The sequence below is a fragment of the Streptopelia decaocto genome (genome assembly GCF_964273445.1).
Source record: "Streptopelia decaocto genome assembly, chromosome: 5".
NCBI classification, from domain to species: domain Eukaryota; kingdom Metazoa; phylum Chordata; class Aves; order Columbiformes; family Columbidae; genus Streptopelia; species Streptopelia decaocto.
In genome coordinates, this window is record NC_138659.1 from 54,569,658 (window position 1) to 54,713,358 (window position 143,701).

At 42.0% G+C, this 143,701-nt stretch overlaps 4 protein-coding genes across 8 annotated transcripts; 2 read left to right on the forward strand and 2 right to left on the reverse strand.

Annotated features, from left to right (window-relative positions):
• The first annotated feature begins 1,285 nt into the window (after nt 1-1,285).
• Nucleotides 1,286-64,602, forward strand: ANTXRL (ANTXR like). Of its 2 annotated transcripts, XM_082052967.1 has the most exons (19): nt 1,286-1,301; nt 3,160-3,388; nt 15,080-15,151; nt 15,293-15,364; nt 17,447-17,528; nt 17,632-17,665; nt 19,690-19,769; nt 19,877-19,945; nt 20,163-20,243; nt 20,346-20,406; nt 27,153-27,251; nt 29,534-29,603; nt 30,713-30,791; nt 34,982-35,077; nt 35,634-35,672; nt 38,917-39,015; nt 41,472-41,639; nt 42,472-42,552; nt 60,433-64,602. In XM_082052967.1, exons 2-19 carry the CDS (start codon nt 3,228-3,230, stop codon nt 60,661-60,663), a joined length of 1,674 nt encoding a protein of 557 aa, XP_081909093.1. In that variant the 5' UTR covers nt 1,286-1,301; nt 3,160-3,227; the 3' UTR covers nt 60,664-64,602. The 2 variants fall into 2 exon arrangements, with proteins under 2 accessions (XP_081909093.1, XP_081909092.1); XM_082052966.1 differs by lacking the exon at nt 1,286-1,301 and having other exon boundaries at nt 2,857-3,388.
• A 6,376-nt stretch (nt 64,603-70,978) lies between these two features.
• ANXA8L1 (annexin A8 like 1) lies at nt 70,979-91,092 on the forward strand. Of its 4 annotated transcripts, none has more exons than XM_082052221.1 (14): nt 70,979-71,087; nt 77,351-77,430; nt 77,538-77,587; nt 81,607-81,697; nt 81,933-82,027; nt 83,156-83,269; nt 84,108-84,198; nt 84,805-84,884; nt 85,502-85,561; nt 86,052-86,145; nt 87,955-88,050; nt 88,298-88,356; nt 89,216-89,338; nt 90,739-91,092. In XM_082052221.1, the coding sequence occupies exons 3-14, from the start codon at nt 77,567-77,569 to the stop codon at nt 90,793-90,795; spliced, it is 981 nt and encodes a 326-aa protein (XP_081908347.1). In that variant the 5' UTR covers nt 70,979-71,087; nt 77,351-77,430; nt 77,538-77,566; the 3' UTR covers nt 90,796-91,092. The 4 variants fall into 4 exon arrangements, with proteins under 4 accessions (XP_081908347.1, XP_081908346.1, XP_081908345.1 ...); XM_082052220.1 differs by lacking the exon at nt 70,979-71,087 and adding an exon at nt 76,687-76,786; XM_082052219.1 differs by lacking the exon at nt 70,979-71,087 and having other exon boundaries at nt 77,170-77,430.
• A 23,991-nt stretch (nt 91,093-115,083) lies between these two features.
• On the reverse strand, nt 115,084-125,108 carry LOC309440078 (neuropeptide Y receptor type 4-2-like). The gene is made up of 2 exons (XM_082053387.1): nt 125,025-125,108; nt 115,084-118,585 (listed from the first exon to the last, which is right to left on the reverse strand). The coding sequence occupies exon 2, from the start codon at nt 118,466-118,468 to the stop codon at nt 117,335-117,337; it is 1,134 nt and encodes a 377-aa protein (XP_081909513.1). The 5' UTR covers nt 118,469-118,585; nt 125,025-125,108; the 3' UTR covers nt 115,084-117,334.
• Nucleotides 125,109-139,051: 13,943 nt separating this feature from the next.
• On the reverse strand, nt 139,052-142,420 carry LOC309440502 (beta-microseminoprotein-like; the record flags this gene model as incomplete). The annotated part of the gene is given in 5 exon segments (XM_082054190.1): nt 139,052-139,181; nt 139,864-139,969; nt 140,777-140,885; nt 142,303-142,353; nt 142,355-142,420. Coding segments are annotated over 5 exon segments (462 nt in total).
• Nucleotides 142,421-143,701: the final 1,281 nt, after the last annotated feature.

Consider the following 143,701-nt stretch of genomic DNA (forward strand, 5'->3'; position numbering starts at 1 on the left):
AGCCTCTATGCAAACCGCTACAGAAGGCGTAGGGAGGGATGGTTAGGTGTTGTCACCTCCCTTACGGAGCTTGAATCACTGTGAGACAGTGCCCTGAGGGAACCTATGTCCTAGGGTAAGATTCGCATCTTACGGTCAGCTCAGCTGATGGCTGGTTCGATTTTCCTTCGAGCAATGGGCGAGCAAATGAGGCCGGCGGCCGTGTCTCCAGCAGTCCAGGGGCTGCGCCCCCAGCCCGGCCCGGCCCGCCCTGCTTCCCCACTCGGCTCCCTTGGACAACAGCACTATCTCCACTCACACCTCGCTCCGGCTTCGGACCTGTCAGGCTTGCCCGGTGACAGCCACTGGAGGGTCGGGAAGCCTGTTTTGTTGAGAACACGAGGCTGCGACGCCAGGAGGCAACTCTGTGGAGCCAGCCCGCAAACGCTGTGCCCGTCCCTCCTCGCAGGGAGTGTGCGAGCAGGGAAGGGGCACTAGCAGGGCGCCAGCCCCCCGTTTCGCGGGATATTTGCGGTTCGGGACTAATGGTGACAGTCGGTAGCTAGAGATAATCGCGACGGTATCAGTGCTTTCGCGTCCGCCCAAAGAGCCTTAAAACATGCCCGCCTCGCTAGAACCTCCTAGCCTTTGGAGAAGGCAGTGCGGGCAGCCTACACTCTTTGCAGAGTAAGAAATTTCTTCATACTTGGTAAATATAAAATACAGACAGCTATGCAGCTCAGATCCATCGTGTCAAGAATCAGTGATCAGAGAAAGACAATGCATATTATCAAAAGTAGTTACAACCACATTTTTCTTTGTAGTGCCTTATTCTGCTTTTGAGACTCCCTCGAAGTCTGACACGTTATTTTACGAAACATTTTACTGATGTTCACGAAGCACCGAGGGCCTATGAAGCTACTAACACTTTTATTTTGTTTTTAAAGGCCGCAGTGGCTGCGGGGGAAGACGGCTGCTTCGGGTAGGGGGTAATGAGGGCGGCCGGGATGCCGTGCCGGGGATGCGGCTCCCGGGGACCGTGCAAACTGCGGGCACTAGTGGGCACCGTCGAGGCCTAAGTCCGGCGGAGCGGGAGGAAGGGGGATTCCTGCTACCCAGCAGCCACTTGCTCACTTTTTGTGAGTGTCATCAGCGAGGATGTGGGTTTCTTGTATTTCTCTATGATCTAAGTAATCGCTGGGTCTGAACTGGCCAGTTCACAAAAACCTTTAAAGTGGTTAGCTTAAGCAGCGCGTTCAACTTCTGCATTGTTAAAATTGGGAGAGCAGCTGAAAACCGGTGGACCCTCTAATCTTTTCTTGGTAAGTCCCCGACCGCCACCGCGGTTGGATGTGTCTGAGCTCGGTCCAACACAGAAACAAAGAACTGAAACTGAGATGCTTCCCTCGCAGCGCAAACTTTATTTCAGATTTGCGTGCGGAAATCTACACCGCACAAAACACGTGAGGGGCTCCTGGAGGGGGAACCGGGTCCGACGGGGAAAAAGCTCTGCGTGGCGGGGGCAGGCGCGCCGCGTCCACGCGTGTCCTTGTTGGGCGCAGAAGGAAAGGGCCCGCCGGCTGTATGGGGCCAGCCCCGCCGCCTCCCGACGGAGCCGCACAGCTACCGCGGAGCCGGCGCGGCCCTGGACAGAGCTGCCCACACTCCGCTCACACCCACATCCCGCAGCCCTTCCAGCTCCTCCCCGCAGCTGAACCCCGCCCGGGGAGTCCCTGTGCCCCCTCGCGTATCAGCTTTGTCGGGGTGGAGGTGGAGGATGAGTTGTCACTTTCTGCTGTTAGCATGTAAAAGCGGTTCCTGGCTGGAGCGTTATCGCTCCGCTTTCAGGGCGAAGAGGGCCCCAGCGAGGCGGTGGGTGTTTGGGGGGCGGTACAGATGGGGCAGCGTGCCAGCACCCCACTGGGGATGGATTCCCCTCGACTTTGACTCGCGTTCAAAAGTCTCCCCCCAAGAAAAAGAGAGAAACGTCTGGTCCCAATTCTGTCATGCAAAGTGACTCTACTCGCATTCCTCCCCGTGGCTCTTTTCATTAATTATGGGCAGCAACGGGTGTGGGGGAGGGGAAAGCGGCTGGAAGCCACTAATTATTCAAACTTTGAAGACAGCATCCAGATGAGCTGGGTCAACTCTTTAGGGCAGTGCTTTGTAACCTATGTGTATTTGGCTGGGAGTGATTACGCTACTGTGCAAAGCAGCCATTAGCAGATTTCGTTTCATCATTACTCATTGCCCGCAGGATGTGTGCAGACCCCAGTGTGGGTAAACTAAGGTTTTTTACCACCGAAAAGAAACAATTTGTTGTGGCATGAAAGAGTTGTGAAAACCTGTCTTACCCCCAGGCAATAACATTTTAAACTGCAGTCATCTCCTACAACTCAGTTTTTCATAAGTGCCCCCTCGCGTCGTCCCCCCACCTCCCGTTTGTCGCACGTTTTTGCAATGATGCTTATCATTTCTACAACTTCTTTCCGCCCCGGTGGCTAATGCCCCCTAGCAAGAGGTAGAGGAGGATCGGCAGCAGTGCTCTGGAGGCTGTTCCTGCTCTCGGCTTGGCTCCCCTCCCGCTAGCGACGGAGCCCCCGTGCCCCGCTCCGCTCAACCATGCCCCGAGGGCAGCCAGCGCCGAGCCGCCTCCCCGGAGCAGCGGCGGGGGCGGCTGCGCTCCCTTCTCCGCTGCGGCTGCTACGGGCCCCGCGGGCAGCCCGAGAGGGAAGGAGAACGGGACGCCCGCCCTGTGTCTGCGGGGAGCGACGGGGCTCGGGCGCAGCGGTCCCTAGCCTTGGTCCCCCGCTTTCAGCAGCCTTTCCCATCGTTGTATCCCGGAACAGGAAAGTCCCAGTTCAGCTTGCCCCTATAAGATCCTGTCTCCCTCCCCCTGATCCCCTCCCTCTGCCCCTTCCTGCCTCTGGTGCTTGCGAGAGGAGCCGCTGCTCCCCGTGCGGGACGGGGTTGAGCTGCTCGGGGCAGCCGCCGATGCGGCGGGGCATGGGGACGGGGCTCTGCGGACCATCCGGTCGGGCTCAGCTCCCAGCCCTGAGCCAGCAGTCCGTTGCCCGGCGGGCACGGCTGCCTTGAGGCCGCAGGGTTGAGTTGAGATCCTGAAGTTAGTGATTTATTTTTTTTTTTCCCCACCCCCTTCTTCTCTTGACCCTTCCGAAGAGCCCGTAAGGTCTACAGCGAGCGAAGTGAGAGACTGGGGGAGGAGAAAGAAGTAAGGAAGGGAAAAGATGGCGAGTTGCACGAGCAGCGTGGAGAAAGCAGCGGTTTTGTGCTGCTTCTTGCTGGCAATGGGGAGCCTAACCTCCTGCGCCCGGCCGGAGGAGGACGAAGAGCAAGAAGAGCAGCGCTCTTGTCACGGTGCCTTTGATCTCTACTTCGTCCTGGATAAGTAAGTGACAGTTGCATTTAAAAACGTTTATTCACCCTTCAGTGCCTCCTTGCAGCAGCGAAAACGTTATTTCTCCTGTCTCCCCGGGTGTCTTCCCCTGCCTGCCGTGGTGCCAAATGTGATGTGCGGCGCAGAGTTGTTATTTTTGCTTCCCAAAACTTGTGTGTTTCCCAAGTGGCACATTTTGGGCAGCACTGCGCTTTGTCTTGGGTTAATTGCACATGCAAACCCGGGAAAGGTGGTCGCCTTCAGTTTGTAGCCTGAGGTGCATGGGCTGTGAGCACTGGGTTTGAAGGCATGTTGGTCATTATCCCCAGCACCCTGGAGTTTGGTGTTTAGAGTCGGGTTAAGTGCAGAGATGTTTTCTGTGGTATTTAGCTATGCCAGAGCTGTGCAGACCTACCTAAAGTTAAGACAAGACTGCTCATAGGTAGTGGTTGCTTTTTTACAGACTCACTGAAAGGTTGAGTAGAAACAAGTTTTATAAAACTTCTTTGGAATTGTCTAAACCTGTGTTTGCATTACCTATTAAAATATGTTGGCAAATACTTTAATACCATGTTATCCCAATTTAGGTATGGCCAGAGGGTATGGTTAAGCTCACATTCATAGGCGTGTTATAACAAGCACTAGCAAAGTAAGTGGTAAACTAGTGCACTCACAGGTGTTTTTTGGAAGGCACAAATTTCTGTCTCTCCTGGTACACTGCTCTGGCTTAACAGCCATGGGTTAAACTTGATAAATAGTCTCCCACATATACTCACTGTGACAGTTGTGTTATCTAATATATCCTGGGTTACACATTTGACATGGTATTATGAAAGACTGAAGCCATTTTTTTTGTGATTCTTACCCATGAGCCACATATGAAGGCTGCATTGTTCTGTTTCCCAACTGGGATAACTGTTCAGTCCATCAGGCCTTCTGCACAGCCTGCATGAGGCAAAAAGCTACGTTCACTCGAGAGCCAGGATATTCCCGTGTTCAGGAAGAAGAAGAAGAAGAAGAAAAGAAAAAAAAAAAGTGTCCTTAAGTAGTGATTCTGATTTTAAAGGAAAAGGATCTGTCTTTAAGCATTCTGCCTTTCTAGAAGGTGCACTAACACACCATGAGGTCATTGTTTTCTTTCACCATGGACTTGTTCCTGAAGTAACCGTCGTGTCTAGAAAGAACTCTGTGGGGGGCTAGTGTTAGTTCTCAACTTCATTCTCACCAGGCTTTCAAAAAGTGACTGGCAGTGTTGTTATGCTCACTTCCCATATTGAATTCCTTGTAACAATAAATGTTGGTGACTGCAATATGGTTTCTCTCTGTGACATGGTGTCTGTCTACTACAGTGCAATTTCCTTGTTTACAATGTCATTGTGTACCCCTGGTAATCACCATGCTGTGCTCCTATGCTACTTTTCATTTGTAGATCAGAAAGCAGTTTACTGGGGTGATTGCTGTTACCACTCATGTTGTATCTGGGGAAATCAAGTCAGAGAAGAGAGTGACTTCCTCAGAGTTACTGATATATAAAGCAATAGAAAGTTGGCTCTGTAAGCAAGTCCTTTTCAGTATTGTGGACATGAAATAACATGTTTCCTTTTAGCAGGCCACTCAGTACAGTGATCCACTGGGAACCAGACCTGATTAAGGTTGAAGTAAAAGCCACGCACTTTGGTTCCAGTGGGGAAACTCTCGTTGGCTTCAGATGTGAAGTGAGTCTTTATAACCTTTGAGACTTACACCACAGAGTTCTTCTTTGGCAAAAAGCTGCAGTAAAAGTTACTTGGGCCCTGTGTGGTTTTAGAATCCATCCTTGCTCCTACCAAGTCTGTGGCAATGTGTTGGCAAAGCTGTTTTTGGCCTCAATGAGATTGCATTACAATCCATGTGGGTAATATTAGAGTGCCAGATCTTAGGAGCCATAGGTCCCACGCTGGCTGAGGGTGTAGTTAGTCCCAGCTGCATTCTGTGACATCTGGCACAGCACAAGGAGCTTTATGGAGGCAGGGAGGGTTGACTGAGTGGATAGACTCTGGATCTTGACAGTTCTTCAGAAAGGAGCTAAGATAATCCCTTTGTGTGGAGAAAGGTCAGACTATTCCTAGTAGAGAGAAGGCAGGAAGACAGACAGAAGCAGCTGGTCAAATCTGAAAATGCAGTGGACACATTTTTTTCAGAATTGGATCCGTACTGGCACATATCTGGGAAGAATTCTGGCTCTAATTTCTAATGGGAGAATCCCCAGAGAAGCCCAGCTTTATACACCATAGAGTATCCCCACATGGCCTGGGGATTGCCTTCCTTCACTGGTGCCTTGCCAGTCTGGAGTTGGATGCATTCAGTCTTAATTAGCTGTCTAACAATAGGATTCAAGCATTGGGTCTGTGAAAACCCCAGGCTTTAATCCTGTGACCCTGTGGTGTGCTCTTCAGCTGCATGACAGGCCCTGTCTCTAAAGTCAGGCTGGGTGAACCAAAATGACTTTAAATCTGCTGTGCTTTGCTTCCCCATAGAAAGATGTAATCTCACATCAGTAGGAGGCAGATTGGAATAAGACAACAAACCATTTTCTTTATGCATGTAAGCACTGTGTGTTACTGCAATGACTTTACTGGAGCATGATTTTTCATTCTGCCAGGCAAAGTCTGTGGGGATTTAATCCTGCAGGCAACAACCATCAGATGGAAAAGATCATCTGCTGGTGAAGTTATTGGTATAATATATATGCTGCCAATTAGAAAAAGAAACTTGTTGTTTTTTTACCGTTTTTCTCTGCCTTAAGTTGATGGCAGCCCTCTATGTTAACTCCATAGGATAGGCAAGATCAGTGAAGTGGAACTAAGTCTTGGGTGGTCAAGAAGCTGGCATGGTGGAACAGAGAAGGAGCATGTGTGGGAGGGTGACCTGCCACCATCCTCCTTAGGATTGTCTGACCATGCCAGAGCCACATTAGGACTGTGTTGTCTCTGGAGATGGATGTTTATATGAGCAAACATCTTGAAGCTACAAGAACTGGACACTTGCTGGCTGCAGAGGCAGCTGCTTAAAGTCTGCAATCTGTATGTTGTACTGTGAGCTATGCAGGCTTGAGCTTATTTAGAGGTGTAGTGGAAGACTTTAAAGTATTCATACTGAAGCAGCAGAATGATTTCTGCTTGCAGTGGAGTCACTCCCCCTGCATGAGGTAAGGCAGTACACTGTGCAGCTGGCATACCCACCTCTCCTATGGCTTGTGGTAAGATCAAGTCACATGTGATATCAAAGATCTTGTTTACCTTTTAACAATCATAGCTCTTAAGCCCAGTGTAATGGGTAGCTGAGTACTTTTCATTTGCTTTGGTTGCTTCTTTTACTTTGCTTGTCCGCATGCATGAAGAACTTTTTTGAGTTCCATCCCAAACTGCTGAGGACAGGTCCTCTTGGGGATTAGATTGCTTGACTATTCAGGTCTTGTAGTGGCATCCTCATGTTTGTGTATGTAAATAATTCCCTTTCATCCCTGCCTTGCTGTTAACATCCAGCTGTTGTTTGTAATCACATTGAAATGCACTTGCACAACAGAAAGGGTGAGTGACCTCTAGTGTTTTCTAACTATAACAGTGCCTGGTAGCATCGTTATGATTTTTTTATTAGTGCAACAAATAGAAACCGTTTTAAAATAAGGACTTAAATATCTGCTCCTGGTGATTCTTGACACGATGGATCTGAGCTGCATAGCTGTCTGTATTTTATATTTACCAAGTATGAAGAAATTTCTTTGATTTTTTTTTTTTTTTTTTTTTTTTTGACTGTAGGACAGGATGGGAAATGGGGGCGGGGGGGGTTGGAGAAATGTGAGATAGAAAAAAGCATTTTCTCTTTTTCCCTGCTGGGATGTTTGCTAAGAAATTGTTTGGATTTGGGGGAAAAATGAGCTGCACAGCCTTGGGAAAATGTTTCCTTTTTCCACAGTACAGACCATGGAAGTGCAAATGTTTTGAGAAAGGCTCTGTCTGATTTTCTTTGAGAGCAGTGATTCTAACTCTTTGGGGGAGGCTGGCCTAACTACACTTTTTCCAGTCTTCATCTTGAACTTCTGGGTAGTCCATCTTCATGGTAATCCTGTCTTTTGTCTTTCACATCATTTTTTTTTGTTTTGTCTCCCGTGTTCCCAAGAGCATCCTTGTCAACAGCAGCTCTGGTAAAGACATGAGTAAAACGTGGCCAGTCAAACCTTGTAATCAATTTTCCAGTTGCCTCCCTTTAAACTTGCTTAGCCTCACTCTAGAGGTGAATGTCAACAGTAGGGAGATGGTGGGGAAGAGCACAACCTCTGATTAGATGGAAAATTAGCTACCCTGTCCCATCTCCGTCCTGATTTTTTTGTTTGTTTTGTTTTTTGGGGGGATGTTGTCTGTGTCTGCTCCAACATCCCAAATTTCCCCTTGAAAAGCTGGTTTTGTGGGGAAGGGAGGTGTTGGGTGGGAAGCACATTGATACTTCCTAGTTCACTTCAGACAAGCCAAAAAGCCATCAGAACAAGAGGCATTTCAGGTAGCTGCTCTTTTGGACCAGCTTGTATCACTTTAAGGCAAATATAGTGAATTGCTGATCTTTAGATACCTTTTTTTTTTTTTTTTTTTCATAATATGCCATATTTAAAACAAACGAGAGTTTGGTAAATACATTTTGCGTCCCACTTCCCCTGTTCTCCCTTCCCCCTTCCCCACCCTGATTATTTCCTTGCCAATGACTTGAATTAATTTAGCTCTCCTGAATTACAAGTGGGAGCAAGTATTTTTTGCCTTAGGGTCTCACTGTAGCCCTCTGCCTTTTTTCCTGTGTCCACATAGTCTCAGCTCAAGAGTGTTAGGATGGAGCTGGACCTGTGGGAACTTCTGCAGCTTCCCTCTTCATGCTGTCTTGGTCCCATGCCGTTCTGTGTGCTGGTTTTACGCTGTGCTTGAGTAGAAGAAGAGTGTGGATAACAACAGTGTTGTGATCTGAAATCAAACTGCTGGTGAAGATGGGTGCCTGAACATGTGTTCTGTCACCTAACTTAATTGCATTTGAAAATATTGTAATGGTTGACTTAAACCACTATTCCTGTTGAGGCTGAGAGGAGTTGCTATCAGAATAAAAATATCAGCTTTGTTCCTTACATGGCATTAATTACTATAATGTATATTTTATTATAAAGTGGTTGTGTCTGTCTTCCTCCTTTTCAATCTGATTCCCACCCCCCCCCCCTTTATAATGTAGCCACATCATCTACATGATACCTCTCATGCTCTCCAGCTGCCCGTAAGCAACAATCTTTACTGTTTTCAAAACACAATCTGTTGGTATTTTGCCTTGTATCTTTCTTTGTTGTGGTTATATCACAGCCAGTGCTGTGATTTTCTTACAACCAGGTATAATTGCTTGGAATGTTCCAAAGCAAATTTTTATTTGGCTTCAGAGGTACCTATGTTATTTGAACCAGGTTTTATTTGTTTGTATTTTGTCTGGTATTATTCTGCCAGATTTGCCTTTTGGCAGGAAAGAAATAGAAAAAGGAAATCAGGAAAACCAATTCTCCTCCCCACTACCCCAAGAAAGAACTCCTTATAAAATAAGGCAAAACTAATGGGTAGTGGTTATTTGACATAAAATGTGTACAGTTAACAGGAAGAAAAAGCCATGGCAGCTTGTCATTGGCAGTTTATTTATGCATGTAACTAAATCTGATTTATTTGGGGCTTGAGCCAAGGAAGTAAACCGTAAGATTCCCACTGACCTAGGAGTCTGGTTTGTGTGCACTCAGTGACTGAAAATTTCATTACTTTTGTCTGAGTTTGCAGCTCAAGTGCTGGTTTGAATTGTGATTTGAGTTTGTATGAGGTGTAGTAGGACTGAACCCTTTCATCTAAAATATGGAGAAGACGCATTAGCTCCTGTGAGTCATTAACCGCACAAATGCTGTATCTCCCTTCTCCTGGTTATCATTTGCACCTTGTTGTTATGGTGTGACTGGGACTGAGTGCTCTGCTTTGCTCCCTGCATTGTGCTGCAGAGGTCTGGGATGTTGAGAGTGGGTATTCCAAGCCTGGTGCTGCTCAGAGCAGCTCAGGAGCTGTACAGGGAGATGTGAAGTGGTTGGATGCAGTCTGAGCGTGGCTTCTGAACTTCACTGTGACGTGGTCTTCTGGTGGTTGGTTATGAAGCAACAGCTACAACACCAGGTGGATAGGATTTGTAGATTAGGTGGATTACTGTAGGAGGGATGATTTAAAGGAGTCAGTAATGCTGCTGTAAATTTTGTCAGTTGTTTTATAGGAGAAAAGCTATCTAGAAAATTAATGGGTTTGGTCATGAAATCTTTTGGATTTCAATACTCTGAGCACTGTGCTTGGGGTGGTGGCCTAGGACTAAGAAATCCATTTTTCATTCGCTTCTCCATATCTTCCCTTCCCCATTCCAGCCCTTGTCTTGTCCATTAATGTTACAAGTACTTTGAAGTGAGGACAGTCTCAGAATGGCTGTCTCTGCCAGTGTTTCTAATTGCCTCTGGAGCAGATAATATAAACTAGCCCTTCCTTGCCTGGATGAATCACTCAGTCAAGGTCCCTTCCATGCTTGGAAGAATTGTTTGGGAGAGGATTCTTGTCAGTTTGAATGCTCTGCTATCTCAGAAGAAGGGAGCAGAGGGGTGGATGAACATGTACGTGCATGTCTGAAACCATAACAAACTAGATGCCCCAGGGTTTGCTTTTATTGCAGAGCAGTTATTTGCCATGTGCAAGAATTTTTCTGCTGTCCACAATGGGGTTGTGACCACAAAGAGCTATCTTCAAATAACAACTAAGTGCCACATTTCTGAGCAATGGGCTGTGTAGAGGGCCATGGTTAGCTTGAGGGGATTGAGACTTACAGGGACCTGCAAAAACTCAATGGGTGTTGTACTCCCCTGACACCGTACTCAAACTGAACCCAGCATCAGTAATTGTGGGTCTGTTTCTTGATCCAGGATCTCTGGACTTGCTGCCTTCAGCTTATCTGCAACAGAGGTAAGTAGTGGGGGAGGGAGGGGGCAACAGGACAAGGGGCAGCTCTGTATCTTTAAGGGGTGTCACTTTCACACTTTCAGCAGGGAGGAAAGGCTTTGGATCCTGTTGCCTTATCTCTGTGTACCTGAGGTAATAAAAGTATTTACTGTTTGGGTACTGCTGGGATATTAACTTTCACCGCTAAGCTGCAAGTCTGATATATATATATTGCACCAGATTGATATGTATAGGCTCCTGATGGTGAATTTAGCTGGAACTGTGAATCACACGTCCTAGGACAGACACCTTACAACTGACCCTCCTGGTTTTTGCCTGAAGTAACTGGGCTAAAAAGTGGCACCCTATGTGCCAGGGTTGTGCTGCTTGATTCCTCTGGGTTCTGGGTTCCACTGCCCCTAGGACCCTGTTAGGAAAGGGGGTTTTGAGCCTGTCTTGTGCTTTATTGTCTTCTCAAACAGCAGTGAAATCCCACTGTTTAAGGCAGATATGACTCTAACATGCTCACTGTTTTTATACTGACAGGGAGCTCTGCTAAGCTAGAAGGAGACACTCCAAAGTAAGCAGGAGCCAGAATCAAGCCTTGCAATCACATCACTTCCTTCCACCCCCAGAAATACTCAATGACCTCCTCTTTCCCCCTCCCATCAAGCAGTAGCAATGTGAAATTCAGGAAAACAGCAGCAGGAGCTGCAGCAGTAGCTGCTCCTCTGAGCTGCGTCCTGAAAAGGCCGGGAGCACATTCCTTCCTATGTTGTGGTTTGCTGACTCTTTGTCTCATGTGTAATGGGAGCAGAGCTGATGGAGCAGGGACCGTGCTTGCAACAAATGGCTCCTGTGGGTTTTTTCACTTTGCTTGGGCCTAATCCTGATCTCAATTGCATAGGTATGGATCTGGGAAATTCTGGTATTTCCCTGGACCTGCTCCAGGTTTACCCCAGCGGAACTGGCAGTAAAAACAGGCCCTGAAAACTTTTCTGTGGTGCTCCAGCTGTCCACAGCATCTGTTTAGTGCTTTGCATTTTCCTTTGCCACGAGAGTTATGTAACCTCTGAGGGCTGGAACCTCACTGTCCTGCTTGACTCCAAAAGGCACACAGACTGTAAGCTGTGGGTCACTATCCACAGAGGTCTTTGGCTTGTGGGGCTTGGTACTTTGCAGAGAACATCAGGCTTGCTGGGCTACTTCAGTGGTGTGGGGAGCGAGGCCGGGGTTTGGCTGGGTAACAGTGGCCATTTCAGTTTATGTGAGGGTTTGAACCAGGTAGCTGATGACTGAAAGCAGGAAATCTCTAAGTCATGAGCCGACAAGATAGGCCTGACTTGTTTGCAGACAACCACAGTGCTGGCTTGATATATCCATGGGTACAAACCTCCACAGCAGGATATGTAGTATTCCCTGGCTGCATCACTTCCCATAGCTTCTCCTAGTTACTGATGAGGGTGGACAAGTGCATTGCATGTCCAGTGCTTTTTCTGAATAGCATTGGTCTTTTCCATGCTTCATTTATTCTTTGCTCTTTATTCAGAAGTCTTCGCAGTTTCTCTGAAATTTTACAGGAATGTATCATTTGGTGGCCAAACAGGCCAGGCAAGGAATCTGTTTGTGGTTATTTACTGATTGGCACTTTGGGACAAAATGCCAACTCTGTCCAGGGTTCCTATTAGCACAGGTATGCTGAATAACAGGAGTTTGTTCTTGGTTACTGTAAAGTTCTAAGGGAAAAAAACAAAAGCACCAAAAGTGCTGTAAAAATCATGCTGTGTGGATGTCCAAGAGTAAGCTGTAGTGTAGAGCATCACTGAAAGACCCTGTGCTTTCTTCAGGCTTGGTAACTGTGGAGTTAAAATTGAGAGTGGCTTTCAAGCACTGGCCATGGTCATAAAGGAACTTAGGGTATGCTTGGGGCCTCCCTCTTGCCATGGGAAACCAAGGCAAAAACTTTGTAGTCTGATCTAGCCATGAAGGGCAGCAACTTAGTTTTGCTGGCAGCAAAAGTGATTCTGCAGTGTGAAAGATAATATCACAAAAGCAGCTTCTGTTTGTTAGTGTTGGGAGTAATATTTGACAGCATTTGTCAACTTAGTATATAATTTAGCAAACATTTTATTGTTGCATTTTTTGTATACTCTTCCATTAAAACTGGCATTGGTCATGGCATGGGATCAGGCTTCTGGGGCAACAGATGAAACTACCAGGACAAACCCCAGATGCCTCCAAAGTGTATATATATATATGAAACAGCAAATAAGAGGACTTTACAAACAGGGATGTTTAAAGGTGAACTTGGGTGGGAGAGGGGGAAAATCAAGCTTTTCTGTAAGCCAGGCCACCCTCTCTGATCTTCATGAGGGATTTGACATGAGCAGCCTTGGTGGCATTTGGACACCATTTGCAGTGGTAGGTGACACACCTGGGCTTGAAGCAGTGTGGTAGGGAAAGTGACTAAGTGCTGACCATTTCACTGGTACTCTTTATGTGGGATTTTGAAACAGTAACATATCTTTGCTAGTATTTTTGTCAGGCTTTGACACTTCCCAGTTGACAGATGGGGGTCTAGGCTGTTTCACCAAACTGTTCTTTGCCTGAGGGGTAGATATAGAAAGAAGGGAGGGTGGAAGTAGTCTGATAGTCCTAAGAAGCTACTGGAAATGTTGATTCATTGCTATTATAAAGAAAATTCACTGCTACTTTTGTTTTTTGGATTGCATCGGTGCCTCTGCAGTTGGCAATAGAAATTTGATACCTCATCCAGAATAGGTCAGTCTTTTCCAAGAAAGTCACTGTGGCTATTCTATGTAGGGAAGTGATTCCATTGGAAATTGCAGGAAGTGCATTTAAGGGGGATGGAAAGCTCAGAATGAAACTGAAAGTAGAGGGGAGGAAAGAATAAATAGGAAAAAAAAAATGGAACTGTAAATGTATCTTGCATAGATTCAAGGAAAATCTATATGTGTTCATCATGTTTAGAAATCTGGCCTATGACTTTCAAAAAAATCCTGGAGAATCACAGATGTTGACCTGCCTCAGATCCCTTTGGAAAAGCAGTTTTTAAAGTACATACCTTGCATCAGTATGTATTATTTTTTTTAATGATGAGAAAAGGACTCATATGCTAACAGTGCCAGCGCCTTTCATTGTGCCATTCATGAATATATAGATATGTTACTGTGTTGAATGTATAAATCAGAGATTGCAAAGGATCCCAACCCTTGGTTTGAGCAGTCCCCCCAGTGCTTCGTTGCCTTCTCTCAGTGCCTGGCAATTTCATAATTTTTTGACAACCAGTTCATTCTGCAAATTAATCACCAGTTCTTCAAAAAAGGAGTGCAGAGTTACATGAGCAAGCTTATCCTAGCTCATATGCTTCAGGGCCCTCCTTTTGGTCCTTGTCTCTTTCTCTTTTCCTCCACCAAGGCTGTTGCAGGACAGACAGTGCCACACACAGGCTTCTGTATGCTGATCTGTACCTGATGTACAGGGGCAGGAGTGACTGACATAGGGTTGCTTGGAAAGCCCATAGTAGAACTGAGAATTGTAATACAGGATCATTTTCTTTCTTTTCTAATACATTTACACAAAAAAATGTCTACCAGCAGTTAGAGGAAAGCTCCTGCTTCACATTAGTTAAATTTCAGATTATTATATTTTTTTTGTAGTTCTATGTCAGCCCTTGCAACCCTTCTGTATGTACTGTTGTTTTATCTTTCTGGCTAAGACAACTGATAAATGAGTTTGCCTGGCAAGGAAAGCAAATGAGCTGTTCTTTCACAAACACTGCAGACAGACACAAACACAGGCAGGGCTTTTAAAGCCATTGACTTCTAATGATTTTAGCCTTTTTTTAATGGCTTGAAAGTATATGACATATATCCACACAGTACAAATTGCCTTTCGTTTACTATAGAGTTGCTGTGTGCAAGGCTCTGTTTGAAGTCTGAGTCCCACCAGACTCTGGGGGTCCCTGACAATGTAAGACTAAGCAGAAAAAAGCCAGGGATTGACAGTAATACAGTTTTATATATTGGGAATGGCAGCACAAATGTGTAAGTTTGTGTATGTAAGCAAGCTGCCCAAGTTTTCACAAGAAACCTGTAACAGAGCCAAGGGTTGACTGTCCAGAATGCTAGTCCAGAAAATTAGCTACGAGTACTTTCTTTCCCTTCTGAATTGCTTTAAAAGCTTTCTCTTTTGAAACAAACAGTAATTCATGGAAACAATCTCCCACGCATTCTGGAAGAATAGAAGATCAGTCAAGACTTTCTGTGTGGCTGCAAAGGCAGAGCTGTGCTCTAGGAAAGTAAATCTTCTAGCAGATGATTTGGTAAAGTCAAAATTAACTAAACTAGAAGAAAATATTTACATTTTATGTTATGAAAGGAACAAAAGCAGATGGAAGAGTTACCAAACTTGTTTCAAAATTGTATGGTAAACCATTTCAGACCTATTTCTGCTATTCTTTCAGTCAGCGTGTTTTGTCATGGTGGTTCCTGTTACAGCTTCTAACACAACTGCTACAGAAGCCTCAATAAAGTTAGTTGCCTCATTTCCATAGACCTCTGTGTAACTTGTGCCCCTCACTACCTTTGGTGTAACCCACGCTTAAAATTCGGAATGGGACAAGGAATTTCGCTGTGAAATAAGATTAATGTAATCAGTTATGTTTTGTACACAGGTCTGGAAGTGTCAGAAATCATTGGACTGAGATTTACTCTTTTGTGGAAAGCCTAGCTGAGAAGTTTATAAGGTAAAGTTTTCTTAAGATGATATTTGAATTTGCTATATATTTAATTTATATTTTCACTCAGTGCTTCTCAACAAAAGAAAATCTGCTGAATAATGTGTGTGTGTGTGTGTGTCATGGATCTGACTTGTTCTTTTGTTTCAGTCCAATGTTGCGGATGTCTTTCATCGTTTTTTCTTCACGAGGCACCACAGTCATGAAATTAACAGAAAACAGGCAAGTACTCCCCACAGCTTCCATCCAGAAATACCCTTCTTCCTTCCTCTCAAGCAGCAAGTGGCCCCAAGACCAGAATTCGAAGCTCTGCCTTGGCCAAACTCAGGCACTATCTGAAATTTTTTCCACCATTCCTAACTGTAAGAAGACTCATAAGGACTTTGGGTCTTCCATTAATATTTTGTTTTCAGCCTTATCAGAGAAAGGCAGCACTGGCCTGTCTGTTCTTTATCACAGTATTTTGGGGAGAAGCTGCATTTTCAGTTGAGGATTCATGTACATCCTCACTATCCCAAACTACCCAAATAAGGGATATTTTTGCGTAAGAGACCTCATACCCTGAGCTGATGAGCAGAAGACTGTATGAAAGTCCCACAGTGCCCTTTGAAGTGGCTCAAGGTCCTGAACTTTATACCAGCAGCCAACTGTACCCAGTGCTGGAGCACTGCCTTACCAGGCTATCACACTCCTCTTCTGGGCTAACTTCAAGCAGCACACATGCCAGAGGTGGTTTGCACAGCTAGGGGACAGGTGTCTTAAGAAAAAGAGTCTGAGGCTGGAGCAAAATTCTTGTAACCACCTTCACAAACAAATCCTCTTTTAAAAAAAAAAAAAAAACAACCACCAAAAAACACCACTAAAAGGCATGCACGCACACACACACACACACAAATATTTGGTTTAATTTGCCTCACACAGAAATCCCTATCATGAAGGTGTTTCTAAGTGTTTTCTTTCATTTCAGCTTTAAACCCTTGCTTTTGCTACTGCTTCTATCTGTGTGAGAGGGCCTCAGTAGTATGGTGCATCCTATAAATAAAGGGGACTCTAAAGCAGTCTTGAAAGAACAACTCCCCCCCACACCACCATATTTTGTACTCCAAGGCCTCACCCAAAGCCAGAAATTCTGCCAGTGGTCTTGCACTTCTCCTGGCTTTGCTGAGTTTTGGCTCAGATCTCCATCTTGTAGCTTGGTGACAGAGTTCAAACTTGCTTACTTCTCCCAGTTGGATTTGCCCTTTGTAATATGGAAAGTAGACAGGAACCCTGTGGCAATATGTTGAATGTGGTATTAGAATGCTCCCTCTCCTGAACTCCTGTTCTCTGTGTGGATCACCGTATGTGTCTTTCCTGCTCATCTTACACTTTAAAAGAGTAAAAATGTGCTTTTTGCCTAACAGACATCTCCAATCCAAGCTCCTAATTTTACCTTTGTCTTACATAGACTCCTTTTTCTTCTGTAACTGGGGTTGTGCCACCTAAAATGCCTAGTTGCACAATAGAGCTTGGAGAGGCTCACACTATATTTTTAGTAAAAGGATGCCACATAGCATCTGGGACTGATGTTTTGACTTTCTACATATTGTCTATTGACTGTTTGTTTTGTGAGTTGATATTATTTGTGTTCCATCAATATATAAAAACTCTGGGGCAGATCAGGGTCTTTCTGTGTTTGATCCTCTTGGTTACCAGGTATGTGTGTGTGGAGCAAGCAGCGACGCAACAGGGCCCATGGTATGAAACTCCAGGTCTTACAAGGGAGCAGTCTGTACCCCAGAAAGTTTGATCAGTCCATGGTCTTGGATAAGAAATTCTCATCATTCTCATCCTGTTCTCTTATCTTTTGGCCTCTGTCTTTAGAATGGAAAAGTCCTAATCCCAGCTGTCCTGATGACTGATTGAATATGGAGGTTTTTATTTGTCTGATTCTCATGACAGGGTCATAAGCTTTTAAATTCTCATTCTGTCTGCAGTTTGTCAGAGTTTAATATCTGGCATTTGCTTTCTTCAATCTTATCCAGCCTGACAGCGTACCAGAATGAGGGAGCAGAGACAGAATTGCGCCCTTAAAATGTGTTAGCCCTGACCTTGCATTATATGTCTAGTTTTGTGCTCCCATGTGTGTTTGGCTGAAAAATTGTGGGTTTTGAAAAATCTTGGATTTACCAATGTTTCAGTTAGTATGTATGCACTCTGTGCAGTGTGGTTACAGAGTGCATAGTCTAGCTGTGGCACAGGAATATCTCAACAGAACTTTAAATAAAATTGTTTTCTTCTGTATTTTTTTTTTCTTATCCAAAGGGAAGCCATAAGACGAGGGCTCGACATTCTTCAGTATGAAGTGCCTGGAGGAGACACATTCATGCATGAAGGATTTAAAAGGGTATACATCACTGTAACTCCTTTCTTTGATTTATATGTATTAACTTTGCTTTGATTGCTGCTGCTGAACTTAAGAGCTAACAATGTTCTATACTTTGTTGCAGGCAAATGAGCAGATTTACCATGAAACCTATGGAGGTAGGCATTGTATATGACTCATGTTATATATCTGCATTGAAAAGACAGGGATGATATTTTTTGTATGACCTGCAGTAAACCCACTGAGAGAAGTGTTGGAGAAGGAATTGGTGTTACACAATCACTACATTCCATTTTGACTACAGCTCCACTTTCAAATGCATGATTCATGGTTTATTAAGACCAGAGGAGACCATTATGATCAGAGACCTGACCCAGTGCAGAGTACAGACCAAAGCATTGCAGCCAGAGCTGCTCATCCTGCACCCAGGGGACAGGAATACCCAGATTTTCCTCGCCACTCTGTCCTGATACACTCAGCTCTGTCTGCCTTGTGTGCCTAAGTCCTTGTTCTCATTAGTGTAGGTACGAATAGAATCAGCTGAGATTTTCGCATTGGTGTGGATGATCGGAGATCAGATTTTGTGTTCCTAAAATGCAAATTTTGACTAAATTTCAAGAGGGAAATATATTTGTGGTTTTTGTTTTGTTGGGGTGTGGTGGGGTTGGTTGGTTTGGTTGCTTTTGGTGGTGGTTGTTGTTTGGTTTTTTGTTTTTTTCCTCCTGTGCCAAAAAAGAGGCCTAATCAGTTAGACTGAATGCTTCTTGCCTGATTTGTACCCTGGTGTGAGATTGTTATCATTTGTGGGCTGATGGTTGCTTTGGAAGATGGAGAAATGGGTCAATGCCTTTTTAATAAAATAGGCTGTGAGTGTAGAGTCTTCAGCAGCAACTCTGTATGGCTTCTTGGAAACTTCTGCCTGTGAAATCAGGAGTCCTGAAGAGTCCAACTGAAAACTATTTTAACTCTTCATAGCTAAGAACTAATCAACTGTTCTGTAAGCTGATTAGGAAGGAAAAAGGAAGAGATGAGATCTGGATCCATAAACTAAAGTATCAAGGAAGAAACAAGTGTTCAAAAGAAAACAAAATAAGATCTCTAATTTTTCAGCTATTTTCAAGCATGCTGAGCAGAAGAAAAAAAAAAAAAAAAAAGAATGCAAGCTACTTTTTTTTTTCCCCCAAGTTGCAGGTCATTTTTTTTAAGATTTATGTCTGCGTTTGACATGACATGGGAAGGACTGCATGGCATAAGAAACCTGTCGGAACCAATCAGTCTTTCATTTCAGACAGTATGGGGAAAGACACTTGAAATTGTAACAGATTATTTTAAAAAATAACAAATACTTCCATGAAAGTAACAAGTATGTATATTAGTTACTTTGCTTAAGAACTATTGAAGCAGAATGATTGATTGATTGAACCATAGTTTGGATATTAAGTTCGTGTAATTTTGTTAACATGTTGCATTTTTCTAGGTAACGTTATATTCTATACTGTGTTACATATATAGCTGTCCAAAGTCTGTGCAACCTTTTCACTTAGGTTTAGGTGGGATGTGAAATGTATTTGTCAGAAGCCATGATTTTTTTTCAATGGACCTGATCTTAAGGTTTTCACGTGCTCAGAATTCCTGTGAACCTCACTGACAGCTCTTGTTGCTCGAGAAGTGTAGGAACTCTCCTGTAGAAGCACATTTTGTGCCATATTCAGTGGAGTTGTTCTCTGAAAGTCTGTGGGGGGGAAGGTGGGATGGCAGGTAAGTTCCTTCTGCAGAGACCTTTCCTACCACAATCTCTGGGCAAGGTTTGTGGAGAAGAGAGGAACCTCTCCCTCTCTGAAGATCTAGTCTGCCATTTCTCCACGCAAAGGGTCTAGATGTAATCTTGGTGGGTGCTATATTTTACTCAGAACACAGAAGTTTGTGCATGGACCTTGTTTGAGCAGTTCTTCCCCTTCAGTGTTGTTTGTGATATGAAGGTGCACAGGTTTTGCCTTATTGTGTGTTATTATGCATCTGACCTTCAGCTGGTGTATCTCCAATGAAGTCCATGCAGTGCTTAGAGTCTAGCCTTACAGTTTTGTATTTATTTGTCAGCAAAAAGGAATGCCCTGCTTCAGAATTTCTTTTAATTCCTGAATCTTGTCATACATATGCAATCTGTTAACTATCCTCCATGCAGGCGTTCGGACAGCTAGTGTGATTATTGCTCTGACGGATGGAGAATTGCAAGATGTTCAGTTTTATTATGCAGAACAAGAAGTAAGTCACCTTCACGTTTACCCAAACTAGATTATGTCAAACCTGTAGGCGTTTATTGCTGGCTCCACTGATTATATGGCTTTACACTTAATGGCAATTTTTTTTAGGCCAATAGAGCAAGAAGCTTTGGAGCTATTGTCTATTGTGTTGGAGTGAAAGATTTCAATGAAACTCAGGTAACTTTTGCTTTCTTCTTGTTTTGTTGTGGGTTGGTTGTTTTTTTTTTGTTATACCAGTGCACAAGTAACAGCATCAGATGAAGGCATTTATTTAATTACTTGAGGCATAAATCATTTCATGTCAGTATGATGTCTTTTAGCAAGTATGAAAGGGCCCAGTTTTGTTCACTGTAATTTTGTTTTCCTCATGATTTATGATTGTCTTTCTTTGCAGCTGTCAACAATTGCTGACAGCATCGATCATGTTTTTCCAGTTACGGGAGGCTTTTATGCCCTGAGAGGAACCATTGATTCAGTAAGTTGGGTATTCTGAAACCCAGAAAATGACACCCTTTCCTGCCTTAATAAAGCATAGATAAAAACATTTACTGAAAATACCATTATCTAAATCTTTTAGATTCTCAAGAAATCTTGCATTGAGATACTAGCGGCTGAACCATCGAGTGTTTGTGCAGGAGGTAAGTTTCCACAGGAGATATGTGATAAGGCACGTGAATAACAATGATGAAATGTCAGTAAATACTGAATGTGGTATTGAAGCTGAAGCCTGTGGATGCGTTAGAGCACCCCCTCAGGCCACGGCTAAAGCCCCGTGTGTTCCTTCTTACTTGAGGAAAAAAATGGTGCCGGTGAACACATAGCTGCTGCAGCTGAATGCCAGCATGGAGAGTCGGCTGGGGTAGCACTTGGGAACCGGGGATACTGCTTTTCAACATATCTGAGAGGAGGAGACAGAAGTGATGTAAAGCCAGACTGCCAGAGGTGCTTTGGGGTCTAGAGGTGATGTCTCACGAATTTCTGGACAGACTGCGTTCCTGGGATCTGCTAGGACTTGTCAGCAGTTAGAATAAGATTTTGCAAAACGTTCACAGAAATCTCAGGTTTATTGAACCAGATATAATTAACTGCAGAGGCCGAGGTACCTGATGTGTTTTCCAAAGTAATAATGTTTTACTCATTTACAATGAAAGCACTGTTAGCGTATATGGTAAACATGAAGGGATCCCCAGAGGAGCTGTTGATAATTTCATGCCTTTCATGTCTAGTATATTTAACTTGGATTTTTTTCTGGTTTACATTAGCAATTCCCTTGCTATGTTTTTGTCTGCTTAAGAGGGTATTGCAGCAGAGTAAGAGTGACACCATAAGTTTGCTGGAAGGTACAGTTTATAGCATGGTTATTTAGACCTGATGTTTACTGTCTTGTGTTCCTTTCCTTATACACTGTAAAAATGAGCACATAAAAATAAAATAGCAATGATGCATAAAAGTTGACCTTGAAAACAGATAAAAATAGGAAACCCAGGAAAAATCTAATTAATACCAAAGAGAAGACAAATAGTTCACTCTTCATTTTCACATATTGATCAGAACGTGATTTTGCCTTGAGTATTTCAATTTAAAATGAAATATCATTGTGTCTTTTGAATTATTCCTAAATTTATAATTGTGGCTTAGACTTCTGTGATAAAATCTTGTCTGTGAAGAAATTTAAAAAAGGAATGATTTTGCTCTTGAAAATCTCTTTGTGGAGTTGATAAAGAGACAATTTAAAAGATTTGACATTTCAAAGCTTTTTTATTTAATCGTAATAAATTATTTTCTTTTTTTTTTTTTGCTTGCTTATTGTATACCAGGCTTTGTGTGTGTGCGACAGCTTATTGCAAGCTTTCCTGTTCACCCAAAATTGCATTTAGCAACATGAAAATGTGAGTGTTCCAATATGAGGGATTTCAGTAGTGTTCTTGTAATTGTGTGGATCAGTGCTGAGAATATTGGAAAGTTGAATTTGAAACCACTTTTTCAAATGGAAATTTGAAAATGTTTTTCTAAAGTATTTGAGAAAATGGATATATTTCAACAAAAAGTAAAATTGTCTCTTTCAAAAGGAATATGTTTGATTCCTGATTAACGAGATTAAACCACTTCATTTTTTGCCAAGCTGTCTAGGTAACTAATTTATCACAAATGTTATTAGAAATATACAATTTAAAATAGTTTGCCCTCCTTAAAACAAAACAAAAAACCCCACAACAATAAACCCCATTGCATTACTTGCATCTGTAAAAATTTTTCAGTGTCTTTGTGGCTTTCAAATCAGACTAATATAAATAAGGCAGAACCAGCTTCTGTGTATTGCTGCTGATTCAGCAATATGCAGGCACTTGTTTCAGTTAAATTCTGACTTTGGGTCTGTCCCCGTTGACAAAGCCAACAAGGGCTGGCACATGGCAAAGTGTGGTGCCGAATCACCAGGGCATGAAGACTTTGATTTCACGTGCTTGAAGCTTTGCTTTTAGCAGCAGGGAGCTTGAAAACAGGAAGAAGCCAAAACTGCAGCTCTGAGTGGTGCTCTGAGTGATACATACTGTTCTTGTGAGTTAAATGGTCTTTAGCACCAAGAACTGGGCCTCTAATAGCTATATGAGTCTAGTCCTGCAAGCTTTATCTGAAATGAGCTCCTGCAAGAGGTTTTACAATGTGAAGCTGCAAATATTTATACTTGTGCTTGGCTTTATCCTCTATTATCCTATTTACTTCAACATAGCCAGAGGTTCACCTTTAAAGCTGTGTGCACCACTGTCTCCTGGGATTGAACAACTTTTTTTTATGTTAGTGTGAATCCGGATTCTGAATCTAGTTCATTGGACAGTCATCGTTCTACTCTATATGTAATGTGATTTATTTGCAAATGTACTTCATTTGGATTTTAATGCAAAAAATGCTGATGCCTATGAAGTCATCTCAGTATTTTAATGCATTTTAAATTTAGATAATTACTAAAATGGTTTACTGATAATGTATAGCCATTGTATAGCCAATGTATAGCCAAGATATATAGCCATTAAATCCTACATAAAAATATATATATACCTACATTTAGAACTGGCTGAAAATTAGAACATAACACTTTCTAGAAATGCAATATTCTTTCCCCTTTTTTCCTAAGCTAGGAATTAAACAAACAAACAAACAGATTGGTGGAAAAATAGGCCTTTTGAAAGAGTGCAATATATTATCACATTTTCCAGCAAATGGAGCTTGCTTGTTCACAGCCTTGAAATGGGGCTATGACTGTGCTTTTTGTATGAAACTTATCTGAGTGAGGAGGTTATAATCAGTTTGGCTTTTATTTAGCATTATTACTGATTTTTAGAATCTGATATGAGATCATGAGGGCTTTGTGTTGCTCAGTGAAAGCCAGTCATGCTCAAGGCTTAAAACAGAGTCTGACCCACTCCCTGTAGATGCTCTTGCAGCTCATAATTACTACTGTGTTGGTGATTACTGGTGATCTTGGCTTCATTTTTGACTTGCCAGAGGTTTAGTAGAATGTTGATGAAACTGCTCCCATGTGGTGACAATTTCAGTTGGGACTCTAGCTCTCTGTGACGAAGCTATCTGGCAAGTCCCTTTACAAATTGATTTCGTCACATTGTGACAGCTGTCTGATGCTTAATGCTTTTTGACCCTGCAAATTCATCATCCCCAATGTGGAGCAATGTAGTTGGGTCCTTCCTGCTCCCTCTGATTTAAAGCGACCAAGACATGCAGCCTGTAAACAGGCTATCAGTGCAGAATTGAAGGTGCCTCATATCCTGTTTGACAGCATCATTGCTTTGATTATGCTTACGGTACGCAGATGTGATTGAAAGGTTTTGTTGGATGTGGCATCCTACTGGCCACATCAACTACCAGGTGTGGATGCAAGCCGTCAGCTTCTCATCAGAGTCACAGAAGCGAAGCCGACAGGGCAGCCAGCGCACACCAGCTTCAACCTACCATCTCGCTGCCAGCGCTGCCCGGTTATTTCAGTGCTGACCTTTTTCCCTCCGCTGTCTTGTCAAAAGCTACAATCTATGATCTGACAGTAACTAAGGAAGAAAAGGACGCAGCCAGGGCGCAAAATTAAATGGAATTAGCCATTTCAACAGGCCATCATCTAGAACACATTTATGCTCTGGAGCATCCGAAGGGGCAGACTTCTTAACAGCAACAACCGAATCCAGTACCAGCTGTTCATATTTCCATGCAAATCTGGTATTGAAACTATATTGTCATTTTGTGTTGGTGGACAGGTTGTTCACAACTGACTGTGCAGAGTGGCAGTGACTGTGAAAAGAAGGGCAGGAGAGGTAAACTGTCTTGACAAGACTAAACTTCTATATGTAGCTTTTACCTTTGATGTTTTGTGTTGAAAGTCTTTTACTTGCTGTATTTTTTTAAAGCCACTGAAATAGCTTTCAGCTAAGCCTTTGTGGCTGCTGCCTTCGAAGACCGTTAGTTCAGGAGAAGGGAGGAAAACAAAAAACCCTAAGTGCAGTTTTTTTTCAGCAAGCTTCTTTTAATATTAAAAAAACTGAGAGGAAAAAAGATTGTCATCTTATCTGGGTGTTCAAGCCACTGTGGAGTGGGCTGGCTGTAAGCAAATCTGGGCTAATGCCTGGTCCCAGGGAAGCAGCTCTGGCAGGTGGACAAAAGCCTTGTTGCCCTCACCTGCTGGCCATGACTCTCAGCTCTGCTGGCAAAAACCAAAAGGAGATGCTCATGAAGAATAACCCTCAGCATATCATCTGGGTTGGAAGTGGAATGGCTCAAAGCATGAACCAGGCTTAGAGTAACTCCAGGTACTTACTGGATTAAGAAGCAGCTGAATCTGCCCTACAGTCAATTTTTACTTGTTTAAAGTGCTCTCCATCCCCAGTGGGAACCAGTAGATATAACTCTTCCCTTAAAAAAAGAGGTCAAATTGTAATGTTGGTTTTGTGTGTTGGGCTTTTGATGTGCCTGGTGAAGTCTTAAATTTGATTATCTTTCTTCAGCAAAGTGCAAAGTATGTGTTTCACTTTAGTATGCACCCCAGTAGATATTTTCTTTTTCCCTCTCTCAAAATATCTTCTCTAATTCTTGTGTTTCTTGCAGGCTGTGTCAGTTCAGAGCACTGCTCTATGGGAAAGTTAATGTGAGGAAAACCAGATTGTAACTTGTCCATGCCCTTGTCCAATTCACCCAAAGTTGCATTAGACCTCAGTCCAGTGAGAATGTGTTTTTGGCAAGGACAAACTTTTTGTATGGGAAAGTTAAAGCACTTCACATCCTCATGCTAGCTTGCCTTGCAGTAACTTGATACTGAAGAGCAGGCACACTAAGCTGAATATGCATTTCAGCCACCTTCGGGCCTCGTGTAGTGTTACGCAATAACAAGTCCTTCCTCCGAAGCATACGAATAACACGGCTGTGCATTGTATGAAATGTTATCAAAAGTCAGATCTTGCATCACTAAAAATCAGGTACTGCTCCCTTCAATTCTATCAACATTGTTTTCCTCTCATTTTTAGTATGTTTGTCAAACAATAATGCACATGGACTTATTCATGGTTTTACTTGCTGCTAGTGGAGAACTTCTGTGTAGTTCATTCTTATTTTTCTATGTGTAGCCAGAAGATTAATTGGTCCTGTATTGTGCCGGTATCCCGCTGGCGTTGGGCTGGTCTCAAATGCTGCTCAGAGGCTGGCATATTATAAGTGAGGTCTATGAAGGATTCAGCTAAAATAGGATACTTACGTGTGAAAGTGCAACTTCTACGCTTTCCCTTGTTGCATGTCATGGGTCTCAGCTGTCATCTGGCTTCTTGTGTGTGGTGTCAAATGGAGTTTCAAAAATGCATTTAGGACAGAAGAAATTTGTAACATGTGTCTTCACCTGTCTGCATTGAAGATGTTATCTCTGTGGTCAGTGTAGCAGCTACGATGTATTTTCTGTCCTAGAGGGAAATTTCCTTTGCCACCTCCCCTCCTGGTGTATCTTGTGCCAAACTTGGCAACTAGGGATGGCCCCAAGAGGAAGGAGATGGTGGCTCAGTGTTGGGCTCCACCTGTGCACAGTAAAAGGGAAGGAGGAGCAAACAGGTGTGTTGTGCTGTTGCTACGGCTCTGAGAAGTGTCATGTGTATAGGCTACTAAGAAATAATTTTAAAATCTTGCTGTGGAGAAACTGAGAAAATAAAGCCAAATTTCTTAATACCTTCTTCCTCAGATTACCTTTCCTGTCTCTGATTGTACTGGGTACAGTGGGTCCAGGTGTTTTCTTGATAAACTCAGCTGATGTTACCTTTACTCGTCTCTTTCCCTTCCCTTCTCCCACACAGTTCTGTTCCCAGCAGATGCTCAGCCGGGCAGATCACCTTACTGATCTCTCTGGCAACAACCAGAGGGTTTTATTTCAGATGTGTGAACAAACTCAGTGCTCTGCAACATGATCGGTGGTGTCAACAGTGGAGGGCATGTGCAATTGGGCTCTCACTTCTGAGAGCACCCTTCCTAGATTTGTTTTATTCAAATGCAAAACTGCTCTATCAGTAAAAAGACTATTGAAAAGTTTGCTGAAAAAAAATGATACGGCTCCTGCTTGAATGAACAAATCAGTTGCTTATCGTGATAATGACAAAAATCACAGGTGCCCTCCCTATCAGGACTGTTGCAACAGAAACTGTGAGAGCAGCTGGAGGGCAGGTTTAGGAGCACTTGCTCTGGCCAGCAGACAGTGTATCTCATGTGACAGGCTTCTTGTACCACTGATGGTTCCTGCTGCTGGGGTAGGGGTATGGAAGAAGAGCGCAAAGGAAGTGGCAGTGCCTGGTTCCTTAGTTACTCCCATGAGCAGCAGATGCTGGTGGGGCTGTCCACAAGCTCAGTTCTTCTGTGGGCAAAAGGATTGTGTTTTTTCAGGGCTTGATCCAGATGCAAAGCTTCCTTTCCAGTTCACAGGGGAGTTAGGAGAGGAGTCCTGTTTGTCAGCATCTGCCTGAACAGAGCTGCTGCTGAAAGCTGAGTGCCTTCTACCATGGAGGCAGAAGGGAGGACTGGTGTTTATGGTTAGCAAAAGTGTCTGTCCTAAAAGCTGTGGAGGAAGCATGATATGACATCAGCAAAGTCAGACTTATTGTGACACCTTCAATTAAGGCACTGGGGCTCTGTGGTATCCTTGTGAGAGCAAAATTGAGTCGAAGAGAAGACTGTGAAGCACTAATGCCACTATAGCACGCTTGGCCATTGCTGCTGAACAGTGAGAGTATCAGTGTGAATATTTAGTTTCAGGCACAGGGCAGAAAGCAGTCATTTTCATGTTGTCCTTAACATCACTCTGGACAGAAATGCTGTATTTGAGTTATTTTTCATAACTCTTCTCTATTTTTATTTACAGAATCCTTTCAAGTTGTGGTAAGAGGCAACGGCTTTTATCATGCCAGAAATATCGACCAGGTGCTCTGCAGCTTCAAGCTCAATGACAGCCTTACTATCAGTAAGTTTGCAGGCTGGTGGATTCCAGACCCCCTGTGGCTGTGTCACCTCATGGGACACAGTCCAGCTCTTATCCATGTCAAGGGGAGTCCTTGTAGTGGATGTTGGGAGAGCTGGATAGGGATCTACACCTGGCAGAAGCATGAAATTCGTCCTTATTAAATTTTGTGACCTGTGGGCATTGTGCTGTGAGTGTTTATATATGGGGCATGCTGCTGCACAATGAATTTCAGTCATTGTAATGATGCACATGGGTGATGTATATACCGTCAGTGAGAACTGGGTATCAGGTTTTAAGAGGGAGAAATAAAATTGCTCCCTATTCCCTTGTTTATCACCAGTAAAAAGAAATAATGCTATCTTGATGCACTGGTGGTGTCTTCAGACTCTTTATTCACCAGCTCAGGAGACACCATAAAGCAAGGCCCTCCTAGGCTTGCGCCATTCCTCTCTGATGCCAGTAGCTTGTCTCATCGCATCAAGCATGTAACGTGGAAACTCCCTGTCATCGCTGTGCTAAACAGGGTCTTTTGTTTGCTGTCTCAGCAGCCAGGCAAAGGACTGAATGGCCAAAAAAAATTGAGTGTCCAGTTTCTCAGCAGTCCTCTCTTATTCCTGAGAAGTTGTGTATGTCTGGCAGGGTGAAGCATGGCACGGGGAGAGGAGTTGTGCTTCTTTTCTGTATATGCTACCCTTGTTGGCTGAGCATAGTAGAGGCTTTCATATCCTGTCGTGGTCAGACTGGTGCCTTCCCTAGCAGTGAATTCGCTTACAAGAAGGAGTACATGAATCGCTCCTTCATTTCCTATCCTAGTTGCCTATGTAGAGACTATATTAAGTAAACTCAGGTGGTCTCGCTCTCATTCCACCTACAGATGCTCTTTGCCAGAGATTCATTTCTTATGGTTTACCAGGTAGACAGACTTTTTGCTTTTTCTTCCTTGTCCCTAATCCGCTAGTACCTTGACTGGACTTCACACAGTGAGTGCTGAGCCAGGCCTGGAAGTATCCAGGAGTAAAGCTACCCTAATTCCCCATCTCCTCCACATTATGTTTTTCCTTGGTTTAGGTCTGCAACAGATGTGATGAGACACTGATATATGCTGGCTGGTTTTTGCTCTCAGGCCGGCCTTAAAACATACCACTGTGATTTCTATGGCCTCATCTCTGCCAAAACAGGGAAATGAGTTTTGTCTTTAGGTGCGCTTGGAGTGGGTGAAGCACAAAGGAACAAATCTTATATATGTTGTTGCTTGAGTTATTTTTTTTTCCCTAGGTAGAAGGAGTGATCAAGTCTCTTAAGTATAAATAAGGTAGTAGTTTTTACCTTATTCAACCCTTATTCAGATGAGTTGGACTCTCGTGGAGCAGTCTTTCTCTGGGCTAGCAGGGTAGCTGCTTTGCTGGCCATTAAGAGCTAAGCTACGGTCACAACAGTGATTTGTCTGGTCTTCTGCCTCAGCTTAGGCAGTTAGTGGAGTGGTGTTGCAGGATTACTGCTGGGCCTTTTCTCTGTGTTCATGGGACTTGGCTTTCTGGGTGTGACTTTTGAAAGCAACATGATGAGCAATGCTGACTCTCGGAGCAGTGGAGTGCAAAGAGGTGGGAAAACACCCGTGGCCTCACTTTTGATTCTGCCTGCACCAAACCACCATAAACATGTTCTATTTGTGGATGAGGCTTCCACAGAGGGGAGGCTGGGGACAGGAGAAGCATCAGCTAGTGCAGGACAGGTCCTCTTGGTAGCATCAGTCATGGCCCCTCTCTGCATGTCTCCTGTATATGAACAACCATGGTTTGTTTGTTTGTTTTTCTCCGGTGTCTATCCACTTCATCCCAACTTTATCCTTCCTTTTCCATGAACTTTAACAGTGCAGCCTTGGCTTCTCCTCTATGTGTGTGTTTGGAAGTGGGAAGGCAAAAATTGAACCCTGTACTTTTGACCCCTTGAGTAACTTGCCAGGGTATTCAGTGTCAGTAGAATTTGCATGCACTTTTCAGATAGACAAGATGAATATTGCTCAGAGCTGGCTTCAAAATGCCTGATTATTCCTGTTGGGAACAGAGATATATTTCCATTTTTTAGCTGTAGTATCTCTAACCTGATAACATTGTATTGCCATCTAGTACTGGGTTTTATGATCAGTGCAATTGGGGAATATTGGTACTTGCTCATATCCTGAATTTGTCTATGGCTCTCCAGGGGTGGCCTGCTTGGGATGATTTTTTTTTTTAATTTTTTTTTTTTTTTCATCCCTGACAATTATATTAATTTCTTTTCAGATGAAAAGCCGACCTTTGTTCATGATACTTACTTACTCTGTCCTGCGCCAGTGATAGAAGATGCTGAACAGTAAGTACTGTTTTCCAGCATGTAACAAGAGAGAGGAGACTTCTGGATGAGGATGTCACTGCTGAGCCAATGGCTCAGAATTTTGCCCAAAGTGCCAAGCTAATAAATTTGTGTGTGTGGCAGGATTACAGCATCCCCTTTGTGCCAAAACCCCTCCTAGTATGAACCAGTTCTAATCAATGCTGGGTATTCAGCACTGATTAACCGAAGGCCTTGTTGGACCATGGCCCCATATTGTAATCATAGAACAGTGATTTCTCTTCTGTTCCTATATCCTTTTTTTTCAGACCAAAAGGTAATTGAATTCCAGGCAAACTTTTCATTTTGATTGAAAAGAGGTGCTTGATTTGAGTTATTTTGGTGCTGTTGTAGATTTTCTTCCTGTGTTTTTGCCCTGCTCTGTCTAGTATTGGTGTTTTTCAGCTGTTGTAATCCTGCAGACTCCTGGGAGACATGGCACAAGGCTCTACCTTCCCTCTGGGTGATGTTGTGGGTGCTTAAATACTGTATGTAGGTGAGGGAGAATGCTTCCTTCTCCTTCCTTATTCATGGGTGAGGGAAAGTTGTTTGGGGTTTGTCACCCCCCTTTTTTTTTTTCTTCTCCTCTTGTCAAACCCTTTCTCTGATATTGGAGAATGACTAGAGCCAAATTCTTAAATTTTGTCATTTCAGTGTTTTTAGCCTTGACCTTAGTGCAGGTATTCTTGATTTGCTTGGATATAAAGGAAAACAAGTTCTGGCTCTTTAAGCTGCAGAAGGGGTTTTTAAAAAAAGTCTTAAAGTTTCTTGTGCTATCTAGGGTAGTATTGCAAATATCTGAGACTTTGTTATGACTTGCAGTCCTAGTGCCTTTTGCCCCAGGTGGGATGGAGGTTTTTTTAATAAAGAGCATATGCCCAAACTCAATTAAGCCAGCATAAAACATGTAGCTCCTGGGCAAGCAGTGAGCCAAATACAGGTGAGCACCTGAAGCCATGAAAATGCCTTGACTCAGCAGGACATGCTATCCATGCGTGTTCACAAGCCAGTGGCTAAAACACAGACAGAATAAAGGTAACAATGGGTTTAAAAATGACACTAAAAATAAGTGTATCTGTTTTGTGCTTTAGGGTGGTTTTCCTACAAGTCAGCATGAACAACGGGCTAACGTTCATCTCCAGCTCTGTCAGCATCACCAGCACACAGTGTGTAAGTAATTGCAATGGGGCTTGACAGAGAAACCATGAGATTGTGGTAAGAGACAGTGGTTCTTCAGGCAAAGCCTCCCTGAGTGAGCATGAGCTATCTACAGCTTCTGCATTACAGTTGCTGACTGGATCCCAGCAGTTCTTTGAAAAATAACCAGGGCTAGTTAAGATTAAATTGTTCTTGATAATGGATAGATCATGATAGATTCACTGCATAAAAGAATTACAACAAAAGGCACCCTTCCATTCCTGTCTGAGGAAAGATTGATCCTCAGACTAGAAGGGAATCTGAGAAAATGAGGAAATGAGCATCGGGAAGCAACATGCTGTTGAACTTTGAGATCCCTTATGGTCTTCAGGATGAAAGGTGCAGCTGCCAGGGCTTGGATATGGAAGGCCCACAGCATGGAAGGTCCTCTAAATTTACACTGTTATTTTTTGGTTGGAGTTTACATTTGTTCTTAGACTACAACAATTTGCCTTTACTAGTTCAGGATTTGCTAAGGTGTTTTTACAGTTTTAGTGACAGGGGCTAGTTGTGTTTCTCTTGGTGTCATGGAGGATGACCAGAAAGAGAAATCAGCCTCAGATCCTGGGATGAGCTTCTTGACAAAAGGCTGCTACTCAGCCCAGCCCAAGGAGAATGTGTTGCTGCAGGACAGTGATGGCTGCCATATGAGCGTCTCCTGGTCAAAAAAGCCAGGTGGAGTGTCAGGGACCAACAGCTAGAAGTAATCCTGTATCAAAATCTGATTTTGGAATCAAACAATCAAAATGAAGAATCTGACTATGAGATAAACTGTTGTCTTCCTTGTCTTGGAGTGAAAATAAGCAGTACTCATAGCTGGTGCTAGCAAGTACAGTAGCTAGGGGTGTTGTCTTGTGCTTGTGGAGTAAACCATGTTAGCTAAAGTACCTGATAGCAAGCACTTTGTATCAAAGTAGAGCTTTATCATTATTAGAGTCAAAAGGACTTTGATAGCCTATGCCAAATGCTGTCATACTGGTTTGTAATCATTGTTGACCTTTTTGACAGCTGTAGAACAGAAGGGCAGGAATGCAGATAAATGCAGTGACTGGAACTTGCAAATCTCATTTTCTGATGTTTTCAGCAATGGAGTTGGGAAATCTCATACAAGATTGCTGGAACAGCCTAGGGTACAGGGACTCAGAATTTAGCAGAGATGTATTTGCTGCTTAACCTGATTATTTTTATTTTTCCAAAACTTTCTCCCCAATTTTTCTATACTGAGGACTGATATTTTCACATTTTATTCACCTCTTCTACCTCTAGTACAATAAAACTTTTTGAGTCTGCAGTGAAACACAAGTGTTAACTGATGCGTTTAGTTACTCATATGTAACTTATTTCTGACGAAGACTGAAGCCTTAGCCCTAGCTGGTGTTCCCACAGGCCATAGCATGGGCAGAGGAAGCTTTCTTCTTGGTAGCCTTAGGATAAAGAGAGGAATCCAATCTCCAGTCCTCTTAATCTGACAATTTTTGACCAGTCTCTTGCAGACTGAATGCGGAGGCAGGAAGCCTAATTCTCAGCTGATACAAAAAGTCTGTCTCTGGTTACATCTCATAAACAGAGAAGCTGGCAGTTTAGTTTCCAACTTTGTCCTAATCTCCTGCATTTCACTCTTCTCATTTTAGAGACTCCCTCCATTTCCTTTCCTCTCCTGTTTCCTTTTGTGTGGGTGGCAGTCAGCTGGCCTGCTCAGCTGTCCTCCCCAGCTGGCCCTTCTGTCTTTTCTGTACAGTAAGTATCTTCTCTCTTCACTTTACTCCTAAAGCCTCAGTGTGATCCCTGTGCTTACTTCTGTTCAGCTGCATAAAGTCTGCTATTTCCTTTTCAATGTCCAGCTTCACTATAATGCTTTTTATATTTAATCATTAAAAGAGGACTCTTTTTAGCTTCTTGCTGCCAGCAGGTCCCGAGCTGCTGCTGGCAAATGTCTCTGCAATTTGTATGAGCACTTAGCAATGCCTGGGAACGAAGGCTACAAAACAAGGAGGTAATGTGTGTTTGGAGTAACAGTAGCAGTGGTATGTGTGTCTGGGACTCATGCACTGCATTGATCCTGTGCTTGGATTTGGTTTTAAGGAGTGCAGTAATACCTCTTAAAGTTATACTTGACTTTTGCTCATCCTTTTCTCAGCAAACTGACTTCACTGGGAATTCAGGCCTCTCAAATACCTGCTTTCCAGATCTGTTGGTGCTACATGGGGCTATAGGAGGCCCAGATAAAGGAGGCTGCAGCAGTGAACTTCACCTGAGTAGTGTATCATCTAACAAGACTCCTTTGAGCAGGGAGTCTGGCACATGTTGCAGCACTCCACCTTGGCTTTCAGCTGCTCCCTGACCAAATTAATGGGGTGAGGTAAATAGTGTATCCCAAAGCAGGTCAGTCTGTGTCTATAACAAGAAGCCACAGAGCAGTGGAGGAATGATGATGCTGTGACACAGAGATGGATTACTGGGCTACCTGCCTAAAAGCATGGAGTAAGAGCTGTGGTTGTGTTAGTCCCATCTTGAACAAGTCAGTCTTGACAGCTCTAGGATTTGGCCTGAGAAGGAACTAGGTGCCACTTGGTATCTTACCCAGACTTTGCAAAGCTGATACTTTATTTTCTACCCTCAACCCTTTCACTGTTTGAAGGGAAAACAAGCCCACTTGGAACAGTGAAGGCAACTCCTGTTGTAAGATGGGGGTAAGCATCAGTTTCTGGTGTCATGGGAATTCAGCAAGAAGTTTCATTTAATAAGGTGAATACTCCATAAATCTTTGGAATTTGCTTTCTTTCTGTTTCTCTTTCCACCTGTACTCCTTTGAAAATCTCTTGCAGCTTCCTCTGTATCCAGGTCCCATTCTCTCAGCCTGATTCACAGACCTGTCTTGAAGCTCTTCTTACTTCTTCCTGGTCCCAGGCTCTCCTCTAGTTTGCTGCCAAGTTTTGCCTTTTCTCTGGCACACCTGCTGCTGGTGAATTGAATCTCCTCTCAAACTCAGAAAATGTACCATCGAAGAAGTTTCTTTTCCCAGTATAAAAGAAATGGCTGAGTCACCAGAGCTAATCTTAAACTAATCCCAGAGCTCTGTACAGTGCAAGGAACAGCTTCTCCCAGCATGCCTCTGCCCATCTGAGATAAATGTTTAATTTCCAAAAAGCCACGTGCTCTGTGTGTTCTGCAGGACCAAACAGCATATGAATACCTGCTTTCCTGTAGTAATCGGGGCAATACACAGAGTTAATACATCTTCTGAACACACTGACATGAAATGCTCCAAGTGCAAAGAATCCATTAAGATTTACCGAGAAAAACAGAGCTGTGATTCTGTTTTGGTTGTCTGGCTGCTCCAAAAAGATAATTTCAAGTGTTAACATGTGAAAGTTTTCAGATTCTAGTAATTTTAAAGAAAATTTAACTTTGATTTTGGATGTAGACCCTCATCTATCCAGCCCCAGAGTCCTACTGTTCTCTGCAAAAAAGTACATGGAATATAAGAATCAAAAATGCTTAAGATCCTGATTACAGCATCTCATTAAAAGTAGTGAAACCAGCTGTAGGAAGCATACCAAGAACCAGCAGAATTAAGGACTAGTTTGCATAATCACTCAGGCTGGGCTTGTGTGCGTAGTTTGAGGCAATACAGGCAGGTTTGGGAGCTGATGAGGCTGAGTGGGTAAGTTTCGCTCTGTTCTGTGATGTTGACATGTGAACAGCTATACATAAGCTCTTAGCTCCAATATTCTCTTTCTTTGAATATCAGCATTTGCATATTCTGCATCTCTAGTGATGAAAGGTTGCTCTGCACACCTGAGAGTTCTGTGGTCATGTAGTTTGCAATGTCCCTCTGACAGTATTCAGGGACCTGTCAGCACAGATTTGGCAATTGTTTGTATACAAGTTTAACATCCTTGAATCTAGGGGGCTATAAACATAGCATAAATTTATACATAAATTGTACATATGTGCACCACAAACAGGACGTGCTTCCCTGAATCATGATTTCAAATACTGATGTGACTCTAATGACAATAGCAACAGACTGCACAATCTGCCTGAGACCTCGTAGTGAGGGAAATCTGGCTTGTTTTGCTCAGCCTAAATGTGTAACTTCAGGTCTCCTGCCTTGTTTGTGATGTGTGCAGATAACTCAGAAATAATCATCTTGTTTACAGCTGACTGGGACCATCCTTTTTATTGCTCTCCTGATTCTCTTTCTGCTGCTGGCTCTGGCTCTTCTGTGGTGGTTCTGGCCCCTGTGCTGCACGGTGGTAAGTACAGGCTTTTGTTCTTTTGATTTGGTTTAATTCTTCCCTGAAAAAGCACAGAGTTTAAGTGTTGGAGAACAAGATACGAAATTTGCTTCAGAAAAGTGTAATGGAACAGGTTTACTAATATGTATGTAAGTTGTTAAAACCCTTTTTAGACACAAGAGTTAGGCTCCTTTTTTTTTTTTTAAATTTAGTTCAGAGGAGCTGCAGATTCTGAATGATTTTTTTTTTTTTTTTTTTTTTTTTTTTTTCCCCAGTAGTTTGGTCATTATATGACATTTTTAAGGCAGAACTACCAGAATACAGAGCTGTATTGTGAGTTATTTAATAGGGTACATCTTGACTAATCAGATAGTATAATGTGCTGGATTTAGCTTCTCATCTGCATTTATTTTATGCCTGCTGAAAAGCAGTGGGGCTAATGGGAGGATTGAATGTGGAGAATAAAGCAGGGCAACCCACCTGTGATATAAAAAAGAAAGCAGAGAGAACATTGCATTGAGATGGATGAACCCTAGCATTATCTCAGGCTTCTCCCATTATTTATATATTCCAGGTAATCAAAGAGCCACCACCACCACCACCTCCAGAGCCTGTAAGTATGCTATTTTTGAGCTCTCGCACTGTCTGCAGCCACTGTAGTGTATTGCCCTGCCCTGTAGTACACTGTAGAATGCTGCCCAGGACTGTCATCCGTGTAGGTGTCTAAATGACACCTTGAAGGCTGTGAGAGGAAGTCTCTTGGGTCAGGACAGTTATTTCTGCCTTCTAACCTCTTTATATACATACAGAAAGATTATTTCCATCCACAGAGAAAATAGTTACATAACTCAGTAGTACACAGACCAAACACTTCCTATGGTATTTTGTTCCTTGTGCTGCACATCAAACAGGTATGTAAGCAAATCTTTGCTTCTCAAGCTGTGCTGAAAGCTGTGCCTCCTTCAGTAAAGCTGCTGTCACTCTCAGCAGGACCTCAGCCCAGACTGGCAGTAAGGAAAAAAATCTGGCAGCTGGAAAAAAGGACAGTAAAGGCCACATTATCGGGAGACAAGAGCCTGCCCTGGCTGTGGTTCTGTTGCAGAGTGACCTTTGGAAGGACATTGAGCCTTTCTTCATTTAGATTGTAAGCTGTTTGAGCCAGGGTTGTGTTTAGTTCTTTTTGGGACTGTAACACACTGACTCTAACCTCAGCTTAGTTTCACTGTACTAATTTCATGGAAATAATAGTAATAAATAAAAGTACCTCCAGAGAAAACTCATGCCTGCCTCTATTTCTTTCCTAGGCATAGACATTTAAATGATGAAAAAATACTTGCCTAACCCACAAGAGAAGCTTACAGCTTGCTGCTAACTTAATGTAACTTGGCATGAATATAAGGAGGTAACCACAGCTGCTGTTTTGAGGTTGCCAGAGGCCACCATTACTGTGTATGTGAGCCTGATGCTTGTCCTGGGCAGCAGCACTGTGACAACTTAACTTTGAGATACACACCAAAAATCATACTGGTTTTAGGGTGATTAGTGTTGTCATGAAGCATGCAATTACAGCCATGCTGTGTTTGAAAGAAGTTTCAGAGAGCATCACACTCCTGCAAGAGAGTTCCCAGACACTTTGTGATTACTCTGATCAGCAGAGACTTTAAATGCAAGCAAAGAGACTGTGAGCTGATGTAAGCCTCCAGGAATAGCGCAGAATACAGATGTTATCCATCCCTTTACTTGGCCTTGTCTTTATCCAATATGGATTGTTGTTTCATTATACTTATCACTAGCCTCCCAAGGTATGATGACCTGCCCTTTAACAGATACAGTCTGGTATTTCTCCTATTAAACTGAATATAATTATCTAAAATTTGTTCTAAACCGCAAGCATTAGATGTCCATTACTTTTCAAAATGTATGTGGTAGCTGTTGATGTTGCTTTGTTATGTGTTCCATGCAGGGAATATTTGGTATAAATCCTCTATCAGATGAAAAAGTATCAACCTTCACTATTAACTGTGTCCTGATACTGTCAGGCTTACCAGCAAAAGGGTTGTTAGACACGAACATTTGAAATCTATGTTACTTTGCCTGGAAGAGGCAGGATATTTTATATAGGACTCAAGTTCACAATTAAATCAAACACAAAGGAATTAAAACTGAGTACTACTTTTGATGTGGCATGAAGTGGGATAAAACTTGTGTATTTGTTATACTCTTAAAAACCAACTAAACAAACAAAACAATGACAACAAAAAAAAAAAAACAGTCAAAAACCCAACAAACCGAAAGAACAGAACCCAATGGCAAACCACAGTCACTTCCTTGTATATTTATTTGCCTGACTTAGGATAAAAACAAAACAACAACAAAATACCTCAACCAAAAAAAACCCCAAAACAAACAGACCCCACAAACAAACAACAACAACAACACACCCACCCCCCCACCCCCCGTGACAAACAAATTTAAAAAAACCACCCACCCACACCCCCTACTTGTTAATGGAAATGTCAGCTCAAGTCTTGCCTAGCCACACTAAATCATTTGTTGGAGGAACTGACTTATGAACCATGGCTGAGATCATATGTCACTGAATAACTGATGGAAATACCTTTCTTCAAGGCATAACCTAAGAGTTAAATATAAACAAACAAAAACTAAGTCATGTTTTTTAAAAGTTATTATTGGCTTTTGGACTTTCAATTCATTTTACATTCCAATAGAAACATGTAGGGCGATCTTGAGAAAATGTTACCTAGTAATCTGACAATGATTTGTGTCCTTTTCTAGTATTTGGTTTTCTCTTTCTTAATTTTTACTGGGGGAAAAAAAAATGTCCAAGCAGTGTTTCTATAAACATACTTGTACTGATGCAAATTAGCAGAAAGCACTGTGCCTGGCCAGTCTGAAAGCAGCACACACACTTGCATATCAGCATGAGGTGTATTTATTTGTCCTTAATAAACAGTGTGAGGAATGAAGATGGTATTGTAGGAGGCTTGTTGTGCCCTTTCCTCAGTCATGTATGTACTTGGAGAGTCTCATGGTGTGACTTTCAGCTGCCTCAACTCAATGTAATGGTAGGGAAGCTGAGAAATCCCAGTGACTTTTATCAGCTCAAGATGATAGAGCTGGAGATATGTTCCCAGGGTTGTCAAACCAGAAACATTTGCCAGCTTTTAGTTAAGCAAGAACAGAACAACGAACCTGAAGTAAAACCCCGATTCAGACTCTCTCACGTTCCAGAAAAATAATCTACAGTCTTCGTAATTGCAGGTCAAAAACTCTGGATCTGAGCTTCCTGACAATTTGGAGATGCTCCAGTCTGAGTCTTGGTTCCAAACTGTACAGCTTGAGCCAGACTCTACAAAGAATCAAGCAGTGTAGAATAAATGGTTACAGCTGCCATGAGAAAGAGGTCTGATGCACATGTTAGAAAACACAGTGGTAGGGTTTTTTTCCCTGTTAGGTGACACTGAGTTCTAAAAGTGCAATTAATAAATTATTTCTTTGGGTTGACTTATCGCTACATTTTCTGCATAGCATAGTGGCAAGCCGGTATAATGTACAAGTCATCTCCAATTTGCCTTTCCTTACAAGTTAGTCATCATTTTGAAGCTCAATGCATATTTTACTAAATAAAAGCTGCCTAGAGAGAGGAATAGGCAATCCTCTTTGACTTCCCTAGTTAAAATTGCAGCTGCATAGACAAGAGACTTGTGTGTTTTTTTGTCAGCAAATAAGTATAACACACAAAGCCAAGGATTAGACCATAGGATATTCACTTCTTTTTCCATAGTTTATTCTGTTTATGTGAGAACAGTAGTAATATCTCCCTGTCTTTCCCATAGGAATCAGATGATGAAGATGGATTGCCAAAGAAAAAGTGGCCAACCGTGGATGCATCTTATTATGGAGGTCGAGGTGTTGGTGGAATTAAGAGGATGGAGGTATTTGGCTTGTTCTTTAGTGTTGTAAAAATCAGCATATTTAAATATAAATTGCAGCAATATGGTTTTATGTGATTTTTAGAAAACTACCTTGATGGACTAGAGACTGGGATTGAATTAGGGTTTGTCTACCTGATTGCACCTGCTGTTCAAGTAACAGACATCAAGCTGCCATCATTTGCATGAATATTTACATGAATATAGCATTATGAGCCAGAGAAAATTTGCAGGTTAAGAAGTGGAATAAGCACCAAAAGAAGTTTTAATTTACTGGATCAAACCCTTCAGTGCAGTTGGGTCCCAGTTATCTTGTCTCAGGCAGAGTTACAGTGGTCTTGAGTATTTGAGGGTGCTATCTATGCTGTGCCTGGCTGGCTGGAAGCAGTTGGTTTCGGGAATTTAAATCAGTGATTTTTCTTTTGTTGTTTTTGTTTGGTCGAGTTTTTTTCACTTTTTTTCCTTTTTCACTTAAGCATTAACTCCTAATGCACAAAAACACATCTGTGTTGAAATTGATCAGCAGTTCAAATCCTGCCCTGGAACATGTACACAAGCCAGTCTTGATGTGTAAAGTGAGGAGTTACTGTGAAAGAAATTTGCCTTGTGCTGTCCTGTGGCATATGTGTTCCAGGGAACCATATGATCCAGTCTGTGATCAGCTGCTGATTTCTGGAAATAAACATTTTGGTTAAACCAGTTCAATATTCCTAACCATGAATAATATACGGCAAGGAATTGTTACTCACCTTTGTCAGCTGAGGGCATAATGATGACTTTTAGGGCTGTCGTAAAGTAGAATCATAGAGTCATTTCAGCTGGAAGAGACCCTCAGGATCATCAAGTCCAGCCATTACCTAACTCTAGCACTGAACCATGTCCCTAAGAACCTCCTCTAAATGTCTTTTAAACATCTCCAGGGATGGTGACTCCACCACTGCCCTGGGTAGCCTGTTCCAATGCCCGACAACCCTTTCCGTGAAGAATATTTTTCCTGTTATCCAATCTAAACCTCCCCTGGTGCAATTTGAGGCCATTTCCTCTTGTCCTGTCACTTGCTGCTTGGGAGAAGAGACCAACACCCTCCATGCTACAACCTCCTTTCAGGTAGTTGTGGACAGCAATAAGGTCTCCCCTCAGCCTCCTTTTCTTCAGGCAGAACAACCCCAGTTCTCTCAACTGCTCCTCATCGGACTTGTGCTCCAGGCCCCTCACCAGCTTCGTCGCCTCCTCTGCACTCTCTCTAGTACCTCAATGTCCTTCTTGTGATGAGGGGCCCAAAACTGAACACAGGATTCAAGGTGAGGCCTCACCAGTGCCAAGTACAGTGGCACAATCACTTCTCTAGCCCTGCTGGCCACACTATTCCTTATACAAGCCAGGATGCTGTTGGCCTTTTTGGCCACCTGGAAACACTTCTGGCTCATAGTCAGCTGGCTGTCAGTCAACACACCCGGATCCTTTTCTGCCAGGCAGCTTTCCAGCCATTCTTTCCCAAGCCTGTAGTGTTGTCTGGGGTTGTTGTGACCCACATGCAGGACCCAGCACTTGACCTTGTTAAACCTCATACAATTGGCCTCAGCCCAATGAAACTCACACCAGAAACCACACTAGATCTAGCTGGTAGCTGGGGCAGGTGGGCTAATGTAAGCCAGCTGAGGATCTGGACCAAACTAGGGCTAACATAATAAAAGCAATGGCTTCTCAGTAAGTCCCTGCAAGTCTGCAATTAAAGTATTGTATCTTGATATCCTTCACCATTTTCCTTGGGAGGATTTTGTCCTTGATGCTGAGTAACCCTGTGGATCATATATTGCCCTTGAAAGCATGATCACATTTCTGTTTGTGATAATTTAGACAACAACATCAGAATTTCAGCTTGAAATAAGTAGTGTATTGTATGTGAAGATCAAGTTACTGACTTTCTCTTGTGGCTGTGCAAGGTCATCTTTGGATGAACTGTTTTTAGTAGTAGCTGCACAAGTTTGAGGACTGATGCTTTCAAACTGCTCATGTGCTTGTCTACTGACCCTTTTTTTTCACTTTTGAACTGAACAACAGGAGCTGCGTAGGGCTGGTTGTAAAGACTGCCTTCAGCTGGTGCTGCTGCCTGCTTTTTGCATGAGGCAATGGGAAGCGTGTTATTGCTGTGTCCTAGCAGAGCTAGGCAGAGCACTTCAGATTGCACTGGGAAATGGGCTGATCTGCCCTGGATGCTCTGAATTCCCACAATACCTTAGGTTGCTAGAGGTGAGAAGGCTAGTAGTTCAAGCTGCTTTTGAGTGAGGCTATTTGACTCTTAAATGTATATCTCTGATTACAGTGGAAGTTTGTAAAATTATTTTCACATCTGGTGGCACTGGGTCATCTGATGGGAACTTGATCAATGTCTGTGAAAACCACTTGGTGGTGGTGACTGCTGAAGTATCTCTACTTACAGTGTGCTTTCCTGACTTCAGGTGCGATGGGGAGACAAGGGGTCAACAGAGGAAGGAGCAAAACTGGAGAAGCCCAAAAATGCTATTATTAAGTTGCCAGAACAGGAGTATGAGCCATGGGAACCCAAGCCGAAGAAGCCCCATGTGAGAAAACCACCTTCGCAGAGGAAATGGTACACTCCGATCAAGGTAATGTGTCTGCACCTCGGTTTTACCAAGTCTCTTGTGTCATGCATGTTGCTACATCCCACTTTCTTAGTGCAGTCTGTCTTATGGTGGAGCTGAGAGAGCCCATTTAGGATAATGATCAGTAACCCTCAACTTTGCTCATTTATTGGGACGTGCATTTCACCTGGCACTGTGCTGCTGTAGTTTTTTGAGGAAAAGTGTAGGGTATTGGAGAACATGAGCAAAGATCTTTCCTCCCTCAGCTCACACCTTCCTTTCAGGTATTTTTGCACAGCCTGGATCATAGCAGCAGATATCTCAACTATTAGGGAGTGTGGAGGAAAGTGCTGGTTTGTGCTATCTCAAAGCAGCACACAAGGAGGATCAGATAAACTGCACCATTCTTGCTTTGACTGTATTGTGGTTAAGACGTTGGATTGGGATTCAGCTCTGTTCCCCTCTAGTTCAACCACAAGACATAGTCTTTGCTTTCTGGGCAAATCATTCAGTCTCTCCACACTTTCATTCCCCGTTTCTCCTGTGTCATTATAGTATCTGGTGTCTCACTGTCTTTTAATGTATATATCCTCACACAACCCTTGAGGCAGGGCAGAGCTGTTATGTCCGCCTACAGAGAAGGAAGCTGGAGGACTAGTGCAGGCCAAGGGACTAGCACACCATGCTCATCCCAGAAACCTGTGTCCCAAACCAGTGCTTTTGTGGGATGAGATCCCCCCTCCCCACCTGTATAACTCACCTGTAGTTTAACCTCATGCTGTTTTCCCTAAATTTCTTAGTCATGTCATGTATTTATTTATTTATTTATTTATTTACTCTTTTTTAATTGTTCCAGGGCAAACTTGATGCACTGTGGGCTTTGGTTCGACGAGGCTATGATCAAGTCTCTCTTATGAGACCGCAGCCAGGGGATAAGGTAAGGAATCACAACCATGTTCACATGTCACTTCTCTGTTAGCAACAGCAATGCTCTTCCCTTTCCAGCCAACCCATCCATTCTTTTTCCTCCCCCCTTTTTTTTTTTTCTTTCTTCTTTGCTTGTCTGTTTTCATGTTACCCCAAGGCTAAAAATTGGTCACAAGAACCAGAGATTTCAAAAGAAATGAAAATGTTTGCTGTGGCATCTACTTAAAAGTATTGCCCTAGAAGGTCAATACCAATGTCTCCACTGTGCTCACTGTGGAAGAAGCTGGCCAGCCACAATAGTATGAGATGTTTTTCGCTTATGTAAGTTCTTAAGCTTTTTTTGTCTGGGGACATATGTTCAAGTCAGAGGATAGGTTCCTTGTGGGTTTTGAGGGGCCGTTCCTTTTGAATGTAATATGCAGTAGTCATTCTACAACAGTAGTTATCTTTCCTACCCAACTTCATAAAAATGCTTCTCAGATATCACAATAAAGTTAAGTGATTAATGAGAGAGATCATGAACTGCACAGGTGATGAAGAAACAAATTATAGCAAAGTTAATGGAGAATAAAGTTTCTGTAGAATTATGTCCAAATACACATTTCTTAGTCGTATCCTATATGTAGGCAGAGAGTAAGTCCTGTCTTGATAAAGTCTATTTGCCATATGTAGGTGAGGAATAGATTTCTCCTGGAAGGAAACAGGGCATTTTTCTGTGCCTTGCAGAGCCACAGAGATGTCTTAGTGCCACTCTTGGGCCATTTGCAATAGCTTAGTTCAGAGCTCTCACAATTTCCCCATGAAAGCCTGTCACCATTATGGTTGTCTCCGTCTTGTTTTTATGGGGGACCGCTCCATAAGAACTGAGTGTTGCTGCTTTGGGCTGTAGCATCTTCAGGTCTGGCTTTCTGTGGTGCTGCTTTGAGACATGAGAACTAAGGCAACAGCATCTTTCTCCCTGCCGTGGCCCTTCTGGCCGGAGTCCATGCATTTCATCACCTTTGCTTGCAGTGGAAGGGATTATAGAGTTAGAGCAGTAGGAGTCATAAAGTGCTTTTCTGGGGCAGGAGTGATACAGAGGCCCTTGTGCTGGGCTTGTTTGCCTGGGTGATTTTCACACCTAATAACAGGCTTTAAAAGTAGCACTAATTTGCATCATCTAGGGCAAATAAGTTGCATTCCTCTGGGTTTTGGCAAAATACCATTACAGCATTTGTCTAGTTATTAACCAAACATGCAGTTGGGGTATTTGAAGTTTAGTCTCTTCCATTTTTCTTTTGGTGCATAAGAAAACTAAGAGAACAAATCCAGCTTCCTATGCTACTTTGTAAAATGGTCTTAACTGTTTTGCTAAGCTGCATTTTCAAGGCAGCTGTGCTTGAGACACGTTATTTACTTTTTAAGCACGATCTAGGGCTTCTGAATAGGCTCTTTAGGCCCAGCTGTATTTTGATAGCACTAACATTGTATAATACCAATCTATCCTCTGCCTTTCACTCCCTTGGTTGGTACGTTTCTATCAGTGCAGAGCACAACAGAGCCTCTGTTAGCCTGCACAGTCAAGAAACATGCAGGGGGCTGGCTCCAAACAGGGATCCTCAGTTCCTTGCCTTCCAACTCTGCTGCAGGGAGGATGAGGGAGTCAAAAGAGTCAATGTAAACCATAGCGAGCTGAAGGAATCTTCTATCAGGGGGAACATTAGAAAAATCAAATGTACATCTGGGAAATAGGGTGGAAATAATTCTGTTGAGCCATATTCAGTGGAAGAATAGGATCATCTCTGTTCCCTGGCCTATGGAATTAACTAGAGCTGGAGAATATTGAAAGGGAAACAAGAAAATGGCTAGAAATCCTTCTGCTGTTAAAAAAAAAAAAAAAAAAAAAAAGTCATCACAAGCCTGTATGTCATGGAGAAAGCTGGCACAGGGAAGAGCAAGGTTATTATTTATTGTTTGGTTGACTTTTCTAGTAGCAATTCTACTCAGTGGAGAACTGGCTTCTTGTGAGTTACGCTTTTTGGTAGAGGTGAAGTGAATAAATAACTGTACGTGTATGTACACATAAGTATATAGCAGTATACATACACATAATTATATAGGCATATACATACACATGCATGGAGTTTCTTCATGGCTGAAGAATGGGGAGGTTAAGTCACTGCTATGAGTGAAGGGCAGCATGGGGAGCCTGGAGCTCTGGCTGTGCAGAGCTGGAGGAGCCCAGCAGCCCCAGGAACGAGCCCACAGCCCCACTTGACCCCACCCCAGTGGGGACAAGGTGTTTCCTGTACAGGGGTGCTGACAGCAGTGGATGGATTTTGGTTTACTCTTGGGTAGACATTACAGCACCTCGGTGCACCATGTTCTTCCAGACTGCACCATCCAGAGACCAGTGACTGTGTGGTGGTCTTGGAGAGAGGATTGCTTTGCTTTGTGGGGCAGGGGAGAAGAATTCTTTGGGATTTTTATTTTGCCTTTTTTTGTTTGATTTTAAGGTAATTTCATAGTCATCTTGGCTGTTCAGGAAAACTTAGAGCTCAAAATGCAAAAATAACACACAGTCTAGTGTTTTGAGGGTGACATTTGGATTCATAACTCAGAAAATTCCTATGTCTGAATTTCCTAAAATAGGTCAGATTATTTTCACATTTTCATGGATTACCAGAAACACAGGTTATTTCCCACTGGAACAAGATAACTCACTAAAGCTACATTTTCCAAATTTCTGTTTCACAGTTTACCTCCATTAAAAAAAAAAAAAAAAAAAAAAAAAAGAGTAGTTGTCATTTTCCATTTTTATTGTTATACTTTGTTATACTTGTACATATGTTCACTTTTGGTAGCCATTGGAGGAAAGCATAGCAAGACAATTTTTCTATATAACGAAAATATTAGTTATAGTAGTAAAATAACATCCACTGTACAGGGAGAAAAATATTTTTCACAAGGTTTTTTGGACAGGGGAAAGATGTCAAAGGATAATTTTTGGCATTAAAACACTTCAAAATCTCTGGAAAAGTGCAGTTTCTCTCAGAATTTGTAAGTATTTCAGTTTGGGAGCTTTTCTCCCTCAAAAAGTCTGAAAAATACTTGTACAAAAAATCTTTGTTTGATAGTTTTGGTGAAAAACAAAACATGTTAATGTTTTTGATTTCACTAATGTATCTGGTTTTGTCAGAGAAGCAAAAGTGTGTTAGACATTTTTTGGAGCTGTTCAGTATCTTCCCCACAACACAGCACTCTTCTCTTTGGCTCTGCAGAACATACAGAGAAGGCAGTACTGCCACCCCAGGTTTTCAAAACATCACTTCTTCCCCACTCCCATCATGACGGGAAGTTCAACATGTCACTGTGTGTATTTTTTGAGTTTTCATGTGGTGTAGCCCATTGCAGAGCGTGCGTGAGAGCCTTGCAGTGGAAATTCAGGCTGAAGTGTGTGTGCAGCAATACAGGGCTGATGGCTACAAGGGACTCTGTCCTTTGTTCTGGGTGACAAGGGCTTCTGTCTGTCCATACTAATTTCTTCATCATGATTGTTTTCCCTTTCCCAAACCACCTGTGCTTTTCTCAGCCTGTGATCCCCTTGGACTCCTGCCCTAGACATTCCCTTCTGTTTCTTTATTTGGTTTCTTTCTCTCCTTGCTTTCTCTCTCAGTCCTTGTTAGCTTACATCTCCTCTAGATCAGAAAGACTATTGCCCTGCAGTCCTGCCCGCTGGAAGCAATGGGCTGGTGACCAACCTCCTTCCCCTGTTGCTCTCCTGCTGCAGGAATGGAGCTGCTGGTAGGAGCGTGCCCCCGCTATGGCTTTGCTGCAGAGCTCCCCTGTCCTGGCTGGTGCTTTTCAGGGCATGGCAGGGTTTTCTCAAGAAAAGGATCCAAGGATGGATGACCTGGCAGTGTTAAACAGGATTGTTTTAATAGAACTGGTTGTTAAAATCACAGGCACTTTTTGGAACTGACTAAAGAAAATCAGCCAAGCACAAGCTTTGATGGCTGTTCTCCTGGCAGCCATGCCCTCACTGCTTGGCTTGGCTCTGGAGGCAGCTCCTCCTCTTGGTCTTTATTCAAGATCATATCATGGGCCAAGCACTGAAACCGCTTGTTATTAGTTTGGCAAGTACCTCAGTATAGGGTCACAGCTCACTCAACTTTTGCAGGTCACCCTGGCTGGAGCTTCTGTTGCATCAGGATGGGACAGCAGGGTATAATCACACACTTAGCTCTACCTCATCATTAGCAGACAGGCTACTATTTGTGGGATGGCTTTTTGCTGAGCTCTCTGACAGCATCAGCAGAGATAAAAAAAGGGCTAGCAGCTCTCCTGCAGATTGTTGGGTGTTCTTCCTTGCACTAATGTACAAAGGTGAAGCCTTGATGAGCATTTGTGATACTGCTGAGGTGATGGATCCCTTGGAGCTACGCTTCTATTCTTCACTTCCTCTGTGAGAAATTTGGGGCTTAGAGGACCATCAGTTGTTCTTTTGGCCCAACAAAGGGACTGAGAACTCTGACATGGGGACACTATGCTCACCAGCAACAGGGAGGATGTCAGAGTGGCCGTGTGGCCAGGCAAGCTACTTCTTGCTCAGGATACTCAGGCTGAGTTGAGGGCTTCCTCATCATTCTGTGTTGGTGTCCTTCTGAGCTTGCAGGGGCTGCCATGAAGATTGGAGTTTGGGAAATATTAATATCTGGCTGTCTCAAAGTATCTCATAGAAACCACAGTAGCTGCTGGGGCAGGTTGTCTGTAGTCTCTGCAAAAGGAACTTTCAAGCTTTTCCGCTTGGCCTGATGGACCAAAAGTGGGGGCTGTTACCAACACCAGCAAGTAAGCTTTAAAAGCTTCATTATGTACAGAGAGGAAGGTGAGATGCTTCTTTTGAATGGTCTGCTTACTTGCTGGTTTCAGCAAATCCATTCCATTTTGCATTTCAGCACATACTGTCACAGGAAATTCTCAGCAGCTTGGTTTACCCAAAACCTCAACTGAAAAAAAGGACAACATTTTTTCCTCCAGGCAGAATTGCTCTTTTTTTTACTTTACAGCTTTAGAAGTGATCTCATTTTTGTCACTGGAAATTACCTGCAGGAGAGGTTGGGAATATATACTGGATTTTGCTGTCACCGTCACCCTTGTATACTCATGGGACTTAGGAAAATGCAATGCTTTAGCAGTACTGCCCTGTGGTTTGCACATACAAAGCCCTTTTCTGGGGAAGGGGACTAGAAGCAGGCTGTTCAGAGAGGGGGGGGAAAAATAAAAGCTCTCAGATTTTTGTACCTTCATCATTCCATAAAACTGAAGATAAAAATACTGCTGTCCAGACAAAAATTTCACAGTCTATGAGCAGCTGGTTATATTGGAAATCAGAACTTTTGGGTTCTTTCAAGTTCTCACCATTGAGTTACTGTGTGACTTTGAACATGGCATGGCAGCTGGAATTTTAAACACCAGCCTCTGAAATGAGGAGAACAGGAACATTTGGGTTCTTTATTCTGTGCATCCCCTTCAAAGTGATCACACTGAACCTGATATATTTGTTAAAGCTCAGAAGGTCTGATTACCCTCAAATTTTGAGTGATTTCTTGTAATGCTGGCCATTACATATACCTTAGTTTTCCTGACTGCAAAATAATAATGAGAACTCAATATTTACCTTCCTTACAGCTGTGAGGCTCAGTTAAGTCCTGCCGGGCAATTCATACTCCTCAGATTAGTGGTGGGACACCAAACCTATTGATTATTAATGACCAGTAATTACTTTCTGGCTGCTGTCTACAGGTGGTCAGCAATTTGAATCCAGACAACAGGGATGGCAGCACCCACCTGTCACTCTGTGCTAGCTGCCCATGGACAGTGCTATTTGAAGCTCTTGCTAATTGCTTATTTTCAAGAGCAAGTAATAGCCTTTAATAGGCTCCCCTGCAACTTGCTTGGAGATGTGTTGTAATCACCCAAGTAGTAATTGGCAGAGCTACAGGGGATGCTGGAAACGCAGCACTGAACTCTTTCAAAGATGATAGGTATCAGCAACTGTTGCTGGGTTGTGGAGCTTTTCTCCCTGTTCTTAACCTCTCTGGAGCCAATTAAGCTGTTGAAAAATTAAAGAGATGGTGATAGGGCCTGCCACAGGAGGTGATACCACTTTGTCACTTTCAATGAAAATGTGACACAGGTAGCTCACTGGTTTTTTTTTTATTTTATTTAAAGGACACTAGTAAAAAATCTCCCTGGTGTGGGACCAGTGTCCTAATACATAGTTCCCAGGATATGCTGAGCCACTGCAGCTGAAAATATGTACTCAGTGATTAATGAATCTCCTGTCCTGCAAGACACCAACATACTGGCATTACCCTCACTTGTGCCAGGATCATGTTATTTCTGATGTGCAAGAATTTACAAATGGGCTTTGGGGATTGATGCCACCTGGCTGCCCCTGAGTGGAGTCAGTGGTGTGTCCACATCTTTGGGAACTGGAGGTGCCTTCAGTAACAACAACCACAAGAGGCTTCTCTGAAGGACAGGTACCAATCCCAGGGCTGGTGCCACTTAGCACACAACAGGATGAAGAAGAGTTAACTCTGTGGTTAAAACACTCGCCTCTGACTTCAGAAACCTTGGCTGCAGCTGAAATATTTTACTTCTGTTGTACTGTCATTCCCCACCAATAAATGAGATGAACAGTAAATTGTAGGAGGCTGAAACTGTGTTCTTAACAGCACACACAGATCACTTCATAGGTGGACTATGTTAGGTAGATAGGGATGGTTCTGCTACTCTTTAAGCATGTTTATCACTTCGATATTTCTTTGATTTTTATGGTAAAGGAACAGGTTCATCAGGTCTCTCTCTTTTTTTGGTGGGAGAGGAGTGTGACTTTGGGATAAGAACTGTTGATTTAGTCTTTTGTTAACTGCAACTGTGTACCTTGGGGACATAGGCTCTTGCATGTTGTTATCAGAGTTTTCCTGGCAGAACTTCATTAATGCTCCACAATTGTACTTAAGAGTACAGTGTGACTAAGTTACACAGGCCTGGCTTGGAGTCAGGTGATTTCCTTGGGGCTCAGGAAGAAGCTCACAACTGAAGATACATTTTTTTTAAAAGACAAGTGTACAAATTTACATGCAGTTGCTTACTAGGACTGCATATACAGATCCACTATTTGTACATGCAAGTGTACAGATATGCTGTGGCCAATATGTTTGTTTCTTGGCAGTGCCCTGGATCAATGCTGAACCCCATGGAACCTTGTTTCAGCTGGATTGCTGCAAGCTGTATAATCCTCATTGTCTTCTGAGTTAGGTAACAGTCCAGAATTTAACCTATCTGGCCCTTCTCAGCTCTGTGCTTACATACTTCTATTAACTATGTAGGAATTAGTTCTCCCCATATGCAGAATGAGTAATGCTGTGGTCTTCTCCTGCAGGTGATTGAGCTCTAGAAATAAAAGAGTAAGATAATGTATTAATGATAGTATTTATACTGAAGTTATTGTACAGACTGATAACTAAAGATGAAAAGGTATTGTATCATTGCTCCCTACAGAGCAGCTGTAGTTCTGGGTGCCTCTGTTCTTGTATAAGCTACTGTGGTTCATGTTGTGGTACCAGAATAAAACTCAAATTGCTGTGTCTGCTATTGTACAAGTAACACAAAGATACTACCCAACCTGAAGAGCTAATGAGCTATGTCTGTTAAATCTTGTTCAAAACAAGATTAAGATCATACATGCATTTTGTATGCTAGTTTAGTCTCAAGAGCTGTTCCTGGAACAAGAGGACTGTAAACACTTTGCGCTCTTTGCACCAACAGTGGTGATTTCTGCAGCATTTTAAGATCTTTCTGCCCCTCTCCCCGCCCCCCCCCTTTTCTTTCTTTTTTTTTTTTTTTTTTTTATTTTTTTTTTTTTTTTTTTGGCAGGTGGATATATCCCTTCTTTTTGGGTTTCTTCTAAGGAACATAGTCACCCAAGTAAACACCTCAGTCTTCACTGGCTGATAACTCTAAGGAGTGAGATATACAGAAACTTTAAAGGAAAGCCTACCCCAATAGCAGTGTCCCTTCTTGCAGTGCTAAAGGCTAGGCATGCTGAGTAGAGCAGAGCTTTGACAAATGAAAGGAGGTGTACATGTTTTTTTTCTACTGCTGGGGGACAGGCCACTGTCTCTGGTGAGCTGAGACCAGGGTGTAAAACAGAGTTTGCATGATAGAGGTGGCAATGGGACGTTCGTGGAAAAGATCAACTTCAAAATGCAGAACTGGTACTTGATAGACTGGTCAAGCTGCACAGGGGAAATATCACTGAATGGTTGGGGTTGGAAGGGACCTCTGGAAATCAGCTAGCCCAACCAACCTGCTAAAGCAGGTTCATCTACAGTATATTGCATGGGAATGTGTTCAGTTGGTCTTGAATGTCTCCAGAGAAGGAGACTCCACAACCTCTCTGGGCAGCCTGTTCCAGTGCTCTGTCACCCTCTTCTCCTCATGTTCAGATGGAACATCCTGTGCTTCAGTCTGTGCCTGTTACCCCTCATCCTATCATCAGGCAACACTGAAAGGAGTCTGGTCCCATCCTCTTGACACCCACCATTGAGATATTTATAAACATTGATAAGATCCCCTCCCAGACTTCTCTAGGCTGAACAGACCCAGCTCTCTCAGTCTCTCTTCATAAGAAAGGTGCTCCTGGCTCCTAATCATCTTTGCAGCCTGCTGCTGGACTCCCTTCAATAATTACTTGTCCTTCTGAAACTGGGGAGCCCAGAACTGGACACAGTACTCCAGATGTGGCCTCCCAGGGCAGAGTAGAGGGGAAGGATAACCTCCCTTGACCTGTTGGGCACACTTTTGTTAATGCACCCCACAAGGGTACACTGACTCATGGTCAACCTGTTATCTATCAGAACTTCCAAGTCCTCTGCAATGCTGTTTTCTATCTGGTCCACCCCTAACCTGTACTGGCCCCTGTGGTTATTCCTGCCCAGGTGCAGGACCCTACACTTGCCCTTGTTGAACTTAATGAGGTTCTTCTCTGCCCAGTCCTCCAGCCTGTCCAGGTATGGTAGGGATATATTTGCATAGGGTGTTAGGTCTCTATGGCGCACTTGAGTTCCATGTCAGGACTTAGGTACTTGAGTTGTTCCCCTGGTGTGTTCATTCATAGAAATAACAAGGTGGTTGTGTCCCAAGCACCTATTCCACCCAACTTAACATAAGAACTTTTGGGAGAGGAGAGGTATTCTGTGCTTTATAAATGTGTCATCACTGATAATGAACTGTATGAATTTCATCCCAGGAGAAGAAAATCCTTGTGAGATGAGGACAGAGGAACCTGAGAATTGTGGGTTTACCATCTACTGGCTCTAGGTATCAGCAGAGCCATTTCAGGGCCAGTTACCCAGAGAGGAGTTGGGGATTCTTGTATCTGTTTCCAGACTCTGACCAAAGAGGCAGCTTGTCTGTGTAGTGGGCCAACATTTCACATTTTTGGCCTAAGGCAAGGAAAAATAACTTTTCACCAGAAATTTCTCTAAGAGTCTCCAGGGTTATCATATACCCTAGGTGGGTAAAGAGCATTGTGCTCTTCCTATGTGCACACCATAATCCCAGCTTGCTCCTGAATAGACAATCAAACATTTCACCTTGGGAAACACAATGACACTTAATTACGGTTTGGGCAAGACCAGTTATGGTCCTTGGTGGCCTAATTTGCTTCTCCCAGCAAGCCATCAATACCTCAAGGTCAAGCATGTCGCACCCAGCAAATGTTTGTTTGCTCTTGTTGCCATGCTCCGAAGCCACCCCTGTCCTAGCTGAAGGACAAACACAATCTTTTCCCTGAAAATACCAAAGGAAAGAGAAACATCTTTTGCAAACCAACCACTGATTTGTTTTGGTTTTTTGTTTTTTTCTTGAACCACATTCTAGTCTGTTCAGCATTCAAGTGTGGAAATGTGTGGTACTGTGGTTAAAACAAGGGATGTGAGTCACGAATCCTGAACTTGTAAATACTACTTTTTTTTTTCTTTTTTTTTTTTTTTCCTCCAAAGTTGCTGCATAACTTTGGGCAGATGACAAGACATGACGGTGGCTCTCTTCACTTCCTCCACTCTGGGAGCCTCATCTACAGAAGTTGTCAGAAAAGATTAAGGCAGTAAATCATGTGTTGTGAGTGCAGGTTTAGGTTAAGATATTTCTATCAGGTTTGGGTGGGATTTGGTCTGGCATGACTGTACTTTGAGATCGGTACTGAATATAAAGCATGCCTGATAGACCTTAACTTTGCTTATGCCTAGTGTTATCCTTTTCTGTTCCCTTTGCCAGTTCAGCTTTTTTAGGGCTCAGAATCAACAGGCTCTGTTATGTGCCTTACTTCAGCCACAACCTCAGCAAGGTCCAAGACATGTGATGTTTTGTGCATTTCTGCAACATATCTTGTGACTCTAGCCATTCTTTCAGAAGGTGTCTGTAGCCCATTGCTGTGTTTTCCTGCTAAGGCAGGGCTGGAAACAACATGCAGCTCCCTGATGAATGGACCATGATACAAATTATTTGAATAGCCGTGTCTTTGCTACTGAGTTGGGTTATCTGTGTCACTTGTGTGCCTAAGGTGGAAAAGCGGTATCAGGCATGTGAGAGCTGGGTGGTGGGGATGCACTCAGCACAAAGGTTATTTTGCTGAAGGGTCCTGATCCTAGCTTAAAAGGACAGTTTCCCTGGGTGGGCTATTCTTCCCTCAGATTCTTCTTCTTTGGTTGGTTTCTCCAGGGGTTAACTGGAAGTAGCCAACTTCTCTTCAGTGTATTGCTGCATTGATCTTCAAACTGACTGAATAGACTGCTCTCAGAGGACCCAGCCTTGGTTTCAGAGAGTGCCATGTACAGTTGGGACTGTGAACTGGAGAGCAGTGTCTGCAGATGTGCATGTCTTGGGAACCTATCAGTACTTGATTGTAGTCAGCTCTCAGTATTTTGATTAAAGAAGTTACAGTAGCCTGGGATACTGCAGCTATTACTCTTACTGCAAAACAGTTCCTATCTGTATCTTAATTTCCTAATAGATCTGGACACCATTTTCTAGATTTCTCTCTTTGTTTTGGCTAAAAACTGCTTCTTTAGATGGTCTGTAAATATTTTTGCACATTAGTGGAATTAATTGAAGTGGAAAAAATAGCCTTGAAAAATCTCAATATTTTCAATTTTTGTTTTGAAACAACTTTTTTGTCCAAAATTCAAAGAAAATATATTTTTAATTGAAAAACCTATGTGTTTCAAGTCCAAGTGAAACATACTTTGACATATTGGTTCTACCTGAAAAATGAAGACTTTTGGTTGTTGTTGACTTTTCCCTTGGCCAGCAAGTGAACCGAAAGATGACTTATATTGCCGCTGTTTTGTGTTGTGCGTGCCATGGGCTTGTTTGTGAGGTTGCCCTGGCAACCCACCTCCCTCAGCCCCTGGGAGATCCCCTGGAAGGGGTTATCAAACACTTGGTGTGGAAAGAATAGCTCCTGTGCCCTCTCCTCTTTTCCCTACCTCATAAATCCTACTTTCTCAGCTATTTGGCTCCCAAAGCCACGGTGTCTGAGAGCATACAAAGAAAGACTGGTTCCCTCTCACCTCTCTGAGAGGGGCTCAGGCATCTCCACTCTCACCTGGGCTTTCTGGGCAGCAATGTAAGCCATGCTTTGGCTAAGCCAGGAGGTTTTACTCCGAGTATGTCAGCAGCCCAAGGTATTGTTTAGCTGTGTCTCACTGTCACAGTGGGCTCTATTCTTGGCCTACATGCAGGAGGGTCATTTGTGACTCAGGTATCAGGGTTTCTGAAGCAGAGACTAACTTTATGTGCTGTGTCTCTCTGCTGCTGCACCAGTAGGCCAATGACTGGGACTTGTGGGTGGTTTAGTCGGGTTGCTAGAAAATAAGAGAAAAGGCACAGAAGTTGCTTATAAAGTGTCTTTGTGGACTGTGTGAAGGATCTGCATGTGCCTCAGCTGCTTTAAATATCAGGTCAGGACATGTGTCCTGTTTAAAATAGTGTTACTTCCTACATTTTAAAGCTCAGCCTAATTCCTTCTGTAGCGTGAAGCACATTGAGCAAGCCCAGGAGGTTACACCTTTTGGCAGCATAGCCTTGCTCACACTGTGCTGTAAACAGAGTTTTCTGCTGCTGACTGGATCATCCTTATGCATTTGCATTCATAATTTTGTAATTTTCAACCTGACTTTGTGGTGAACCATAGTAGGATCCTCAGTGTTACAACGTGAGTGATTCATAATCCACAGTGTTGGGGTTTTGTTCCTCTTCAATACTCCACCACAGACGGAGGGAGCAGAAGTGATACAAGCTTGCTCATAAAAAGGTGAAACAATAAAGGAAGGGCTGAACTGATTTTTGCTTTTTAAAGCAGCACTAAAGAAAATAATAGTTATATTCTTATTGTTGGATGTTGCCACTTTACTGGACATTAAAGTCCTCCTTTCTTTAGTCATCCCAATTTTCTCTTTATCTCATCATACTTTTGGATTACCATCATTTTAAGCATCTGTGCTGAGTTGCCAAATAGATTCCAAGGGAATTGTCACTGACAAGAGAGGACTTATTAAACTGGAATATAGTTAAAGAGTCAGATTCTCATGTAAACAAATATTTTATGTTGATGATATTCAATGTTTTGATTTGAGACCTAATAACCAAAAATAGCTTCATATAAAAATTAATTACAAGTTAATCAATTAATTGTTAATGATTAATGCAATAACCACAGTATAATTAACATGGTGATTAAAATTTAATTGTTAAATAATATCCTTAGAAATTAATTAGAAATTACATATTTATTGACCTCAAAGCATGATCGGCCACCAATATGCTGATATGGAAACCTCTGACATTTCCAACGCTTTATTTTTAAACAAGAAAACAAAATCTCAGTCCCAAATGTAAGAGTAGGAGTTAATAAAAGTTACTTGAATGTGCCTGAAAACCAAGCAGGCTTCGGTTTTAAGTGACAAACTGTTTCAGTGGCTCACTAATTTCTAGCCTGTATGCTGCAGGGTAATCAGTGCAATTCCCAGGAAATCTGTGAAGGTTTTAATGAGCCGTGACATGTTCAGCGCACAGTCAGCATGAAGCAGTGCAGTGTGAGGAAGCTTTTGGCAAAGGCTGATGCACATAGATCCTGGCTCCTGAGGAGCCAGTTGCTAATCCTGACACTTGCCCAGGGAACTCAAATAGTGGGAACTCTGTACCACCTCGGTTCAACTCTTTTTCTTTAAAATTATGGCATCCATAATCTACCTCATTCTTAAATACATTTGCTAAGTAAGTTTTCCATACTGTTGCTGTTTTAGGATACTCAGTGTAGATGTTTCTGCTAGAACACTTTTGTTCTTTATGGGAGGGATTAGCCTGTCCCTTGATTTTTTTCCAAGATTCAACTTTTGCAAAAGTCACTGGTCTTAAAGGTATATATCCCATTGATTTCTGGGTATGTGGATCAAAACCTTGACTTAGCTAAGGTGATTCTCACCTTTTGTAAATACTCACTCTTGTGGTTTTGCAGGCAGCATAAAAACTTTTGAGGTTTTAGAGCTCCACTTTTACATTAAACATCTATTGATAGTTCAGGAAGCGAAGCTAAATGTTGATGAACTATGTCCATAGCCAATTGGCAGTCATTCCAGTAGCATCTGTAAACAAAATAGGAGATAAAGGTGACTACTTATTTGAAGAAAATTATGTTCATTTTAGATTTCAGCAGACAAAACTATAGTATTTTTGACTGGGAGCTACTTTATTTTTAGTTTGGTGGATCAGGGTTTTGGATTGCTATGCTCAAACTTTGAAGGAATTATTTTATTTTAATCCACTCTAAAATGTAAAGGCAGGTATCATATGCTTACAAAGTCAAAGACCAAGAAATTTCAGTAAACTTTTAAGTCCTCAGTCAGATATCCCCCTCTGCTAGTCAGAATTACAGCACTGAGACTCCATAAACAAAACAAAAAGTGAATGAAAACTCAAGCAAAAATTGTAACAGGAAGGATATATTTTATTAGGTCAACTAATGGAGCTAAAAATAAGAAACAGACATACTTCTGTGTACCCAAACACTGGCATGCACAGAGATGAAACTGGATTTGACTTCTGTTAAATAAACCCCAAGGCACATATTAAAATGAACAGAGAAAAGGGGTCGCTACTGGCAGATGGGGCGGATTTTTTAAATTCTTTTTGCCAAAGTGGTCTTAATATCATGGATGAAGAGACTAGTTCATGGCACTCTTTGGATTGTCTGGATCCTTTTAATAGTTCTTTCTTTCCATTGAAAACTTGCTGAGTAGTAGCTAAAGATTTGAGGGCAATAAGCGCTGGGGAATTATGTACTGAGCACTATGCTGAAAGTAGCCTAGAAACAAGATGTGGTGGCTTTCAAGAGGTTCCTCCCTTCCTTCCCCCCCTTAAACCACATACAAAAACACATCCTAGGTGGTCGAGGAGGCATTGCCTAGAAGTACAAAGTGCCTGAATTGCACATGTGATTGTTACACTGGGATAAAAGCTGTAGTTGGGACAAGGGCAGGTCCCACTGCCTCAGTATTTGTACTTTTTGAAAAACCAATTTGGCAAGCAGCGTAACAAGAGCCTGACAAGTGGATGGACATATGGGGAGGCAAAATAATTGTGCATTAGGAAGACTGTGCAGATGTGAGCTGAAGTAAGGGCGTAACTCCATATGGTGCATTGCTGACCTTCACTTGGTGCCTGAATAATAGTACACGGTGTGGGTCACACCATCTGAGCGATGCTGTACTGGGAGCAGGGCTGAAACCAGACAGAACTGGATTTATGCAGATCGTCTGCTTCCTAGAAGACAATAAAGCAGCTACCGACAGCTGTTGTGCCTGAGATTACCACGGTATTACTGCACCTTGCAGTTCTGACACCTTCCCTAAAACACTTCATATATACCATGCTTCAGGGGAAAAAAATACTGTTACCACTGCTGAAGTGATCATGACTCTTAATCCCTGCTAATCCCCTGTGCAGGGAGACCATAGATGAGTGTGCAGGATATCCGATTTCTGTCCATGTTCTCCATGGTTTGAAAGCTTTTATATGCCTTTGGAGAGGAAATTGCTCAATCCTTTCAAAAACAGAATATTAAAAATCATGTGGTTAGCATGTTTATTGGAGAAACATCATGGATTTTCTATAAACTACCGCCAGAGGGATATGCACGTTAGGTAGAATATCTGTAGCACTCTGTTATTAGGGAAGACTGATAAATTGCAGGCTTTATTCTTCAACCTAGAAATCTTTTGATGAAATACACTTGATAGGTCCAAACTATGACTTATGATTTATTATCATTTGTTCCTCCCTTCCCCTTTTGGCTGTTAATCCTAACAGCAGCTAAGAGTTCAGCCTCATTTTATCAATGGCTGCTTGAAGTGCTTGGGAGAATTTGCTCTAGTATTCACCAGAAGTCTTTGATATATGAGATTGTAGGCTAACACTGATAAGCTTTTGTGAGGAAGTGTCACAATACATACATCGATCATCCAAGCCTCTATCTGTCAGACTCTCCCAACCCAACCGTATTTTTCATGACACAATGCGGCGCATGGCCTTTAAATTACCCATCTGTCTGACAAATCAGTGAGTGTGGCAGAAACTGGCAGCAGTTTGACGTCGCCTATCACTTTAACTGAAGTGAAAGTAATGCAAACAGATTTATGGGATCCCCTTTGATTATAGACTATGAACGTATTTGGAATTGATGTTTGGGAGAGAGGCAGAACAGAGAAGCAGGAAGGGCTTGTAGGCTGTCCTGGTTTTGTTAAAAACAAGTTTCTCTTTTAGTGCATTTGCCTGTCCGCTAAAGCTTTCGTATTAGCTGCATTTTCCTCGAAAACCAGATACATGTTTTGGTAAACATAGCAATGGAATGCGAGGTTATTGGTAAGGATGCATGCACATCTTGCGAGAGGGGCAACAAGAAACAGGTGACCAAGAAACTGTCCAATGGAGTATAACATCCCATTCACGTGAATACTTCATATAAAAGTGGGAGATCACAAGGATCTCATCCCTTTTCCTTATGGCCGACATTAGGAGAGGACCTTGCTAGTCGTCCCTGCAAACTGAGGCCTAGTGACAGACTGAATCCAGTTCCGGTTGGTGCAGAGTTCAGTCCAGGACTTCGGGTGCTGGCCCTTCCATCTGCCAGAGCAGTTGCCACGATTTTCAAGATTGGTTTTGTATATTTTGTATTATTTTTGTCTATTTTATCAGTAGCATTAGTAAAACATTTTTAATTTTTCCAGCTCTCTTCTCTCTGTCCTTCTTTCCCTCCCGATTGCCTGTCCTTAGTGGGAAAGGGGGAGAGGGAGGGGCTGAAGGGGGAGGAGGGGAGGGGGGGCTAACAATACATCTGCCATGGTTTTATGGTCACTCTGCAATCAAAACCTCGACATAGGCAAAAGCACTAGTGTTGGGTTTGCAGGTTTGCATTTACTATGAGGGAGATTGTTCTGCTCTTAATTTTTCTCTCTCCATATATTGCATCTCAACTGAATACCTCTGACTTTTTTCCTCTATTTTTTTTTTTGTCCTGAGTGATTATTTAGTTGTTCTAAATTCATAACTTTATAAATATCAACATTGAGTGTTCTTAAATGTATTTGCAGTACAGCTATCAAATACATCTGTGGTATTCACTGCATAGTAGTAAATATTGCTGAATTTCCAAGTGTGCTCTGAATACAATACAGCATAGCAGAATACAAAACGTTGTTGTAAGCTGACAAGGATAGCTGCTCACTGCAATGATGGTGAGGAGTTGTGTTCTCTGATGGAGCAGAGCAGAGCACTGACTTGAGGTTTTTTGAGACAGTGTATTTTTTGTTGCAGAAGTAACCAAGACCTTGGCTTTTGCCCTTTGATACCTATATGAAGAGACTCTGGCCCTAGAATAGTGTTGCCTTGAACATGGTTCATAACCAAAGTCTACTGTAAAAGCCTGCTTTTTTTAGAAAGGCAATTTTATCCTACTTGTTGAGTCTGTTGTTTAACTGTAGTAGTGAATTTTTGATGGCGAAAACTGGAACTGAGACCTACTGTCTCATGTACAGGCAACAACACGCCCATTCAAACAACTCTTGGCTGCAGCTGAGCTCTTGAAGCCCTGAGCCATCCAGCCCAAGTAGGTGGTAGGGTGGTACTCTTTGGGTGTTAGTATATTCATTGAATCATTTTCTGAGCTCTCTGGAGCTTACACAAGCTTCTCTTGATACTCTGCCTGGCTTTCTTCAGAAAAGCCATAGACTTAAGTTATTCCCTTCTTTTTAAAGGAATAGTTTTCACGAACGAAGGTGCAGTCATTGGAAGTCACTTAACAAAACGAATAGTTGTGGTTCAGCTGTGATGGTTTTTACCTGAATTCCAGGGGAAATTGTGATCTGTGGGGTTTCCACAGAAACTCAGCCCATTCCCTAAACACCTTCAGAGTTTTCTCATGCGGGGCAGCACTGAGCTAGCAGTGATCTGTCACTAGTACGGTTCTTGTATTGCCTGGTTATCACAGCCATTGGTATCTGCAGGGATTATGATCCACAGCTCCTTAACTCTGAGAAATGCTTTTCTAAATCTGGAGTCCTTCTCCTGAATTTTGCTTGGGGCTTGTTGGCATAACCTTGAGCTGAGTTTGGTTTGATGATTCCACTGTTCACCCTAATTCTCTGGCCAGGCATCATGACCTTTTTGTACTTTCAAAACAATGGAGTGCTGCCTGGGCCCTCTGCTTACAGTCCCTTACACAAACCAGTAATGAGTCAAAACACCTGCTTCATAAGAATAATAATTTTTTCTTTACTTCTAGGGAAGATGCATAAACTTCACTCGGGTGAAATCAGATGGGACCTCTGCCCCTTACAGCCCACCACCAAAGCTGCCACGGCATGACAATGTTCCTCTCAACAATGCTTCACGGAATCCTCCTCCTCCTGTGTCTCTGCAGCCCCCTTCCAGGCAGCCACCTCCCGGACCACCCCCATCTCGAGCCCCTCCTGGACCTCCTCCTTCACGCCCACCCCCGCAACCCATGGCTTAGGGTGCAGCAAAACCCTGATCGACAAAACATGTCTCTTTGCTAAACACGGCATATTTATTGAGTATTGGTTTACAGTTAAAAATATCAAAATTTGTTGCTGGTCAGCAAAAAAAGAAGAAAGAAAAAAAAAAACTTGCCAAGTGTCAGTTTTAGTGTATGAATATATTTATAGCAGACGTGCTGAGTAAACATTCAATGGATAGATTCAGAGCTACGGGGTATAGAAACAAACAAAAATTATCATCTAGATACAGTAGCAGCTTTTGTATGTATACATTTGAAATTTACATATGACATTTGTCTGACTTGGTATGTCAGATCATTCACTAATAGCCTTAGCTGGTACATGTGCATCAGTTGTTTTGATACCTGCCACCTGCAAGTGGGATAAACATTGTTCATTGAGGAATTTGCTTTCTTTTTCCCATCAGTACTGCATCCAGATGTGAATATGGAACAGTAATCGCAAAGATTTCTGCCTTTGGTTCTGCAGGTGGAATTTCCATAAAACTTAATAAGAAGGCTGTAACAATAATGAGGTAAAATGAGACTATGTGCCAGTAACCCAGCAACAGTAATCTAACATAGAAGTATCTTTTTCTCCTGAGAAAATCAGTTTTGAGCCTGCTGTCTCTGGATATCTTTAGACTTGGTTGCATAGGATAGCCACTGAAGGCTAGATACTAGTTCTAGAAATCCAAACCTTGAACGAGACCTGGGTTCAATTTGTCCAAAATTCAGAGAAATTTTGGGAAAAATGTTTTGGCTAGGTGTTTAGTTTTCATTTTCAGAAAACATGGTCCAAAGTGGAGTAAGTATACATGAAATTTGAGCATGAATGCTGTAATATACAAACAGAATGTGTAATTTGTATCAGCAGCATTGAGGGACTGATTCCATTGCTATTTAATTAGGTAAATTTCCTTTTGAACTTACTGCCAAGCAGAACTAGATCCTCTTGTGATTCAAACATGAATTTCTCTATGAGTAGCTCTTTCTTTAGGCAGCCCAGGTCCCACTAATATGTAACCTTGCAGTCTGCCTGTGGTTGAGAGGCACAGTGTGATCTGTCAGTATTAGCTTTTATTCCTGTTTTCTATAATGTTTGGCTAGAGGATTTCCCAAGCATTGTGACTGATTGCCCATAACCTCAATTCTGTGTGTCATCAGAAAGTGATGCGAGCACCCACACAGAGGTGGGAATTTGTGACGCGGGAATGTGGGGCAGCCCATGAATAGTGTTCACTAAGCAATACCTGTTTGGGCTGTGACCAGATAATTCCCTAGTGAATCAGAATAACACCTGAGCTTGCTTTTTCTACACTACTACCTATCATATTGTATTATAGAGGGTGGCTGCAAATCACTATGAAGGTTCCCTTTGGCACTGGCTGTGTTGAAAGGGTAGTTGTAGAAATAATGTTTATGTTGCATTATGACTCAGCATATACCTGTCTCTCCATCTGTGTGTAGGTGTGGGTGTGTGGCACATCACAGTAGTTATTGGCACATAAGTCCAAGATAAAACATTAGCTGTAACGTGCAGTTACTCCAGATTTAAGGCGTCTTCATGCAGTTGTTACAGCCATATAAAATTGCACTGGTGCAATAGAAAGCAGGCTTACTATTTCCAGTGGAAGTCCCACTTGCAGAACACTGTACCAAGTTCTCATCAGTCTATGCTGATCACTGTGACATGCCGTGTGTATGCAGCTGAGGCTGTCAAAGATAAACTCAGAAGAACCACAGAGCCTCCTTCTCCTCTTGCACTGCTCTGCTCTCTTGAGTTATGCTATTACCTCATGCATGTTGGTGCAGGTAGTGGAATCATACTCGTGGGTGCCAGCTGGCCTTGGAGCTGTTCCTAATTTAGGCCAGAGCCAGCAAAGCATTTCTGCATGCATTAAAATGCCCTGCAGGTCAAGAGGAGCATCCTTATGCCCAACTACTTTGCTGACCTGTGACTTCATTGTGATCAGATAGAAGAATTGGGATGCACTCAACCCTATCCTCATTCCTTTTAGTCACTTGAATAGGGTCTGCATAATTTGGTCCATAAGAATGGATTTCTGTTTGGAGGAGAGAGAAGCGTGTGCATGTGTCTGCGTTTGTGTGTGGGAACTGCGTAAGTTTTTGTTTAGTTTCTCTTCCTTTACAAAAATTGCTGGGAGAGTAGCATTCCTATGAATGGAAAGGCCTTTTGCAGCCAGTGTGATGCTCAGTCTTCACTTACTTATCTCTGTTCCTTTCAGTTGAAAGGTGAAACTGAAATATGCCAAATTTTCCACTGTGTTTCTGGTGAAGCACCACTTTTGACACCAGTGAAAGTAACTGGATGACTGCAGTGAGTGGGCAGGGACCTGGATGTGAGGGAAGATGCTTTACAAGTAGAGATCATTGGCTGATATTATTTTGGTTGTATGGAAGCCTATGTGAAATAAATCTGCTAGGTCTAAGACCAGTCGTAATGGGTATATACAGGTGAACCTAACAGTCTCTTGTGTTGGTTGTCTAAGAATAATTAGCCAACAAATGCTAACCAGGAACTGAAATGGCAGAGGGTAATAAAACCAATTCTTCTGCCAGGACAAACGTGGCATTTGAGGTTTAACTGCTTGTGGAAGTGGGGCAGACCACTGCTCTGTAGATGCCAAGTCTTTTATCAGTAGGCATTGATGAGATTGAAATAATGGTGGAACTCACAAGTGATATAACAATAAAAAAAAAACTTGCTTACAGAATAAGTATCTGCAAATAAGGTTGAATTGATGGGTCAATAGTAAACTTTAGCTAATGAAAAAGCTTGGGATACAGATTTTGTATTATCTTGAACCTGTACAGTTCTTCAGAGGGATCATTAAGAGTTGTTGCAGATTTGCATTGATGATAATGTTGGTAGAATTCAACCCACTTTTGAGAATGGAGGTGTTGCCTTAGGAAGGGCTTCTCACAATCACACATGCAACATGCCTGTTGTTGCCTTTTTTACTGGAATAGCCAGTCTTGAGGAGATAACGGATACTAACAACTTCTGCATAACTTCTAAGTGTAGCAAGGATAAGAGTGGTTTGGGCTTCCAGGTGACCAGATCTGTGTATGTTAAAGCAAGAAGCACCATAAATTTGAAAATTAGATTCAGCATAAATGGAATTCCCAACATTTTCACTACATAAAATTAAACATTTGGTATGTAACTCAAGTTTTGGCTGCAGCTTCTGTAATGGGAGCACTGCAGGTTTAGTTTTCCAGTAAAACAGGGAGAAAGTGAACCTGAAGTGAATTGCTTTCGCAAAGATGGGGCAGTGAATATGCTGCACTGGCTACAAAAGGGCCCTTTGACTGTGTAGAAATGTACCCGTTTGCAGTGATCTCTGGCACTTTAACAATGCAGGAGAAACTGGTTGATGTTCTGTTGAGCTTGATCCTTACCTGGTGTAAATCAACATAGGCCAACTGAAATCAAGGCAGTAATATTGGTGTCTATCAGCTGAGAGCTGGCTCAAAATAAAAGAAGGGACTAAATCCCTCTAAGTGGCTTGATATTTCAATGTTTGTTTTAGTATGTTTGTATGTCTGTTGTGATAACAGTAGTTACACTGCTAAGAAATGCTCTCATGTGGGATGATTCCCCTATATTTTCCAGCATATAGTATTATTTGAAACTTGCAAAAAGTGAGTGTCTATTGTCTCCTCAAATTCAAGAGAAAATCATGGATTCAGGGCAACTTTCGCTCACACTTAGCACAAATGTGAAGTGACACAAGGTGTAAAGCAGTGGGGAGGGGAACCCCATGTGTTTAAAGCTGATACAGAACCACATTGACCAAAGCATATTTATGGCCATCTTTCAACCTCAGGGCATTTATTGCCATCTGTGGGAGTAGCCTGCAGAGCAGACGGTCCTAAATGTAAAAAGGAAAAAAAAAAAAAAAAAAGAAAGGAAAAGAGTCAGCTCCTCATTTGAATGAGCAAACGTAACAATGAATGACATTATTTCATGAACTGTACCAGTTCAAATGCATGTGCACCTGGTGCTCCTAATGCTTTTTACTTCTGTTGGTCTTTAGACAACATGATCAGTAATATACTTTCTCTCTTTAATGGTTTGCTAGTTTTATTGTTGTTATTTTGTTTTGTTTGGGGTTTTGTTTGTAGAAAAAAAATAAAATAAAATAAAACAACACATTTCACTGAGAAAACAACCCTACTTCTGTAAATATAGAGTTTAACTTGGAGGAGACAGCACATTTCTGGATGTTACTGCTGGACAGTTATTTATTAAAAGGGGTTTAAGGTGAATAAATACAGGTGGTTCAGGATACATGCATGCAAGTGTGATAATGCAGTATAGCATTTTCAGTTCTCTGTAGTTTTGGGGAAATTTAAGTTCATCCTAGTTTGTTCAGAAGTTTGTTACTGTTCTGATACTTTTGAATAATGCAATAGGGATTCCTAACATATAACAGTGCTTAAACAGATGTGTAGGTTATGATAGATTTTTCATTTGGGGGTCGGGGAGAGTAGTGAAGAAGAAACGTTTTAGTTTTTAAGGGAAAAAATGTACCGTACTGAACTTTTTTTAGAAAAAGAATTGTTGTTTCAGAAACAGTGGGGATATGGGCTAATAGACAGCCAGGGCATGGAGATGAGAGACGGAGGAAACAGTTTTTTGAGGGACAAAGAAGTTTTACATGGGGGGTGTGTTTGTTATTGGTACACATGGTACAAATTTCTGTCACTGACATGCTGCTTCCATGTTATAATCCTATAATCTTTATGCATTTTATGCGCTTGCTCAATTTTTCTGAGAAAACCTTGCAAATGTAATGCCTGCATGCAAATGTGGGAGATGTAGCCAAAGTCTTATAATCCAACAAAATGTAGTCTTAATGGATTCAAAATCAACAATAAAAGTGCTTACTGGTTAAACACTACAGAGGATTTCGTTGCAGGGTCATTTTTAAGAGGTGACTTAGGCTCAAGATTTTAGCAAAGAGAAATTCTATGGCAAATCCTACACTTATGAAAACACTGGATTCACCAGGCTTCAAACACAACTACTGATTTTTAGGAGTCTTGCTGGAAGGAAACAGGACTGAATTATGAGATTCCTTCTCCCTCCCTGCCTCTGAAGCTAGTTTTTTCTTCACTCTCTGCTGCTAATGCTTCCCCTGTATCACTTTGAGCCCCATTGAGGACTGGGAGTTGAAGGGGCTAGTAGAAATGTAAGACAGGCAAGAAGGTCAACAGGGGTAGGCCACAAAAATCTCCGAACCCCAGCAGGCTGCAATTATGGGTAATGAAGGCTGCTGCAAAGCTGCTGAGCTGTGTTATACACTTGGTCTGCCCAGCACAGCAGCCACAGCCCTGTGTGCAATGGGAAAGGAAGCTGGTCCTTGTGCACACGCAGCCCCCCAAGCCCATGTGAGCCCTATCTGCAAAAATGGTGGGCACTGATTTTTGAGAGTCTAGTAGCCACATGAAGTCATTGTGGAAAAGCAGGTGGGAACTGTGTGGTGACTGAGCCAGGCAGCCCCCTCCTTCTGGCAGCTCCAACTGGTCCGTGCTGCTAATGGGAGCAGAAATCCTTCGCCTGGAGCTGTGCTCCTCCCTCCTGGAGTCGGAGGCTCTGACAAAGAGCCCGGCTTGATCTCGGTCTGCTCCCCAAGCAGACAAGACAATGCTCACCCAGAATGGTTTTGTGGTCTTCACTCTTTTTTGTTCCCCCATCTGCTTCTTATGTGAAAGGCAGGCACGGGTTCTTGAAAGAGATCAGATAAACAAAAGTGGTCCTGGAGCCAAGGCTCTGGGCATTTTTGTTCTACATTAACAAAAACCCAATACTGGCTGCAGCTGTGGCTGGTTACATTTGTGCATGTCTGAGACAACAGAATTCAGATTTAACATGAGAGCTTCCCCAGAGACTGGGAAAATGCAGATCCAGGGCTCTGGTTATGGACTTGTCTATAAATAGCCTCTAGTGCTGATTTCGCATCTTTTATCAAACACACTTCATAGTCTCAGGAGTGGCATTCACATGTGAACATACACCAGCATACCATATTAGGCTGCATGGAAGCCAGCAGCAAGAATTTTACTGGCTTTAGCAATCTGAGCCAGGAACTGAAAAAATGCCCTTTCTCCCTATCCTCCCATTCCTTAAGAAACCACAGGCAGAACACATTGCCTGTGCTGCAAGTTGTCTGATCTTTACTTTGTGAATGTGCTTTGCTCTTTGGCTTAGGATTCATCTCAGGCTTCATCGGTTTCTGCAGCAAAGTTCCCCCCTCCCTGAACACTGAAGACCCCCTTTTCACTGCAAGGGAGGGTAGGCTGGAAGTTTTCTAGCCAGCTGTTACTTTGATTTCTGACTGCAGCTCAGGAGAACTGTGAGATGATGAGATGAAAGAGAACATTCTGCTGAAAAGTTTTGCCTGTGACATAGATTGAGAAATGTTTCCTTTTAAGCTTTCAGAGTTGCAGGATTGTTGTGCATGGATAAATACTTCACTGAAGGTCCTTAGATAACCCCATCTGTGTCTCTGCCACAGACTTCAATGAAGTGAGCTCTCCTCGTGCCAGCCTATCACTGCCATGTAGCAGCTGAGTTGCCCTTCATCCATACTGGTGTCCTCCCCTGAGCCTCTGGGCCATAATGCTTGGACGTAGACTGTCTGTTTCTTCATGATAGAAATAGAGGCCCTGCAGAAATGTCCTAGGTCCTGTGACCCAGAACACCTCGCACTGGAGGTACAGACTTTTCCCTCTGGCAGTAGAGGGATATGGATTTAGAGCATGAGTCTTCCCAGAGGGCACATGGCTACATAGCTGTCAAGATGTATCTACATGTAATAAATACACACGTATTTGACACAGGTTACTAAATAAAGCAACTCTTTCCTTATTGATCATGGCTTATGCACTGTTAAGGCAAAATACTGAGTGCCCTCAAACGTTTTCTACTGTCCATTTTACTAAGTACGTAGGAAGATGTTTTGAACTGAAAACAGGAGTCCCAAGATTTCCCTTCATCATCAAAGGCATATTTGGCCAACCAAAACCAATGGGAAAATATGGCAAACATATGTGGCAGCTCATCCTCTCCAAAAGCACAACTGTGGCTGCTTTGTGCCTCTCTTTCATTGCGCGTCAGGAATAGCTTAGTTAAAAGTGAACACACCTAGATGTAGAGGTTAGTCCTGGTCAGCTTTAGGGTTTTTCTCAATTATTTTCTGGATTTCTGATCCACCTGTGTAAGGTGTGTTGGGATCTTCTGTGCTAAGGGGACGCCAGTGCAGCAGTGATGCTGTTGGGCGTGGTGCCAGTTGGGAAATGCTCCAATGTTCTCAGCAGACAGGTGCCTTCAGAAGATAGTTAATAACCCTTTCAAGCCATCAACATCATGATGGTAGACTTGGATCTACCATGGGTCACCAGGAGCCACCTGCTTCAGGAATGCATGCAGCCCCTTTCTGAGACACCATGTGTGACAGCCCATCCACTGGAACAGTCAGAGACACCCTGGTGGGCTCTGTCTATTCCCAAGCTAGCAGGTACAGCCAGGTACTACTGGTGCCTTGCAACCTGTGTCTTTAGGGGAAAAAGTGAGCAGAGAGAAACCGCAGCTCTCTGCAGGCTCTGGAGTTTCCCAGCTCTCTCTATTTTTGCCAATACGAATGGTTTCTGCATCACTGAAGTGATTCATAGGTCAAAATAGCAAATAGCTTGTTTCCCTCCTGGCCACACACAGGAGCAAAAGAGCAGCTCTGCCTCTAACCCAGACCAGCTGGACCCTGCCCCTGGAAGAGCAGGCAGGATGCTTCCCAGGTGACCTCAGACTGCAGCTCTGCCATCATCTCCTGGAAGGTGAATGTGAAGAGTGAATTTTCTGCATCCCCCATGAATCCTGTTGTTCTCTTTTTACTGAGCCGTGCACAGGCAACAGTCATCTGCTGCATCTGCTGCTGCAGCTTGCTGGTGCCAAGAAAGGCTCCAAGGAGTTGAGGGAGTGCCCCAGGTTCACCAGCTCTGCAGAGTTATTTTTTTGTGGGGTGCCACAGCCAGCATTAAGCCTTTCTTTCCCCCCCTGTGATGATACTGCAGGCAAATCAGGATATGGATGTTTCTCTACCCTCTGTTTTGTGCCTCAGTTTTCCTTACTGTAAGGACAGAGCTCAGCTCTGGCTGTTTGAACTGTTTGTACAGCTCAGCAGTCCTGGCCTGGCAGTTTCTGCAGCTGTAGCTATGGTGGATCCTCTCACACTCAGCAGCTGCCAGTTTTCATCTCTGGGTACCTTTGTAGCTCCCCCAGGGGCAGAGGGAAGAGGCAGGAGAGGCTCCCATTGCTGGCCATGTGCATGACTCACGTCTGGCATTACAGTATTTTTGGTAGTTCAGGAGCAGGTCCAACTCAACAGCAGGAAATAAGTGTAAAAATAGCCCATTGGTGTGTTTGCAGCCAAGCAAAGTGCATGATGTCTCTCTGCCAGGATCCAGTCCCAGCAACCTCTTTCCTAACAAGCTCTTGGAGAACTGCATGCAGAGGCCAAGCTGTGAAGAAGCACTTGCCCCTGAAAGTCTGCTGCTGCTCGGACAGTGGCCTGAGGGCAAATATCAGCCCCTCAGGACCTATAGGCTTATTATTGCAGGGTTGCCTGTGAGCTCCAAGATCACTGCCTGTCTTTCAGCACAACAAAGAGGGAGGTGATTGAGGTTGGTCTGGAGGCCACGCTCTGAGCAGAGCTCTTCCATGCCGCAGGGTGGAAGGGGGGCATTTGCAATTGAAGTTTCACTGTACCCCTGTCACCCTCACTGGGCGTTGCTCTGAGAGGTGGGGACCAGAGTTGCAGTGAGGCCTCTGGCTGCCCCAACCTCCTCTGCCCCTCTGCTGAGGAATGAATCTCCCCCAATGCTTCTTCCTGCCTCATTGATGGTCCTGGAAATACAGCATTTCCCCCTTCTCCTCGGTGGTGGGAATCTTGACCCTCTGGCTGCACAGTGCAAGGAAATAGTTAACATGTGTTTGTCCTGTGAGAGCTGTCAAGTATTTCCCAGCACAGATGCTGTGAGACCCAAACCAATGCCAGCCAGGAGATGCTCCTTGGCAGGGCTGTCACCTGCAGAAGGGAGGCCACCACACACAGGTAAGGGGATGTTATGGCACATGGCACAATGCCAGGGTGGGCATTTGAGCTGCAGCCCCCTGACAGTGCTCAAAGTCCTGGTGCAGGGTTCCCTGAAGCTGAGGAGGGGGACAGTGTCCATGGTGGTTGGGAGGCAGACCTGACCGGACTGCTGCTGGAGGGCAGGGCTTGACAGCCTATTTCCCACGTGAAGCAGCCCACTTGGATTTATCCAGAGCAGAGTGGGGAACCAGTATTGCTTTAAAACAACAACAAAAAAATCTGTTTCAAGCTGGTGGAAACCCTGCTTAAACTGACAGTTCCAGCTCCAGCTGCCTCTTTTACCACCCATGAAGTGAACATGCTGTCCAGGTGCTTTTTGTTCATCTGTCCTGCTAAAAAGCAACTCCCTGGCTGTAAAACCTGTGGGCCGTGTCACTGCCATTTTCTGGTGCTCCTCACCCTCACCTCTGAGCAGCAGTCTCCTGAGCCACTATGAGCATGGGGTCCACATGACTGTTTGGGGATTGCACAGTTTCTAAGCAGGGAACAGCTTGCTGCTGTAAATATGTGTTCAGTCTGGTAGATCAAGTTGCTTTTGTCCATAGTGTTGTGTGCTTGTAATCTTAGAAGGGAGTTAATGCAGATGTGTGTCTGTTAAATTGACCTGTTTTATGTAGGCATATGCTCACATACATCAGGGGAGAGAACTGCCTTTTGCTAGAAATGGAAATTGGAAATGGGAACTGTAAAAGTCGCCTGGGATAAGAATTTTCATTTGTTCTGCAGTTACCATCAACTTGTGATGCAATACAGCACTTTTCTTGGTTATATACGAAATGCCCAGTCTCTGCTGAGATTCCCAAAAGCTCATAGGAGCAGAACTGGGTATGCTGACCTAACAAAAGCAGCCTTCCAGACACCACACAACTTCTGCAGCAATGTGATGCTTTCCCTAATGCCCAGCACTAGAGAAGATGAGTGTCTCCTAAGCCGACAGCATCTACTGTTACACATCTTGCACCAAACTAGATCTCTGCAATTAAAAATTATCTGATAGCTAAAGGCTTCCACTGAGATTCAGTTCTTGGAGCAGGAAGGATTCAGTATTTCTGGGACATTCAATAGCAGAACTGCAGGTAGGTAACTGTAGCCTGGTAATCCCACTGCTCAGCATTCTCTGTCTCCACTGCAGGCTGATCCGTGAAGGAAGCTGGGGGCAGGCCTTGGGGCTGCAACCTTTCCTCCTTCCAGCTGTCATAGACCTCTGCCACACCTGATCCCTCTTCAGCTCCTTCTATGGTCAGTCTCTCTTCCCAGATTCTCCTTCACATTCCCTAGAGCCACTCCTTCCTTGGCCATGCCTTTGCATCTTCCAGCCTCCACGCAGATCCAAGCTGGTGATGCAGCAGCGTGCATGAGCCTGTGCTGTATTTTCTACATTGTGTTTCATACAGGCACACGCTGCTGAGCTGTGACCTGGTTGCTGTATCACTATCAAAGAGACACAGATCAACGCTGAAACATGTGCTGAGTAAAATCCTTCAGGCAAACAAGCCCTATCAGTCCTCTTCTGTTCTTGCACCTAACTGAGCTGATCTTTGAGCTAATGACAACGATTCTTTGTCTGAAATGATCAGCCCTCATTTATCACCTTTGTGACAAAACATGGCATTGAAAATAACCCACCGTTTGGGACACAAGGTAGTCTGTTGAGGCATGAATGAATACTTCATGCCATTCTGCAGTTGAGACACTGTGGTACTGTGAGTCTGGCTCTTGGGAGAGCTTGTTTTGATTTCTTGCTCTCTCCATGACCCTGAAAACATTCTTTCCCGTTTGACCCAGTGGACTCCAATCACCTCAGTATGATCGAGGAACTGATCTTAGATCACCCACCCGTATCTGGCAGAGGTGTCTGGAAAAAACTTGGAAGATTTTCAAGTAACACAGCTAGACCACAACCCTCAGTTTAAGGAAAGCTGGCTGTTTTAGGAGCACTATTGCTATTTTTAGTGCCTTCAACGCAAAAGTATTCTCTAAGATTATTTACCCTTTTTTACATTATTGTTACTACAAAAAGAAACTGTGAAATATGTTGGTTTATCTTATAAAGCAACAGCCATTGTGTAGGTACACAATAAAATACAAATCCAAACAGGGTTGCAAGTCAGTAGTGTCTACAAAAGATGGTATCAGGTGGTGACCCTGTCTCCCAGGTGTGTCCAGCCTACCCCAGGTCTCAACAGGACAGCAGGATTTCTGAAGAGTTGTTATTGTCTCCTGTCCTTAGTCAAAGGCTTTTCTTTCCTCTCTTAGCTAGGTAGTGTGTGATTTCTGACTATTTGCTGTATAAAGATGTTGGTAGATACCTTGGCTGACCAGAAAGTCTGGGCACCTGCATTGTACCCCATGCTAGCAGCTTAACAAACCTATTTTTCTACCCTTAGTAAAAGTAATTTATGTCTCCATCACTACTAATAAATGTGTAAAAGCTGGAGGAAAGCATAGCTTCCCAAGAAAGGCTGATTGCCAATTAGTGCAAGCAGTAAAGGATACATTACTGCCTTGCTACAAACCGCTGGACTTCAGACACATCCAGAGACTTTTTCACTTCTCCCTTAGTCTGTTCTGTATGTCTGTCTCCAATGCAGAGTTGTTTCAAGCAGCAGGATCATCTTTAATTGTGTACAGATATCTATACTTATTCCATCAAGGACTACACATAAAAAATCCCCATAGAGGCCAGGTGAGGACATGCACAAAATATTTCACACACGATCATCCAAAGGCTTCCCAAATGCTGCCTTCCACCCACTGCTGGCATGTGAACTCCTGGCATGTGTCATGTCCCCATCAGACCCAAGTGAGCTGCTTTTGCCCATTTTGATTCAGAGTGTGCTTTCTTTGTTGGCCTTTGGCATTAAGCAAGAGCAGTAATTGCCTGCTTTGTGTGGGGAATGGTTTTTAGGGTGACTGGGAGGAATTCCTTGGCACGAGCACTAGCACAAGAAAGGAATGAGCAGAAAAATGCTCAGCCCAAGTCAGCCAGAAGCAGAGCAGAGCCAGAGCAAGCCAAGGGGACGTGCTCTGCAGTGTTTGTGTTGGTGCCTCACCCTGGCTCTCCCAGCAGCAGCAGTGGGGCCCTGTGCAGCAAAGGTGCTCTGGAAGGGCCACGTCGACACACCCTTGCCTAAGCTCTGCAAACTTCTGTGCAGAGTCCTGTGCAGCACTGCCTGTCCCTGCTGACCCCAGGACTCATCTTCCAGAGCTTACAAAAGTGCTGAGGGGAAACCAAACCTGAAGTTTTTACTCTATTGATACTTCTGTGATTAAACACCACAACATAGAGACATTAATTTTCTCTTATGATGCTTGGCACAAAGTTGCTTGCAGTAATGAAGGAAACTTGGAAAATTATGCTGTGGTAGTGATTTTCAAATGAAAATAATCGTATTTTGGGGTCATTTTCACTGTGAAATATGTTTCAAAAGCACAAGAGGGAAGAATAGGGTGAGCACTGAGCTGCCAGATATGCGAGTGCATTTTTTCTAGGCTTTAGTAACTTAATTTTTGCATTACAAATGCTCTCTTTACTCAAAACTGCTCCCTTCCCCATCTGCTCATTTTGCCCAGCTCACACCTCTTTCATAAAAAGACAACAACTTTTTGTTTGGATTGGCTTGCTGGCAAATTTACACAGCTCTCCCATATAATGATCTGATTTCAGGTGTTTATGAGCTGATTAGTGGATGTAAGGGTATTTGTTCTCAACAATTGTGAGAGCATTCAGCTGTACCCTTCCATTTAAGTAGTGATAAACAGGAAGAAAAGGAGAAAGAAAAAAAAAAGGAGCAGCAGCAGCAGAAGAAGAAGAAGAAGATGATAGTGTCTGGTCTCTAGACTTGTTTGCAGAGCAGCTTAAAATCTGTAGGTTGAGACTAGTGTGTAGTTTGCACAGTGAGAGTGTAAGCCTGTCTGCAAATACAGCAGCTGTTGGGGTGAGAGGCTGGTTTAAGTCACTGGAAGGTAGGGCAAAGTGTTCTTAATAATGAGTGTAGAGCTAAAGGACTTGTAAGCAAAGGGGCTGTGCCCAAATCTTGAAAGCACAATACTGTATGAGTTTGGGGATTTCTTTTATGTATAAAAGAAAGTTCTGCAGTTTGCTGAACTGTCTGCTCATTAGAGCTACAATTCTACACTGTATTACTTACAGACTAGATTAGAGAAAGTTTTTAAGCTTTTAGCTTTGTAACAGAACACCTTTCCTCTGTTTTGTCTAAAGGGTGAGCTCTGATTTCCTCAAATTTAAGTAGCAATGTTATATAATTCATCAGATTGTTACTTTGCATCTGTGTGCTTGGTCTGTTGTTTCCACAATGATTCCACCTGATTTCCAGGTTGCTGGCTGAAACAATCAAATACAAACTTTAGGGTGAAATTCCCAGTGGGTTGTGATGTTATTATTAGGCTTCAAAAATTTTTAAAAGAAGTGAAAGGCATGGAATAAGTGAAATTGCTGAGCAGTTGAGAACCTGGTTTCCATAAGGTTTCATGTCCCAAAGCAGTCAGCTCCTGGCTTGAAACTTTCCAGGCACAAAGCCAGACTTTATAAACCTACAGATGGGAAAGGGGAAAAGGGGGCTGCCTCTGCACCCTAAAAGATGTTAGTCACCCTCAATCTAAATTAGAGTACCCTTTAGACTGCTCTCTTGACTGAAAACAGAGCAGTGGGAGCTTAATGGGTGGTAAAATCTTCTTGAAACAATGCCAGAGACATACTGTTCTAAGGCTATCAGTGCCTTTATTTCTTGCCTTAAATATTTTCAGGGTTTGAAAAAGGTTGAGCAAATTCCTGCTCGTGATTTCTTTTAACTTTCCTTACATTGGTTGAGTATATATCAGGGGCAGCTCTAATGTCACTGATTCAATCTTGGAAAGTCCCAAGAGTGAAGTCAAGAAAAGTGAAGTACCCTGGTAGCTTCTTCATTTTGTCTAGCTGAAAATTGATTTTGACCAAATGGGTTAAAAAAAAAACCTGCAAACCAAACCTGATTATGATGCATGTGCTGCTTCTGCTGGAGGTTTCTACCCCCTGTTGTTGGCTGATGGCTGTGCCATGCACATCAGCAGGAGCAGAGACTCTCTGAAAGCCTAGACAAGATCTGTAGATGAGGCCTGGGAAAGATTTAATGTGGAGACACCTTACAGGAATCTATACCCACAGCTTGATTGACCCACTGCCCAGGTAACCATCTTGCAGATAGCTGAGAGATTACCATATTTTGTGGGATACTGCAGAGTACAAGCAAAAAGGCTCACTGTCTGAGACAGATTCTAGCCACCTTAATATGATATTTGGCAGAGTAATATGATATATTGACAGTCCTTTTAGTGCATTTGGAGCCCACTTTCCAAAAATGAGTATTACCTGAGAAGCAAAAATGGCTTCAGGGATGGTGGGGAGAGAGACTGAGGTTTGGGAGAACTTGTACATTGTATTCTGACCCTTTTCTCAAGTTTTGTACATTCCTGAGGGTAATCACTGAGCTGTACGTAAGGTTGTGTCTTACATAGCTTACTGGTGCTGTAAAAGGCATGTGTGTCTCTCAGGTACAGAGTAGTAAAGTGTGTGAACCACAGATGAGCTCACTCACGCAGCATGTGTGTTAAAGGAAGGTCAAGGAATGTAGTGAAGATGAGTCTGTTCTTGTCTAAAGCTGTTCAGTTTAACAGCATCTGCACAAGCAAAAGGGATATTGGACTGTAGTGTCTGCCTCCTGCTCTGCTGGCTTGTGACTGCTGACTGCTCTGGTCTGTATTGAGACTGCATAACAGTACACTGAGCCTTGCTGCAGGGTTCAGGTTCTTCCAGCCTTTCCTAGCCCATTCACATTGATCTCTTAAAATCTGGGTAGTGTTTCTCTGCATTAAAGTCCCCTGCTCTATCCCTTTGCAGCCTCTTTAGTTCATGTTGTCAAGAATGACCACTTGGGCTTTTTCCCATTTTCTGTCTGGTTTGGTCTCTGGTCCCCTCTGTGGCTCACAGCTGTTTGTTGTAACTGTCTAGAAGGGCTTCTTTGTCCTTGGAGTCCTCAAGAAATCTGACCTTCGTGTCAAGTTGACCCAATTAAATCCCAACACAGGGAAAAGGCATATGTAGGCAGCCAGGCACAGCCTTGGGATCCAGGAAAAGCAATTTCACCCTGCTTTGAATCTGTCTTACCCCCAGAAGGAATGAAGAACCACTCATGAGCTCTCCTTGCTGTGTGCTGTTGATGAACCTGCTTCTCAAGCACAGCATGAATCCAAGCCAGTGCAGACCCTTACCCATGCCTCCTCCTTCACAACTTGCCCTCATGATATAATGGATGTTTGAGGCAGGAGCAGCTGGCACAGCTCATTCTCTTGGGAATAGCCAGCGCAGCTTCCCAGACCATAGGGGACCCTGCTGGGTTAAGTGAAATAGCAGTGTGTGGGAAGGAAGTAAGAGAGGCCAATAGTCTGTTGTTTACCCAGCGTCCCACGTGGGTCTGTAAATCTGAGAGGGGACAAAGCTCCTACACAGCAAGGGTTAAGATATAGCTGGTGGGAACATTTCCATCAGGGCAGCTTTCCATTTAAAATAAGTAAATAAATGCTGGCCTGGGTGAATTCTGACAAAAGTCTAGACAGGAAAATATTGCTACAACCATAAGATATTTCAAATTACTTCACAGAAACATTTCTCCAAATTAGAGCATTAAGGGTTGTTCAGCTCTTTTTAAAGCAAACACACACACAAAACCCCAAACAAACAAAACCCGCAAAACAAAACTACTACAACAACAACAAAAAACACAAACAAAAAACCAACTCCTAAACCTTAACACGTCACAGTAGTTGCTGCAAACGCTATGACAACTTTGCTGAGGATGGTATTACTGAAAGTTGTTAGTCTTAAATGTGTTGGTTCTATGTTAGCCCAGAGATGCTTCTTGACTCCTGTCATGCCAGTCTAGGTATGGGATATGGGGGGACCTCACAAGTCTCTGTAGAGTCTGCTGCTTTATTGAGCTTTACTATAAGAATAGGACATGTATGGTGTGGGGTGTGTCTGTGTTTGTGGTGGTCTGGTTTTGTTTTTAAATAAGCCTTTTTTGAAGGAAGGGAGGTAGAGGAGGGTTTGTTAAGTTTCTAGAATCCTGTTTTGCTGTGTTTCAGGGTGGTAGAGATAGAAAGATTTGGTAAAAATGAGTTGCTTACTCTGTTGTAGCAAAATACACCAAGTCCCAGTGGAGTTTTATGCTGAGAAGTTACCTGGTTGTAATTTGCACATTGTGTTGGCACTAGAGGCCAAAATGTTACTGGGGAAGGGTGTGCGTGTGGGGAGTAGCAGTGGAAAAATTAAAATGAGCTTTAGTCACAGGGGTTGAATGTAGGGATCCTCACAAGGGAAGCCTCACTTATTAAGCAACTTGATCTCTCCCTCTGAGATCATATGTGAAAAACAGGTTGAGCCATGTCTGAGGGCGTTGCCCCATGCTATTTGTAGATAAGGATGATTTATACCTGCTTGTTCCCAGCACAGAGAGGCCAGTTACATTCTGCAGCTACCAGAGGGAATAAGCTTCCTGAGGAGTACAGTTATTCCAGTTTCCTTGTGGTAAGTTTATAGAAAAGAACTTTTGTTTCTTCCTTGTGTCCCTCCACCACCTTTGAGTTTCAGATTCCCTAACTGTGAGGTGTGATATGCGTGTTTTTCTTCATCAACAGACCCAGGTATCACTACTAAGACTGCAATGGCATGGTGGAAGGCCTGGGTAAGTAGAGAAAATATCGAAGAAAGACACTCTGGTTTGTTTTGTTGTTGTTGTTTGATTGTTTTTTTGCACCATAATAAGGTAACTTGTACTGTGTGGGAATGAAATGTTTCCTTTAAAAATCAGTAAGACCTATTTACTGTTTTTCTGACTATAAAATAGCATTCAGCACTTCAAAACCCATGATTAAGGAAGGTGGCAACATGATTGCTGGCTTTAAGAAGAAGAGCAGGCTCTCCCCGGTCCTTCAGAGGAGAGTGGTGCAGTGGGGTGTTTTTGTGCCTGTGTGCATGGGGAGATGGTGCCAGGGAACAAGTTACACAGCTGAATTCTGTAAGATGCAGGCTCCTTATCTGTTCCCTTCTCTTGTGATAGTGAGTTCAGAGCACTGGCCTGTCCTCATTTAGGTCCTCAGTTGTGCTGGCAGTCTGTGGTCACAGAGGGAGATGTGGTCAAACTACAATGTCTTTTTCTTTAGTAGGTTTTTAATATTGCGTGACAATGTGGATTTAAACTCCCTGTCTGTCTGCTAGGAGCCAGAAATGCTGTGTATGTTGTATTTTAACCTCTCACGGTTTTGAGAGGAATGTGACAGGATGGGGTGATGCTCTTGGGATGCACTGGGCAGCCTCCAGGGTATGGCTCAGGTCAGATGGGAGGCAGTTCTGGTGATGTGCACAGCTCTGCTGCCATTCATGGCAGTTCTCCCATTAGCCTCTGTGGAAGGCCAGGTTTACCTCCAGACTACAAGCCAAAGCCTGGAAGAGACTGGCTAGAGATGTGTGATGGAGGAGTACTGGTAAAGAAGTCTTCTTTCCCAGCCTCATCCCCTGCCCAGCACCACTACCAGTAGTGCACAGGCTTTCTCTGGAGTGCTTTTGTCTTGTTTGTGGAAATATTTGTCCCAGTTCCCCTGATTCTTGCTGTGAAGACACCTTTATGTTTCAGCAGCCCATGCGAGGAGTGAGCCAGCACCGAGGCTCCAGTGCTGCTGCTCCTCTCCCACCTGGGCACTGGCAGCCCTGGTGCAGGCAGCTGGGCTGGGGACAAGGGGCTCTGCTCCCACATGCCAGCAGAGGTACCTGGAAAGTGCAGGAGAGCTGTTCTGCAGTGTATATCACCTCAGGTGCAATACAGCATCAAGGAGTTAGAAACCGTTTTGCAAGATGACCATTTTTCAAGTTGTCAGTTACAATTTTGCAACCAAGGGGTGGGAAAGAAAAACAGCCAACCAAACAAAAAAAAAAAAAAAGACTTTCAGTAGGATTCAGATAGGGAAATTTTCTGATCTCAAAATATCATGATTTTTTTTTTCCCCCAGAAATATTAAAATTGTAGTCTTCCTTTCTGCTAATTTCCCTCTGCCTCCCTGTTTCATTTTGGAAGCTTAGTATAGTAAAATGGATTTTTTTTTTTCCAAAGCTTGTAGAAGCTGTCAATTTATTTCTTTTTCCTTTCTGCTGATCTGTTCCCCATTAACCCCCAAGCTAGGAATCATTTGATAACTTAGAGTGAGAAAAGGAGAAGGGCCCTTGAAAGCTCCAGCGATTTCTTACCTGTCAGTGTTGCAGGGGCAGAGGCATGAAAAGAAGATGAGAGGACAAAGGAAGGATGGTAAAAATTGTTTTGATTTTTCTAAACCCTTCACAGAAAATACAGTTCAAAACCAAAAAGAATGAAAAAATGTGAAACTTTTTCAGAAAGTTTCAGCTGAAAAGTCCCCAGTAACCCTGCCTGTCTCCAGATTCCAGCTTTTCAATAAAACACTCTTTTCCTACCAAAATATTTTCAAACCTAAACTTCTAATATCCCCTTTACAGAGTATCAGCTGTAAGGCATGCTGATTCCATTGCTTTCATGCCAATTATTCATCATCACATAAGAGTTACACAGATGCCTTGAATAGTTTCAGTTAGGTAATTGTAGGATCGGTTCACCTGGGAAACAAGACCAAACTGAACACGGTTTCTCTGGCAGCCTGTTGTGATTGTGTCTGTACTGGAACAATTATGTACACAGAGAGTAAGGTGTATGAGTGCGTCATGAGGGTGCTACCTGAGCCAGGATGGGCTGTAAATGTTTACTGGAATTAGTACCCAAAAAGACCATTGTTTAATTTGTTTCTGTTGCTGCCAAATGAAAGCTCAGCTTTGCACTCCCTCTTTCACTGATTCACCAGGCACGGATCCAGAGTGTTTCTTTCTCATGGTCCTGTAGTGCAACTAGAGAGGATTGTCCATATTTTTCAGAGCAAAATCAGGTGAACGAGTGTAGCATGCTTTCCAGGGTAGTTTTGATGGTGCTGGTTGATTTTGCAGGGTACCAGAAAAAGAGCACTTGCAATGGTCCTGTGAGCTCAGCCAGACTGTTCCAGGCTGATGACAAGCCATTGGGGATGTTAATGCTTTAGTCTGTCACTCTTCTTTCTGCAGTGATAGCTTCAGCACAGCCTTAAACTTGCTGCTCAGTTATTAGTGGGATTCAAAGCTGCAACTATTAAGAAGTTTCCTGTTGATACCATCTGCTTCACAGCTGCTCTTTCTCCTGGGAGCAAGGTGTGGTAGCACTGGAGTCTGTCTCTGTGCTGGCTGTAACACAAGCTTCTCCAGATCTTGCTAGCTGATGAACACACTGCCTCTCTCAATACTCTTCATTGCCTTTGGTTGTTTGTCACTGCTCCCAGAGCTCGGCTGGCAAAGGGGCTGGAATGCGAACATGTGCCAACTGCGTCTACTGGTAAAGCACTCAACAAGGACACCTGAGCTGGTTTACTCTCAGCCAGCCTGAGCATCTGTGCAGCACAGTGAGGGGATGCTTCATCACAGCGCTCAGCCAGACCTGGCATTTGTTGACAGACACTCCTGAGCACACAGCCATTAATTTTCCAGCCTCTCATTAAAAACAGGCATGCACATCCTGAAGGGAATTTCCACAAGCTGGCAAGGATAACTTGAAGGCTTTTTCCTTTGGGGAGGCTTTTTTCTCCAGGGAGGACTTGGGTGACCTGGAAGGACTCTAGATAAAGAGGGCTCTTTCAAACAGGAAATAAGAGCAGAAGGGATTTGCATCATAGCAGGAGGCTTCTGGGTGACACTGTGTGTCTGTATTTTCCAAGTCAGAACGGATAACTGTAGTGATTCCTTGCGATCTGTAAGCTCTGATTTGAAGGTGCTTTTTATCTGACTGTGAAGCCACCCCCATTGAAAAATCCATCAGGTCATACTGATATCATTAGTTCAAAATTATGCCCACGAGTAAAAATATGAAAATAGTTTCCTGGGGCAACTTTAATCTCTGTGCTGCTTAGAAAGAGAAAGTTGTGTCCATTATTGGAATGAAGTAGTGATGACTCTTTGTGCCTAACAACTCATGTACTCCACTGTTGATAGGACCTTGTTGTTAGAGAAGCATCAATATGTCCAAGCCAGTCCCTTGATGAACAGCTCTTGTTACAATGAAGCTTCTAAGCATGGGTCTTGGTTGATGGCCCTACTATGTTGTGGTGATGGGAATAAGTCTCAGTGGGTCTTCCTGCCCTGGGTCTCTGGCACTGGCAGCACCTTAGATGTCTGTCTGGAGGATTCCTGTGTAGTTGGCCCTTGGTTTGGGGGAGACCATCAAACATGCACTCCTCCAGATGGATCTCTTCCTTCCAAGTGTTCTCTTGGCCTGAATCCTTCCAGTAGAGATGCTTTCTTCTTGAAACCAGCTGTGCAGAAGTGCAGCAGCAGAATAAAACTGCTACTTAGAAAAACTGTTTCTCAGAGCATGACTATTCCATGAAATCAGAACGCGTGACAACTACCCTGCACTAAATCACTAGGAAATGCAGTATGATATGATAGCATGTGAATCACTGAATTTAAGGGGTGAATAGGAAAGTCTAGCCTTCTCAGCTTTTTCTGCCAGACTAACTGTATCTAATGACTGTTGCAGCAGTGTCAGTTGTGCTTTGCATTTTGTGTTTCTGCTGATGAAAAGCAATAGTGAAAAGTCCCGTATTTTTCTTCCTCTTTCAGAGTGAAGCAGAGGGCAGGTCCGTGACAGGTGCTTTAAACTTTGACCCTGTACCTGATGCTCAAACTTTGTACAAAGCCATGAAAGGTCTTGGTGAGTTGACTCCAACTACATGTGTAAATTCTATTTTCTGCTTATGATTGCCAAGTTGAAAGCCATTCCTTTAGAAAGTTGCAGCCAGAAATATCACTTTTTTAAAGTGGAAAATTAAAAATTAAAGTTTTATCAGTACATACTTAAACTTATGCATGAAGGCAATGAACTAGGGAATGATGTCTTGATATTCAAAGTGAGTCAACTTATTCTGTGCACTTATTGTTCTCCACAGGGACTGATGAACAAGCTATAATTGACGTCCTAACCAAGAGAACCAATATGCAGCGTCAACAGATTGCCACGTCGTTCAAAGGACAATTTGGAAAGGTTCTTTCAAAACAGAGCTATATTCAGTCACTGTTTCACTGCATTCAGCGTGTAGTAAATGGGTGTACAGTTAATCCTGCAAGCATGAGGCAAACAATATGCAGGTCTTCTGCAAATAAGTACAATAATATTTATTTATAAAACCTGGAGGGAATATGTGAAATTAATTTCTGGTTGGAAAAGAATTGTTTTCCCTCAAAGATTGGTTTTTGTTTTTGTTTTTTTGTATAATGCTTTTTGAATTGAAATAATTTTTAAACTATTTTCATTTAAAGTTCTTACTGTTTTCAACGCTGTAACAAAAACTGATACCTTTCTTAGCGGCATTTTCAGTAAAATATTAATTTGGTTTGGGGCCCTTTAAATGCCAAAGAAAGTTCAATTTAAAGACTTCTTTAATTACATTCATTTGGAAATTCTGAACATGAAAACAAACTACACTTATTGACAACCGTGTTGTCCTGTGGCTATGTTTCAGTCTTTGACAAAATTTTTTCTTGGGAAAACTTTTCCACTGGAGAACTCTGTCACCAGTCCTACTCTGCAGTTCCCAACGGAAGGGGGACAGGCATGCAAGGGTCTCAGGAAAAAAAGAAAATGGGGGGTGCAGGGGTTGAAGCCTGGAACAATGAATAGCGTGCTTCATCCCACTAAAACAGGGTGAGTCGCACCCTAAAAAACCTGCATTATAGTGAAAGGGAAGTTTGAAGTCTCTCTTCAGACAGACTGCATGCCTGATTCAGCAAAAGTCCTGCATGCATGTTTCTATGCAGGCTTTGGGAATCATCTCTGTCTGAAGCTACATCCCTTGCTCAATCCAGGGCCCTTAGCTGCCTGGTTCTGCTCACTGAGTAAGGCAGGGTGGAGGAGGATTTTAATCTTCCCTATCCTGCTGCAGAATTAATTAGTACCTTGCAGAAGTGTGGGTATTGGGACAGTAGGGAATATGGAAGAACCTAGACAAATCCCATTTGGAGTTGGGTGCCTTTTTCAGTCCCAGGACTTCTTCTGATAAACTATCAACACAATACAGCTTCATTGCTGTAGGTCACAGGGATGGAAACAGCACCAGGCAGTAAAAAGGTCCTGTAAGGCTTTTTATATAACTGAGTGATGCATGTTTAACAGGATCTGATTGAAAGCCTGAAGTCTGAACTGAGTGGCAACTTTGAGAGGCTCATTGTAGCTCTCATGTACTCCCCATTCAAGTATGATGCCAAGGAGCTCCATGATGCCATGAAGGTAAGTGAATTGCATGCTGGTATTTCAGTAGTAGCACAGACACAGTTCTAATTTCCTGTAACTGTTCTTCTAATGCAAGTGGTAATAAATGGACTATTAGATGATTGAATTTGTTATTAGTGGTAGCCCTTGAGAAATAGTTGTATCATTAATGCCTACTATGGGGGGAAATGCTGCTTTAATATTTAGGGCTTTATGAGAGTTCCCATACATAGATGTCTCACAGAGCCTGGGGAAGGCAACAGCAAAACTAAGTTCAGCTTTGACAAAAAACGAACATATACAGATCATGTTTTTCAGTTAAACATCTCTTCACTGCTTCTTGCGGTGCCTCTCCTGAATGAAGCTCAGTCACACAAAACTTCTGCCCTGACACCCCACCTGAGATGTGAAGCTTTTAAGAAATCAAGGAGAGGTGGTGCAAGGGCCGGGCGGGGGTTGCCTGGGATCTTAGCTATTGATACAGTATCTTTTCAAATTTCAGATGCAGAGAAGTCTTTTAAAATGGTACAAAGATGGACTGAATAGACAAACATTGGTCTCCCTACATCCCTCTAACACTGTTTGTCATCAAAGATCCAAAACCAGAAATGCATTGCAGAAACGCAGCGTTACGTAAAGTAATCCTTTATGAACTAGGCACCTCAGTGAAAGAAACCATGGTCAAATCAGATGTGTTTCATGTCTCCAGCTTTCATCATGACCACATCTCAGAGCTCAACATGCAGCCTAACACTCTGATGCCATTCGACTCCTTACTTGACCATACTTCTCTAGCAATAAATTTCATTCCACGCCTTTCTCCACCTTTATTTCTTCACTATGTTTTCTATTAAAGGGTGTGGGAACAAGTGAAGATGTTATCATAGAGATCCTGGCATCCCGAACAAAAGCGCAGATCAAGGAAATAATTAAGGCATACAAAGAAGGTAAAGTGCCTGGGGCTCTGATTTGTGTGGTCAGACCAATGTGGGACGGCCTGATTGCACAGCAGGAATAGTGTTACCAACTAGCACTGTCAGCAGGAAAATGGGCTTTTTAAAAGCAAGAAGGTGCAACCTAACTCTGCTTTCAGCCTGGCAAACAGAACACGACTATGCTGAGAGAATTTAAAAATCCCTTTCTAGGTCTCTATGCAGCTACAGGAAAAGGTCAGCAAATCACAAATTTGTTTTGGCTTGCAAAAGAAACTATAGCTATGCACTTGGCTTTTTCTCCCCATTAAATATGTTCTAGATGAGTATTTATCAAATCTGTATTTGTAAACATGTGATATCCCTTTGGTCCTTAAACTATATCTCTGACATTAACTCTGTTAATGCCTTGAATATCAGTGGAGCTAGTGACTCAGTCACATGTGAATGCCAACCTGGGTACCACTGAGTGTGTGAGCTGATCTCAGCCATAGATTTTTTTCCCTAGCGACCTTCTTGACTAGTGTCAGGCTACTGTGTGCTCTTGAGTGACTAGTAGTATCTTGACTATATGACCCAAATAACAAATTCTTCCCTTGTCGTTCTCTTCTCCTTTGGTAGAATACGGTTCCGATCTGGAGGAAGACATAAAATCAGATACAAGTGGCTACTTTGAACAGATTCTGGTTTGCCTTCTTCAGGTAATGCTAGAGAAGAGAAATGAGGGTATAAAAACCTTCACATTTTTCTCTTCCTTTTTGGAGCAGACATGCAATAGAAGAGGCAATACAGTCATGATCACCAGAGAAACCGCAGAGACAAAAATGTCACTTGAACTCGATGTGTTTCACTTCAATGTGACTGCAGTAGGGAACCCTCCCTTAGCTGGGAGCTTGCAATCATCTCTGCTGCAGGGAGGTACCTCACTTTCCCGTGTGCATAAAGCCAGTGCACTCTACCAGGGTCTTAGAAAACAATGCCACTCAGCTGTGACTCACCACTCTTCCAGGGTCTGTGCCCTCAATGTGGAGTGCATTCAGATTAATTTATCCCATCATGTTTTCTGAATTTTCCTGCCTAGTAGCAGAATAACTTAGCATTTTTTTTTACTCCTCTTCCTATGACTAATTTCAGTGCCTTTCAGTGAAGACATTAGCACTTGTGCTGTCTGAAACATTACTGTTTGAGTACTCTGCAGAAATAGGTAACTGAGAAGGATAACTGATTTTTTTGCCCAGAACATACATTGTGATCCTTATATTTAGAAGAATCTTCATGAGACAAAGTGGTTAATTTTCTTTTTTTTTTTTTCTCATAGGGTGAAAGGGACAATGAGTATTTCTATGTGGACATAGCATTGGCTCGCCAAGATGCAGAGGTACTCTCAAACACCTGTGATCAGTGATACGCCTGCATTCTACCTGTCTTGAGCTTCAGAGTGCATCAGCAGAGGGTTGGAGCCACAGTATTTTGAGAAGGGGTGGTCTTGAAGTGGAAGCAGCTTGGGGGTCTTCAATTTTGCTTTGCTGTTTCAAAGAGTGGTGAGAGTTGGACTTGGGCTCATCTGGTTGTGACATGTGAAAATATATGCATATGGTGCGGTGTTACAGCACCATAACAGCACGAGTATTGTTGGCTGCTCCAGCTGCTGCAGGAGGGATGGAAAGGGTGGAAACAGTGGCTGCTCCAATTTGACTAGAAGACATGGTCTAGGGTTTTCATAATCAACCATTCCAGTAGAGTCTAGGTCTAGGTTTAGGTTGCTTTGAACCTCTTTATCCCAGCAGTGCCTTAAGCCAAGCTGTGTTCCTTTACCAGCTACATACACAAAGAGAACATCTTTCTAACAATTGTATGTTAAACTACAGACTCTCCATGCTGCTGGGGAGAAGATAAAGGGCACTGATGAGGTACAGTTTATCACCATCTTGTGCAAGAGGAGTGCCACACACCTGCTGAAAGGTATGGAGCAGAGCCTACAATCCCAAGCCTCTGCAATGAGAAATCACCCTAGCCAAAAAGAAGAGACAGGGCTATAGATGGGAGAGATGGGTGGTCACAAATAAGTACCTGAGTCTGTCTGCTAATCCTTGGTCACTCCAATGGCGAAAAGGTGCCAGCAGCTTTCGTGAAAACTGATGAAGACTTAGTGCTGCTGAAAATCAAGTGGCTTATTTACGAGTCCTTATACAGTGGCAATGGCTGGGTGGTATAGGTTCTTTTGTAAACCCAAGGGGATAAAGAGAGTCTCTTTCCAGCCAGGTAGGAGCATGCAGTGGACAGATCCATGACCCTTTGAATGTGGGTTCCTCTGGGAAAAAATTGCCAAAAAAGTCATTGGTTATTCAGTGCTGAAGAATGACAGGGTGCACCCGGCATTTCTGCCCCAGTTTCTTCTGAGGACATCAGAGACTGCTGGGATGGAAGACACTAACCCACCTCCACCTAAGGGAGCCCTCAGCTCCCCACTGCCCTATGCAGCAGAAACCTGGCCTTGTCATCTCAAGACTTTTGAGGCAGCCCAAGGCCTTGGTTTTTATTATGTTGGCTGAGTATAAGCATATCAAGTGCTGTGTAAATGAGCTGGACCTAAACTGATAAATTTAGCTGATGACTAGGTATGCCTGAGTTTTTTCAAGCTGAGGTCTTGACTGTTTTCCAGAGCCTGGAGGCCAGCTCCCCCTTGTGTTTCAAATTTAATCTCCCAGCATCACTTAGAAAACAAACCCCCAAAAGCAATCTTTAGTCTTTGGCTGTGTCTGCCTCTAAGAACTGAATTTCAACTAGTTATAAGGATGTAACCAATCTTCGCGACCTACTGTATAACCAAGCAAGTAATTTCCTCTGTGCTGCCGCAGCCTGTAACTGTTTAAGTTTAAAACTTGAGTGTAATTGTGAGAGCTAATTTTTTTTTTTCAATATGGAGGGTAGGCCTGAGTTAGAAGGTTTTATTCATTTGTCTACTCTGTGGAATTGCCTTTCCCTGAAGTATCTGAGTGTTAACATTTAGGTTTCTGATCTTGAATGCTGAGCAAACTTCACTAAGATGTCTATTGCATTAGTTTTCCTTCTTGATCTGAAAGCTAGGAATCAAAATTGATATCCATAATTGTGAACCTTGGAGTACACAGAGTACATAAGGTGAACAATTTCTCTGTTGCTGAGGTTTTGTTACTGTGGGAGTTCAATTATTTTGGAATTTGCACCTGTGTTTCGCTCATCTTTTCTAAATTGTGATTTGTGGGTTTGTTTTTGGTGTTTTGTTGTTTTGTTTGGGTTTTTTTAATTGTGGTTGAAATAATATGTTTTCCCAAACCGCTGTCATAATTTAAAAGTCTAAAGACCATGAGCAGCACAGTTTCCTAGGGTTAATTGGATATTATTTTTGCTTCTGAAGCTAGTGACATCAAACACAAGACCAAATGGTAGAGTTGTGCCTAACCTTCTGTTGCCTGCTTCATTTCTGCGGTTAAAGACAGTGGCAAAGGGTCATATTTCAAAATAAACATGAAGTGACTGAGCTTGCATTTTTAAATGAAGGCAGGAATTAAGACCTGTGGATGGGTTGGGTTCTTCTGAACTTTGACATCCATTGTTGTACTTGATTTCTGTGCCTGGCTAACGCCTCCTGCAGTTGGTGCAAATGTGGCCATTGTTTCAGTGAGATCTCTGTTTACATATTGCAACACAAGCAATCCCTGTAAATATTTGCATCAAAGTGCCTGAGCAGTTGCTTGGTAAAAAAATTGAAGTTCTTTGTGTTTCAAACAGTGTTTGAAGAATACCAGAAACTGGCTGGTAAGAGCATAGAAGACTCTATCAAGTCTGAAACTCATGGTTCACTCGAGGATGCCATGCTGGCTATTGGTAAGAGTGGCTACATTTCCTTTTCTTTTGTCTGAGTCTGCTGCCTTTTCTCCTGCAGCAGTTGACTGTTATGGGATGGATCTACTTTATAAAGGTATCTGGTAGGAAGTAAAGGGTACTTCTTAGGTAACATAAGCACGGATCCTAGAGGCACACTGAATTAATGGAAAGCATGTTGAACCTTTGTTACCTGCTGCCCTAGACTGGAATTACCTTTGATTCTTACTCAGCCTTTTTGTATGCCTAGTGAAATGCACCAGGAATGTCCACCGCTACTTTGCAGAGAGGCTGTACCATGCTTTAAAGGTAAGACTCTTCATTGTAACATACTTGTTTTCACACTGGACCTGTAAACTGACTTCCACCAATTCAAATTAGGAGACCCAAGGTTTTGGTGAAATCCAGCAAGTTTAGTGCTATTGTTGCGAGTAACAGTAAAATCCTTTCAAACACCTTGGATAGAAAAGTACCCTTTAAGCTTGCAATACAAAGAGAGTGTGGCTTTTCTGACTTGGGAGTTTGCAAGGAATCCAGTCCCACCTTTTGGAATACGGACAAAACTTTTGGAAGAGACTTTTCTAGGAGACAGATTTTGATTGAGTTTTGCCCATAATGTTAACTTCATGGACTGGACCACAGTATTTCCTTCTAAGAAAGCAATTCTCTCAATGGCAGTATAAAATGAAAAAGTTCCAAAGGGGGATGCATAAAGCATCTGCAAGCTGTACTGCTAGAACTCCTAACTGATATGTAAAAGATGTCAACTCTCCCAACTTTGTGGAAAGCTGAGATGACTGATTATTTCTGTTATCAGTGTGATATCCTGTGAGTGGTTAAACAATGCTTGCTGAAGACAAGAGTTGCATGGGTAATGCTGCAGAAGGACAATATGTATTCAGTGCTGACTTCCAACTCTGTAGCATGTTTGCTTTTGCATTTGACATGTGTAAAGGCTTATAGCACTTCCCTGGTTGGCTTGTGGTATTGACAGTGGCTTCTGGGAGTGGGGTGGGCATTGACCCTCCAGAAAGAGAAGCAGATGTGCTGCAGAACACATGCCAGGTGATGCTTGAAAGCTCTCTCCTCCTGAGCTGGACCATTTTTTGCAAAAGCTTACCCCTTGAACACCCACTAACGTCACAGACTGATACATCTGTTATTCCAGGGTGCTGGCACTGATGATGGGACTCTCATAAGGGTGATCGTTTCTCGAAGTGAAGTTGATTTAAATCTCATAAAGGCTGAATTCAAGCATATTGCAGGGAAGACTCTCTCCAGTATGATTCTGGTAAGCAGCATCCTCGTATGATGGTTCTTAGCCATCATGCAAATTCCTATCCTGTCCAGCACCATGGGGTTCTTCCATGGTTGTTTTCACTAAAAATGTCTTTTCTGCTAAGATCATAGCTCTCCTTCATTAGGCCTATTTACGGTTATCTCCTTGAGAGACATATACCTGAAAGGTGAGTCAGATTGTGTGCTCTGTAAGTGACTTGGGCAAGTCCAAACTTGAGGAGAGACTGCTCCAGGTTTTTCATGGGCCAGACTGTATTTCTGCACTTCATGATCTCCTAGATGACTCTATATGTATTTAATCCTCCCTGTTAAATCTTTGCCACACCCTTATGTCATTTTCTCCTCTCTCTCTGCTGTTCTTAGCTACTTCGAGTCTGAGCCATATAAGACAAAACAGCGCCGGGTTTTTTTAATTTTCTTTTTGTTGTTGATTGGTGTGTGGTGTTCGAGTGGGTTTTTTGGTGGTGTTTGGTTTTGGTTGTTCTTGGTTTGGTTCACTCTTTTGTTTGGTTGGTTTTTAGCTGATTTATCTCAGCTGATGGCCTGGTCTATACTGTGGTGAGATAGGTTTAGAAACTGAAATTTGTCAAAGCTTGTTGTAGCTTCTGAGGTTTGAGTCTCAGGTCTGAGTGAATGACCCTGTCCTGTTACAGCTGAAATTCTGGATTTTGCCAATTGTCCGAAGGACTCTGGGACATTCTTCTCCCGCAGTGCAAATGACACAGAAACCATATCCTTAGCAGTCCCCATGGGAAGTCTGGTTCTGTAATGAAGGCCCTTTCTTCTAATTGGTACTGTCAGTGTCTGTCTTGTTGATTAATGATCAGTCTTCAAGGGTCTGTATGGAATATTCATTCCTTCTGAGAAGCAGAGCTGCCTTTACACCTGTCATCACAAAACATTCAAAGGGAGCAAAATTTTTATCTAGTGAAATTCTCTGTAGTGCTTGTCTAGATCAAGATGACCATATTTGTGGCTTTTTGAAAAATGTCATGCACTAAGGCTAACTATACTGCCCTTTCCCTTCTTGTAGGGGAGAGATACTACACAAATACCCAGGGACATAAAAACTGAGCACCACAGGGTTGGTTGCTCTTGTTCATGCTGACTTTATCTGTGCCACTCAGTGGGACAGAGCCCTGATCAATTGCTCGTCTGGATTCCAAAGAAAATAATTGGACTTGATAAATGTTATTTCAGGTGGCAGCTACAAGCCTCATTTCTCTGTTCACTTTTGATGGTGTGTCAGCTGGCAGTAACTGCTGAAGTCTGACTTGCTCTTTCCAAAGTCCTTTTCCTGCGTGGGCATATTCCACAGACTGACAAATGAAACACTTGGAGCGTGCAGAAGAACTTCCACACTCACTTTTTTTTAACTTTTTTTCCTGTCAGGATGACACCAGCGGTGATTACAAGACAGCCTTGCTGAATCTCTGTGGCAGTGACTGACAAAATCTAGGAAGAAGATGTTGAAATGGATACAGAGAGAAAACTATGAGTGAACAAGGGTCTGAAAATGTACATGTAGAAAATCTTTCCATCCATCCAAATGGGGTGAAAAAGATGATCAAATTTATGGTCAGGATTTCCAAAGCTCTCTGAAGGCTGTGAATGCTCATTACACATTAAAAGCTATTCACTTCCCCAACAGTTTTTCAAACACAAGTGGGAATGTTTCTTTTTGTTTCCATTTCGTTCTGTGCAATTTCCCTTCCCTTTTAACACACTGTGTAGGATGGCACTTAGACATGAAATTAAAGGCTTTTTTGAGTCATTGAACCCTCTGTAGGTGTTTCACAAGTCTGAACACCCCTACAAAGCCTGGTCTTCGTTAACTTCATTAGGATAAGCTGGTGAAGCACTCGCCATTTGATGCTAGCAGGATGGGTCTGGAAGGAGTTCCAGATACTAATGGGGCTTTAGGATGTGGGTCAGAACAGAGAATTAAATCCTAGGGCACCTAGTTTAGCAGACTTAGTTGCATGACTTCAATGAGAACTCCCCAAGGAGCAGGGAATGGCAGAGCCAAATGGGCTGGAAGCATGTCAAATTTGAAAGCTGTGTGTCCAGTTTCCTTCTTGCTGCAGGGGTGGGGGAGACTGGCAAGTTCAGATGTGTCATCACTGTCAGACTGTGGGGAAAAGTAAACTGGGGCAATTTTTTTTGTTTTCAGTGAATATAGGATATCCTGGTCTTAGCAGACCTGTTTCTGCTCCTAGTTTCAGTCACTTCACAGAGGTGAATGGACTCCTTGGGAAGTCACCCCCCCCACTTCCATGACCCCACCTACCACTTGCTGAGTTGGGGCCCCAGATATGAATAGTGATACAGAAAGAATAGGCTAAAATACTTGGAGTAGCTTAGGTCTGCTTTGATGAATGGCCCTCTGCTGCTCCCTCCTCCACACCTAAGGCAACTCATTAAAATGTCTAATTACCAAAAGCCATTACGTTCAGAGCAGGAGATTTTAAAAGTGGAGTTTTCTGGAAGAGGAGTGGTTCCTCCCTTGCACTGCTGAAATAGGCAGGAACCACTACAGTGAGAGTAGTGAGTTCAAAAAGTCTTAGGGAGTCCAGGGCCCAGAGGTGGGATCAGGGTATCTGCATCCCCCAGGTGAACATGAAGAGGAGGAGGTTTCAATCTCTGATCCTCTAGCTCCTTCTGTTTTCAGTGATATCCCAGTTTCTCACCTGGACTAAAGTGACTTGGAGATATATCTCTAGACTTGAGCATCAGGGGGAGGTTCTTCACTCAGATTTTGGGCGATGTGGGCCAGCTCCAGGCATCAAAGGACAGAGAATCACATGTCCCTTCTGCTGGCCAGAGGGCTGACTTGATTTTTCTTCCCATTGACACTGACAATCGGCCTCCCCCCGTTTTTTCTTAACAGCAGGTTCAGGCGCTGATTTCTAGCTAGAGGCATGCCGGGGATGGGGGGGTGCCTGCTGCGGAGAAAACCGGGCTTACACCACCACCTTGTGGGTGACAGCCTGTGTGCAGCCGGGCGGCGGGACCGCGGCGGGGAGCTCACGGACCCACGCAGGACCTCTCCCGTGCCCCCTGAGACCCGGCCACCCCCGCCTCCTCCGGGACGGCCCCAACGCCTCGGGCACAGGCCAGGACTCCAGAGGGAGAGATGCAGAACAGGCACAGAGTGGTGAGATTTGCTGCCCTTTAAAAAATGCATGTTCTCCCTTCCAGTTGTTTTAGCATCTGTAATGCTTTTGCTGACAGGTGTCCCTTTTGTGAGCCCAATTTGGGGACTCTCACCCTGCAACCACCCGGCTTGGGTATGGCTAAGGGGCTCTGCAGAAATGGTCTCCTCTGACCAGGTCTGTGTGATGAGGTTTTAGTGAAAATATGAGCCATTCTCTCTGTGTTTAGGGTATTGTTTTGGAAAGGCCAAATGGGAATTTTGAAGTGCTTAAGCAGTGAGTGTGAATGATTTATACAGTTGCACCCATGAGACATTTGTGTCCCCTGAGGTTGGACAGACAGTGAGTGAGAAGTGATCTCAGCTTTGAGGGACTTAAAATCTAACTAGAAATTCCTAATAGAAGCTCAGGTCTTCACAGACATTTTAGTTCAGAGTTGTCTGTTGATTTCAGCATTTTTTTTGGTGCTTATATACTCTCAGAGTTCCTGCTGTTATTATCAGGTTATTCAGGTCAGAGGTTGGATTTCCCTGTTATCCCATGCTTAGCACAGTGGGTTAGGAATAGAGCTGTTTCAGTGTGTTTGTGGTCCAAATTTATTAATAACAGCTTGGGAGATGTAAGGTGAATTGCCAATAGACTCACAGAAGATCAGGAGTAAGGCTGGGAAGAAGGAACAACCAAGGGAAACTGATTCTATCACCATAATTGCTGGGAAACAAAACAATTGTAAAGCATCAATAAGGATTTAATTACATATTGATTGCTGCTAAAATGTTCCCTGGTTGAACAGGCACTCTAGCAAAGCGGAATTAATTCCTAAGCTGTTCTAACCAGTCTTTTCCAAATCCAAATATTGACTCAGGGCCTTTCTATTCATTCACAGTTTAATTAACATGGTTTTATTGCACAAAAATTGTGATATACACTCAACAAGGAAAAGGTAACAGCGGCAATGTAAAAAATGCCCAGGCCTGGTGCAGCCCTTTTCTACCTCCTGTGCTACAGAAAAAACTGTTTGCATGGAGTCAGGGTGGCGAGATTCTGGGGTCTGCACTAATGGCACCTTGGTGTCCCTCCATGGGTGGCTGCTCTGCATCACTGGATGGAGCACACACAAAGCAGGAGCTGTGCCAGCTGGCAGTGTGGGGAGATGGAGGTGCTTTAGCTCTCCGCTCAGCTCACATGCAGGTGTACACAGAAATATTTGACTCCAACTACTAGCTCTGTTCCTAATACCTGGGAAAACTAAACTTAAAAAAAAAAAAAATCTATTCTAGATATGATGTCAATGCACATAAGTCATGTTTAGCCACTGAAGGTTCACATTCCATAGAAAGCTGACTTTATATAGTGCTGCTTAGTTCTCCCAGCATCCCAGTGTAGATGTGACCTCAAACCCAGATGGTTGACCGCAGGATCCCCAGGCAGTGGTGTCTCCCAGTGTTGTGGCCTATTGCCTGGCTTTCTTGAAGGAGCACAAGATGGCCATCTGATGACAAAAATGTAGACCTTCCTTGGGACTTATTGGATGGTATTTCCCTTGTACGGAAACTGCAAGATGCTAAGATAGGACTGTGCCCAAGATATAACAGGCTTTCCTTCAACTTCTGCCCTGAAACCCTGGAAACATTCAAGGCCAGGATGGATGGGGCTCTGAGCAACCTGGTCTCATTGAAGATGTCCCTGCTCATTGCAAGGGCTATGGACTAGGTGACCTTTAAAGGTCCCTTCCAAACCAAACTATTCTGGTTTTATGGTTCTGTAAATCCAAGTGTCCAAGCTAACTCTGAAACTCTTAGCTGCTTTAGTGGTTGGGGTTGATAAGTGCAGCACAGCCTTGTGTCTGGGATATTGCAGCAGCACAGAGATGTTTTGTTTGACACAGTGCAGTGACCTCTTCTCCTCAGACCACATGCAAACAAGAAGGTCACTCCAATACTCCATCACTCCCATTGCTGCAAACAATACTGGCCTTGTAAGTAGTTGTCATTCAGTCTTTTGCTGTCATCCATTTGAAACCGAAGGACTTGTTCCTGAGGTTCCAAGACATTATCAGTAGAGAATTTGTTGTTTATTAAAAATGCTATGTTAAGCTGCAGGAAAAAACAAACAAACAAACAAACAAACAAAACAAAAACAAAACCTAAACAAAACAAAACAAAACCCACATACTTTAGGTTTTATACCTGACTGTTCTCCCAGAAGATCACAGAAGGAATCAGCCAAAGGGACCTGGGCTCCTGTCTGTTTGGAGGAAAATATGATTTGTTCAAGCTGTGCCTCTGTTTTCCCAAGATCCCTTCCTGTTCAAGATCTCAATTAGCTATGCTGTGTCAGCATCAGACCTGGGGCTGCTCATGTCTGTTAGAGACTTAGGACTGGCATTTCTGACCGAAAGTTGCATGCCTGACAGTTAAGGGTTTCATGAGCATCTGAGTTCACAGGGACTTTATCCCATAATACTTAGTATTTACTTGAAACTAGAATAATGCATATTTTTCTATGGTATATAAATCATGATTTTGTAGTCCTGAGAAACATTTTCTGAGAAACCTTTATCTGGCTAGATAAAAGTACTAAGTGCAAAGGAAATTCAGATGTCCATAGACTCTCTACATGCAGGGATCTAACATTTGGAGAAATAAATCGCTCTGGATCACACAGAGGAACCAGTGCTGTTCTCTCTCTGGTAACAAAGAACAGGATATGCTGTAGGCACAATATTATTAATAAATAGTGAGCAATGCAATATGAAGCTGTAATTCAATTTAGGATTTCAGCTGAAATTGCTCTTTGGAGTTATAGATGACAGTGAGCTCTGAAATTGAGTTTCAGTCCAAGCAGGAACTGACTCATGTGTAGCAATGTTCTAGGGAAGCAGAGAATCACAGTCAGCACTGGACAAAATGTTATTGACAGTAGTATATTCACTGAAAAATGATATTTGGTGGGCAAAAATTAAATTTAACTGCACTTATAAATTAATGTCAGGCAGGAAAATATGGAAAAAGTGAAAGTCAACCTTTCCATGTATTGATTTTAAAATGGCAACTTTATTTTAAAAACTGTTTCAGGCTAAAAAATATTATTAAAAGGTTTCATTAATCTGAAGCTGAAACATGACATTTTGAAGGGGAGAAGGTTGAATATTTCAGTTTGCCTCACAATACTTATTTTACTTCCCAAAGTATCTCCTAAATTTCTATTTTAGTTTAAGCCAAAGAACCACAGTTTCCCCTTCAGTTCTTTGGTTTAGCTACTGAGCTGAAAGATCCTTTGATATTTTAGCCATAAGAAAGTCTGATGCTCTTCAAAAGGCAGGCAAGAGTCATTGCTTTAAATGTCACCAGCCACCTTCTCCAACAGAAAACATCAGTGCTATGGGGGCTAAATTCTGTATTTAAACAGATCCCAAAATGTCTAGACAAGAAGAAACAGGAAGAGTACAGCTGATGTCAACTTCTAGCCTTGTCAGAACTCCCTGTTCAAAGCTTATGAAGCACGTCAGAGTCAGCCAACAGCTTTGCTACCTTCCTGCATTAGTCACTTAGCCTTTCCTCAGTTTCCAGGGTTTCACCTTAAACATACTTCATTACTTTGCTAGGAAGGAAGTATGACACATGAATATACAATATTGTATGAAATATTGTGAAATATTGTAACCTCATCTGGGTGTTCCTGCTCTGGCAGGGGGATTGGACTAGATGATCTTTCGAGGTCCCTTCTAATCCCTAACATTCTGTGATTCTGTGATTCATGGTTTACTTTCTAGTAAAGTAGCAAAAGGAATGTGCAGAAACTTATTCACACTTTGTGCTGAACAATTCCAAATACAGCTTACTGTTCAGACGTTTATTAGTTATTTAGAATACTTCTTCCCTAATCTAAAATACTAGAATATTCATTTGATACTCTGGTATCCTAGGCTCAAAAATAGATGCCCTACTAACTAAACAGAGCTACTGCTTTCCCTAAGATCATATCAATCATTCGTATTAATTCAAGAAATTACTACAACATCTTCTCATAATTATCCCCATGCATACACCATCTCAGCCTTAGCTCTCTCCTTGCAGGCAAGGCAGAAAAAGGCTTCAGAGTCCGTACCATACACACAGAGTATTAAAGGCTGAGCCAAAGGCTGAAGCAAAAAATGTCCTGCAGTCTTCAAAAATCATTATATAAACAGGAAGTCTCTGGGTAGACCTTATTGCGGCCTTTCAGTACTTAGAGGGGGCTTATAAGAAAGATGAGGACAAGCTTTTACTAGGGCCTGTTGAGATAAGACAAGGGGTAATGGTTTTAAATTAAAAGAGGGGAGATTTAGGTTCGATATAAGGAATACTTTTTTTACAATGAGGGTGGCAAAACACTGGCACAGGCTGCCCAGAGAGGTGGTAGATGCCTCTTCTGTGGAAACATTCAAAGCCAGGCTGGATGGGGCTCTGAGCAACCTGATCTGGTTGAAGATGTCCCTGCTCATGGCAGGGGTTGGACTAGGTGATCTTTTTGTGTCCCTTCCAACTCAAGCCATTCTATGATTCTATGATAAATCTATTCATCTCTCCTTGCTTGTCTTGCTTCTGGGACTGAAAGAAAATCCCTACACAAGACAGTTCTCTGCTTTGCAGATGTGATAGCTCTGGATTTCTAAGCGAGAGCTGTGTTACCATTAATAATGTTCTAACTGTAAAAGCCACGTAGAGATAGATCTATTCTTCCTGGGACTGTCTGTAATGAGGTTAAATTGATTATTTTCAGGAAAGTGCTCAGATTCCATGGTAGCAGCTGTTAAATAAATTGTATTTTCAAGCAGTAAAGTACAAGATTGGTTTCTTCTGGAGCACCGGATATTGTCTACATTTAAGAAAGTGGTGATCCAATATGTTATATTTTGTAAGCATCACACTAAGTCTATAGTTCCTTTCTCTTCCTCTTTCATCTAGATCATCCTGTAAGAAATCCACAGCCACACTAATTATCTCTTTTCCTGCCAAGTATTCTGGAAAGGCTGGTGAGGATACTCAAAACCAGGTTAAATTCAAAGAAGAGCTTGACAAGATCATCTGTCTTCACATACATAATCATTTGTCTAACAGCTGATTCCCAAATAAATTGATGCCAGGCAAAGAAGTTAAAAGAACTGTTCATTTGCTTTTTGATGGAAGACAGGGAGAAAAGTCTCTTCTGAAACTAGCCAAATACTCAGTAGACATTAATACTTTCTTTCTGTTTTCCTGATTAACTTTTCACGTGGTTCTAATGATAGATCATAACCACTTTGTTAAATATTTCAATGACAGTAAACACAGCAAAAATAATTGTCCAGAATACATTGTGCCTTAAAGCTCTTTCAATATTTTAGGAAAATTGTGGTTAAAAACTGTGGCATTTGGATGACCTTCCTTTTGCTGTTCTTCCAGCTAATACTAATACTCAATTCTAGTATAAATAAAGGCAAACATCAGTGATGATAAACTTTCAAACTCAGTCACTGACTTGTTTATAGCTAGGTTGGTACTTGAGGGATCCAGTGCAATTTAAAAGACAATACATTGAAACAAACTCACTCCATTTTTTGGATGCTGCTTATGAACTCTTTTAATTTGGTGTCATATTTATTTGGGGAGAATTAGATTATCCTATTCATTAGATGCAGTAGCCAGTGATGAATGGAACAACATCCCACATCAATGGCATTAATTGAATCCTCACAAGCACAGATAATACCCCTGCAGGAAACAGGAGAAGACGGAAAAGTTCTACAAAGTAGGTCTGCAAATACTGCAGTGAAGGGGGAGTGCGGGATTGTTGGCAGCAGTTGAATGCTTTTCATTTTCTGTGAGACTACTTCAGGAGTAGTTACGATCTCTAGACATACAATTAAGATCAGATCCCTGTGGTGCTAGGCAAGGCACAAGTGCCTGTTGAAAGGAAGCTCCTACTCCAAGGCTGAGTTTAAACAGAAAAATCACATGACGTATGGTAGAGGTGGTAGATCTAGCCAAGGGGAAAATAAGTGGTTTAGGATGAGGTTTAATGATGCAGGTTAGCTGCTGTGCTAGCTACCTGCTGCCTTAGCAGACCTGACATACTTTCTTTACTTGGGCACCTACCTGACTCAGGGATGACCTGGTTTTGGGGACAAATCAGCAGAGAACTTATCTCAGTATTTGTAGCTGAAGGCTGCAAATTTGTTTCAAGGGGTTGCCTGTACCAACTGAACAGCTCACTGATGGTGAAACCAAGCTGTTCCGCTCCCCCCCACCTGTCACTGCCCTCAGTCCTAGTCTGACTACATGCCAGCCCTAACAGCAAAAATTAACTTAGCGCTTCTTTGCCTAGGAAGGGAATTGCACCAGCTTAGCCTGAGATCATAGCCAAGGCAAGGGAGAAATCCCATTCAGTGGGCAGGGAGCCCTTCAGCTCAGTAATAAAAAACCTGCCTCCTCCCTTTCCTGACAGGCCCCTGCCCTGGTCAAATCATCAGACAGGCACAACCGCTACAGGGGAATCAGCAGGGTGGACAGAGGTAGGGGTCATACCACTGGATTGCCTTCCTCGGGTTTTGACATTACACCCATATAGGTACTTTTGAAAATGGGACTCCAGTTCAGCAAGCATAGGAAACATTTTCAACATGTTTTGTCCAGGATCACCCATAGTGTCTGAAGCAGAACCAAGCAGACAGTACAGGTCTCCTGAGCTGCAGGCTAATGCCATAAATAAATCCTTTCCCTCAGGGGAAATTTACTCTATTTCAGAGGGAAGCCATAATCAAAAATGTAGGCAGACCTTCCAGCAAAACTGATTTAAACCTCAGGTTTGTAACAAGACCTAGATGATTCTCTCCTAGCTCATCAATAATACATGCTTGGATCTGTTGACAATTTCTTGGAAATGTGTCATTCTTCTAGGGAGCGTGTCCTATTGATGGAGCCATAAGCCACTGCCAATTAATCAGGGCATAATGCAGTGTTCAAAAATGAGCATGACCTTTTCATGCCAGTCCTCTTTGATACATGTCTCTGCTATGATTCATGCCAGTCCTCTTTCAAATGAGAAGCTGTTTGTTATAAGCAAATTACTTTATTGTCAATGAACGGTGAAAAACAGCCCAAAACACTGGTGGGATTAAGTACAGAGAGAGTAAGAATCCAAGCTTCATTAAATTCTGAGTTTCCTGGTTGCTTCCTATGGAAAAGACTCTGCTCTCACACATCCCTATGGTACAAAGCAGTGAGCAGTGGCAAAGTGGGTTGGCACAACTGTGCCTTGGGTGCATGGGAAGCCCCCAAATCCCTGAGGTCACCTATGAAGTCCTTGTATTCCTGATGGATCCTTTCCATCACTGTTGTGTTTCCAGTCTGCAGGCAAGGGGTAGGTGTCCTCAGCACTGTGTACACCAGGACAGTTCTGGGGGAATTCAGAGGCAGTAGTTGGAGGGATTTTTCCTGAATGTTTCGAACACATGTCCCAAACCCTCCTGCTGGGTAAATGAGAGAGGCAGGGCAGACATACCAGGAATGATGGTTACTCATGCAAAAAGGAGGTGCCAGAACTGTCCACTGGGAACAGTGATGATTCTGAGCTCTCCCTTGGCATGTTCTCTGCCGGGGGCAGGAGGGCTGGAAGGCAGTAAGTAGCACTGTCCTCATTTTGCTGAGGCAAAAACAGAGGTGAGTAACCAGTTCAGGGGTCAGCAATAGAGCAGGGATTAGGACATAATTTGTCAGAGCCCCAGGTTAATCACCCACCTAGGGAGTCCCCCTCTTCTCTCTGCTTGTGCTGGGCTATGTTTCTGTCTGACCTGCGCTCTCAATATTGCAGTCATGAGAAAGTGCTCTTAGGCAAGGTCTCAAGGAGGTTAAAGTAGCAACAGCCACAGAGGGAGCAACATGGGCATCTATAAAACTAACCATTTCAGAGCACTAATTTAATCAGCAAAGCTAATTGCAAATATTGTGTCTAAGAACATTTCCAGCCATCTGCAGGAAGGGAATGTCACAGTACTTGAAAGGCACCATGTATTTATGATTGTGTACTGCTGATAAATAAATCTGATGCAGTGAGTTTTGGTTGTCATGCAGAACAAACATCTCTTGCTGTCAGTTCAAGGTATTTACACAACACCTTTATTGTGGTATCCAAATACTTCATTGTGTGTGTAAAGTCCTGTTACATTTCACCTCTGTTTTAGAGTATAGAACTGAGTGAATATGAGGACTGCTGCTGCTCTCTGCAGCCGTGCTTGGCTGTGCCTATTGGCACACAGGAAACATGTGATGCTGCAAGGAACAAAATCACATCTTCCCAGGTGCAAGGTTGGTACTCTGGCAACTGTGTCTCCTTTTTTTATTGTGGATCCAGGAAAATATTTGCAGTGTCTAAAAAACCTTCATCAAATCAGTCCTAAGGAGACATGAGTGTCAAAGGGACCAAGAAAAGGTAGGTCTGTGTCCCATTCCCAGAGTAAGAACCACAGCAATGTCAGGAAAGTGGAAGTCTGCCCTGTTACTGTCCCTGTGTTCTCTGCATTCTGGGTAAATTGAAATCTTCACTTCCCAGAACTGGAGGTTCTTCTGGAAGGTAAGTCATTTTTATAAAACATACAGGGCAGGATTCACCATGTGATACAGCTTTCTCTGGTTTTTGATGCTCCATATATAAGGCAATGAAGTTTCAGCTCTAAAAGAACCTGCCACCCCATTGGACCGAACTGTGGCACCATTTGCCTTTCTGTCTACATGGAACCAGCTATTGAGGCTTGTTGCTCCCTGGGAACTGAGTTTTGATGTTTGGACAGTCTCACATAACTCTAAAATCATCTGTGTTTGTAACCAACCATTTTCAAGGACTTGTGCATAATGTAAAAATAAAGTTAGCTATGCTTTCCTTTTTTATCTCATGCAAAGGTAACCTGTGAGGATCTGACAGAGAAGCTGCCTGATGAGGTAGCAATGTAACAAATAACCTGCAAGACCTCCCTCCCACACACCAGTTAGATGGCTGTATGTCTGCATATAGGCAGCAGGTTTTATGAGTTGCCAGCCAAGGAACTGAGAGATTAACACCACCAAAGGTCCTACTTTGCAAGAGCCAGCAGCCTTTTAAAGAGAAGCCAAAACTATTCTTAAAAGTACTTCTTTGTCAGTCAGTTTAGTGGAGGAGGTTGTCCTGTTAATCATTGCCATAACACTTGTTATGACGCTTCTCTCACCTGATGATCAGTGGAGACATTAAATTCTGAAGTCTCAAAGGTTTATGATGAGGCAGGCATCCTACCAAGCACAACAACATTTCTGTCCTGAGGGCAGGGTGAAGTTATTACATCCAGGCTTAAGGCTAAATAATCCCAGGGGTCAAGACATTCAGACTGAACTTGCAACATAGCTCTTAAAATATTTCCCATTTTACTCTAGAATAAGCCAGTTGAAAAAACACACTCATGTTTCTTGTTAATTTTAACATGGGGCTATCAATGAGACCTTGATGTTGTGTGCAAAGGAAATGGAAAGATTAGCCCAGGAACAGCTCAATTTAAATGGATTTATTAGCATCCCGTATTGTCTGGGCTCCAATTCTGGTGGCTCATCTGTCTGGCCAGATTCAACACTAGGACCGAGCACCATGGATTTTGTTGAAGTTCTCTTGGATTGTTGGGGTCCAGTTAACATCTTCTCAAGATCATGACCTATGTTTCAAGTAGAGAGGTGCACAAAACCTTCATTTCCCACCAACTTCAATAAGAGGTATGGAGGCTAAACATCTCTAATAATAAAAAAAACATATGTGTAAAAAGTGCTTGTCATAGTACGTAGAAGTGGACGCTGAATCACAGCAATGTGAAGTGACCCTTCAGAAGGATCTGCTAGTGCAAGTTCTGGAAGATCACTACCTGGGTCCTGCTTTTTCTTATGTTGTATGTCTGTCCTATAAACGTATGCAACACAAGATTGTTACTTCTAAAAGCTTAAATGATTTACACATGAATATCGGGACACAGTCCTAAGAGTGGTTTCCCACTCTCCAGTCTTGACCATGACCTGAGAGCTCAGCTTCTCTTGTTTGTGGTTCCCCTGTGTTACTGTTTAGACAGAGGCTGGATGGTTATGCAGTATGAAGTCTGCTTCCGCTTCTGCTCTGACAAAGCCCAGGCTGTATGATCAGAAGGTGTTGATGTTGTCTGGGTACACCAGATTTCTTTTTTTTAATTGATATGTTAATTAAGGGTGTGTTAGAGTCTCATTTACAAGATTGGTAATACTGGTAACATACATTCTGTGATTAGTTCATAAATTACTTTTGTTTGTCACTTCTTCTGGCAGAGATGATCCCCAGAGATGACACAGGTCGAATACACTTAAACTAAAGCAGGACCCAGTCACTCAGCCTGCATGAGCAGAAGAGCAGAACCATGAGCACAAACCCAGCTTTGCCAACTGGAGTGCATTTGCATCAGGCCTCCCAAAATCTGAACTCAGGTCACTGGAAAACAAATAGCTCAGTTCATGTTGGCCATGGTTTCAGTTCAAAAGTAAATCTTCTTTTAGTCTACGATGCCTCTTCCAAAGACAATCACTATAATAATATTTTTGTCACATCACATGGAGAAATGGGGCCCCATTTTCCAAAGATGTGTAAGGTGGGCAGGAAAAATCGCCTCAAATTTCTAAGCTCTTCCAATTTAACAGAAGGCCTGTTGAAGAAAACAGGGCCTGTACAATGTGTTTCATAATAATGGAAACTTTAGCCTTTGTCCAACCTACAAGAGCAATACTATCAGGAGTGAACAAACTTTGATTATTAGACAGTGAGAAAAAATATTGCTTAGAGAAAAAAAACAAGTTCACATGAATAGTGGACAACGCTATTAAGGTTATTTCCAAATTATGAGGTTTCTTTAAATGTGAAATCCTGATTTACCGAAAAAATTCTCAGCAGTGGTGGAACCACTTAGGAATGGAAATCTGAGTACATCTACACTTAGAGTAGGTGGAAAAGGATCACTATTTTGACAGAACAAAAATAATTAACACAGCTCCCAAATCAAGATGCCTCATTGAAACAAAGAATGAAATAACTTGTTAACTAAAAGTACTTCAAGGCAGTTCAAAATTGGTTATGCCTGGATGGGGACTAAGCTTTAGCCCAGCACCCTCCGTGACAATAACTATGTAGAGCTGCAGAATCCATTTCTATTCGCACAAGCGAAGCTTGTTTCACTGACTCCAATGGTGCTCTGCTGCTTTACAGCAGCTGAAAATCTGGTTTTAATTCAACCAGATGTTAATTTTAAAGGCTGGGAAAGTCCTGACTGCCTGGAAATAGGCTTTTTAAAATAGAACACTCTTCCAATCTCCCCTACTGTGGTAGTTGGCATTTAATCTATTGTAACCTTTTCTCCACTTTCAAGATTGTTGTGAAGATGTATTAATGCTTGCAAAAAATGCTCCATGCTTTGCAGAAAGTAGCTTTCTAAGTATGATGCACTTTTACTATCTCTAATGCTGAAAAAAATTCATAAAATCAAGAAGCATGTTGATAGTAGGTTACTGGAAACACCTGTGTATGAAAACACCACCTGAGACCACAGGGCATGAAATGGTGACAGAATCAAACTTTGTGTAATTCCAATCTAAGATAATTGATTGAAGGTTAATTGCTAGGGAGAGGGCCAGAAGACGTGCCCTTCATTTATGCTATTTAAGGGGCTGGCCATGGGGTTGTCAGGTGAGCTGCTGAGGAAGGTGAGTCTGAAAAGAGGCAGGAAACTAATATAGCCTTTACTGCTGAAGTGTAGTGCATTTCCCATTGAATAATTATGGTTGAAGATCTAACTAAAAATTCTTTACTGTTGTGGGTGGTGTGAGGGTTGTTTGTTTGTTTGTTTGTTTGTTTGTTTTAAGGTATCATATTCCGAGACACTTACTACTTATAGAAATATTCATCTGATGATCTGGATTCTTCAAGGTATATTTCTATCCAAAGAGAAATATTTCCTGCCTTTACCTGAAGGGAGCAGGAACTGATTGTTGTGATGCTAGTTCCATAAGAAGAAGGATTGCCTAAATTAATGCTATCTTGAGAGGAGCTTGCCCACAGGTAGCTTCTTCAAAATGGTTGATTTTTTTTTTTTTTTTTTTTTTTATGCATCACAGAAAGAAATATCAAGGCACAGAGAGGTTAGTGACTTAGCAAGCTGAGATAAAGGAAGGAGAATTCAAGCAAGGCTGATGTTGAATTTGTGGTGTTCAGTCTGATATCACAACTACCTGGCAGCCGAGTATGGGACTGTAGAGCTGGTCCGTAGCTATCATCTGCTACAGCACCAGGTAAGCTTTTTTTACTGGATAACCAGATTTTATTCTTAAAGATAATGTGGTTAGGAGGTACCTCAATAAAAGCCCTCCAGTTTCAAGCCCTACATTAGCTTGTCTTCATGCTAATGTTGCCCCTTTACCTGAACTCACTTCTTTCTCTCTGATTTAATTTGCCTGATTCAGGTACAAACAGCAATTTTAGTCTGAATAGTGAAGCTCTTTTGGTCATTTTTAATTTATAGATTGGCTGTTTATCTGATCCTAGTAGTCTTACTTTGCAGTCTTGGTTTCTGTAGATAATTCCTCAATGAGGGGTCCCTATATTCTGCATTAGGTCCTTGCACAATGACACATTTGTCAGGTATTGCAATTATGTTGCTCTGTGCATCCTTAGATTGCATTTACATTTCTCATAGCTGCCTTGTGTTATGAGCTCACTGTAGTGGTGGAAGGGCAGCATCATGTCATCAAGCAGCACCAGCAACCATGCTTTCTTCGAAGGACTCTATAGTATCTTCTGATGGTAACTCAGAAGATGGACTTGATGTTGTGGAGAGCAACACCTCAATGCACCTTGTGCACCTGCATTATAAATATTCATGAGTCTGTGCAGGGATCGGACTCCTCCCCTCAGCGTTATGGTACATAGCTTAGACTCCACATCCACACACTGAGCTAATACTGGATAAACACATATTGCAATACCTCTGTAACACATATGTATGAGCATACTCCCTGAAATAACGGTTTGTGGTGGACTTTACCAATTTCTCTGTTCACTGATAATTTATCAGGTCATGACTACTTACATATGTATTCACTCGGGTTTTTATCATCTGGCACTTCTGAGCATTTGAGCTTCATGTTGACTCCTCCTTTCTGCTCTTCTGTCACTAAGAGGCAAAAAAAAAAAAAAACAAAAAACTAAATATGTTTGTTCAGATTTGTTTATCCAACTCTCATTACTTAGTGAGAGTTACTTAATGTCTTCTCTACAGTGTTGTGGAGGACAAACTAAAAAAATGAGTCTGTCATACTCCACTGTGATCCAGAGAGCAGCTGAGCCAGCTGAATGTGATTATGCAAGTTGGAACATGAACAGCATCCAGAGCAGACAGTAGGAATTCCCTCTGGCACAGTGGTGCTCAAAAAACTTGCCATACATTTGCAGCAATTACAGAGGTTGAGGATCTCAGACTTCCAGCTCATTGGAGAACGCAGACTTGCTAATTTATTTTCATTAATGCTTCTACCAGACTGTACCTGGCTTCTTGTACTCTGCTCTCCTCCATATTGTAAGCTGAGTAAAGTCCATAGTGTCAATACAGGAAAGACTTTTTTTTTCAAAACATAGAAGGTGACAGTTCAACATAGGGTACTTTTCCTCTATTTAGTATGGAACTTAGTGTTGTATTAGAAGATTCTATAAAACACACTTTGGGGTGAACTTGTGACCATTTGCAGCAATTGCAAATACTGCTAATAGCAGTCACAATATTTTATCCTAATTACATATTAAGTACTTTCTGCCTTACCATAACATTGCCTGCATTGTCATTATGGTGCAGAATTTTTCATTTCCTGCTCTAAAAGGCTGTTTAGTTCTACTGAACACTGTTAAACAGATGTAGCATTTCACCCAAGAACTGGTTGTATTCAGTTCTCAAAGTGGTTCCTGTAAATAAGGTTTTCAAAATGCTTTCTGTCTGAACAAAAGTATGGGCCAGTTTTTATTACATGCTATTATTATAATTATAGGATCTTCTGCTTAATCAGGATGTGCTTAATTAGGATAGCCATTTAATTGGGACATCTCCCAAGGAACCAATTTAGCTTAATGTTATCAGTATTATCTAATCAGGGCAGCTTAGGAAAAAAAGTGCTTTTAAAAAATAAGACCACAGCAGAGGAAAAGGTAAGCTGATGTTTTGCTGGCCTGAGGCATCCAGCCCATTCCCTAAAGGTTCAGATTGCAGCACTGCTCAAGCAGCTGCAGGGATGACCTTCTTAAAGTAACGGAAGACAAGCATGATCTTTCTGTTGTGAAATTACCAGACACAACCTTCACTCCTGCTGTTGGCTGCCATGTCCTTACACCAGAATACCCTGGCAAGTGAGATCTGTGAACTTCATATTGCACCCAAAAAGAAAAAGGTCTCTGAGAAGTATATTAATAAATGGCAAAGCAGAAAATACCACCACACTTTAATCATGAAGCTATTTGCAGTGTATTAAATAAAGCAACAAGTAACAAGTCATAAAAGGACAGTTATTAAAATAGAGATTCCTAGTGAAACTGTTACTCATTAGCTTTTGTTCATATTTTAGTAAAATATCTATTTGTTCTATCTTAGCTTTTGCAGTTAATGTCATTGTGGTTATACGTTCAGCATTACCTGATGAGATACCACCATCAAACAAAAGCTGCTGTTGTAAGGAAACATAGAAACATGCAAGTTAGACCTGAGTTTCAGTAACAATTTCAAAAGCACTACCTTCTTCGACCAAACTTAACATTCCATTTTGGCCTGTGAGCTAATATAACCCTAGATGGGGTCATATTAGAGCCTGCAGCAGAACTGAAGCTGAATTTGGAATTTCAAATACTAGTGAGAAACCTGGAGGGAAAGAAGACAAAGCAGGGAGCAGACTTCCAGTCAGTGAAAATCAGTGACATCTGGTTGCTATTGGTGCAGACCTATTGGTCTTCATGTGTTTAAGATAGTAGCTCAAGACAGTGAGATGAAGCAGTGATATATATTTTCTTGTGCAAGGTGGCAGCACTGGAACAAGGTTACCCAGAAGTCATGTAATTTCCATCTGTGGAGATATTCAAAACCCCTGGACATGGTTGTGGGTAACTTGCTTAAGGTGACCATGTTTGAGCTCACAGATTGCACAAGACGACCTCAAGGGGTCCCTTCCAACATCAGCTGCTCTGTGATTCTGTGAAGGTTCTGACCACACTCCCCTCAGTATGGGTAAAGAACATATCCAGAGACAGAGGGTTTAGTTAGGCACAATGTTGACTCTGATGGTGAAGCTAGCTTAAGAAATCCCCATCCCCAGCATTCCCTCTCCTCTATGTTTCCCCATACTGCAAGGTCACTGTCTCTTTCCTTGTGGTGATGTAACTATTTATAGGGCCACATCATTAACTGAATCAATGATAAGACAAGGTTAAAAGTAGCAAGTGTGTGGGTTGTGGGTTTGTTTTTTTTTTTTTTTTTAGAATGTTTATTTTTTTGAGTCTTATTTTTAAATGCATATCAGTTCAGCTATCCAATTCCCAGCTCTGCTGGGATGTACTGTCACAGCACATGGGATGATGAACAAGTGGATGGGGAGGAAGCAGGGGAGAGACTAGCATGATACCTGGATCCAACATATTGTGTAATTGCATGCTGACTTACACTGTCTCTTACTGAAAGCAGGAATATCTGTTATCTGATGTTACTTGAAAAAAATAAAAAAAATCAGGCTTCTGTCTTCAGCCGATTGTACCTCTTTGGTTCTCTTCTTATGGAGACAGGCAGAACATACAACATCAGGTATGCTTTCTTTAGATGCAGTTGAGATCTACTGGTTAACCAAATAAGAACTAAAATTGCATGAAAGTATAGCCAGCAAGTTCTGCTCAGGTATGTGTTCCTCAGGGGCTGGATGGCTCATTAGAACTATAGAGCCTGCAAGAAATGAACTAATTCAAACTAAGTTAATTATAAAATCAAGTGACTTCCCAAGAAAGGGAAATGTTCTAATTGTGTGACTGCCCATCCTTATTCAGGTCACCTTGTACAGCCTCATCTCTTTTTTAGGTTCTTACCCCCTGAGTTTATTCTGGATTGAAGATGCTGGGACTGCAGTTTTCAGAGATTCAAGTATGGTTAAGGTGGAAGTGGATTATTGATTAGTGTGCTGGTGTAGGACTGGGTTCAACACCTGCCTAGGTACAAACTCCCTGCGTGAATTCGGCATGTCACCTGGGAGCTGAATTTACTATTAGATTTAGATGGAACTTAGGCACATATATTCCAAAATGGAATCATCAAAGCTCTTCCTAACCTCAGATCTCCTCTTTGTGCCATTTCCCTGGTCTACCTAAAGTCCTACTGTGGCTGTGTCCAGAATCCCCTCAGCCTCGTTGCCAGCTGTTCACCTTGGAGTCCTGCTGCTCTCTGCAGAGCAGGTGCTGCCCAGCCTGTGCTTCCCCAAAGGCTGGCTCCATCAGATGTGTATCAGCAGCTTGGGAAAGGTAATACCTTTCCCCTACCCTCTCATATAACTGAGTAGCTGATGTATAGGGAGTGCTCATGAGAACTTTCTTTCCTGTACAGCTTCTACAGTAGCAGAGAGCTGTATTTGTAGCACATGGATATAATTATCTATCTGTGTTTTCAGAGCTCTGAAAAGAAAAAGGAATGGTGTAAACCTATTCAATTTGTTAGTATATTCTGTTCCCAGGAGTTAGTTATCTGTACATCATTGCTGTCTCATGTGGCAAGGAGCAGGTGCTCTGTGGCAGTGACCCTGAATGTGTGTATGTAGCCCTTGTGTGTGCTTGTGATATGTAAGAAAACATTCAGTGGCGTCCAAGTCAATGTGCTCCTGCGTCTGGAAATAGTTTTGTAGCTGCCTACACTTAATTTCTGTGTACCCTCATGGCCTGGAACTCAGTGTAGGAGATGCTGCTACTAGTTATTCACAATTAATGCATGTTAACAGAGGATGTAGCACAGATATTCCTTCCTAACAGTGCAGTGATTTGTAAACATCTATTAAAACACTTGACAGTGTTTTTCTGAATAGATATTATAAATGCTATTTAAAAAAAAAAAAAGTTTGATAAAGAATGGATGTTCCTGGAAGCTGCTGGTACTTATTGGCCCCCTACCTCTTATTAACGTGTATCTAGTTACAAAAGGAAATAATAAACATCATTTGCTCTTAGTATAAAATGGGAGATTACCACTGATAAGCACACTCGAAATAAGCATCACAGTGGTTGTTTTCATTCCCTAGCTAAAGATAAAAATGAATGCACCCAGTCCAGCTGACAGCTGAATCATAGCAACAACATCAATTGATTTATTTCCATGTCTAAAAAAAACTAATACAGACTTTATGTAATCTCCTAGATACAAGGTTATTGAGGTTAATATCTTAAATCTGTTTCTTACTCTCAAATACTCTCTCTGTCCACACAGATGCCTGCTAGTGCCTGTTTCATGTGCATTCTATTTGTAAAAAGTGATACTGAGTTAAACTGTTTGAAATAAAAGCACAGTCCTCATACTTAAAAAGTGTTACCTGTTCTGTACCACACCAAATCATACTGTTTACTTGCAGTCCAGTCACAATAGTGCATTCATGCGTGTTTTACAGTGTTTATCACTACTGTACTGCTCCTTTATGTTCTTTCTAGTGAAGCTAATGTATTAACTGAGGCTGTACTGCATAGCAGGAAGTCTAAAACTAAGCTCCTTCTAGTCCTGACAAAAAGTAAACAAAATTTTTACTGCATTCAATCTGTTTGCATAGTGAGGGACTGTTTTTCATCCTTGTAAGTTGTTGTTTGGAAACTGTCAAAATAAATAAGTGGATTTTCTTAAATATTTTTAAAGTATATATTGTACATTTGTTTCATGGCTCAGATACTGATAAATTATAATATATGGACTTATACACATATATAAAATGAATCATATTTTAATCCTGGAATGCTTTGCATGTTGTTGTTCTAACTAATTGTGATTTGTGGAAAACTGATCAGTGTAAAGCCTCATATTGTCCTCACTTAAAGCTTAACCTGTGCAAATCTGGAATGTAATATATTCATTTTGGAGTGCAAAGAATTGAGTGTGTGTTGGATCAGGGTTTTCTTTGCAAATATATTGCCTGTTGTTGTGAGTATAGATAGAACATTTTGTTTCAGCCAAGTAATTCCCTACTTCCTTCCCACAAATAAGATATTCTTATCTAGGACTTCTGCCTGGTTGTCTGTGAGCAACACACCTAGACACACAATGCAACTACACTGCCATGAATCTTTCCTTTGCATTGCATGGGGAATACATTCATCCTATTAAGAGCCGTATTTCATAGACTATTCATGAGGGAGGGGAACTACAGTAACAGTTTGTAGGTTTAATACCAGACCTGTTGGTCTGCTATTGAAGATTAGCTTGCTTGGTGTGAGGTTGTGCATGCCTGAGTGCATTGTTGTGTGCCATGTGAGACTTCTGGGGTGGCTTCTGTGAACGTGGGTGGTTATGAAAGGATGCTACAATTTGCAGTAGTGTAGCTGTATTTCTGATTAATTGAATCAGGTACACATTGAATTTTAAATGGAACTGGTGGTGTTAATAGTCTTCACCAGCCTAAAAAAAAAAATCTTAACTAAGGTCCTAGCTAGCTTCTGTTGTCTTTGAACCTTGTGAGCCTTCCCAAAACAGAAGACCAAGGGGTATATACACATTATGCTCCTGAAGTAGTCTGTGTATTTGCCATTACTTTAAACAAAACTCTCTGCTTGACTGTATTAATTCCTGTGAGTTTAACATGCATACTGAAGAAACCAGAATTTTCCAGTATTTTTCAGCTGTCTCTCTGCTGCAAATGTCATGTGTTTCAGAAAGTGGTAATTGGTCTTTAGGACATCAGGAACTCTTCTACAATCTGTTTTGAAAGAAATACCTGATACATGTAATTACTTTTAGTAATTACATTATCACGGGGGTGTCAAACTCATTTTCACTGGGGGCCACATCAGCCTCGTGGTTGCCTTCAAAGGGCCGAATGTAATTTTAGGGCCATATAAATGTAATTGCATTTATAACCGTGAGGCTGATGTGGCCCCCAGTGAAAATGAGTTTAACACCCTGATCTATCAAGTAGATGGATCAATGCTCATTATCTTACTACACGCATAGCATGGGATAGGTGTGTTCTACATGCAGTTACCATGTAATAAAATGTAATTCATAAATATTTGTCTTGATTCCAAAGTAGTATTTGCCCACTAGCTGCCAACAGGGAGGTGTTGTATTCCTATAGTCTGGATAAGTTACACAGTAATTGGTGGGCTAAATTTATTGTATTCAAAGGACAGAATTTTTTACCTGAGCCTTCAAAGACAGAACTGTGCCCTGTTTTTAAGAGTTGAAGTGCAAGTTTCATGTTCTGGATGTCATCATAGCTTTTGATTAACAAAACCTTTCTACTACCAGAGATTGCATCTTGATGTTGTATTTGCATTTGATACTCTACAAAAAGTATTTATTCATATTATTATGTCACCATGTCTACCATAACCCACCATGTTTTGCCAATACACAGAAAAAATGTGCAGTGTTATATTTTGTGCACTGTGACTACTTATTTTCTATTATGGGTGGTAATCTGCATTATAGATGCTATTGAATGAAGTATTTTCTGTCACATGGGAGAAATACTATAGCACTGTTTAACTGAGCTTTTTTTTTTTTTTTTAATTGATGAGACCTTACCACCAATTCATTAAGTTCTAAAAAAGTCTCTGGAATTCAATCTAATCCCATATTTCCATCATATAATGTCTGTGCTTCTACTCGGCTTCTTGTTTACTATGCATTTATTGGAAGAATGAAGAAACAATTCTGACTGAGGTTTAATGTGCATTGTCTGGCAGGAAAAGGCATTCTACAAAAGTATGAATCTCAAGCTTATTCTACTTCCGACTTCTTGAGTTCAAGGAAGTGCCCTTGTAGAGCAAACTGGGAAAGTGAGGGAAGACTGTAAAAGTGATGTTGATACTCATAAAATATAAACCCAGGTTACCCATGGTGCTATACAAAACAATTTCAGTGGAAATCAATATCAACCTGAAAGTCAAGACAATACTTCCTGAATGAGAAATTTGAAAGAATGGCCTGTAATGAAACATCAGGTGACCTTTTCAGAAGACACACAGGTCAAAGTAAAAGAATCCCTTAAGTGGTGCCTAAGATGTGATATCTTAATTTACAATAAGCTCTGTTAGACCATCATCCTTAATGTGTGTGCACACTGCATTTGCAAATAACAAACCTACAGTGCAGACCCTGACTGCTGTCACAACATCATTACCAAATGATGATTACAGCATCATATTTGTGCCACAAACAACATGTCAGGCAGGTAGCAGATACTGCTATTACACTCTTTCTTCGTGTATGTAGATGTAATAAACTGCGATTATAGCACAATCTCTGGTCACCTTTGGTATCTTGGTTTGCTTTCTGCTGAGGCAGGTACCCCAGACTGGAAAAGTTTACCAATTCTTTTAACCCAGTCAAAGAATTGATGAGGTTCAATAAAATTTTGATATGTCCCATATTGGTGTTTTCCTCTGAGCAGTCTCAGTTAATTTCTGGTTGGGGTGCTGGTCAGGGTTCAGGGCAGTATGTTGTTTAGGACCCAGTTTTCTGTGCAATCTGTGAAGTTTGTGAAGATGAGCTGAGTCCTGGTATCAGAATATTCCAATGTCCCACAATTTTTGATAATTAGCCTGTCCTATCATCCTAGGTTGGCTGTGCTGCACTGTTGTCTGATCTTAGGAATAAAGCATCAAGCTACTAATCCTTTATATACCAATGGCTCTTATCATGCAGTATAACTTGTTTTTTCTTGATAAACATTAGTTAAGAACTAAATCTTATGTACTTTATACTATGAATAGTATTATGCCATTTTACAGAAGCAGGTACAGAGAAGTGAAATAACACTCAATATTTTGAGTCCCCATAGCATGCCACTTGTATCACAGCAATAAGTTATTTTCTTGCTCTGAAAACTTTACTGCCTTCCTACATGTCACAAGAGGCAGGATTATAAAAAGCTGCTTTTTTAAAAAAAAAAAAAAAAAAAGGCAGGGTGAGGTCTTAGAATTGTATGAAATCATGATTTGCACAACTCCTGTGTATTTCCCCAACACTGCCTTTGTAACTCAGTAGTAGAACTTTGTAACTTTGTAAAAAGCATACTCAAAAACATCACTGTATACAATGAACACAAAAATGCTTGATTTTTCTTAGGTATGAACCTTATTTGTTATTTACAAATGGATCAGATGTATATAAGCTATTCCTATTGTGTTACCCTCTGTTTGGACCAAAATGATGCAGCTGCCCTTGGTTGCATCAAAGCAACAAATAAAATGGCTCTTTCAACCACACAGGCATAATCGCATCCAGCCTTGTGCCTTTGCCTTCAAAAGGAATGCTTGCTTTAGAACTAGCAGTATAACATCCTCTACTGGATTTGTGCACAGTGCCTAAGCCTTGATGTCCACATTGAATGAAGTGGTGAGAAAGGCACCTTTCCTGTTACAGCTTTTGTGCCAGCAGGATGCCTAGTGTGTAAATAAAGATAGGGCTTACACACAGCATAGATATTTAGTCCTTTAGAACTTGGATATATATATATATTTTTTTTTTTTCTGGATTTACTCTAAAGTTTGTTTAGTTACCTAGGGAATTGTAGAGGCTGAGAAACTCGTATCTCAGGATGGTCTGTAAGTAGATGGATAGGCAGCAGCTGGTCGGGGGGATTGAGCATCTGTATTTTTACAGTTAGATGTATGGGTGTGGTTTGGTGGCTTTTAGTGTTTAAATTATTTAGTTTATCCAGACCAAAGTCTGTTAGCAATAAACAGTACTTGACTCCAAACTTGACACTTCCCTTAATCATTAGAAGAAGATGCATCCATTTTGTGTCTGTCTGGGTTATTGCAAAGCTGGATCTGCTTGCTTTACATATTTACTTGTGATCATGGAGACAAATGGCCATATGAACTACAGTTAAACAAAGCGCCAGAACCAACTGATATTTCTACTCTTTGCAGGAAGAACTGGGACCCAATGCACAATGCAAATGTGTAGCTCTAGTGGCAGGTCTCTGACATACTGTAAGTGTCCTATCAAAAAGTTTTCACTTGGAACTAGCAACAAAGACACATTCATGGAAGTACAAATTCTAAAGGTAAGTGTGCTTCCATTTAACACACTGATGCTTGGAAAGTTGTATACTTAAGATCATAAATCATGTTCATGTTTAGCAGAGTATTCTTACAATAGCTTGACATGCATATTAGTTAATTAAATGCTGGAATTATAACAAGTGCAGGAAACAGGCAGAATTACTCAAGGCTAATTGGATGGAATTGATCCAAAATACAAAAAACAGTACAAAGTTTAAGCAGTAGTTAAGCCATTGAATAATACAGCACAGTTGTGACATAAATCAAGGAGTTATTGTATTTTGTACTACTCAACATTGCATCATTGCTTCAGCTACAGTAGCAAATTTCAAGCTGCATATAAAATAAAATGAGTCTTCTTGTTCTGTGTTTCTTATAGACTTAATGTCCAGTCTAGAAATGATATTACATGTAGACAAATCAAGAGAAACAACTTCTTGTCATACTGTGACAAGTAACAAAGAAAAAAACAAAGCAGAAAGAAGGCCATTTGAAAGAAGCTAAAATGCCTTGCGAAATACTTGATGAAAATACAAAAGGTAATTGCACGTGAACACTTGCTGAGATACATAGGTTCTATGCAGAATTAGAAGGATGGCTCCATCAAAACAGCTTCTGCCTTAAGATTATGCACAAAAGAATTCAAGTCCAAACTTGAAGATTTGCCACTGACTTCTATGCACCCAGCTCAGAGCAAGGGATTAGCTCCCATTTCTGCCAGCTGAGGATATGATCTCATGCTTGTTGATAGCTCTTGGTACCTTATAGCATAAGGTTTTGATCTTGTCTTCAGATATTCTGTCCAACATTCATATTGCATGTCAGACCACAGGATGCAAAGAATTTTTTCCTCACCTTACTGTTCACCTATTTGTCTAATCAGAGAGCTTCCAGCTAAGGGGTTTCTAGCTGTCTGTATAACTATACACTGGGGAGCTTCAACTCAATGCAAGCCATTGACTACAATGAGTAACAGCTGCTTACGATAGCATAATTCAGGTTGGAAATTACCTTAGCTGGTCACCTGGTCCAATCTTCTGCTAAGGCTAGTTTAACCACTCAGGACAGAATATGCTTCCACATTTCTTTAGCAAAGTCTTGGTTGGTCTCCTTTTTATACTTGTTGCGTTTTTATTTTTAATCAATTCCTCAGTACAGGCTTCTTGGACATAATTACTTCTTGATTTCTCAGTGGTCACTGAGCAACATCTATGGCTATAGAGGTTAAAATAAGTTCATTATTTGTAGGTTTTGTGGACAGAGGCTAGAAGTACCACAGATGTGAAAAAGCGTAACCCTCAATTAATACTGTCAATTAATTTGCATGTAACTCGCCTTGAACCTACTCTGGATTCCACTTGAGTATTTTCATTGGCCTTCTACTGCTTAGACAGAATTTCAGCTCCATTTCTGCTGATGCCAGTGAGTGGGACTTGTACTGACATCTGGTTTTATTTTAACAGGAAACTGAAAGCCTCTGTGCATGTGGTTATTTCTTTGGGAACATACTTATTCTGAAAAGACAGGGCTTCTACAAACATGTTTTCATGCTTGTTCTGACTTTCTGCATAAGATATTTTGCAATTAAAGTACCAAGGAGCTGCTGAAGCAGAAGTAATATCTTGCTACCATCACCTGGAACAACTCCGGTAATCCAGCTGCCATCGTGGTACACAGTTTCAGCTTTGTAGAGCTTTGTGACTGACAGCAGCAGGAATTGTGAAATCAATGAGACTCATTTCCATGTAGATCTACGACTGTTTTTCATTTGCTTAAAAATGGTGCCTAGCATCATCTCAATGTGTTTTAAGAATTTAATATACTGAGTAACATTTTCATTTGCCACCATCCCTCAATAAGTAACTGTTGTCTTTACATGCCAGGTCATTGTTCTGTGTCCCTACTTGGAGAGGCAATGGCTGTTCCCAAGTCAATATGACAGAGACATTTCATACAAACATCCAGTTGTTTGATGTGAACTAGATCTGCCAAAAGATTACCATTACCTAATAGGCTGTGAGAGTTGGTAAAGCACAAAAATTTATATATTTACATATCTCTGTTCCACTGGTGTGTCAACTGTGCATAAAAATCTTTAATAATACTGAAAAATGGGAGAGTCTTCTCTAATGCAACTGTTGGCAGCCTGTCGTGCTCAAACTGGAAGTCTGGGTTTCTATTGCAGCCATGGTAGAGATGTGGGCTTGACTGGTGAGCCCCATGTCAGTCTGTATGCAGCCACAGCTCAGTTACTGATCTGTTAGAGCAGCTGTATATGCATCAACCCGGGCTCCTCAGTGTTTGTACCATCTCAATGACACAAACAACTTGTGTACCACAAGGAACTACTGTATATATTTACAACATTCCTTTGCCTGTTTTTCCAAAAAATCAGTCAATAATGGCTTCCTGTTCACATCCTAGCTATGGCATCGCCAGTTGCTTTTTATACCTACAGGTAATAATTACTGTGTGGTGTTAGAGCACCCCTCTGAAATGTTTTCTACTGGCTAGATAGAATTATGTCTGCAGTTCAACATCAGTGAGCCCTTAGAGACTTCAGTCTGCATGGTGGATAAAGGCAAATGATCATATTCTTCCATTGATGCAGTTACTGAATTATGCTGGCAGCTCAGAATCAGCGACTTCACTTCTTTTTTGAAGTTGCTATTTAGGAAACCATAGATAACAGGGTTGACACAGGTGGAGGCCATAGCTACCAGGTGGCACAATGAGAAGATCAAATTGTGGTAGCAAGGTGAAATTATTTTGTAATTCCAGTCCGCAATGGTGTTGAAAACATGCAGTGGTAGCCAGCAAACAGCAAAAGCCACAACCATGGATGCCAACAAAATATTTATCCTTCTCAGCTGAACTGCTCGATTGCTGTATTCACTTTTCTCAAACATGTCCTTTCTCTTCTGTAGACGTAAGTAGATACGCAGGTAGCAAAGTATAATGAAGAACAGTGGGATGCAATATTGCAAGAGCAGTAAAGCAGTAGTGTAGATAAGTCTGTGTTGATCAGAAGGCCACGAGTCGATGCATATGACCTTGTCAGTGGAAAAATTCATAATATGCGAGAGCTGCTCATACAAATCTTTAGACAAGATGGATGTAGTCAAAAAGGGCAGGGACATAAGACATGCTAAAATCCAAATTACTCCAATTCCTAGATAGGCTTGGGAGATATTTGGCTTCCAGCCAGTTGGGTTTATGATAAGCTGGTGTCTTTCCAAAGCAATAAGAACTAGGGAAAGAATTGATACTGTCACAGATGTGCACTGAGTGAAAGAGGTCATTTTGCACATGACTTCGCCAAATATCCAGTAGTCCATCATAGTGTAAACAACAGTGAAAGGCAGACAGACAAGACACATAAACAAGTCTGAAATTATTAAGTTGGAAATTAGGACGTTGGTGACATTGGCTTTTTCCTTTTGCTTAGCAATGACAGCAATCAGACAGATGTTTCCCACAATGCCCAGGACAGTCTCCAAGCTGTAAGAGGTGGCCAGAAAGACAGTAAGGTCAGTGATGTTCCTGCACTGATTAGAAATGTGCATGGAGAAGCTTTGGTTTGAGCTCCAGTTCTTACTGTTCAGGAAAGGCAAAATATAATTAAAAGCCTTTGTATTATTCATCCTGAATCCTAAAATATTTGTCCAAAAATGTGATAGTCAAACAGAATATGGGTCTTCTGGACTCAGTCTAGAAAATTCTTTCTCTCTTCTATTTGTTTGTAGAAGATCTGGGTATATCTGCAAAAGAAAGGAAAAAAGATTGCCTAGTTATGCTACAATAAATTATTGAAAAGGGTAGGAGGGGCAATGAGACGGGGAAGAAATACCGGGGATTCTGTGTATATCCTGCAGCTTCCTCTTTTATAGCTTATCAGATGGGACCCTTTGCTAAATTGTGGTATGGAAGTCTGTACAACTCTTTTGAATGATGACTGCATTTCATTGTATGCAATTCTGTTTTTACAAGGTTCTGATCCAAAACTGAACAGAAGATACATTGTGGGGCTGCATTTACCTTCAACTGAACTAAACATCCATGTGAAAAGTAAGGCATATTAGATACAAAAAGCCAACACTTGAGATAATCACCATGCAAAAATTCAGGTTCCTATCCTCACAATGGATTACATGGGACAATTTTGAAAAAGTCTAAAATAATTAAAAATCACTTCAATAGGAACTGCAGTCCACATTCCCTGCTTCCCCCTTCTGGAAAATATATATATTATATATTAAAGATATATGATATATATTATATAATATACTACCCATGAGGCACTGACGCCTCCCTCCAGCTCATCAATGAGTTTATCAGAAATATAGTCCAGTCTCCTGATTTTGGCTTTAAGAGTGAGTGATTTTGACAACCTCTTTTAACACCTTAATGAGAAGATTCTCATGGATTCTTTCTTAGTAAAATTGTGCTTTTTTTTAACCAAGAGAATTCATGTGTTGTAATAGTATGTACTCACTCCTGGATACTGTTTCTGCATGGGCATATGGGTCTGCTGCTTAGCCACTGCCGCAAGGCCTGAGCTGGGATTTTCAATGGTGTCTCAGAGATGTGAACCCACAGAGTTAGTTGGGGCTGCACACCGCAGGGCTGCCTGGACTCTACCAGATGGCTCCTGGGAGGCAGTTGTGATCTGCCATAGCAGAGCCTGCTTTATAATCCCAGCTCTGGAGTCCAAATCCTCTGTGTACAGGAATCAAAGAAAAAAACTGACTCCAGTGGGAGATCTCCTCAGGCCAGAGGCAGTTACATGCTGTACAAAGGCTCGTAAAGTGAAAAGTAAATAAATACTCCGGCAATGGCATTATTTACCCATTGCATGACCCTTTCCTCAGCAATAAAATTCCACACAAACAAATTTGTGGAGCTGTGGAAAGCTGCTGGGTTTCAGAAAAACAGGTGGTCAAGATATGAATGCATAAATAAAATGGTATAGTGAGCGTGCCATTTTGAATAGCATTTACTGCTGAGAAACTGCATGCATATAGGTAAGTAGTACTGCACAAAAAAGTGTCCACAATGCTACAATTTTTTGTTTGCCTTGTCTTCCTCCTTGCAAATTGCTTCTTGTGATGTTGCTTTTCACTAACAAAAACAATAGTGTACAGCAATACAGTAAATAAAAAGTTGTTTGGGGATCATTGTTCTGCTTGATTACCTCTATCTGTTTTTTGTGATGGTCAAGACAGTAACAAGAGTAAAATATAGTAACCTTTAATTCCTCATGTTCTCCCATTTCCTTACTAGTTTAAATCATCATTAAAGAGGGTAAAGGGAATCTACTAAATTGTGGACATAAGTATGACTCTTTCTGTTCACTCACTTTCATGTTGTTACTGAACTTGTGTGAATTTTCTGGAACTAAAAGACAAGCAATGATGCTGTGTGGATTGCACAGTCATATATGGGGAGGCTTGGTGCAGGGAAGACACTGTTTCAGCATGAAAAATGCATATAGGATGAAAGACCATCAATGACCCCCTTAGCTTTATGTGATTGCTGGCCAGTAGAGCTACTACATATGAAACAGAGCTAAGGGATCAGCAGCCTGCAATATTATGTGATACTGGTCAAAGGAGCTCAGTCTTGGCATTTGGACAGGACAAACAGACTCTGTTGTAAATGTAAATGAACATGAGCTTTTTACTACAGTCCCAGCCTAGTACCTAGCTACAGTATCCTCGACAACAAACACATATTTCACTTTTGTTGCTTGAAATATGTGTGCTGAATTATTACAAACACCTGTGCCCTACAGAGTAATCCGTCTCAAGGGTCCCACACATGCTGAGATGTCAGTGTGGAGAACTAATAATGTTGAAGCAAAAAAATGAAAGTAGTGGAGCCACCTGAAAAGCAGAAGCCAGATCTCACAGCTTGAAGAGGCACATTTCCAAGAGGAATGCAAAGGGCAGAGCATGGCTGTGCACCTAATGACAAACATGATGGACATAAAGAGCACTTCTTAAGGCTCTGCAGTGCATTGTGTTGGGTTAGGAGCTTCTTCTCTTTTAACACATTGCATTCTCTGGTGTTTCCCACAAGGTCAAGCACTCCCTGGGCATTCATTTTCCTGGTACTGCCCAGAGGTAAACAAGGAATTGTCACCCTCTTATCACAGATAAGAGCACTGAGAGAGGTGAGACATTAATTGCCTCAAGGGAACCTGTGGTGCACTATGTAGTACTTAAAACTGCCTGCCAACCTGATGCTTTTGGAAAAGTCAGAGCGTAGATCACCTACGTCCACAGCTTTCTGTACCTCTCATTCTAGCAACACTAATATAAAAAAACAATTATAGAAAAACAGAAAAATAAATGTTGTGGTGACCTTATACTTACGTATCCTATTATGGTATCCTTGGATGACAGATTCTCAAGGTCACTGCCAAAAGCTGTATTATCTTGAAGTATTTGCCATCCAGTTGGGTCTAAATTAGGAGCCACTAATAAGTAACGTGCACTTACTCTGCTTAGACATTTGCATCAAACGTTAGCTAATATACTGGGTCACCAATGCAGTGGGAAAAAGGGTGTTAGCCTCCTGCCTGTATTGAAGGTTTGTCAATTACCAATTATAGCAAAAACTTTATGGGCTAAAAAACCCAGCTTTTGTCTCCAGAAAGTGAAGCAACATTTACTCAGCTTATAGAAGTAAGAAGCATGCCTCCTAAATCACTTTACAGAAGGAGTGGGGGGAAAAGTTGTATTGTTTTTGTTTGCTCATTTTTCCAAGAGACTAAATCTGTTCAGAACCCTTAATGAACTTCAGGAAAGAGATCAGGAACAAAAACTAACATGTTCAAAAAGCAAGGATTGTTTTCTCTAATTGATGTAGCATGAGATATTTTCTCTAAAATGTGAGTGCCACAAAAGTCTGCAGCAAATTAACAAGATATAGAAGGAAAAAGAGAAGGAGCTTTCAGATTTAATTTTTATATAACTTAGGTTTCCCACTTACATCTTTTATAGACATTCATCATTGCTGTCTGTTTTAGAAGGAAGGAAGAAGACCAGGTAAGGTCAGAATGGTTTGTTTGTCTTACTGAAAAACTGACTATCACTAGTCAGCTTGAAACTTTAAAGCCTTGCCCTGGAGGGCTATCCTGTGTTTCCTGGAGAAACTCCTCAAAGGAAAGGGAATTCTGCAGAGATGGGTTAGGGAAGAAAATGAAACCCTCAGTGGGTTCCAAGGAGACTCCCAAACAATAAGTAGCCCCAAGTGGATAATGCATGGCTGCCTTGTGAACTCGAAGAAATTCCATGAAAACCTCTATTAAAACTGTATTTCTGGAGGCAGGATAAAGCAAGGGACTGATACTGATGCTGTGCTCTATGTGCTAACCAGAAAAGCGTGGGTCATTCTTGCAAAACTAGTCATGAACGTCCCCTCCCTGTAATCAAAAACCAGTGTCCATAGTTGTGATGGGAAGTTGGGATCGATTTCCACATCAGACATAAATTAAACAACAACAACAACAAAAAAAGATTACAGTGTTTGGCCTCATTATCTGGTACTCAGAAACAACTGTTTATCTAGCTCAGAATGTAACCAGTTACTCAAGCCGTGTTTTCTGCTTTCAGTTTCTAACTCTTCCTGAGAGAAGCAATTCCTAAAGACATGAAGTGATTATATTATTTAAAGAGCAATTTATCTGGAGTAAAGCAGCTATCATCTGTCTCTTACAAACTGGAAACAAATGAGCACTGGAAAGGTTTAACAAAACTATGATATTCATATTGCAGATACTGACGTGGTAGTGACTGACTAGCACTGTTATCCCCTTTTTGCTGGCATTGACGTTACAATAGATTTGTCCTCTTTAATGTTACATCTTGGAGAAAGGTTAAAAATCAGTTGGCTATCTGTACAGGTTCCCAGGAAGGCAACACTTAACTAGCAGAGAAAAACTGCCACTGAGTACGCACAGACATCCCACAGCAATGTTAAATCCATAAGGGATTTGGTACAATGGAATTTAATGGTGGACTCTTCATCTTCATTGAACTCTGTGTTGCAAAAATATTGGGAGCTACCATCTTAGGTCATTGAAGAAGTTATATATGTTAAAAATTTCTAAAATCTGCCTAATTATATATATACACAAGTTGTGTATATTAGTATGTTACAAGCCTATAGCATTGGGAGAGGTTATAAATTCCCAGGAAAGTAAATATTTCCCTTCCCTCTCACATCTATATGTTTTCAGAAGGGAGCCTTTTAGGGAATATGAACTTATATTATGAGTTAACCTTCTCTGATCCAGCAGAGATCAGGGAAGTTTTACTAAAGCACTTACTCTGGCTTTTTTTTTTCCTGGTTAAATTCATAACAACCTTACCAAAGACACAGACCCACCTCACAAAGGTAAAATGTTACTAGCAGATCAGCAGACTGGAGAATGGTAGTTAATTCCTGATGCCTTAAGAATAAAAGCTACTGTGACTTGTCCTGTAACCAAGAGAAAAACTTCGTATTTTTACAAAGGCGGTCTTTACCAAAAGAGGTGGGGAATCCATAAATCATAGTAGTTGGCACCTTAGCAGGCAGCCAGATAGTATATCTGGAGAATGACATGATGTCTACTGCCAGGAACTGCATGGGTTGGATGAGGAACAAGGAGTCTCAGGGACCAGGAGATAAGAACTGTTTTTCTGTGACCAGTAGTAACCAGGAAGGCTTCCTGTTACACCACAAAGTGGTAGGAAGCACACCTGAACCCCAAAGATGCCCCAAGAAGTTGCCATCTCCTGCTTGTACCCTGAAAGGTTGCAAAGCTCTGCTCTGTGGTACATGGGTTGGGCCTTTCATGATGAGTCAGACCTGATCCATTTGTCAAAAGTAGACACCTGCTTGGTGGAAAATGCTAGTTCAATGTACTCATATGCTGTGAACATTTAATGCAGTGGAGAAATGTCCCTTCAAATGTTTTTTCTGAATCAGATAGAGGAGGAAGAACCCAGGTGATCATTGGGGTCCATTGGGTTAAACACCAAATTTCGTATCATCATCCCCTGTACAGTGGTTCAAGTACTTTGGTTTATTAAAAAAAAAAAGTTTAGGAATTTGTTTCTAGTGAAACAATGTGTCTCATTCATACCAAACCCACTTTTTTTTCCTTCTTTTATTTATTTTTTTTTAAATAAATATCTGAAAATGCCTTATTTCCCTCAAAAAAAAATCCAGTCTTTCAAAACAACACTTTAATGTTTTGGTTCAGGCACTGACTGGTGAAAGCAATTGTTTGCACAGCCTTAATCAAAGCTGAATGGTAAAGGCAAGGACCTCCCTTGTTTTTATAACATTTCTTGCTAAATATTACCATTAATAAAAATATTAATGTTTATTATAGTGGTATTAAAAAACTAATGGAGACTAGGTCCTTTTGTGCTTGGTGCTCTACCGGTCCAGAGGAGCAGATAAGTCTCTCTCTTGAGAGAGATGGACAAGAGCTTAAAAAGCATACAAAGAGAACCAAGTATTTACTGCTGTTTTCCCTTGCCTTGTGACTGGATTCAGAGTGTGTTGATTATAGTGGACTTTGGATCAGGTTCACTTAATATTTCTACCCTTGTTACTGTGTTGTTCTAAAACCATAAAGAAATCTGCAACATTTTCATGGAACCAAAGGACGGTGCAAGAATTCCTTGCTTTTAAGAATCCAATATGCATAAAGCCTTTCCATCCATGAGTTCCCTTGAATTTAATTTTCATGTGACTGTCAATATCAATGGATTGATTTTTAGAGTTTAAATGCTGGTTGAATGTTTTTCATTATCTGCTGTTTATCCAAATAGTTAACATGAATGATCATATCTGAACTGTTTGTAATCCATATTCTCATCTTCCTGTAAAACTTGTTCCTTTAAGTAATATTAATGTAGCAACCACTCAAACTGTCTCTTAAAAGTTTCTGATACACAAGTCTTGCCTCAGATCTTGGATTAAATTTCAGATGAATCCTTACTTAACATTTTCTGATTAGAAATTAGTCATTATTCAAAGCAGAGGAAGATTTGAGCAGAAAAGGAATTAGCAATGATGGCACCAGCTGTCAGTCACTCAAGTGAAAGTTGAATGAATTTTTACAATCAAAAGTAATAACTTTAATAAAGAAATCTGAGCTCTTATGAGTCTGAAATAGATGATTTAGAGAATTCTTACCTGTTACTGATTGAGAAAATTACTGCTGTTGCTGCACATTTCTATCTTGGTAGAATGAAGGAATGTTGTAACAGCAAAGTAAGGAATCCAGAAGAGACGCTCTCTGCACTGTTTCTGTTGGTAATTTGGGTGGCATCTCTCTCCCCTCCTCTTTCTCTCCCTCCTTCCTTCCCTCCCTTCAGCTTAGCCAATGAATTCTGCTTTATGGTTATGACCTGACTGTGAAGTTCTGGCTCCCTCTGCTGTTATATAAATTTAGAAATTCTGTAGATAATTGAGAGGAATAGCAACTTCAGAAAAGAGCTATGAAGCTATATGGAGCACAGCATGCACCCATGCTGCACACAGGTATGTGCCTGTGTGGATGCACATAGAAGCAAAGTGACGAAATGCAGCAACAGAGCCTAATCCAGTTCTCCTTGCTAAGGCAAGATTTCTGTAGGGCTCAAAGAGAATTTTGCCTCATGTGTATGAAGAGGTTGTCAGTATCAGCTTTCTCAATTTTACCCTTCCATCACAGATTGATATTTAAATTTTATTTTATAAGGATCCAGGCTGCGAGTCCCTAAATTCTGGAAGTGAAAGAAATACACTGTTACTCAGGCAAACAACTCAGAAATGTGAGAGCACTGAGAAAGTTGGAAATAGAGGAAAAGAAGGATTTGCAGAAGTGCCGGTTTTCTTCTTTTTTTTTTTTTTTTTTTTTTTTCCTGCCCAGGTCTTTCTCATGAAAAACGAAGACAGAAATCAGAGTTGCAAATTTTTCTCTTGCATTGGGAAAATGCACAGAAGATTTCCAAGGACTATATCAGAACAACCTAATTTCGGTCTTTACTTAAACTGGGTTTTAAGCTATGGTCACCTACTTAACTACTCCAGCTGTTCTGGGGCCCTTCTAAGGGTGTGATAAGTAGCTGCAGCAAAAATGTGGTTTTGTTTGTAGGCATGTAGTATGTCAACAGAAATCAAATATTTCAATATCAAAATAAGTACAATATCTTATCAACTAAACTAACTGTGAAAAGAGTTTTGCATTTGTACTGTATTCTTTCTTCCATTTTTTCTCGTACCAGCTATTACAGATCTACTTCAAGTACTTAGCTAACATCTTTCATCATTAGAGAAATAATCAAAGCAGAAGCAGGAAGATGAAGTCTTTCTAGGGTATTTTGGCTTTTCTCATGTCTTACGATACTTAGAAGCATAAAACTGGAATCTGGTGTGAGCTAGAGGGTTGTCCTAAGTTACTGATTCTTTCTTCAGTGCATCCCTTCTTATTTTGTATTGCTTTTTTTTTTTTGTCCCAGACTCCTTTTTGGGAGCTTCATTTAACAGCTAGTTTAAAGCAGCACCCCATGTCCCAGCATTTCTTTTGTACCCAGATGTCTCAGAAGAGGATGACCTTTCTGATCTGGTTAGGAAACGGGACATGAAGTCTGTGCTCCAGCTGAGAAGGCATCAGCCCACACAGATATTGAGCCTCTTGCCAGCTCCTTAGGAAGCAGAAGCTTCCGATCTTACTGGAGCCAGAAAAGCTGAAATGATTTATTTAGCTGGCCTGATCGCTTCTGTTTCTTCCTTAATTTATTTATCATATGTTTGTTTGTTCTGCCATTCAAAGTATTAAAGAAAGGGGAGGAAAACCACTAGGAAACAGACAGTCCTTTTACTGAGGGGTATTTTGATTTGTGAAGCTGTCCTTTTCATCCCCCTCAGCTTGAAGCATTCCTCAGCCAGACTTATCTCCACACCTTCCAAACATTTAAAGATATGCTATGTCACTTTTATTCTCTCAATTCAGACATTTGGGCAGAGCCTGCAAAAGAGCAAATTAGCATCTGTTTTCTTCTTAAAGTCAACAAAGAACAGCTGCAGCACTGTTCCTGAAAGACTGCTCAGGGCTCTGCCACCCAGGGATCAGGAAATTACCCAACCACCAATACTGTCAAAAGGATGGGACCAGATTCTTTTCAGTGGTGCCCAGCAATAGGATGAGGGGCAACGGGCACAGACTGAAGCATAGGAGGTTCCATCTGAATATGAGTAGAAACTTCTTTACTTTAAGGGTGACGGAGAACTGGAACAGGCTGCCCAGAGAAGTTGTGGACCCTCCTTCTCTGGAGACACTCAAAATCCACTTGGATGCATTCCTGTGCAATCTACTCTAGGTGAACCTGCCTTAGCAGGTGGGTTGGACTAGATGATCTCCAGAGGTCCCTCCCAACCCCAAACATTCTGTGATTTTGCTATGGCATCTGGGACTTTCTTTTTGACAGACTTTTAGAATGAACTGCAGTATCAAGGTTCTGGCCATTTTTTATGAGGTGCATGGGACTGTATTAGAGTCCTATTACATGCATATTCTTTTCACATTGTGTCCAAACTGCAAGGTGAAAATGCTCACTATTAGCAAGCTAATGTGGGATCAGCAGTTGGGTCATCCCAACCCTGCACTAGTTTGTGTAGCTGGGGCTTAAAGGCACACAGCAGTCACTGAGTGTAAACCAAGGATGTGGTGGGGCTAGAGCTCCCATGCAGTAGCTGTCTGGACTGAAGTGTAGTGGGGATGATACTGGAGCTAACTTGGAGTAAGAACGGCAGCAGCAAGACAAAGATGCAGATGACTGTTTCCTCATCCAGGTGGATCTTGTAGGCTCAGTTCAGCATCTTACTGAAAGGGATGCCAGTGCCTGAACTAGCTGGTTTGACTCTGACCATGTTTAATTTCACTATACAATGGGTACTACTGAACATGTATCTGTGGAGATTCTCTGTGAGGATCGTGACCCACTAAGGCTTTGAAAAATGCACAAGCAGTACTTGTATGATGGTGCATAAGGGTGTAAATTCCTCTATACACAGGATGATTGCTGTTGGGAAGCAATGTATAAGTACCATAGTCCCAGCTGTTCCTAGTCATGTGCTGGTTAAACTGCCTGTTTCTGTTCTTATCAGTAGGTTTGCATTGACCCTGGAAACAAATGGACCAGCCCCTGTTTGCTGTTGATAGAAAATGGAGTAAAGAAACTGTAGCTGGTATGGCATGGGGCTGTCCTACTACCCCCAGAGAGATAAGAAGGCATGTTCTCATTCTCTGTTCACAGCACATGCCCCTGTTACAGGAAGGCACTGGGGAACTGTCCTGTTTTCTCTGCAGTTTACTACGCAAGACAGTTGGATGCCATGGAACCAACACATTTCAAGAGGGTACAGATACATGGGAAAATAGTCCTCTTTGCACAGGCCAAATAACTCCTTTTCTGCAAGTGGGTACAGCAACAGCAAACCTGCTACCCAGAATCATTCACTGGGTGTAGTTGAGCATTTCCCTGGGAATGACAGGATCGTCACAGTAGTACAATTACAACTGCACTCTGGATGCTTTGAGGGCCTCCTCCAGCACCCTTGTGTTAGATTTTCGGTCATACCAGCGTTCACTGATGGAGCCATGATGTATGAAATTTCAGAGGCAAATTCTCCTACAGTACATTTAGCAAATCTAATTGCAGTCCAGCATCTGGAGTCCTGCTCTTGCTTGCACTGTTAAACAGTGAGCAAACAGTGCCCACAAAGAATACTACTAAGTACTTGATGAAGAAAGCATATGGAGAAAATGTACTATGGAACAGTACATAGTACATGTGTACGCTAAGTTTAGCAGGTCTACATGGCACCCTTGTAGGTATTTTGCACAAGTTTGCATTGGCTTTATTTTGCCAGAATCTCTACCTGTCTCTGAAGCAGAATTAATATTTTAACCATTTTCAGCCCTCTCCAATTTATTCATAACTCACCTTCCATGAGGGAAGCTATGAAACTGATGTATCTTCCTACAGGTTTTTCTGAACTGCTCAAATAATGTTCAAGCCTTCAGGAAAGTAGCTCTGTTACTCAGAGCTCCCTAGGCAGGAACATATAGCATTTAGGAAGCTGACTGCATGATCCTTTATGTCTATATTTATAGCTATCTCTTTCTATATATATAACTGGGTGAAATCCTCTGATCCACCCTCAGCAAGCAGAATAGTGACAGCCTCTCCAGTGTCTGCTGCTCACAGGTTAGAAGAGCCATAGCCCGCTCTGGTAATGTCCACTCCATTAGTTCCAAGAAGCCACAGGGGGATACTGTCGAAGGGAGCTGCTACTAGCCAGTTCTAACTAATCCTGAGGGCAAAAGATTTAAGAAGCTACAATTGTATTTCTCATTTGACCCGCTTGCTGGAATTACCTTAATGACTTTCTGGTAGTATCTGGAGCCATGGATGGGTTTTCTAACCATTGATAAGCTGTTTTCCTTAGTATGTGCATGTTTTCTACTTGTATACTCTTGTTTGAAAAATAAATAACCATGTGATTGTGGTTTTCCACAACGGATATTAAAAAGATGCTGTTTCCATCAGCTGAAATATGTCATTGTAATACACTCCAACCAGGTAGAGGAAAGGCAGATGAAGAAAACATCTATGATGTCAGTGTTGAATAAACTGAACAGACTCGAATTATTTATCTGGACATTTTTAGCTGCAGACTGCTCTTGTTATAATTGCTCTTAATATTGTCTAAATATATTTTATAGGATATTTCCCACATAAACCACTTCCATGGACTTCGTACCAGGTACAGTGTAGTGTCTCAAGTCTACTGGTTAAACATGTTTTATAGGCCAGGTTTTCTGTTCGAACAGCTTTCATGGGGTTGTTTGTCCGTGGACTTTGACCCAAACAAGATTATATCAGGAAATTCCACCCCAGCATGGCTACAGAGCTGTTTATATGGCATTTCTTTGCAATAGGTTCGACTCTCGGGCATGGGCTTACATTTTTTTGTAATATACCAGTCATCTACTGGATAATATGTTCCCTTGTGCATCTACACTAAGGGTTTGACCTACACAAGGCACCAGGGTGAGGGGAGGCTTTCAAAGGGCTGTTTTCTGCTTTGTTTCATCCCATTCTTGAATATATGTCCTTGGGGGAATGTCAATGAGTGTAATAGCATAATGAATCCATTTGTCTGGCAACAATTTATATAATACCTGTTACTCTAAAAACTAGATGATTTCTGAATCACTAATTAGATTTACAAGCGTTTACAGACACCATTAATTCTTCTGTTTTCAACAAGACCAATCAGTGACTACTTAGAAGGAAAAGCAGTGATCTGACGTACATGGAAATTTATTTAACTCTGGATCCCAACAGGAAAAAAAGTCAGTAAGGTATCAGTGGCAAAGCTTGGTTACAAAGGTGTGTGTTGTAAGACAAACTGCCTAGTGTCAGAAATAAGATAGACATGTCACAATTAGAACTGTGAAAGGCACAAGGTAAACCCATTCCTCCTGAAACCATGCTGCTTTACTGTTTTCCTCTAAAGGAGACATCCAGAGCATGTTCAACTTGCGGCATAGGTGCAAAAGAGGAGAAATACATCATGTGGTCTTAAGCAACTCCATTGTAGACTTTGCAGCTTATGTCAGGATTAGTCTTCTTCACCACTCGGATGGAACAACTTTTCTTGTGGAATAGGCCAACGCAATTCACCCTGTCATAGTTCTTGGGGATTAAAACCCTGTCATTGAGAAAGGCAAAGAGAAAATCAGCAGCCGAGACATGGATTGAGAAGGATGCTTTCTGAGCCAGAGCCATCCTGGAGCAAGATACATCACAGATCATTTTGGCTCATGGATTCCATCAATACAAGCACAATGGATTATTGTAGGAGGAATATAAAGCCCTAATCATGGCTGTTAACAGATGAAGTGATTTCCCAATGTTTGTTCTTGTTCTCTCAGTGTTCTTTCTGTTACGGATTGGTATAAATTCCCATGCAGAGGCAAAATAGAGATTAATTCTGTCTGCCCCATTCAAAATAAGGCTTTCTTGATAATAAAAATAAACATTTAAAGAGTCCTGAATGACCCCAGAATGAATACCTCACAGATGAGCCTCTACTCAGCATAGGCTGACTCCCTCCCTCCTATGGTTAAGGACAGCCAGGAATGTTTCCCACCAAGGGTTCCTAGGTCGTATCCTTCCTCACAGACCTTTTATGAGACTCTTTTTCTTTTACCTCAAGAATATTTTTTCCAGCCTTTTGGGGAAATAATGAGTTCACACCACTATATTCAAGAAGAAACAGCTCTCCTTGATGTGTCACCTGCTATCCATGAGGCAGGAACACATAAGAAGATTTAGAAAGCAAATTATCAGAGCAGGACATGTGTGTCCTGCTTTCATGAGCTGGAAAATTGGGCTCTGGGCAGCATGTGAAGGATGTGGAGCAGCTTTGGCCTGATCAGATGCTTGCAGGCAAGCCATTGCTCTGGTGCAGAGCTGCAGAAGCCCACATGTATGTGTTTTGTGGGGTGTTTAGGTATCTGGAGACAAGCTACTGAGCAAAAGGAGGAAGAAAACAGAGCCTAAAGGGAAGCATACATGCAGCTAGAAGAACTAGGTGATGAGGAAGAGGTCTATGCTGGGAAGATCCTAACTATGGGTCATTTTGTTTCTTCCCAAAGAAGTCTATGTGATTATTAGATTATCCTGCTTGATCACAATTAGAGCTAACAGGGGAACAGGAAGAGGAATTTCGCCTATGTGAGTATGAAATCCCAATGCATGTTTTCAGTGAGGCTTTTAAAGTCAGAACATTTCAACCAGTTCCTGTAAAGAAAACTATAAATAATTTGGGTGAACTTACAAGCTGCAGCAAGTCATTGCAGTCATTTTACACCTGCATTGATAGCAATCTTCAGTCTTCCATGACGCACCAAAAACATAGAGGTTTCTGTTTGAAAGGCACCCTGCATGCACACACCAGAAAATGATAGTCAATAGATCAATATGAACATATATAAATAGATATAGACCACAGTCTTATGTTTGTGGGCTAGTACTCAAAACACTGATTTCCATAGAGTCACACCAGGGAAGAATCTAACTCAGTGCTCTGCAGTCTTATGTTTGTGGGCTAGTACTCAAAGCACTGATTTCCATAGAGTCACACCAGGGAAGAATCTAACCCAGTGCTCTGCAGTAAAGATACTATGTCTTTGTTCCTGAAGGGTGCATGAGTATATGACATGGCATGACAGAGTGGTAGCAACCACATACCAGAGAAGTATTATTCTGCTATTATTGCAATGAATCTGAGAAACAGTTTAGCTTATGGCTGTGGTAGGATATTTCTGCCCTTTCTCATACTCAGCATACAGGTCTAGACTTTCAGTTCTCCCTCCTCCCCAATTCTTATTAGTCTTCAACTTGACCTGCTAAACTGGATTTAAATACCAGCTCTGTTGTCTTTGCTTTGATTTTAGTGTCAGGTACCCCTGTCAGATTAGTTAATGCTGCTTAAAAGTACACTTTTTTTACGACACGTGCAAGGACTTCAGTGATATGCCTGCCCAGAGGGTAACTATTGAACAAGGTAGAGTCTCTGTATGTCCAGAGATGCCTCCAGGTGGGCTGATTTCTTAGTGCAGTGCTGTTTGGATCATTCCTCAGCAAATAACATATTATACTATCCCAGAATTTCTAAGAAAAAAAAAAAAGGCTTTTAATCTCTGGATTTATGCTTCAAGGATGTCTAATATATTTGCCATTCTTACCGTATTTGCTGGCTGGTCTAAAGTAACAGCGAGCTTCACACAGGGTCCTTGAGAAGGCAAGGATCAAACAGAAGAGCAGCAAGAATTTCTAGAAAAGAAACAAGAATCTTTATTTAAAATTAGGTGTTTTTTTCAAATGTCTAGCAGACTAACTTGCACAGAATTAAGGATGAGTCCTACTATTTCCAATAAACTCAGATTAAAAAATACTTCCTGTTTACACACACACATACACACACACTATAAGCTGCTAACTTACCATACTTGCATGGGCTGCTCACATTTCATAATGAGGAGTAGTGTGTATTTATATACAGTGAGGAAACAATAGTCAGTGCAAAGGGACGTGATGTAAATGTGAGAACCTCGGGTGCCAATGGACACGCTAACCTGTTCCGATCATCAGTCACAATGTCGCACCTCAAAAAGTCTTGCAAAGGCTTGTTTTATGCATTGACATACCCTGGCATCTTGATCTCCATTGTGCTGGTCTAAGTCTGAAGAAACTTCAGTAGAATGACTAGCTACTCTAAATCAACGTTGGTGTCAGAGGAAGAGTCTGACCCCCGGAAAGCTGTGCCTCCAGAACTGGCAGGCCATCAAGGAACAGTGGGGAAAGGGCACATGGTAAGCAAGGCAGCTGGGCACTATTGTTCAGCTGACCTGCTACAACGAGATCACCCCCAGGTATGAAACAGGCCATTCATACAGTGCAGTGGTGTGGAGAGTCCACTGTTCTCAGACTGATTTATTATAATTTCAATTATTTTATATAAGACACATTATTTTGTCCAAATTTAACGACCTGCAGGGACTAGCTGTAGTTTTGTATCTTTCAGTTGCTGAAGCAAAGCCAGGCCTGGGGAACGGAGACTGATCACGATGACGAGGTAGCACTGTTTTTGGCAGCAAAAGTGGGATGAGCTGTGCATTGTCTCAGACTAGAAAAGAATGTAACAGTCAGGACAATTGTCACTCATGTCTCCCTTCCTGACAGCAACAACAGTGATGCTGAGGATTGAGGGAGGTAAAGAAAGAAAAAGTTCCCATTTTCTTTCACCACCTGCATGCCCTGCCTCTATCACAGCTGGAATCGGATACAAACAGCAGCGTGGTTTCTGCAACACTAAAATGAGGACATTTCTTTCAGTATATATCTTGCCACAGGTGTCCAGGTCTTTGTGCAACTAGACTGTTGCAACACAGAGTGGCTGGTTTTGAGGTGCAGTCAGGAAAAGTAGCACAGATCCCTGTGCCTGCTTTGGGGGCTGTAGAGATTCAATACTTTACTGAATTAGAGCAGAAGCATAACAAGTTTTAAAAGTTACCAGAGGAGTCCCAGCATAATGAGTTGAATTAATTCCATTAGCTTGGCTCTTTCAGCACACATGGATTTAATTAGACACCTTGATTGGTATGGCTGAACTCATTAGCTTCCACTGATTGATAAATAGCTAGAGGAAGCAAAGCTGCACTGGAAGTGATTTCTGGATAAAAGGGGCAGTGGCAGAACAAGTGTGGTCTCTTGAGGGATCTGGAGTAAAGGGATGGTTGTGGAGGAAGTGGCTGCTGTTTGTTATGACAGATTTGTTTTATGTAAGTTCCTTTTGTTTTTATGTACTTAGAAGCTTTAGAGCTTCTTTAACGTTGCAGTACAGCTGTCAAATGTTGTGTTAACATTGTGATTTTAGTGCATTATGTTCATTGTGTGTGGTTCTGTTTCAGGAGACAGTTGTGTTATCTAATGAACTGCCTTGAAGAAAAAAGTTCTCCTCTGATAATTCTTAAATGAATGAAGTCCTATCTGAAGGGAAAAATTTGCTCCAAATAACTTTGTTAGCTATGAGAAGCAAGAAGGTGAAAATGCAATATATCTCTTCTACTGCTAAGTCTTCAAGTATGTGATGTGAGTTTGTTTTGATATTAACTGATATAATAAAAATTCAGTTTGAGAGGTCTGTAAGAAAGAAGTTTGTCATAGGCATGAGATCAGGCCTATCAATATTTCTACTGCTAAGAAAGCTTGAGAAGTCACTTTTCCCAAATGAAATTGACCTCAGCAACATTTTTTTTCTTAGGAACCGGATTCTGTCTTTCAGCGTTAGTATTGGACTCTCTCTTTCATTACTAGTAATGATTTCACATCAGACTCAACTTCCTTTGCCATGCTCCAAGGGATAAACTCCTGATTTTGCTCTATGCTAACGGTCAGAGGTGCTAATGTATTTATTCCCTCAATGAAAATCTAAAGTAGTGTTATTGTTAAGTTTTTGTGCTCTTGTGTCAAGAGTAATTCAGCCAGGCCAGTCTATCTCCAAGTTCAAAAAACACTTTTAAAACTGCTCAGTCCATGATATCTCCCTGGAGATTTCTCTCTATACTCATGGATGAGAGACACTTCTAAAATGCTGGTTACATTATTAAATCTCACTTGAGCAAAGAGAAATTGAGCTCAGGTCTGCTAGCTGAATCAGGATCTAGATTTTTGTATTCTCTGTAGCTCTGACTTTTCCATCCTCTCCTGCCAGTACAACACTGTGGCAGAACTAGGATGCCATCTAGTGACTGCAGTGGATTTAGAGGAGGAGGAAAAAACAATTCAAATAAAACCTCAGCAACAAAAGACAAAGGAAGTTCCAGAGCTGTCTTATCTGTTGATAAATAAGCTGTACTAATGTGAGTGGGCTGTATTTAGAGCAATCTACTTGGTCAAGCTCCTTATACTTCCCACTAGGCTTGCTGAAAAACTTAGGTCCTCTCTGACATTCTTGGCTGGCAGTGAGCACCAGGAAAAGAATACTGGCATGCTGCTCTCCATTTCTGATACAATTTTGGTTGTTCTAACTTTCAAACTCGTTACTGAAAAGAAATGCGGGAGTCTCCTATTCAGAAGGGAGACTTGGAAGAAAGTGAAGGGAGACATTAATGAGGAATATTGGTGAAGGGAGACATTAATGAGGAATATTGGCTGTTCAACAGAAATTATATCCTAAAAACACAGGCCTGAGATCACCCATGTAGCCAAACCAGATATTGGACTTCTGGGTGTTATGCTTACAAATGTCTCTGCCAGGATTCATAATAACGTTAGAGTTGATCTCTTAATCTATTTGCATAATTTGCTGTTAATATTATATTAGAGAACAATGCTCTCTGCTTGGAACGTACCTGCTTAACAGTATGTCTTTACACATTCAAATATTACAAATAGAAACAAACAACTGAGCTGGAAAAAGAGACTGTTGCATAATAATCCAGTCTCTGACTTCAGGAGTCTAAAGAATTTTGAACGAATTCTGCACCAAACCAGACTTCACCAGCTCACCTCTCCTTGACCATCACCTTTGGTACACAGGACACATCCCTTTGTCCAGGAGCAGGAGAGCACTACAAGAAAACAAGCTCTTGCAATCCCCAGGAAGTTTCCTCCCTGTGCAGAATGTGGAAAGACTAAGGGACAGCCCTGTTAGGAGAAATCAAGAAAGTCTCAAACTAGGAACTGAAAAGGGGAGGCAAAGTGTCTCAAGGAGCTGTTGTACTCTAATGAGGCTGCAGTGTGGCTCGGTATAGGACTCTAGGGAAGCTATGTGGTCCCAAGCTGGTATTTCAACATAGTCCAGCTACCCTGAGATTCGTACAATGGACTAGAGTGTCTTTGTTATACAGCTTAGGAAATGTGTTATTTCACACCCTCTGAGCCATTATACAGGGTGTTTCAAAATTATGGACCCATTTTCAGTTGTGATTTTAAATATGGCCCATCTCTTTGAAACACCCCAGAGTTAGTTGTTAAACAAAACTGCTTGTTTCTGTCTCTGTAGATTTACCCCATCTTTGCGGGCCAGGGCAGCAATGGGAGAAACCTCTGGAATTACAGTGGAAAAAGTACTGGGCTATTTTGAAGGACATTATCTTGTGATGGCAGAGAACTGCAGTTTACCAGTGCTCCATAATGGATCTCTACTTGAGGTATTGACTGTGCTAAAGTTCTGAAGCCCTGGAGAAGTGTAAAAAGCATGGGTCAGTGGTTGAGATTATGCGCTGAAAGAAATGAAATGTGAAAACAGGATTTTGGGGGTGGGGAGAAGTGTTAAAGTAACCTGGTCTTGCTGAGTATTTCAGACTGGTCATGCGACTTCTGTGTTCTGGAATTTCATGTAAATACCTATTATAAAGCAAATCAGTTTGGCCTAAAATAAACCCCAGCTTGGCCCAGGGAAACATGCACACAACAATAGGTTCAAACAGAAATGTTCAAGCTTTCAAAAAGTGCCAAGGCAAACTTTCCTGCATACCAAAAAAGGAGTTAACTAAGAGCAACGTGAACAAGTGAAATCATCATGAACTGAGTTTATACGAGTTTAAATTGGCATGAAACAGCACGTGAGCTACAAACCTCTAGGTTCTTTGGTATGCATAATGTAAATGAGATATGGACTTTCCTTGTTTATGATTGTTTAAGTTGGAATTTATTTTTAAGATTGGGGCAAAGATCTGAACAGAAACAAAATATAAATAGCTACTAAGAAATTAAGTTTCAGGTGATAAACACCGATAGGAAAATTTCCATCAGGTTTATGATGTGTGTTGTGGTATTTGGTTTAAGAGACTTGATAGTTGATAGGCTAAGCACTAGATTTCATTTTTAGTGCTCAAAAGACTTGCCATAAAAAGAATAACTGGAAGTATAGGGACCAGGGCCAGCTATCCGAAACTGCCACTGTTTCTAGCAGGACTAGTGGGAGAGCTGTGTGCTGCCAGCTGGAGAGAGGGAAACTGAGGGGAAGAGAGCACACAGCCTCTTCTGCTCTGCCTGGGCTGAGCTGCTACCCAAGGCTCCGCAAAGTCTTTTAAACCTTCAACATATATAATCATGATAATCGAGGAAACTCTTATGTGAACGTTTCCTTTCCACTATGTGGAGCTAATAGTGATCTAAGGCTTTGAGGATTATGGATGTATTCTTTGTATATAATAGCACTGTAGCTCTGTGTGTTGAAGTAGTGAAATGCAAAGACAAAACATCACTGGGCAAAAGTGCGAAGAGCAAAACAGATCTTTGATGCTCTCTGCTTTCCTGATTGTGAAGGTTTTGTTATCCTCCCACAGCCAGATTCCTTGCTACAGAAGAGAGCCAAGTTCTTCCTGTGCTTCTGGTGTTCCACAACTAGATGTAATAGGTAACATTAGCCATTTCCATGATGAAACTTGGAGCAGACAAGAGAAGAGCAGACTGCTCCCTGGAGGACTTTCGGACTAGACATGAAATGAATTTTTCCTACTTCTGCAGAGCAGACAGGGTAGATTCCCATATCAAGGCTTGGCTGATGGTGGCAAAGGTGCTTCAGTGGATTTAAAATGTGGTTAAATAGGTCTGGGACATGTAGGAGTGCCAGTAATGCTGGTGGAAGGCAGAGGTGGAATAAAATACTGGGGTGTGATTCCTAAAGCCCATGTTGCTTAATGGTGCACATGCGGTCAAGGCTGACAGAAGCTGAGGTTTGACTTGCTGCAACAGAAAGCAAGACTGGGCATTTCTGACAAGGTGTGCACTCATTCTATCATTTGAAATGAGGAACTATGGAAGCTTTTAATTGCTCTTTCTGTTATAGGGAAACAGAGCATGGAGACACACATTGCTCACAGTTAGCTGTGGAAAGAGGCAACTGAATAAATGTACCCATAAAGATTACCAAGTAGCACACTGACAGAGCTTATCCCAGCACATGTATTCCTCCCAGTTATTGTTTGTGGATTTTTTTTTTTTTTTTTTTAACCCAACACCAGACTGAGGACTGAGTGTGCTGTGCCTGTAGTGGAAGTACAGAAGTACAGCACTGGATTAGACTGAGTAGCTGGTGGCTCTTGCAGTCCATAGGTTGGGCAGGCTCAAGAAACCATACGGGATAAAAGATCAGAATACAAGATATTGTCCTAGAAAAGTGAGTGTTCATAAAGATTTTAAGCTGCTTTTATTTCTTTCCCATGGCTTTTTGGAATGTTAGTTCTTTAGGTTTCCATCCTCGAAGAAAATAAGTCACATGAATTTCTGATGCTTTATCTGATTTTATTTTAGCTTTAAGATACAGCTGTGCATGAGTAACAGAATATACTCCCTGGCACTGAAGTGTGACTGGAAAAGAATTCAAATAAGCAGTTCATGAGGATGATTAAAGATGTTGGCTTTAATTTGTCCTCTCAAGGAAGGAACAAGTCAATTCTTTCTTCATGGGGAAGCAGAAGGCAGAGAAGCCGAGGAAGTCTTGTGGGTAGATGTTCAGTTTTATTATGTGTTAGATTTCATGAGTTGATTTTACTCAACAGCCACATTTTTCAGTATTTTTGATTCTGTGAGGGAAAGAACCATTAAAACAAAACAGAAGAAGGAAATATTCCCTAAATCCACAATTCTTCTCTATTAGCCCACCGCTGCATAGACTGGGCATTCTTTTGAATGATCTTCTTTCTCAACTACTTTATAAGTACAGGTCTCCTTGTTGAAAATGCTTACACACTTCTCTTCATCATAGCCAACTGGTGTTGCAAAGCTGTCATTGGAAAAAGACAAAGAGATAATGAGACCACGAAGTAAACAGCTTCCATTTGAGATGATATCTACAATTTTGATATGAAGAGACTGTACTGAGGAAGTGTGTAGGAGCAGAAAAGGATGTTCACACAAAGCTCCCAGTTTCTTAGCCTGCTGCTTAAGCAGGAATAGGGAAGAGTTGTTGTTTACTGGTGCGGTTTATACCCAAGGGATGTTTCTTCTGTTTATTTACTATTCAAATATAATTGATATTTTTATTTTCAGACACAATATGGAATAAAAATTGCATGAGTGGTTGTGTCACTCTGGTAAAAATTACAGACATGTCAGTGTACCTTGAACAGCTTCTCAGAGTAAAGAAGGGGCTATGTGTGGTTTTGGGAATATCTGGATTGCAAGCAGTAGAAAATTCTTAAGTATCTACATGTTCTCTCTTCAGTCAGTGTCTTGCCTGAAATTTTAGCCCTAAGAATGAAGTCCTTGTTTTGAATCAAGAATATTTGTCAGAAGAACTTCTTGCATGTTCAGTGATGATGCTGTTGGGTTAATGCATAACTTTGTGATATGAAGTGAGTAAGAAAAAGACCAGAGTCATTTCTCAGGGACCCCTGTGTGAAGGGAAGTGCTTTGTACTGCACCACAGCAGCAGAGGAAACCCCCCACTGCTGTTCTGAACTCACGTGCTACAGCAGCGGATTCCACTCCAGGTACAGGAGCAATAGTAGCAGTCTGTGTTTGTCCAGTGTGTACCAAATTCATGCAGCTCTCCATTTGAGTCAAGACAGCCTGAAAAAATGGTGCACAACGTTACTGATTATACGAAACAAGTGTGATCTTTGTTCACTTTTGCTGTTAGCATCCCTATCTGGCACACACAGAGGGTCCCCAATAGAGCAGGACTGCTGCTATTCTAATGCATGGCAAAGGGTATCATGCATCCCTTTGTTGCCTGTGGTTATTGCCAGCATCGGGTTTCCTGGAGTAGCTCATCTTTAAGTACAGAAATCAGAGCACCCATCAGAAAGGCAACTATGCACAGACCTAGTCAGAATTAAGATAAGCCAAATAGCTGCATGTTTCTTTTGAGTGCTAATTTTCCTTCTGCTCCTCTTGTCTGCAGACTGATAGACTAGATCTGTTCAGGAAGAGCACCCCCATGCTCAAGAGGAACAGCCATTCTGTTCTTAAGAATTTTCCTTGGGATAGGGAAACAACTGAGTAAATCAGTGAGCTGAACACTTGCCATTCTGTTCCCTACTTAATATTGACCACATAGAGGAAGGTACTTCTCCCTTCTCTGTCTTTCTAGATATGATGTCATAATCAAAACAGAAATCATGACTTCATGCAGATGGATAAACAAAGTCTATGCTACTTGCCTGGTCAAAATTAGTTTGTAATTTGGCCTGGGTGATGTTCTTCAGATAAACTCTTATTTCTTAATAACAGATTATAAATTTCCTGCTCTCCGTACCCCTGTTCCCCCCATTTCTAGTGGTCTCTCTCCACTTTTTCCACTTATGAATTGTGTTAAATCAAATCAAGCAGTGCTTGTGGTCATGCCTGTCAGGCTGAGGACAGTTGACTCCTTACCTGTCTGCTCACCATGAGACATCCCTGGATTCAGTGGCTCAGAAAAGCAATCTGCATTGGATGGTGTCACACTGATTGCAAGAACAAGAAGGCAGGCCAGGATGGTCTTCTGAGAAAGCAGAGTTAATATGAAATCTCAACTATTTCTAATAGTAGTACTGATCATCAAGATGTCTTAATAGTTATTTAAGTAGAAGCCACTTCGAATCAAGATCTTTTGCATTTTAGACACTTCAACAGGCAATCAGAAATACTGAGCTATTTAGAAGAAGCAGAGATAGAGCATCATGTGGGAGGGCTGTAAAAACTTCTTCACTGGACTCTTAAGAACCCCCTGGATGTTTCATCCCAAAACTGAAAGATTAAGAACAAGCTGAAGAACTTCGGCTAAAGGTGAACCCTCAAGACTTGGCCTCACTTTGAGCAGAAGGTCAGAACAAATAGCCTGCAGGTGTCCCTTCCAGCCTAGATAGTTCTATATTCTATGAACTTTGTCAGCAGCTTTTTCTGAAAGTTCAGTTTAAATTCGTCAGCTAGTTTCTTATACTTCAATATTAGTTTGAAATGTTCAATGGGTTTTTGCTCTGAATATGAAGGAATAAATGCAAGAACTCTAAGCTGGAATTAGCTGTGATGAATTTAAAATCTTGATAAGAGAGGAAAGGTAGACCATGACTGAGCAATGACATATACACAATACACATATATTGTATTTTTATGTGGGGTTTCTTTGACAGAGTAGAACTGGTGATTTCTAAAAAGCAGTCATCACAGAATCACACAGAATCACAGAATGTTAGGGATTGAAAGGGACCTTGAAAGATCATCTAGTCCAATCCCCCTGCTGGAGCAGGAACACCCAGATGAGGTTACACAGGAAGGTGTCCAAGCAGGTTTTGAATGTCTCCAGAGTAGGAGACTCCACAACCCCCCTGGGCAGCCTGTTCCAGTGTCTGTCACCCTCACTGAGAAGAAGTTTCTTCTCAAATTTAAGTGGAACCTTTTGTGTTCCGGTTTGTACCCATTACCCCTTGTCCTATCATTGGTTGTCATATCTGTGGCCAGGAAGTGCAGAAACTACCATTTAATTTTCCAGAGGAGAAGCAAAACCCACAGAACTGCAACAGAGCTTCAGATGAGTAAAAATTAAGATAAAGTAACTAGATGTTCAGACACCATCCAGACTTCTCACAAAATTGAAGGGCAGTTCTAGGTTAAGGCATAACAGAGCTGCTTTCTGCCAGAAGAGAGATCCCCTCCAAACGTTACGTGTAAGTGAAAACAGTTTATAATAAAAAGCCTTAGCTGGACTGCTGTTAGACATCTCCTGCCAGATAAATGCTGATACATTTTACCCAGGGTTCTTACCTGCCTATGCCTATCGATCTGACTTCTGTCCTCAAAACATAGTTTTAATTTTCTCTGTGTTGCTTAGACCTGAGTGCTCAGATAAATTCAAGAGAAACTCCTTTTAAAACTTTTGCAACATAACATGGTCTTTTGCAGTATAAGATGTAAGTACTCACCATTCTTGCAGAATTATGAGGCTTCCAATAAGGAGACAGCCTGTAAGCAGCTTATCCCAGAGAATTTATATAGAGAGGGAATTTGTGATACCAGTCCTTGAGCAAACTGAACATGCATGAGTAACTCCAATCAGGTTTCTGCAATATGGCCTCATAGGGTGGACATTATTAAAATAAGCAAATTATATACAGGAAGGTTTTGTTCTGAGAGGCACTGAAAAAACAGGTGTGGCTTTTGTACCACACCAGATCTGGAAGGCAGTTCTGGGAGGCTCTTCAAAAGGAACTTCCAACCTGTGCACATGTGTGTTCTCTTCTAACTTTTCAGACAAGCAGTGACCACCCAGCAGTTCCCACCTAAGAGCCCTCCCTATTTTCTAGGTGAAAGCTATGCTATGTATGAAAAGAAGCTCTTGCAAGCAGCTTTCTTGTGAATGAAGCAGGGTGTGACCTGTCTAAGCCTGGGCAGTGTCTAGGGACAGTGAAAAAGCTCTTTGTGTGATCTGTGAACTCAGGGGACCCTAACAACATGCTGTGGTGCTGAAACCACTTGGAAAAGTAGATGTAGATAGTCCACTCACATACTGATTACTGAGGTCATTTGTGACCCATGTTATGTTGCATTTCTTTTTCATGTTGTTAGTGTACAGGATGAGAAGTGCCTTGCTTGTGTGGGGAACAGGTATCTCCAACAGATGTTGCACTGTTGAAATCTCGTTGTCTTCCCAATCAGTTTTTCTCCTCTTCTGAGAAAATCAGTGGTCTACTGAGTTCTATGCTCTCTTTCCACTTCTGTTTCTCTCTAAGGCAGGGAAAAATCTTGAGGAGTTTGTTGAAGATTCACCTCACTCTTTTACTTGGTAGTTCTTCAGCTGGGACTTCTGGTAACAGCTCACTGAAGACCACAAAGCTAATGAGAGCAATGCAAGATTATCAGCCTTGTTTTCTTTGTATCTTTCAGTGCTAGGCAATCAACACAATACAGAATGATAGCAGAGAAGTAACATTACTGAAAACAAACAAACAAGTAGCTAATTTCTATGAAAAGCATTACTCTGAACAACTTAAAGCTAGCAGAGATACACTACAGTGAAAGCAGCCCAGGAACGTTGTTTCTTAATCCAGCATTTCAGAACTCAGTGCTACTGTCCCAGTCTTGAGAGGGATGTGTTTTCTGCAGGAGACAATAAGTGCAGGACTCCTTATGGAAGTTTACGTGTTCAGCCATTAAAACCAGTAGCCTGACTGGTACTGCCATTGAGGGATGGAAAGCAAGAGGAAGCCTGAGGCATATAAGCTCACAGATCATAAGTAAACAGAGTTTTAACAAGAAATTTGTCTTAACCTTGAACTGACAATGCTATGTATAATGTACATTTGTTTTACAATTGTTAAGCAA

What these genes read in the sequence shown, in the direction of transcription:
- ANXA8L1 (XM_082052221.1), top strand. Translation starts at nt 77,567, where the DNA reads ATGGCATGGTGGAAGGCCTGG. An exon ending in TGGCATGGTGGAAGGCCTGG is followed by an intron (nt 77,588 to 81,606) that starts GTAAGTAGAGAA and finishes TTCCTCTTTCAG; the next exon opens with AGTGAAGCAGAGGGCAGGTC. An exon ending in AGCTCCATGATGCCATGAAG is followed by an intron (nt 83,270 to 84,107) that starts GTAAGTGAATTG and finishes TTTCTATTAAAG; the next exon opens with GGTGTGGGAACAAGTGAAGA.
- LOC309440078 (XM_082053387.1), bottom strand. Translation starts at nt 118,468, where the DNA reads ATGAATAATACAAAGGCTTTTAATTATATTTTGCCTTTCCTGAACAGT.
- ANTXRL (XM_082052967.1), top strand. Translation starts at nt 3,228, where the DNA reads ATGGCGAGTTGCACGAGCAGCGTGGAGAAAGCAGCGGTTTTGTGCTGC. An exon ending in CTAGCTGAGAAGTTTATAAG is followed by an intron (nt 15,152 to 15,292) that starts GTAAAGTTTTCT and finishes CTTTTGTTTCAG; the next exon opens with TCCAATGTTGCGGATGTCTT. An exon ending in ATCGAGTGTTTGTGCAGGAG is followed by an intron (nt 20,407 to 27,152) that starts GTAAGTTTCCAC and finishes TTTTATTTACAG; the next exon opens with AATCCTTTCAAGTTGTGGTA.